Raw genomic sequence first — 140,830 nt, forward strand, 5'->3', positions numbered from 1 at the left:
TAGAGAGAAGAAGATAGAGAGAAGAAGATAGAGAGAAGGTCACCAGCTCATTAATTTTGTTTTTCTTTTCACACTATTGAGCAGAAAGCATTTCTCAAACTCAGTAATCTGGAAATAAGAAAAAGGAGGGGGTTACAAAATTCTACTTTATTCCTTTGTAAATACATTTGAAATGAATGGTTCCATTAAGGAGAAAAGGTGAAGGAGCCCAAGGCTCACATTCTGACAAGCATTTCACAGCATTTCCCCCAGGGCTGTATGATCAGTAAGGCTTCACAGCATTACAAAGGCACAGAGAGTAGGGAAGCAACACCAAACAAAGAGCTAGGGAAATACAAGGCTTTGCATGCTATTCATCCATTCTTCATTTCCAATTTCTCTTCCATGTAGTTGCTCCTTAAGAGCCAATCTGCCTGATGACTGCCTTCAGTGAGTTTAAATTTACCACAGCTTTAAGTATAGAAGCAAAAGACAAAAAACCCCGATAAACTACCAAGGAGAGAAAAACCACATCATTTAACAGAAAGATCTCTGAGAGCAGACATCCATCTCTTCAATGAACTGTACTTCCCTGCTAGTCTCTAGATCTCCTTTGCACCAGTAGACAATGGTATCTTTACATGCTTCACTTCAAAGGTTCATTGAAAAATGCCACCAAAATTTCAGCTGATCTCAGCACCATTCCAAAAGACAGTCAGATAACACCTAGCTGGAGTTTGGATGCAGTTTTTTAAACGAGAAATTAAAACTTCAGACACAGGCCATCTTTTAAATCATTTATTTCAGTAGGAAAGATTTTTGAAACCTGTTCTTAAATTCAATTAAACTAGCTTATGCAAACACACAACTTTCACACACACACACACACACACAGAACAAAGTATTAAAAAAGGTGAAGGAAGAGGCTTGAGGACAGCCAAACTGCACATCACTCAGAGAGATCATAGTGCAATCCCTCCATCCCTGGAATGCCTCACACCAGCAGGGAACATTAAAAATGGCTTGTATTTACTGCATGACACCTTGATCCCCCTTCCAGGGATGGCTGGTCCTTACAGGATTATTATAAAACACTTCCATGTTTCCTGGTGCTTCTCCCACTCCAGTACAGTAGTTTTTGAATGGATACACTCCTGCACACAAGGAGCCAGAAGTGCCAGTAAACCAGGCACCCCAGAACATTGAACTGAATTTCAATCAACATTGAATTGATTTATACTGCTTGTCTGCTTTGCAGTTTCAGCTGTGAACAGCTTTGGAATGGTAAGAAATTACTTCAGCAAACACACATGAAGGCCAGAACCCACCCAAATAAAGAGAAATAATAATAATCTAACACACAAAGGAAACAGAGTATTTATGGTGGTTTTAGTCACTCAAGAGCAAGACCAGGCTACCAGCCAGAACTGTGCCATGATCTGCAGGAATTTGCCTTTCACTACATTTTATACACCTTCTTTTCCTTAGCAACTCAGTTACTTGGAGAAAACTTGTCAGCTCAGCTCTGCAACAGCCAGAGCTACACCAAGTAATTTGTATTTTCTCTTCTGACTTTTCTGCTCTCTTTGAGTATTCTTAGAAAGAGGAAGATTAATTTTCAAATTAGCCTTCCAACATCTGAATTTATAAAAAGACTATAGTAAAACTGCTGTGTTTTTATAAGGATATATTCCAGGAAAACAAATATTTACTTGCTTAAGAACAACACATTCCTTCTTTCATTTCCCCTTCCAAAGCTTCTGAAGTCTTTGCTGCTAAAACAGTCTCCAGCAGTTGTTTCAGTGAAGGACAGTGCTCCCTACACAGTGTTGGCACCAGAAATACAACATACAAAACTGAGCTTTTGGGATATTAAGATTTAGCTAAGCCTCCTCTTTCCCCAAACAGTTTTCTCCTGTGGTGTTTATTTATAACAAAAAGCCTGCAAGATAAATTGTCTCCTAAGAATGCTCCTCAGTGTTTGTATCAAAGTGGGACAGACAAAAGCAAGCTCCTTTCTAACAATGTGAGCTCCTGAGCTCATGTGGTCTAGACCATGACTTGGACTATGCTCTTCATTTCCCCTCCTCACTAAATCTACTCAAGAGACATAACAAAATAAAAATAAGTTAATTTTTAAGAGGTCTGAGCTACTTCTGATAAAAGCTGAACAAGCCCAAGCTACCAGAAACCTCTGCATTTTTTCCTAAAAAGAGGCTATTCAAATACAGAAACAATACTAAAGCAACTCAAGCCACAGCTATTTTACACTGACCAAAACAAGTGACTGCTGCAGAAATGCAGTGGCTGCTAGGAATGCCACCCCTTGGAACACTGAGGACACAGCCTGCAAGTCTGCCATGGTGGGACTCACCACTGAAATAAAGGAATTGGTCTTCAAGTTCATAATAAGGCACTGACAGAAGTCCTGCTCCAATGCAAGCACTCACCCTCCTCATGCACTACAAATCAGAATGATGGTTTGTAAAGGAAGGGATAACCCCTAGCAAAGAATTCCATGTCCACTCACACAGATCTTTTGATGGCAAATTTCCCAAGCCAAACCACCTTATGAGCAAGCTGCTTTTAGAGAAAAATTAAAGGAAAAGGCTAATATTAAAGAATAATAACAAAACTTTCACAGCTGTCTCCTTGTAGGATGAACAATTCACTGATGGGATTTAGTACCAGCCTCGGGGTTTTTATACAGCAGGCAGCACTAAAAGTTGGCCATGAATAAGGTTGGAACTACTAGTGTTGGTGAGTTAGAATACCAAACAATTTAAAAGGATAAGTAATGAATAAAAAGGCCACTGACAGAGCCAGAAGAAAAAGCATCCCATGTTTTTTACCTTCACTTGGACAATATTTGTTACAGTTAATTAAAACCATAAGATCAACTTGCCTTTTGTCAAAAGAGACCTCTGCTTCTCATGTGCCTCAGCAGCACAAAACCCTGCAACTGCTTCTGCTGGGAGAGAGAGATTTGCTGTCACCATGTGTTAGGTCTGATACCAATGGAGGAGAAGTGTTGAAAATACTGAATGCAAATACAGGAGGCTGATGTTGCAAGAAGCATCAAATTTGATTAATTTATTCCTAGTGAGGAGTAGATAACTAATAAAACCCTGCTGTGATTTTTTTATGCTTCCTTTTGTTTCCAATATGTTTTCCAATGTGCATGCTTCTCTAAACATGATTTTAAAGCAGGGTGCTAAAGCTCATTCATTAAGTATTTAGGTGACTCATTTAGTATTTGTAGTTTTAATGCCTATAATGTGCACCTAAATACTTACTGAATCACAACAGCTTGAGTAATATTCCTCTGACATAAAACAGACATCTAAAAATGAAAAAGTGTCTGAGCTGAGCTATGTTTATTCAAACTACCAGAATGTTTTAAAAATAAAAGTTATAAAAATTATTTGCTTTATAGGGCACTGGAATAGAAATCAGGTTTGAAAATCCTAGCCAAAAGTAGCAAGATTAATTAGATAAAAGTTAACACTAAGCAGTGCACTGTAATATATTTTAATGCAATGCACCAATTTCATAAACCAGACATTCCCTGTTGTTTAATCTTTCCCAAAATTTTTAGTTTAGCTAAAAGGTTGGTTATCAGTCAGCAGATAATTAATATTCATATTTGGACTCATGCTAGAAGAGCTACTCTAAATAATTTTTGCTCAAATACAGCCAAAACTAGGAATTGCAAGGGGCATCTTTAGCTTCAAAATCAAAACATTAAGGGACAAAGTGACAAATAGTAGCTGAAGAGATTTAGCACTTATTAACAAGACAAACGATTAGAGCAAGACATTAAAAAAGAAAATCAAAGAGAAACTGCCAACTGTCTGAAGCAGTCTGGGTGACAGCCTTACCTGAACACCATGAGCTCGCTGCTCTCCTTGTTTTCTCAGCAATACTTTCAGTTATTTAACTTTTTTAACTCCTTTTTTTTTAAAGAAAGAGCATTAGTACATTCTTTACAGTGTGTCATTTAACTTGTCTGAGTCTTTCCACAGCTTAGCTGAGGCAGCTCTCCCTGAGGGAGCAAACCCAGCACCTCTTTGTGAGCACCATTTAGCTCAAGCTCTAGAAATGTCAGTGTTTGTGCAGGACTACGTGGCCATAAACAAAGGGAAAGTTCTGAACTACTCACTGTGACAAGTGCCAAAAATACTTCCTGTGTTGTCATTACTCACTCCAGTTATTCTGGCTACACATTTCAAGAAACTCCTCCCATAATATTCAATCTCTCCCACAAAAAACCAGCAGATCTGAGGGCAGAGAACAAGGAAGAGTAGGAGGCCCAAGGACAATGAAAGCTGGTAACAGCAATTCATTAAAGGATAATTTGTGAATTCTTTTCCCCACCATCCTCCTACCATAAAAACTTAACTGAAAACAGCTGGAAAAATGCAAAAATCCAGTGATAAATGACACATCCTGACCTGGCTCTGTCCTTAGCAAAGCTGAGGGCTGTCAGGCTGTGGCTCCCAGTTGCATCTTTCCTTTCACTAACAAAAGAACAGACACAGTTATGCTGCAATGAACCTAGAATAGCTTATTTAAAAATTCAAAATCCACAGGTTATTATCCACAATGCATAAAAAAAAGGACACAAATTGTTAAAAAAACCTACAGTCTAAAACCTAAAAAAACCTAAAAAATCCAAACAGTCATTGAGAAGAAATACACATTAGGTAAGTTTGAAAACGGAAAAAACCCAAACTCAAGTTGTGCAAAGTCTACTAAAGTAACACTGCTGGCTGTCAGGATGTTGTCTTTACTTTACACCCAAAGTGGGTAAATCTGGGAGATGTGTGAATTGCAGAGGGATTCAGCACAAGAAACCCCTTCCCAAAATTCATGACTTCAGAACAGACTTCATTCCCCACATAAAAAACAGCAACAAAAGAACTGCAAGGGGAGCCAAATTCTCATAGTCCTTGTGGTGTAATTCCAACAGAAGCATCCTTCTACTGTTTTTCTTTCTACCAAGAGCCAATTCAGAACAATTCTTGGAAACATAAACCACCCTATTACTCTTTACATTACAAGTGGTTGGGGTTTGTGTGCTTTGTTTTGTTTACTGTGAGACTGGATTACCTTTCCTTTTGCCTGCCAGAAATCAAAAATTAATCATTTCCATTACACGATTAATTTGACTCTGGAAAAAAAACCCCTCAAATGTGAATTTACAGGCTTCTACTCAGATGCAATAAACAAACTATACATTTTCAAAATAACAACTACTAGTAGAAACCTTTATTAGATAGTCAGAGAACTCTGAAACAGACTGGTAGGTAGCTTGTTTCTGTTTAAAAAGGAGAATTCATGGTGGAATCTGCAAGCATATTTACGGTCACTAAACCACAATGTCAATGGAACAGTTACTACTTTTTCACAGACTTCAAAGCTCCAATATCAGAGTCATATTTTGGACAATGTTTCCTTGCTTTACAAATATCATATTTTTGAAGATTAAAGAAAGACCAATCATCCAGGAAACTAGGTGACGTCAAGGAAACCCCAATAAAGCAAGAATCAAAGTCTTAAGCATCAAACACACACATAAAGCACAGCTCCCTTTTTACAACCATTATGTTTTTCTCTGTGAGTAATTTCAGTGACCAAGAATGATTCCTGTCAAGGATGGAATTCTGATGGCCCCACACTTTTTCTCTCCTTAGGTTATCCTACCTTCTAATAAATTAGTTAAGTGCCTGAAGATCAAAAGAGCTCCTGTATGTAAGGTCTGCTTTAGGCCATGTTATCAACACCACACAACGTCAACTACTTTGACCGAGACAGATACTAAAATCAATTATTGCCAAATGAGAACATGAAAGCTTGAAATTGTGCCTCTATCTTTTTAAAATGTCCATCTGAAGTGATATTATGAAACACCACACACTAACAGTGGTCCCTAACTGATAATTAGCAGATACCCAAAGTCAAACATCTCAGTGAGCTGTACCCAGGTGTTGGTGTTTTGTCATTCAGCTTTTCTGTGAAGGAGTCACAGGCATAGAAACACATGGGATAAATACACTCGGTTCTGACCCAACAGTGCTTTCAGTTTTGTCTCATACACACACCCCCCCTGACTGCCCCAAACATGTGTTTTTCACCAGGAATTAGGGCTAAACGTACCAAACTGATTTTTGGCTCAGCTCTGTGCCCCTGTTGGAGTCTGGCTCCCATACAGGACCAAGGTTTGCAAGCTCAGTGCTGCTCTGAACTTGCAGTTGTGTTGCCTTTCTTACAGGTCTGAGAGAAATAACACTGCTCCAGGCCATGTGGCTGGGACAAGCTCCCCTCCAGGACTCCTGGGAAGGCCTAAACAACATCTCCAGAACACGTAGTACCTTTTACCTGGTTCATACACAGCTTTTGATTTGAACTCTTAAATACCAGTTTACCTGTTTTCTTAAGAATGCCTAAAAAGGTGAGTTATTTTCAAAATTAGTATAAAGTTAAAAGAAACTCAAAACTAGCTACAATCTATTTAACTCAAGCACAGCACCGCCAGAAGTTTCACACACACTATTTGGTGTTTCATGTTGTTTTTCCTTTCACTCTTTAAGGCAGTGGTTTCCACAGGTCAGTTCTCAGAACATAATGAAGCATGGTCCATGGCAATTCATGTTGCAACTCCATTTTTAATTTGGGGGACTCCACTCCCCAACCTTTAGTGGTTTTGTTCAGGGCTCCAGAGTTCAGAGATCGAGTTGACAGGTTCTGTTCTGGCACAGAATACAGCTGGCACATTTTTCATTAGGACCTTGTTCTCAATTATGAGATGGTTCACATTGTCCTTTTTTATTGTTTTGAATTTGCCTGTTATTCAAAGGTCATCAAGTTGGCAGGAACCTGAAAACAAAAATATAAATGATAGAAGAATTTACTGCAGGTAGTAGTTACTTGCATTCAACTCTTTCACAGACTAGACACCTTGTTGAAATGCACATCATTCTGTCTTCAAAAAAAGGGAGAAGGAATGCAACTATCATCCAGCAGGAAAAATATACTTAGAGGTGCAGAAACCCCAGGTATAATAAAAATATTAAACTCCTGTGAGGGTTACAATTTTCTTATATGGTTGTAGAACTTCTTAATTTTGATGACATTTAAGATTTGTCATCAAAACAACCTTAACATGATAAATCTCAGCTCTGCTAGACAAGGAGAACCCTCTCACCTGAGCCCCAGCTAGAAAATTCTTGGCACACAGATCAGTGATTGATGTAGGCCCCTTGGTCTTTTTAAAACTAATAAAAAAAAAAGGCATAAACAATTCTTTGGTTTTTTCCATACCAAACCTGAATGCCTGTTGCAGCTATCACTCATGAAGAGATTAAAGCTAATGTTTGTAATATATTATTTTATATCTTCATTTGCCCTCCACCAGGAATCTGTCTGACACAAACATCTCTCATTTAGTCAGGTTATTGAAGAGCCACCACATTCCTGACAACTGTCAATAAATAGTCAGTTTGGTCAGATATGAATCAAGCATTTCTTGCTCTGCATTTACCATTTACCTGCAGAAGCAAGAACGGTCAACTGGGCTAAAGCTGCACCATTAAAATCACAAATAGTATCTATTAAAATAGTTCTTACTGTTATTCAGCTATTACTATTAAACAGACTAGGTGTTTATATTCCATTGAAAACACATCTGAACATCCAATTTTTCTAAGGCAGTTACACTGTTAACAGTATTGCCAACCCTTACAGAACCAGAGCTGTCTTTAGAGGACATTTTTTCACCACTTACTTGCAAACTCTTTGCCACTATTTGCTACCTTCCCCACTTTCTCCAGCCAGGAACACAATTTCTCTCCTTTGCACTGTCTCAAATACCTCCACAGGAGCTTCTGCAACCCTCCTTACTTCTTAAGATCTCTCTCAGAGGCAGAATTGAACAAGAAAGCACAGAAGGATCAGGAAAAGCCTTTTTGTTTCCCCTTGAAATTCAGTAGGATTTCTGCTCTGGCAACTCCATAAACAAATGTGCAAAGAGAAGGAAGAGTTCAGGGAGATAAAGTAACTTAAAAAGGATTTTGCTGATGAAAAAGGTCAGTAAGAATTTATACAACAACTGCATTTAATAGGGGTTGGAGTCTTATCTTCCTTTTTGATTAATAGAAAATGCTACTTTTGCTTTCAAAGACTGGAAAATGTACCAAGGGCTAAATTAATTTCTGTACATTTTAGGAATACAAAATATAAACACAGCAGAAAATGTGCATGCCCATGACCTGAAAAAAGGCATTACAGGAGACTTATCTGGAATTGATATTGAATGCTGAAGTTCACAGCTTTTTATATAATTGTGCAATAACCTTTCTCAAATGGGCAAGACAAAAATACTGCACTCAGATATTTTAGAGCATTCCTTGCATTTCCCCAATTGCTTTAAATAAGTCTCAAGGTAGCCCCAAATCTTTCCTCATTACTCCAGAAGCTGTGAGGACTTGTTTGCAAAGGGCCAAACAGAAAAGCCAAGGGAAATCCATCAGCACATGAAAGGGGTGGACAGGCTGCTCAGGGAACACAGAGCCCTCAGTGACAGCTTGGTCACCTCGAAGATCCATCACTTCTGAGCTCTTAAAAGCTCATTTCATTTAATTTCACTGCCTTGCTCTCACCTGTTGTCTGTTGCTTTGGCAGGCAGCACTCAGGTGTTTAAACCAGAGCATTGCATTCATTCTGTTTCCAGCTTGAAATTTATACGAATTTCCTAAGAAAGAGAAAAAAAAAGAACTGATGAAGAAACATCAACAGTGCTCTTTTTTAAACACTTAAATCCTACCCATATACAAGTACCTCTAAATTGAAATATTATGAGAAGATTTATTAATAGATGGTCCATATAACTTTACACTTTGTCTGGAATAGGTGCAATTGTTCGACCAATTGAAGAGAAGTTTCAGCTTTCCTCTCTTCCTTTCCAACATTCTAGATTTCAACTAATGCCTCTCTCAACTAGGAAAGAACAAAATATCCCTTAAAACAGAAGTGGTTTTGTTCACTGCCATTACTGTAACTGCTTTATAATATCATGATTTTTTTAACCAAGTGCAAGGTATCACTGAAATGCACCCTGGAAAGCTACATTTGAAAATATCAGAAAATCAGTCTTAAAGGTATTGATACATTTCAGACCAGGCTGGAGTTACACAGTGCTTGTTTGGGTTCAGGAAGGTCAAGTGTTACAAAAACATTTCAGATTGCTGTTGCAGAGTTTAAGCTGACAAGCATTCACAATTTATACCTCATATCAGCAGTGCTAGGAGAGATGTTTGGAAATAAAATGTACTAAGACCTGAAGCAGACAAAGCAATAAATAATTTTAAGCTCCTTTATCATAACTTCTAATAATGTTCTTTCTGCACAATTTGAAGTGCTGTGGAAAAGTAACATTTTCTTCAGACTTTCAGCTGAAAGCAGCCACTGTGTTGGAGTAATGGAGATCCACAGGATTCTCCACATAACAGTCAAGATCTCTGAGGGTAACAGCCTCACATTTGAACAGATGGTTTGGGTTTTGGTTTTCACTTGGAGAGAAGGGACTCTCAAGCAGCTAGTGTTAGCTGAATCTTTTTTTTTTTTAATTGTTACTTAGATTTCACACATGTGAAAATGCCTCTAAGTGTTCCAAATATATTTTAAAAGAATATAGATGAATACTTCCAATTAAAATCACATCTGGGGTTGGTAGGAGTTTGGAGAGTTCTTTCAACTCAGTGAGGACTCAGGATTCTCCATGGGCTGTTGTTCCCATGCATTCTAAAGGAGAAGATGACATGTTGGACAGCAGCTGAAACTGGAAGGATGTCACCTTTCACCTGATGGTTTAGTGGCTGACAAATGACCTCAGCAAAGAAAAAAAGAAAATGTTTATTCTGTGCACTGCTTACCCTTCTCAGAATCAGTCAATAAGAAGAGATCTGGATGCTCAGGGTCATCTGCCATCATCACCATCCAGCCCACCACTGAGACACTCTTACTTGGTGTGGATTTGAACTGGAAACACAAACAGGGATGAAAATGGAATTAAAACAAGAGGCCAGATCTGCCAGAACAAGCACCCAGCAAGGCATTTCCTCGCACTGTTAAAGACTGGGTAACTTCAAACAAAGCAGAGCACTTCACAAGATTAGGAAAATTAACAAAGGTTTTATGAAATTAGTGCAAACAGAACTTAAAACAATATATTCAAAACAAATTAAAAGGAATATCACAATCTGCAAAAGCTTGTTAGACATCTAATGTGCACTGCATGATTACAGCAGCATTCCTCACCACATTAGTTCACATTTCAATGTACAGTATAGTTCTAAAGCATCAAGGGATCAGGGACACCTTTCTCCAGACCAGGGTGCTCCAAGCCCTGTCCAACCTGGCCTTGGACACTTCCAGGGATGGGGCAGCCACAGCTGCTCTGGGTATCCTGTGCAAAGGGCTTTACCACCTCACAGGGAGGAATTTCTCCCTAATATCCCACCTAACCCTGTGAAACCATTGTCTAGGTAAGATTATCTGTCTGGGACCTGCATAACTGGCTGCATTTTAAACACTAGTTTAAAATCCATTAGAACTTGGAATGAACAAATGTTAGAACAGAAATTGAAAGAAAAAGTATTTAAACCAAGTTCAAAATAGTTTAAGAGTCCAGGCTCTTTGTATACACACACTAAAGTATCTCAGAGAGGTGGACAGATGTGGTAAAGCCTCAGAAGAGGAGCAGGTAAATGATAAAGCTCTATCAGATAAGATTTCAAATACAGTGAGGGCTGTAACTCGTTTTCAAACAGCAACTGAAATTTCTTTGAGGAGGCAGTAAGTAGTGTCAGTCTGAAGTAAAAATTATGGCATTTTATCTGAAAGAAGTAATAAAGACAAGGAAAGATAATAAAGTTAAGGATACAGCTCATAATTCTTTAAAAAAAAGGAAGTGTATATAAAAGATTTGTTACGGACTCACTGACAACACTGCCTCAAAAAGTATGATGACACAAAACTAAAAAGGGACCTACAAAATGCAAACTTCCAAGTAGTCCTAAAGCATTAATAGGTCTTTTTCACAGAGGTGGAAATTTGAGACACAAAGCAGTTTTAATGGATTATAGATCAAAATGTACCTTTTGAACAACACTTATTTCCAGAGTTTCACAGAAACAGCACATTAGGTTTCCTATCTTAGTTGTATGTCCCAACAGGTATCCAGTATGTGACACTGCCATGCAATCCAAAGTGCCAGAGCTCCTTCCCTTTTCTTTTCACCCCAAACCATCAGTTAATCATAGTGCTTCTCCATAAAATGAAAAGCTCCACACAAGGAAAGTGTTTCCTGCCAGCATCAATCCATCATCTCTAGAAACACATGTCAGCCTTCCATCCCTGTGCTCAGCTGGATTTGTATTCCATGTTTACACAGTCCCCAGGGCAGCTCATTCTCTGCTGATGCACAGAGCCTTGCTAACAGCAAGTCTGCTTTGTTAACATGAAGGGAATGAAAGCTTCATTGTAATTTAATGTTCCTGGTTCCTATTTGCTTTTTGTAATACAGGCCACTGGAATGACTCTTATTATACACATGGAAAACTGCACAGCTCTGGTACTAGGCTTCACATAATTGATTTTTGCTGTTATTGTTGTTGTTCCGAGCTCAAAGGCATTTACAAGTAAATCTTTGAATCAAAAACTCTGAATTAATATGTGAGCAGACTTTTCACTCTAACATTTTGGCACCTACAAATCTCCTCCTCTACATCTCCTGTTGAGATTCTACAGATTTATAATATTCAAATAATTTTTTTGGTGGCTGAACATCCTTCCCAGAATGACACCATTTTTCATCAGGGTATTTCGGTGAAATGCCTGAGCCACAAATACCAAGTTTTCTACCCTAAAAATAAATCCATCTAATTTTGATTATAGCATGCAATGGAAGGCTTAGAACTAATGAGGGTTTGTGCTGAAGCATGAAGCATAAAAAGTCTCTGTTGCTTTTCAAGCACCTACAAACACAGAAAGATCTCTCATGCATGCTATGTTGTCACAGAAACTGGCAAGGCTCTCAGTCCAATCACTATAAACAGTTCTTTTACAGGTGTATTTTTCAAAGTGCTTATTTGACGTCTAAGTTCAAGTGGCTATTCTTACTGTTGCCCTTTTCTAAATGGGCACAAGTGCTGCAGTTTTTCACAGAGGCTTCTCTGTGAGCTCCATTTCAGCATACAAGATAAAACCATTGTCCACACATTCCTCTCAGATTGTGCTGAACTAAATTTCTGGGCTCTTGAGTTCACATGCTTATTTACAGACAATTCTCCATTACTGTAGTAATAACTGAAACCTGTTCATTATTTAAACTCAAAGCTGATTTTATGCTGTTACTCTTAGGAGATGCAGCACACAATACTGGATGCACTCCTTGGCCTTTGACCACAGGCAGGAGAAGAGCTGCCTTGTCTGTGTCTAAAAGGGAGGGGATTTCTTGCCCCTTTTGCTGAAATTACTCTGGGATTTTTATGAGGTAATTTTCCAAAGAGCTGGCTATTATAAGCTTGGAAGAGCTTTGAGTGTCGATGCATTCCAAGCTGCCTGGAGCAATTGCAGCAGCAGAATGGTCAAAAGCATGCCTGTAATCAAGACACGTTTACCCTTAGAGCTGCAGCCAGGAAACTTTAAATAGCAGACTGAGCCTTTTGTTGCCAGGGTTCCTTTCCATGTCACAGAGGGCTTGAGAAAGGAAGCAGAAAAGACAGATGTTTAAATGGCTCCAGAAGATGCTTGGAATATTTTGCTGAGGTAAATCTCCAATGTATTAATTTTCGACAAAGAAACCAGCTCCAAAGTAGATGGCATCATCCTTTTTATCTGTAAGTAAAAAACCCCAAAGCCTAAATCTAGCCTTGGATCTCTTCATTGTGCAGAGTGAACCTCTTGGGAATATCACTGGACAGTATCTGGAGCATTTACTCATGCTCTTGCTATCTAGGGATGATTGACCATCTGCAGTTCATTCTCTCCTGATTAACTTTTCCTGAAAATGCAACCAAACGTGAACTGAAGCATGATCCTTGACAAGTCACTTCCACAGACTCCAGAACCAAAGCTGAGGCTCTTTACAATAAATCTGCAGTGAAATAGATGGAAACCTATGCCATGAACACAGGCAAGAGCAGCTGTACAAGTTACTGACCACCTATTATTAGCCTGTTTAATGGAGTGGAATCCAGCAACCAATCCCTCTGTCTCAACAGCAGTTACCAGGTATCCCACTCTAATTTCAAAATAAAGGTCATGCTCTGTGATAATAACAACCTCTGAAGCAGAGGTTTGCTGTGACTACTCACTGCAAATTATTTGTTCAAATAAAAGAAAACCCAAACTGTAGTAAACAGTTATTACAATAGATAAACCTCAACTGCACCTGGGAAACCAATCCGAGGCTGAGCTCCACAACAGGCTTGGCATCCACAAACAGAACAGAGCCTGTCTGCTGCCCTAAAAAGCTGAAAGCAAGACATGAGCTGTGTACAGGCTGTGCTGGACAGTTCAGGCCAACTTCATAGAGCCAGCTATTAAAAAGGAATTAATGTTCTTCAGCAGTCATTGCTTTCGACTATCACTCCTCTTCCTCTTCCTGGGAATTGCCTTGCTCAAACTCCTCTCATTATCTGCAAACCATGAGGCTGGTAGGCTCCAGATGGGAAATCCTGGACCCCCAACACCTCCTCACCTCTGTTTGCAAACTTTCTCAGTGGTTTGCTGGAACAACAAACCACTTTTTTCCCTCTTGAACAAAGAAACATGAGCACACAAGCAAGTGAGACAGATTTTGGCTTCTTAAGCCTCTCTTCACCAGCAGTTTAGATGTTGTAGGTACCACAACATATCAGAGACTCAGAGAATATCAGAAGTCAATTCAAGAGGTTTAGAAAACAATCTCTGAAAGAGCACTGTAAATGTATGTGACTGTATTTCCAGGCAAAGTAAAGGCTTTTACAGGAACAGGGACTCAGAAGGATCAGGTACCAGACTGTTTCCCTTTTTCTTTCATTTACTTTTGCTAAAGAAAGGGTAAGACTATTTAAATTATTGAAATTGTTATTCTGAAGGAAACAGGTAAACAATGCAAAATTTATATACTTAATTTCCAATCAATATAATTCCTTGCTAACTAATTTTTTCAAATTCTCTAAACCTGCATGCTATTTAGATTGTTTCCAAATGCTAACACAGAAGAGTGAAAAAGGTTCTGAATAAATAGATACAAGTCTTGTAAAATCCTCCATAATTTTGTAAAGAACAGTGAACCAGAGAGACTTACAAATACACATTCTATTCCTAAAAGAAAACAAAATGCAATTTTGGCACAAAGCCCAAAGGAATCACAGCAGTAACAGGAACACAAAGTCTGACATTACCACAAAAATTTCTTTTCCATTTCTCAGTGTTTCCAGAAAAAATAGGCAACTAGCTGTGAGTGACATAATGCCAACAAAAGTTCTCTTCTGGTTCCTTCTTTTTTTTAATACTTTGCATTTCTACTCATAAGAGCTTACAAGTCTGCTCTTTCCTTTTAATGAGGTGGAATCCTTCCCTAAAGTTTTCACTGAAGCCAGAAACAAATGCATCCAAACACATACACTTCTCCCAAGACACCCAGAAGACAGAAGGAGGTTGGCTAATGAACCTTCAGCCTGAAGGTTCAAATTAAGTAGGATCAGTTTCAATCTTACCTAAGCAAAAGCTAGTAGGGGTGGATGGCCAAGAAACCACATAAATAGTTCTGAAAGTAATGAGCATTAGAATACTGTTTCCTAATGAACTTCCAATAAAAAGAGGGAAATAATCTCTTAGATTAAGGGAACTTTATACACAAACTTTCCACACAGCAACTTCAAATATGCAGGAGCCTGCAAACAAGAAATGTTAAGCTTCAAATCTCTACCTTCTGCACATAAAAATGTTAGAATAAGAAAACAGCATTTTGTACCACAACTCCCTTTACAAGGATCCCAAAAGTAGAACTCATTCTGCAAAATCCCATAAGCTCTATGCAAAGCAAGTGTTCTACAGTGAGGGATGGCATAAATTAACCTGAAACATCCACCAAGGCAACCAAGTCATGATTCTGAGCAGTGAATGAAGTCAGATTCAAGTATCTCAAATTTGACCCAGTTTCTTAAAAGAATCATTACAATTAACTAGGGACATCAAATAGGAACAATGCACATCTTAACATCCATACAGAAAATCCTCTTGCTCCTTCCCCACACAAACAAAGCATTTTTAGCTTCTTTCAGATCAAGTTGCAGCAAATAAAAGGAACCCCAGCATCATCTGACACTGCAGCTCTCTGCTGAGCAGATGAAGTGTTTGGTACTCCACTGCAGTTAATGGCTTACAGGATTATACAGAAAACCCAAATGGTCTAATTTTACCACACAGAGGAAATCAGTACGTGTTTAATTGTTCTATCTTGTGACTGCTCAATTTTCCCTCATCAGTGCTTGTTTGGATTTCAAACCGTGACAAACTTCTCCAAGACTGAAATCATCCAAAGACAGAGCTTTGAAAATGGACAGACCAGTGACACAGTTCCTGTCCTGAAAGACCAGCAAAGTCAGAGACACATGGCAGATGCAAAGCAGATGTTCTTGGTGTAGCATACAAATGTAAATGATATTTCCCTGGGGTGTATCCATATGAGGTGACTGACTGACTGGGAGACAGGATAGTGCTGACTAGAAATCAGGCAAGGCATGAACTACTCTCAGTGTTTACATCAGGAAATCACATTTCAGTTTTGGCAGGTGATACAGGAACATGCCTGCTTTACATACATGTTTTCTCTCTGTAGCCTTCAGGGATTTTGCAGCGTAGTAGAAGAGTTGGGCTCCACACAGTGCTACCCAGTATTTTGTCCAAGATGCTACCTGCAGAGAAAACAAACAAACAAACAAACCTAGAAGTGCCATGGATAAGTGAAATGCTTCATAACACTGAGCTTTGAAAGAGGAGGCATCATCCTGCAAGAACATGAGAGCACTGACTGTCCAGCCAAGCATCAGCCATGTTTCCAAAGCTGCTGTTTGTTACTCATGCAGGCCTATGAATGCATGAATACTCCAGAAAGCAGAAAGATCATGTGCCTTTCCTCTCTAATCTGACAAAAATGCTCTGCATCTTGCTCTATACTTCCTGCAATCCCTACAGAACACTTTGTGGAGTCAGAGTTCATCTGCCCCTTTCCTTTTCCATCTTAGGTGCTGCCATAAGGTATCCCCCATTGTCCTGAATATGTTGAATATTTTGATTTATAATTTATCATCATGTATTTGCAATGTAAATGCTAAGGGTGATCATCTATTGAATAATTGCTGGGATTTACCTACTGTTAAGGAAGACAAAACATGATTCTCTCCATTTTAAAGTCATCAGTAACTGTAGAAAATTTTATGCAGCATCCTCTTCTCTTCTACTTCTGATTTATATGTATAGTCTTACAAAGTGAATAAATGCACCAAACAGAAGGACTGAAACTCTGGCAATGACCCTAAATCCTAATCAGCAAGGCAGAGGAGATCTCAGACACTTGAACTAGTTGCCCAATGGTCATTTTACTGTGTTTATAACTGGGCAAAGGAAGAAGGTGAGAAAATTAATTTATTAAAAAAAAATCTTACTGTAGGTTTTTTGCCTTCTTTCAACAAAGTCTTCCTCCTGAGAACACCTTGAATAGTAACTGCTCCTGGATACAAATGAACAGCCAAATCTTCAGATTCTAGGGAGCTGAAAGGAGCATGTGAAGAGTTGTGTGAAAAAATATTTTTCCTAAAGTAATTTTCCAACCATTACCAAAAACTAATGCAAATACTTTCACTGTAATTTGAAAACGTCAACTTTCTATTTATTTGACTTCATTGTGGAAAAAGACTTTGGCTGTTACAAGGAATTGCTGTTGTGGAATTAACACTCGCAAGCAAAAGTGATCAGAAAAATTAATTAGCCAAGCAGGTAATCCTTAATTAAAAAAATTAAAACTCAAAACACGACTGAAAGACAAGAAAAATTAATTTTATAAAGTAAACATTTGAAGTACATTGGTAAAGTTGCTGTACATGTTAAACCTCTCCTTCAGCCCTGGCAGGAAAGATTTGACTATTTTTTGGTTAGAAACACCAGAACCATTAGCACATCAAAAACAAAGCACAGCTCAAACATGCACAATCCTTAAAATATCTGAAAGCAAGGAGAGTGGGAGGGAGCAGGAATAAAGAGTAGAAACCCAAACCACAGCTTTAAGGTGTTTTAATGCAACTGGTGCTCTACTGATCATCTGCCCTACAAAGGACTGGAGAGCAATGGGCTGAAACAAAGGCCAGGTACAGCACTGAGGAAAGAAAACTGAGCTTGATTAAAATTACAAAGCTGACTGGCTTCAAAAACATTTCCCATCAGAGAAAAGTTACACCAGGAATAATTTCAGTGAATGTCAATCAGAGCATGTAAATAAAGTGCTGAACCCAGCAGGTTTTTAGAAAAGCCAAGAGATTGAACAGCACCCAAAAATCATGGTTAAGGAAGCCAGGATTTGTTGTTTCATCCATCCTATGTCCAAAGTAAACTGGAAATGTGACAAACACTTTCACTGCAGCACCTACTGAGGATGATGATATGGAGACAATTTTGGACACTGACAGATGTGAACATGGGTTTAATTCAGTGAGACAGTGCTTGCTTCTTAACATGACAGAGGTTTCACAGTTAATGGCAATTTCTTTCCCAACTACAGTGAGACAGCTGGAGACAGAATCAGTATCCATAAGGAATCAGAACAATCAGTTATGTTACTCTGTCAGCTTGCAAATATTATGTGTACATAAATTGGGGGGAATTTGAATGTGTTACTCATTTTAGGCATCTCTCTGATTTCAGGGAAGAGGAGCAAAGAAATTCAAAACAGAACTGCCAGCAAAGAAAACATCTGGAATGCCATCCATTAGCACCAGGAGCAGCTTTGTTTCCCCATGAGAACTACCAGCACTGCTCCACAGTGGCAGGCAGTTCAAAAGCTACCCTGGCAAAACATCTTTAGCCTTGATAGAAAGATCCAATGGTTCAGATTTGGATTTGCAGACTGGAATGAACAGTCCTTAGGCTGATATAGAGTAAGTCATTGAAGGGAAAAGTTTCAAGTCTGAAGAAAAAGGTCTCTACCTTTATTTTGACACACAAGTTAGAAAGGGAACATCAGAAAACACCCACTTAATTATTAAACCAAACCAAATCACCAACAGCAGAGGGAAGGTTTGACACCTCTGTGTGCAGTGGGATTGTACCTGCTGGCCTTCATGTGGCCTCGATGGCCATTTCGTGACACTCTTGTCCCCGGGCCGAGAGAATGGTACAACCTGTTCCTGTTGGATTCCATTATAAATTGGATGTGTTACAAATACTGTCATTCACACAAACAGCACCACTGCTACAACTGCACACAACTTCCCTCGTGTGCATATCACAAAGCCACTTCTTCCACGTAAGAAAAAGCAAATAATTTTATTTAAAAAAGGCATGCAGAAGTAAATAATATGGTTTTTCACTTCATCAGATGTTCTCTTTGTCAGAACTCACAATACTGAAGTGTTTTACTGGCACTGAAGATTAACACATTTTTAGAGCAAAGTCTGCATTTAGTTTAGACCAAATAAATGTAAAGGAACCATACTGCTAAAACTTACATTGAAATCTGACTGTATTGTTACTACAAAAACAGTTTCACTTCTATGAACGAAAACACAGAAGCTGTTGGGCTGCAAGAAACCACAAGCTCTGTCAAAATACACCTGACATTGTTTAAAATCCTGTTGTGCTCAGTAACATGGAAATCAGCTCAGCAATATTTCAATTTTCCAGTCCATCTATGGTGTACACTTGACCTGTAAGCTCCACATTTTAAATTCATTTACCTGATCCATCCTGTTATCCCTATTCAGTCACTGTGCCCCAGACCTGCCTTTAGAACACTGCTTTGCTTCACTGAACTTTATTTTTCTGAATCAGGTCCTTTTAATTGACTGAATTCCATTTAAGTCAACACAAGCATTGTTGAGGCACTTTGTCCTCACATCCTTTTTCTATCCATTTTTCTAGCTGCTTGTATTCTGTTGAAAGACTGAAGATCAGCAATTCTTTGGGAGCAGGTAGCTAAGTACAAGCCTTATTATCAATATCAAAAAGATATTAATGAATCACCATCTACTAACCTGTTCCACAATTTGCCATTTAGTTTCTCAACACAGCAGATATCTTTGAACTTATGAATTTGTTTTCAGAGCACACTCAAGATACAGGCAAATAAAACAATAAAGAAAAATAAAGTAAAATGAGCTGCTTATTTTTGTATACATATGGCATGCAAATTAAGTATGTTTTCTTCTTACCTTTAAGCTTGTTTTTTATTGCATAACAAGGAGGCTACCACTCTTGGAATCCTGCTATTTCAGGGAAATCTATTCAGAGACACTCAGGATGACAACCAGTGAGACTGAAGTGTCACTTAATACACTGCCCTTAACAGGATATAACTCTAAGGACTTGAAATTTTAGTCTTTCCAGTAATTTTGATTGGCCTTAAGGGACACTCCAATGCTAAAAACTCTTTCTCAAGTTTCAAACTAAGATTCTGTTGCATTTAAAAACAATCAGTGGCTTTAGTTTTCACCCCTTCTGCATTCCTCAGCTACAAGCAGAAAGGCCAGGAAAAACAAGAATACATTTTACATTTCCTTCTGTTACTTGGGGAATCTGTGTGTGGAGGAATTGTTTTCATCCTCTTAAGGGCTACGATGCAGATTTAAGCCTTCCTACCCAAAGATGTTCCTAAAACACAGAGAAATACTGAATTCCTACTTTCACTGCATGGAAAACATTCATTAACACTGGATGTATCCCAGTTTTGCCAGAGTTGATAACTCCAGGCAACTAATGTCTCTCCCTCACTTAAATATTTCTATAAAGAATGGAAATCACTGTGCTTCACTGTACAGACCAAAACCAGAGAGAGATATTCTCTAGTTAGCTTAAATTTTGACACTTCCATGTCAGTGTGTTACCTATGATATTTTAAAACATGCCTCATCACCTTATAAAGCAAGGAACAGACTCAAGGTTGCTGCAGATCTCTAGGAATTTCACACATGGTGTTGGGAATGTCTGTAAGGAATCCTATCCCTCTCCCTGGCAACAGGCATGAGAACTCACCCTGAAACACAAGAAATCTCCAACAGGGCTCCCAAAAGCTCTCTCAGGAGAGAGGGAAGTACAGAAGACAAGTGGAATTTGGAGGAGGAATCTTCTGTTTGACATGGAGCAAACATTTTAACTGGGGGAGCCTGGGGCTGCCAGCTCTCATTAGCACAGGAATGAAAAGTCCCTGCTTTGTCTCAGAAGTCCACACAACAATTCTGAAGAGTGTTATCATAAGTTTAAACCTAAATTTCAAAGCTTCTTATGCTGCTCTGGGTAATAACACTCAACTCACCATTTTTTCTAACTTAATGACTTTTTATCTTTGAGAAACAACTTGATACCAATACACAATTCCATAAGGCAGCAAGGAAGGGAAAGAAAGAAACCTTTTGAATGTTGTATGTGCTCTGTGATGCAGCCTGCAAGTGAAGAGATTGCCTTTCTGACCCCATTTGTGTTCTCTGCTCATGTGGAATGTTACCTGATGAAATTCTTTAGGGCCTTTCCTCATGTATGTACTCATATTTAAGGCATGAGGCATCCAGAAGTTCACCTTTGGCACAGAGAGATTTTCAAAGACTTCGTCCAAAATTAAGACAGAACTTTTAACTGCTTCAATGAGTTCAACAGAATGTTTGTGGCAACAGCTCCCAACTAAAAAGACAATGTTTTTTGACAAAAATTCCTATGAAAAATGTAAAAGCATGGTAGAAAAGTCATCCATGGTAACTCTGAAGCTGATGGATTACCTGAAACTGTGTTATAGAAGCAAGCAATGCACTGTACTGTGCATCTTACTCAGCTGTGGGAAGGTGAATATTGCACCTTTTTCTAAGTTAAACTACAGCTGTTTGTCTTTTTCCACACTCTCAAATACAACATGAGAATGGGCTGAAGTGGTCAATGCCACCTGAGCACTCACAGGTGATAGAAAAGGAACAACTTGTTAATTCTGGACCACAAAGTCAGACATGAGCAAGGGGCATTGTTGTGTAACAGTGAAGGAAAAAGAGGTGACAATGTCAATGAAAAGAGAGCAAAGGGACTATGAACAGATGAGTGTCTCAGGGAAAATGAAAATGAAAATCACAAACACAAACAGCACATGTGATATCCACATATATAAAACCTTTGGGGTCTAATGGCTCTCTGGCTGAGCTCCTTCAAGGATGTGTGCACCGAGTAAGCACCTGATTAGAGAAAAGTCCTAATAATCCCATTAGATAAAAGCCCTAATAACCATTAGTGAGCAGAAGGTGTTTCTATGCTGCTTTAACAGATCCAGTGAACTTACTACAGCTTTTTAGTGTTCTAACAGGCAGAAGATCTCTAGTTTAGTGTTCTAACAGGCAGAAGATCTCTAGTTCAGTGAAAAAAGCATCATTTTGAGGACTGAGTGAGAGTCTCTAAGTAACAATGTGAATAGAAAAACACAAAACCACAATTTTTCTTACCTTTCAAATGCTGGCCAGGAAGTCTCTTCACTGAGTTCAGAACCATCACTGCTACCTAGAGAAATATAACAACAGATGATACATTATTTCTTCATCTACAAACCATGTCTGTCAATTGTATCTAAACAAATCAGAATATTTGAGATTCTGAATATCAGAATATTTAAGATCAAATGCAAAAAATACTTCAGTAAAACGCTACAAGGAAAACACTTTGTGATTTGCTTCAGGAATTCCACATACACTGAGATGGAGATTGAAGGGACAGGGTCTACTTCCACATTGATAAGTTGAAGAAAAGTAGCACTAATAAATAGGAACCTTATTTTCAGAATATAAAGAACACCCTAAACACAGATTTGTCTGCATTTAGAAAAACAGGTCACTTATTTAAACAGTTTCTTATCAAGTCACACACAGTCATGACACAGAGGTGTAAATTCATTGTTAAATCTCCAGTATATAATTTGAGAAGCCTTAAACAATTTTTAAAGCTATCTCCCACTTACTCTACCAGATCACAACAGCATTATTTCCTTCTGTGCTTTGTAAACTAATCCAGAAACATTTTATTTTAAACACTGAAAATAGAGGAAAATCTCAAACCCCAAATGTCTGATGCATCCACTCATGGCAGTCCCATAAATAAGGCAGTAACTTTACAATTCCACTAAATCCCATCAGTCTGAAAATAAGCATTTAAACATAGAGACAAGGTGGGTGCTATCTATAATGTTAAAAATCAGTAAATAATTATCAATAGGGATGCTGTTAACAGGAATCAGCAGCTTTTATACACAATTCCAATCTGTGCCTTGCTGCTCTGCACCTTTCAGACCACCCTAGCTGCCCACAGGAGCTATTAGCCTTGTTCAACACTTCAAACCAACATTCCTGGCTCCAGATAATCCCAAAGCCTAAATATCCATGCAATTCAATGTCAGTCAATGCTTGAAGCCACCTTTTGGCACACTAACTTGCCACCTTGTCTGGTCTGCTGCCTGAACACCCATATAAAAAGGGAAGCAATAAAATAATACAATTATTTTGAAACAAATAAGAAAACAAACAAAAAAATCTGAATCAATGTTCCTTACTCAAAAGTTCCCTCAGAGAAACAGAGGCTGAAAATGGGAACCAGTTCCCTCTAAGTTTACACAGAAAATCAGCAGGGAAAAGCAGTGCCCTAAAAAATCATGTGTACAAAGTAGGTCTGGATATCCACTGAGTAAACACAGAGTAAAGATGGAGACAATAAAGATTTACACACAGCAGGGGTAATTCCAGCCCAGAGCCATGAAAATCTCAGCATGGGCTGAAGTTCCCTCTGTGCAAAATTTAAAGAGAAAATACAAGCCTTTATCTGCCAGCCAATTCAACTGAGATGCCTCTTCTGCAAACATTAGCTCAACGTCCACATATTAACACCATCTCTATGGGATACTAGATCATTTGCTCTCAGCTTATTCTGAATTTTTCCTAAAGGCAAGTCCTAACCTGGTTCACACTAACTCTACAGGAAGAGCCATTTGTGTAGTGGAAGGAGCTATGAAATACAGAAATGATGTTGCAGTGGGCTGCAAGCAGAGAGGTAAAACATTCAGCAGGGAGGTAGAACATTCAGCAGGTAACCTGCATTACTTTCTAGAAGTGCCTTTAAGTTTTTAGTGCGTCCATTTGCAGATCAGTGACCCTCAAGCATTCAGCTGCAGGGAGGCTGACAGCAGCAGGAAGCTCTGGGCACAGAAGGGTAGCACAGTTACTCCTGCTTGAGTTACACTTCCTCTGAGCTGACTAAGTGCTGGCACTTCGGGTGACCCTCTCAGACTGAATTTATCAGCAAACATTCAGGTGCCACAGGGCAGGTGAGCAAAGGAGTGGCCATAACAATAATCAGAAGTTTTGCTCAGCACAATTTACACCTGAGCTGCAACATGGAAAAGACAATGTGTGGGTTGAGCTCCACATTATCCCAGGTACTTGTCTACAGAAAGACTACCAGGTGAATCATGAACTATCCCAGAAAAAAAGAGGAGTAACCAGTGGAGTAACCTGTCCAGGTGGAGCTTGGTCTTACAGCAGGAGTCCTTGTAAAGTCCTTACCATTTCCTGGAAGAAACAACTACCGCTCAATACCTTCAGCAAATTCTACAATCCACATCACAGTGAAAAGCTCAGTGATTTCTTCCATCCTAAGGAAACCACAGCTGCATTCTCTGCAAGGCAAAACATGAAGTCTCTTCTAATTTATAAGTGGCATAGTTTGGGGATGAGGAGACAGAATCAGATGTAATAATTCAGAGAAAAATTTAGGCAGGCATTTTGGGTAAGGCCTCCCAGCTGACTGTCTTTGAGGAAGGATGTTTGTGGTGCAATCTCCCACAGTAAGACCTTAAGGTGCTGAAATCCTTTTAGCAGCTGGAATGACAATTAGGATGGTAGAGTTCAACCCCAACATGAAAATAGCTTCCCTTGCATATAATTGAAGTTTTTTTTGTAGTTACTTGGAGCAATCTGTTCTGCAAAATGGTGCAGCAATTTCTGTCAAGTCATTCAGCCAGCACTGAAAGCATTAGGGAAACTTAGAATCTTATTTATTTTCTTGCTACTGCTTAGATTTAGCTTTGTATTAGCAAGAAGCACATGACTAGAGCTCTACTTAATTTAGGCCCCTGTGACAGATCCACACAATTAAAATCCCCTAACAAGACAGCATTATGAAGTTATTGTTTGCATTTAAAGCAAGCTGATACATTAAAATTCTACCTGAAATGACATTTTGATGGCAACTGTATCAGCTTTGCTAATCAAGTTATATTCAACTGCTGTGCTAAGTACACTACAGAAAGATTTAAAAGCTAGAGCTGCTTTGTAAAAATGCAAAGCAATCTAGATCAAGAGCTAAAATGTCACCTATCACAAAATTACAAAGTTCCTTGGTACAGTATCAGTACAGTATGAGAAAACCTACAGGAATTTGGGGGCTTTTTAAACCAGAAGTGTCACTTAAAAAGTTAAATATATACAGAAATTAACAATTACACGTAAAAGGAACATCAATTTGTAAAAAAATTGGACAAAACATCATAGTAATTGATTTAACATTGACATTGATGCCTGCAGGGGTTGTAAAAATTATAACAAAAACCTGGAAAAGGTTTAATTTTAGTGTTTGACTATTCCTCTAACATCCATATAAAAACATCTCAAACAGGATTTTTTAGATTCTAAAACCCTCTAGAAGATACTTTGCAAGACAAGTTCTGATACTGAAAAACACCCCTCTCCTGAAAAGCAAAACAAAATACCTGATATCCCTCCTTCCATAACAAAACAGAGGTAAAAGGGACTGTTTTTAACTTAATAAAAGTTAGATGTCTAGCCAAGCTCTGTTTAAACATTAAGTGCACTATTTGAGTGTCACCTCAACTGGAAATATTTCATTCATTCAGTACTCTAAAAATATATCACCTTCTTAAATTCTTCCCAAGTATGTACTCAATACTTGAGTTTTTCCAACAACCTCAAGCAAGTTCTTCAGGTTAAACTTAATAACAAATCCTAGGTAGTATAAGCCCTTTATGTTAGTTACAGTTCTAAACAAATTTTGGCTTTATGTGAGAAACCACTTAACACAAAACACTATCTTCCTAGTTTTCTTCATTGCTAATAAATTTATGGTTCAGGATTGAAATAAAAGAAAGTCTTTATGAAGGCTGTCTTAGGAATAACAGCATTTGGCAAGATGGCTTTTTTGCTAACTGTGCTGGTGATTATCTGAGAAGGCTCAGGATTGTCTGCAGAGCCCCAGCACTGCAGCTCTGTTCAGATGTGAATTTTCTGCTCACATCTGCAGATGTGCACAGGCAGATGGATGTCTGTGAGATGTCTGTGCTCCAGGCACACAAACAGCATGAGGTTCCCAGTTATGGGATAGGGAATGCCTGTGCTATCCCATATCCACTCCCCTGGTCACGGCACCCACTCGCTGCCCCAAGTCTGGGGATATTGAACACTTAACACAGGCTTTCTTTATCCAGAAGTTAGTCCCCAAAGTTAAACAGGTGTTAATATAAACAAACCAACCCCAAAGAGTTTAAAAAGTCTTCAGACTAAAAATTCTTTCCCCTTCCCAAATCTGTCATCGACACTCTCCTGGCTCCGGTTACACCGCGTTTCCAGAGCTAGGGATGGACCCAGCAGAGCTGAAATTCTACCATGAAAACTGAAAATTCTACCACAGAACTGGTCAAGAGGCCTGAACACCCATGGCTGCAGCACAGCCCAGCCCAGACAACACCTCAGAGATGGGCTCCATGCCCTGACAGCTCTGCTCTGCTTGGTGAGCTCACAACCACACTGCAAATCCTCATATGCAGTTCATGACCATTTAACTATTTAAGTTCAGTTTAAGCAGCTCAGCTCTGGCTCCCCAGTTCACCAAATACAGATGGCAGCAACTCTGGCAATATCATAGAACTGATAGAACATAGAGAACTGATAGAAACTTTTAATACCATCACTGAATTTCATTGTGAAAAATCAGCAAAAGCAAATAACCAAATGGATAAAGATGGGGCAGAAACAGGGGGTTTGTGTAACTACATTGATCTAAACACATCCAGAGAGTGACCCTGGGACCAAACAGTACCAAGAAAGCACCAAGTTCTTCCTGGGGAAGAACAGGAGTGCTAGACTGTATCTTCCCCTCTCAAATCCAGGCACCTACATGTGCATTTTTAACCTCTAATATTATACAGTTTTTTAATTTACCTTATCACTACAGAAGCAGTAGTTCACAATAGCATGTCTGAGTATCCACATTTAAGGCAAAAGACAGGCATCCATACACTCATATAAAGAAAATATATATATAAACCTGACATATTTCTTCTGCCTGAAACCCTACCTGAAATCTGATCTGATGACTCAGTCCTCCACACCTGAACAGCACAGTACAGGTTAAAGAATCAAACAAACAGTGGCTGTGTAAAGGTCTTCCCTACTCTACAGGCTGCTAAGACCCCTGAAAGTAAACGCATACACTGTGTACCTACACCTATACTTCATTTATTTAAAGAGAAATATAATCCCTTGTAGAATTCAATAACTTCGAGGTGGTGACTTAATAGAGGAATTCATTAAAAAGCTGATTTCTCATACGTATTTCATCCAGTTTACTTTGGAAATGTACTGTTCTTACAAAGAAACTTTCTTACATTAATTCACACTGATTTAGAATTCCTTTCTTTGACTCTGCAGCATTAATTCCTCCAATTGCATTACAACAAAGGCTGAAGTTATTCTCCAGTGATTGCAACACACAAACAAAGGCAAATGTTCAAGAGTTCTAGTTTTTCTAGAGCTTTCCTCCATATCATTGCAGATCAGGAAAAATAACTGGGGAAAAAATAGCTTAGAAAGAATTTTAATCCAACACTGCTACAAACACAACCCATTATTGTTTCCTTTGAATTTTTAAACACCTCAAGTTACCATCTCAATTTCAGCAGTGTTCCCGTGTTCATACCTTGACTCTGTTTTGAAGTGGTATACATGAGAGAGCACTCTCAAAGAATAACTTCCTTAGTAAAATGACTTTGCATCCTCTAGGTTAGATGCTCTAAGAGGAGAAAAGCCACACAGAAGCAATGCATGAAAAGAAGGGCCTGTTTTACACAGCTCCCTTTACTGCTTAGGAATTATCTGAACAATTTGCCATTGTAAACAAACTCAGCTTAAGAAATTCAGTAACACAGCAGAGACAAATTGGTGGAAAGAAATGGTAGAAATCCAAAGCTTCTGAGAACATTCATGAAACAAGCTGAACATTCCTGCAAAGATACTTAAGAGCACACTTAAGCAATAAATACTTTAAAAGCGCAAGAAAATTGGGAATTAATAGAAGACCATATATTCTTTGGAAAAATATCCTATGAATTAAAGGAAGTTTCATGCTATTTCTGAGTGGAACAAGGATCTAGTAAAATCATCTTAATTTATCCTACTTTTGAGTGAGGAGGTGACAGGAGGCAAATACAGGCATGAGAACAGGTGGTACAAGTGTGCAGGTGGTTCCTTGAAGCCAGCCAAGAGCAATGCTCACACCTCAGGAGGGCAGAGTGTACACAGTGACCTCACCCAAACAGTGACCTCATCCAAACACAGCCCTCCAAGAACAAAACCACGTTGTAGCTTTAGGCCTGGCTGATAGCAGTGAGTGGGGGTTCTCAAGGAACTTACACTGCAAAGTAAAAGCATCTGTCCCAATCTACTAAAAGCACATATTCTGGACTGTCTGCACAAAACAGACATTTTCAGCACTATTCATCTGTCTGTATTTGCTTGTGCTGTCTCTCAAAAGTGTCTGCAATCAACAGAAATAAAGTGGGGTTTTAAGGACTCAAGCCATTATAACCTCTTTTTAGCCACCCACCTAAGAATGAGATGAATCATATCCCTGAGGATTTCAATTCTCGAAGTGATTATAAAGAGCTCCAACTGTAACCAGCTCAAATGTAGTCATCTACTTTATAAATACCTAAAACTTAAAGAGACTATTTTCTCTTGTTACACTCCTGAATTCAAGTGAACATTTCTCATCTAACACTGTATATGGGACTGGACAAGTGTTTCTTCCTTCTTACTAGGATAGCCCTGGCACTGCTGGAAAAAGATTTCTCACTTTTTAAAATCTTGTCCAGATGACAAGCACCTATTTATAATATAGGAGGATGGCAACAGAACCAGAGGTACAGCTCCCTGATTCCAGCATAACACATGACCATCAGCTATAACACCTTCCCACAGCTCTAGGAACAAGAATGTTTTGACCCAAGCACAAGAAATAAATATAAAAGAGCTGTATCTTTAATATTTTTGAGCTTGTTTGTTTTCACAATGAGGTGAATGTTGAGGCACACTCACCCTCCAAGAGCTGAAATTAGGAAAATAATCTGATAAAGTTCTGGCTGTCACATCACAGATCCGCCTGTTTTGAGCAAACCCCATACCTGCCTCACTTACTGCACTGCTGCTGCTTTAGGAATCATTCATTGCAATAAAAACCACCCAGTCAGTATATTCTTCATCTGTGAAAGGTTAATGACGTGGGTGTCAAAACTGTGGCATGCTCTGCGCCATTCCCAGAGTGGACTGTCAGCCTTTCCCAGCAGGGCATAACCAAAATGTCCATCACCACTTCCATGTGTGCTTTAGGCTACAGACTTACTGATGGATCCCTGTGGACAGTGTTGTTACACTGGTGGTGTTTTGATATTTAACAGAGGCAGATCCTATCAGATCCTCCAATATGAAAGGACTGAAAAGGTCTAAACACCTCTGAGCCCTCAAAACACAGGAGTGATTTAAAGCAGCATTACAGTTGTCTTTAAAGGCACATTCAAGGTGCTGACATAGCAGAAACTCTGTCCATGTTTTGAAGAAGGATCATTTACCCAAAAAGTAAAGTCCCATATAGGCTTATATGTAAAAAAGGTAGTCCTGTTTCTAGAGCAACAGGTTTAAATCCACATTTATGGGCAAGGTGAGGAATAACACTCCTTTCAGTACACACATTCAGGAGACATTTTCCTGACAGTCTTTTGAAGCTGTGTTGTAGAATACCGTAAACCTCCTCTCTGCTGCAGTGACTGTACTAATTCCAAGTCCTGAGTAAACAGACTACTTCAAACATGATGGAGGAACTCAGCAGCTTCAATCAACTTCCTTAAATCCTGCTGAGGCAGCAGCACAGAATGCCAGACAACTTACATTTCCAAGAATTCTGCAGTAATAGATACTGCAAACCTCCAGAACCTACCCTCTTCCATATATATTTCTAGCACCTCTATCAAAGTTTTCTGTCATTGGAGTTTTCATCATCAAGGAACAGCAAAAATAACACCACTGCTGGACTGTCAAAACAGTGATAAAACTGAGTATGGGGAGGCTGCAGATGAAAGAGAATGGGAAAGGGGAACTTCTAACAACAAATGCTGATCTTGCACAAAATGCCCAAGGTTGTTGTTTTACAAGTCATTTATACAAGTCTTCTAAAATGGCAATTTTGTTCCAGCTTGTCAGGTCATGCTTGAGCTAGAGAACAGAATTGAAAAATTCAGAGAGGAGACAAAGTGGGAAAATCCTATATTCTCCAAAATATAAAAATGGTGACTGGGTCTCAATTGCACCTTATGAGAAAGTGCCTGTCAGCTCTGGCAAATCTTCCCTGCTAGGCTGTAATGGTGGTACAGAAATAATTTACTCAGGAGAAAAAGGATCAACTGCAGAGAATTTCTTAAGTATTTAGATAGAAAACATCCATAAAACATTGCCCTGAGAAAAGGGCAATGCTACATTTCAGCAATGGTGACAAAAGCTTGGGTCTCCTGCACCATGCAAACCCTGGGAATGGAAGCCGCCTGGATGCTGAGGAGAAGCACCATTCCCGATGGATGGCTTCAAAATGGAAAACTTTGCCACAGCAGAGAACTTGCAGGGACCAGAGTCAGGCAATGCACATTAAATAGTGGAAGCTGCCTGATGTGAACAGGTTCACTTAGACCAGCTACTTAGGCCTCCTCCTCAAGAAAATACATGTACAGCTCCTGAAAGCAGCATCATCTGACAATCTGTGACCTTATTTCCTTCCACAAAGGCTAAAAAACAAAACTGCTTTTAAAATTCACTTATCCAAAGAAACGTGAAGCGCTACAAGGATCTTTCATCATCATAAATGCATCAAAAATTGAACACCATTGAATTCTATCAAAAAAATAATTCTGAGGGAAAGGACTGCAGTGAGAGGTTCCATTTGTCAGCCCTGGCTGCAAACAGGTGGATTTGAGAGGCACTTGTGTCCTGTCCTCCCTCCATCTAAAAGATCTGCGTGCAACAGGACAAAAGAACACCTCTTCTCACACAGGAAACTCAGGAAGCAGAACTTCTCAAAACAAAGCACCACCCTAAATACATGAAGATAAATAATTTATCAAAATTTAACAGATTCTGACATTTTGAGGTATTTGAAAGTTAGATTTCTATCTTCTGTCACAGTCAAAAGCACTTAGAAATTATGCTCTTAAAACTGTCAGCCATTTACACAGTCAAGTCAATATGGCATTTTAAATAGAAATCTCACTATAAAACTTGAATTGATTTAGGGGGGAAAAGATAATAGAAAATCATGTCCTGTACTTCCTTCTACCTCCATTGAGGAAGAGGAGTATTGGAAGCTGTTATGACTAACTAACAGGGATAAAGAAAAAAAAATAATTCAAAAAATCCCAAACAACAACAAAAACAAGAATCTTTTTCAGAATTTCTCAGTTCATAGTGTGTAGATGAAGTCACCCTCCTTGCCCTACATGTCTCAGATTTGTTAGACAACAGGAGCAGTAATTTGGAACAGCACTGCTGCAGGCTCAATCACCAGCCAATTGTGCTAAAGCCTTTAGTAAAAGCCCAGGCAGTGCCTGGGTGTGTTTGCAGCTCCTACCTATTGAAATCCCACTGGACAGGGTGGAGCTCTCAGCCTGCCCTCGGGAGGGGACGTGGGGCTCCATGACGCTGTCATCCAGCAGGTGCCGCGGTCCCGCGTTGGGGAACGTCGCGCTCTTGAACTCCGCCGTGTTCATCTTGTGGATGAAACTAGAAACCAACCAGGACACAACGTGACAACCTCGCCTTTGGGACCTCCCAGGAGCTGCTTTAACATCCTGAAGGACTGTGTGCAGCGTGCTCCTAAAGCCAAATTAAATCATGGCCAAGCCATAACCAATTGTACACAAACTGGTAAACTAATTCACCTAAATTACTGGTAGGAATTGCCAGTTTTAAAACTGCACAGAACTCGTGTAACAAAGAAGAAGTCAGGAGTAAATTAACAATTACTTTCAATATCTTATGCTATTTTTATCTTCTATAACAATGTATTTTTGTCTTCTATAACACTGTATTTTTGTCTTCTATAACACTGTATTTTTGTCTTCTACGACACTTCTATAATTGAACGGCAGCACTGCATTCTACCTCATTAAAAGTAAACTTAAATAATAGAAGTTATTCATTACTGAATAGATACAATCTTGCATTTTGAAGACATGACAAGGGAAATGATGAGATAATGATCAAGATTATTAGAGGTACACTTATATGGTAAAAGCCTGAAGCCATTACTAAACAGTTAGTGTTACAAGAAAGTCCATAAAGGAGGTCTCCCTGTAAAAATATCAATAAAGCAGTGATATAATTTTGAATTTGAAATAATTACAGTGGCGATGAGTTACTAAAAACTGATAGTTCTGTCATTCAGAGACAGCCGTTCTGGTTAACTCACTGACTAGTCTTATCATCAAAACTTTAGCCTTCCTATTTTAATTCTCTTTGGTTGGGATACCAGTTCTGAGCTTGCTCCCTGGCCACAAATTGCTCTGAGTGAAGTACTGTGTACAAGTTGCGCTGCTTTTTACAAGCAAAGCTTTTGTATTGAAAGATGATACATCACTTCAAAAAAACAAAAAGCTCAGGAGTTTTAGGTTAAGCAAAATGCTGACTTGTAGCCCAGACTGTGACATTTCCTATGTCCATGGGGTATCAGGTTCCGAGGTGAAGGGGGTGTTGGTGGTAGCAAGGCTCCTTCAGCTGCAGCATTTTTCCTTCCACTTTGTGGAGATGCTCCAACTTCAGAGCCTGGGAAGAAAAAAAGATATTACTCCCAAATCACTTCAGAATTACTGTCAGGATCACTTAGAAAATCATGGAAAAGTTGCACAAAACCTAAAGTCCCTTTCTAAGAGACAGCTTCAGTAAAGCTCTTTGATCTATTGACAATTAAACCCCCTGCACTTCAGGGTTTTTGCAGAGGATCAAAACCAAACACACTTAGTTGAAATAGACCATCCAGTGGAAGTATTTTGCAAGTCCTAAAGGTGGCTGCATTTACTATACCAGCACTGGGCATGTCCCACTGATTCTACATTTTCAAACTCCTGCCTTCAACCACTTTTGGCATTGATCAAGAAGAATGTTCATTTTTGGAAGCATATTATGCCATGAAAAGTTTAGATGAAGGCCCTTCTGTCTAGACACAACAAAGAATGAATATTTAATAGCTCCTCACCCCAAATGACATTAACAACTTAGTGCCACAATACATACAAGAACCTAAAAAAACAACTCAATTCCTTCTTTACAGATCACCTTTAGATTTTTTATTACAAACATGCAGTGTTTAAACTTCACACTTCTTTATAGCCTCAGGCAAATATTTTCCACGTTTGCAATTCTAAAATAATGCACATGACAACCTCAAGTCTTCTCACATTTATTAAGCATTTACCTACTAAATCTTCTCTGGAAGCAGCAGAGTGGGGGGTGCTGGTCCCTGGTTCTATCTTTAATGAAAGTCTGCATTAAAGAAACATTAAAAATTACTTTATCAGGAAATAAAAATATAAGTTTATGAAGAATAATTTTTAAAATTTATGATTGCAAGCTGCCTGATTCTGTGATTGCAAGGAATACTATGAAAGCAATACAAACAGTGCAAAGTTATCTTTAGCACACACTATTTCCAAACTTGATTTTTCCTGCCTATTGCTTTGGTTCACACAGACCACCAGGACCTTCAGTGCCCTGGGATGGCTGGCACACACATGAAACTGCTACTCCAGCTAAAACCTGGGAAAAATAAAATTGAAACTAATACACAACTTCTCCCCCATCTTGGCCAAAACATTTATTCTTGGAACACTTCATATTTTAATTTTTTTTATGAAGTGCACTAGTGTGCCGAGCACCAAGCCTTTTGTCTTTACTGGTCCAAAAGCCAAAATCCTCTTCTGTGTTTTGGAAAATACATTATCAACTTGATTTCAGCCATAATTCAAGCTTTTTCTGTAACTTTTTAATGCCATTTCCAGCAGGCCCACAAAGAAGGGAGACTATAGGGGCAGATAACTCCAGGAAGATTAAGTATATCTTGTCCACACAGTTTGCAGAACTAAAATCTTTGAAACTACTAACACTGAAAAAGCATCTATTTAATTTTGGGGAGGAAAAATTTAAAGTTTGACAGCTCCTCTCCCTCCCATTCCAGACAGTATAGCAATGATTCATTACAATTTTATAATTTAATTTTTTGAAATACAATCTTTTAGGAAGAAAAACACGTATTCAAGTCACAGTTGTTGTTCTCTAACTTCAACCTTTTTGCTGATAGACACCTTAGGGGATGAAAAGTAGAAGAGCCACTTTAAGTAAGAACAATTCTTCAAATAAAAAGAAGAATTTGACCATAAAAACATTCAGTTTGGAGATGTACAAAACCCATCAGTGCAAAACCAGACATTGTGAACAGCAGCCACGCTTCTGATTTATGTGCCATTGTCTCCAGTCACTGCCGTGCTACCAAAACATGGATTGTAGAGGATGAAGAGACAGCTGCTCCTTCATCAATCAAATTCCCCCTGCTAGTGAGTCCTAGCCAGTGAAGGTGAAGGATGGTGGAGAGTGGAATTCATGAACACAGTGTCCTAAGGAGACACTGCAGATAAGAAGCTTGGGTTTTGGTTAGCTTTTTTTTTTCCTTCCTTCAAATGTTTGACCACAGAGTTTTACTCTCAGTGATAGACAAGTGACATTTCCCAAATCAGGCTGTAGAACATCCCAGGAAAAAGGTGAAGCTGGATGTTTCCACAGGGACACACAGAGAACAACTTCCAAAGCTCAGAAGTGAAGCCAAGGGTGTGAGTCCTCGTTAACAGTTCTCTGACATAAACTGAAGGGTCCCATTTGCTGCCTTTCAGTAAATCCAAGCCAGGGCTATTAAATGGCAAAGCACAGCTGCTCCTGAAGTGTGCATCCCCCTCCTGCCATTCCAAGGGAGCTGCACAAGCAACCAATTCAAGCCCTCTGAGGTGACAAACTTCCCGGGCGGGCAGGATGGGAATGGGTGGGGAACCTCCTCGAGCACATCAGCCAATGAACAAAACCCCCCTTCATAGGCAACAGATTTGCCTCAGGGTGTTTCCTATCCTCAGTTCCTGTCTCTTGCCAGAGATTTCCCTCCCCCAGTTTTGCTGGATTCCAAATCACTTATTACAGTAATAATCTTTTAATTAAGGACATGGAAACCTTGGGTGGGAGGCTGGGAGGAACAGGCAGAGAACTTGCCTCTCAAAAACCAAGTGCTTACGTTTTACTTGCACTTTATAAGCTAATCAAAGAGAAAAGTATTAAATGAAGTATTATCTGCAAGTCAAAGCTGTAAGTCACCCTCAGTAAAAACCTGGGCTGGATGCACAGATGGTTTTGATCTGATGAAGAATGACTTGAGCCATCTCCAACCACAGGATTCCTCTTAATGACAGAGCAGTGTTACAGGTGAGCCATTTTCTCAGCAGACCAAACCCACCTGAAGCAAGGGCTTGGTGCAGTCTGGCACAGAAAAGGGAGCAGATCTGCCATTCAGCATGTGGGAAAGTGCCTTGAGCACAACATCCTGCTGGAACCACAGCTGCTCACAGCTGCTGTGTCTGAGGTGCATCACCACAGAATCACAGAATGGTGTGGGTCAGAAGGAACCCTAAATCTCATCTAGTTCCAGCCCCCTGCCATGGGCAGGGACACCCACATAATATAATACAATTCCCCAATGCATGTGCAATCTCACAAGTGACAGGCTTTGAGTTATAGAAGTAATATTGTAATAAGTTATGGTCCATTTATAGAATTTTGTACTTACTTGTAATTGTCATCTTCTACAAACTTTTGTAGTTCTTCTATGTACTGAACTGAGTTTAGGTATTTTTGGACATGAGGCAACATAGGAATATCTGGAAAACAGACAGCATTTATTGACACAGTGCCACTCATTGGTAAGCAAAGTTTTCTGCAGAAACTATTTGAACAGATTCAGATCTCTTGCCTTTTTATGTGAGATGGAGGTACAAACTACAGGCCCTAATGATACTGAAATTTTAGAACTTCACAGCAATTCTCATGCATTGAGCTGACAGTCTCCACATGCACAAACTCCAGAGCTGCTCATCAGAGCACACACAAGGGAAAAGTAAAACAACATCCTTGGCCAAACCAAAGGCCCAGAACTGGAACATGGAGTCTTAGGACCCCTTCACAGCCCACATTCTCTTTACACTGAGCTTTCAGGGAAGCCACAATCCTCTGCTAATTCACACTCCACCATCACAAACACAGCATTAGGACTTTACTATAATAGGAAGAGGACTGCGAGGGAAACCATCTTTGAAAAATAAATACATTATCTGATCTATGGACAGAACTATAAATGTCCAAAAGACAAGCTGAATGTATTTTATTATCTCCAGTAAAAGTACTATTCCAAAAGAAATCCTATTTTTAGAATTCAGTCATAAAATTATGAACACAGGAATACAAGCTTATAAATACCAGTAAAACTACTCTTGAGTATGATGTACTACTACACATTTATGATCAGAAAAATGTATACTGCAGTTTGCTCAATGTAAGAGAAAGGCAATTTTATTCTGCCTCCTCACCCTGATGGGTGATCATCTTAACCAACACTACTAGAATAAACCCAGACTTTTGGGCTGAGAGGATGAGGGAGGGTGTTAATGGCATTCACACAGATCCAGCCTTACTTAAATTGAATCACAGCAGACAAAAATTAAAGCTTTTTAAGTTTTTCTCTTTAACACTCTGATATTTACATACTAGCTTACCATATTCACATGACTGCTGCAAATCTGAGATAATTCGAAGAATGTTGTTCATTAAATTTGTTCTTTGCTCACTTTCCAGAATGCTTGCTGTTGAGGGGTAGGCAGAGTCAATATATGTCAAGTCTGACAGATAAATACCTGTAATGAGATTAGAATGAGAAGTTTCTTTGTTTAATGTCTTTCACTGAGCAGGAAAAAACCTGTCATCAAGAATATTGTGAAGCATTTTTGCTTGCACTAACATTAAAGCAGGTTGACAAAGCATTGTCTCAGAACAGGAGTTTGGATTTACCTGGGAAATAATTTTAGAAATCTAAAATTAATTACAAGGACATGCACAGCTACTCATAAACCTCATCTTCTCCACAGCACCAATTTACTACTCTCTTGACAAACATGAAGCATACTAAACACACAATACTAAAATACACCATCAAAATTAATTGTTTAGGAAGTCTACTACTTCATTCCTCCAAAGCAGCAATTAAAGAACAATAGAAGGATAAATTATACCCAAAACACTTCAAGCTAAATAAAAACTCAAGCTCAGCAACATGGGAAAGATTAACTTAGAGAAAAGGAGCAGCCAGACTGAAATGAATGACTCCTGCAGTTTGTAATAATCACAGCTCCAAAGAGCCAACAGCCTGCTAGATAAGTCACTTCATATTCCCTGCCTGCCTTCTTCCCCTGAACTGCTCCTTCAATCCCCTGATCGTGTAGAGAAACTCCTCCTCCTTACACACTAATGCTGCAGATAAAATGTTTATTTTATTTCCAACCTCAACCCCATTTCTTGAACTTCACCTGTTTGTCTCAACTAAGCAAAGCATATCCTGACCAACTCTGCTGTTCAAAGGAAATGGCCTGCATCCCTTGCCTCTTTCACAGATATCCCAATTTAAAAAATGACACAAATGTAAATAATATTATTTAAGAAACTTGTTTCAGTATAAGGGAAATTTTTACATTATATTTTACTTTACCTCTCGGCCTTGTACAACCAAAATCATAACAAGGACTTTGGCTTCACAGGTGGAAGACTATTAATACAACCTCACAAGAACAGCAGTTGTGTTTGTATAGCACCAAACCAGCACAGTCCTCAAATGTGAGCTGGGAAACTCTGGGCATCCCTCCAAAACCAACACACACTCACACACACACACACGTGTGTGCGCACACACAGAAACAAATTAAAATACTTGTGGTTGAAAGGTGACACATAAAAAAGTGAATAAAAAGGTATTATACATGACCTGATATACTACTAAATCTCTCAATTTTCTGTTCTGCTAGAAACAGTTTGCTAAAAAACAGAAAGGATAATCAGAAACATCAGGTAGTGGCATTTAATTGCTATGCTACCTAAAGTGCATAAGCTGTCCTGAATCTGAATTTACTAACCCATGTCCTAACAAGCCTTAAAAATCCCAAACCCACTCAATCTTCCACAGAAGGAAGTAAATCATACTTATTAACTATATTTAAGGAAATTCCCTGTAACAGGCACCTGCACTATTATGCAGGATTTTATAAACCACTGTATTTGCAGAATTACCTCTGAATGACTTGTACTGATCTTTTCTTTTAGCCTTCTAAGTCTTCTGTAAAGAGCAGTTCTCTAAACCTATTGGATGCATTCCTATGAAATCTAAAATAATTTTGAAAGCATACAAGGGTAATTCTCTTTCAAATGTAATTGGCATTGCCATTGTGAAGAAACCAGAAAGATCAATGGCAGTAAATTGAATGCACTCACGTGCTGGCTGAGCATGGACAGGACCAATCCCAGATCCTGTACTTCTTGTAGAGCGTAATCTCTGTGGCTTTTGCTACTTCTAACACCAGTCAGATGTTATCAAATATTCTGATACCTACCCAAAACCATCACACACAGAGTTTTAACGTTTTCCACATGTATTGGAGAATTCATGCCTTTAACAACTGGAACTGTTTCTTATTAAGTGAACGTCAAGAATTGAATGCGACATTCTGTTGAACATTCTTCTAGACTACAAATGCTTCATTTTTCCTGTTGTATCCAGCCAGGCTGCCCCTTTTATTCCCAGCAACACAAATTGAGTTTTATCAGCCTGAAAGAATCTTTCTTCTAAATGAAGCCCAGTACTGTAATAACTTGAAAGGCATCTTTAGGCAGCATAGTAAAAATGTTTGATTTGTAATTGCCTGCTGAACTCTTGCACAGTCCGTTGCCATATGGTACCTCCCTTCTACTGGCAAACAATCTTTCCTTGTTCCTAACTTCTCAGCCTCCCTACCCCCTCCTTTTCTGGAGGGTATGGATAGGAAATCCGAAGGAGGAGTTTCTTCTGCTCTCCGAGTGCTCGCGGTGACATCATAGGTGGGCTGAACGGCTGAGCCGAGCGTGTGTTTGTTTAAAAAAACACTGTCCAAAAGTGATGTATATGGAATCTGGGTCAGCTGTGGCTGGTTAGAGCACTTCTGCATGTGAGAATTAAACACTGCAGTTTCAAAAAACATCTCTCTCTCTCTCCTGGAATAACGCATATTGGAGCATTACTTTTTTTCTTTTTTTTAAACTGATTAGTTAGCTTGGTTATCGTATGGAGAAACCCAATTCCTCAATACAGCTTGGATCTAACAGAGAAAGACAAAAGCAGTTTTCAGCTCCAGCTGCAGATTAACACTCCACACCATCGGGTAATATAGGAAGCAAAAGCAATTTGGCCTCTGGATTTTCCATCTGCCACAGAAGCAAACCAGCTGGAAGACTTTATTTCTTGGTAAGTTTTAAAGTTATTCTTACTTACAAATTTAATTTTGATCTATTTCTGAATGCTACATGCATCTCCCTCAACATACAATTGTGAAGAAACAAATCCCTCTCAGCCTGAGAAACGTTTGACAACTAACATTAAGACTCATTTTTGTGGCATTTGGTAGACTTTGGAAAGAATTAAAAAAGGCACTGCATAAGAGCACAGACTAACTTGTTCCAGTTGTAGGGATGAACAAGTTTCAGTTGTTTAGCTGCATTGTTATCTACAGTTACAGAAAATTAGCACTACCAGATTCTTTGCTAAGCATGTAATTTGGGTACTGTGAACATACTCATGTGAAATTCTGATCCTACCAGAAGGCAAAAGCCAAAAATCCTATCGATTTCAGGGCAGCTGGATTTCACCCAACACCACAGCATAGACCCAGCATTACTAGAACTAGAAAATGGATACCTCAATAAAACCACTGTGAAGAGTCCCAAGCAAATCAATGCACATCTGTAAGTAGCAATCATTGTATATCGTTTCAAGCATGTTTTTATTTATGGCACTACTGAGGAGCTGAAGTTGCCTGAGTCCTAGAGCCAACCAAGAAACCAGAGTCATACAGTGATTCTGAACATAATCGAGGTTGTAGCACAATCAATTGTGCAGCTGAAAATCCAAAGGCATTGCTGCAACAGGCACCAATACCTTCCTTATTTGTACCTCGATTGAACTGCAGTTTGTTTCTAAATAAAGATCCATTTCATAAACATGAAATGCAGTGTACAAAGTAACAATACATTAAGTGGAAAATTGAGGGATTTGTTACAGTTCACTAGTGGAAGAAAGGGAGAAGAATGCTGCTGCTAATCGATGATTAAAACAAGAAAGTTGCTTACAAACAGAAGACAAAAATACAGATGAAAACCAAAAAATACTTGCTTATACACAGGAAAAGCGTAGAAAACTTTCTTCATGCTGACTTGAAAAATAAAATACAGTAAATAATCCAGAACAATGCAAATGAACTTCAGTGATGTATTTGCATTTACAAACTCAGAGCTGCCTGACACAGTAAGAGAGAATGAAGGGGCTGATGCTAAAAGGAGAGACCAAGTGTTACAGAAGACAAACTTAATTAAGATTTAGTAGCTACCAGAGGAAAAAAGTCTGAAGCAGCCTTGATAAACAAGAAAGATGGATCCTTTCCAAGTTCTTGAGCCCTTTTCCTTACTATTCTTTTGTGCTGATTTACATAAGGAGGAGAAAATAATCTAAACAACAACACAACCCCCCTTTGAAGCACATAATGTGCTTTGGACACCAGGCTCCATTCATTCATCATCAGCCAAGGGCTTTTTACACTGCTTAGAACAATTCCTAAACCTTCCACAAACAAAAACAGCTGAGTCAATAATTTTAAAGCAATAAACTGGCTGTATACAAGGTTTTAACTCTCTCTCCTTTGCTGCCTTCCAACTTTAGAGTTCAAATTTTGCAATGTTTGTTTTAAAAAAAATAATGCAATACTAATATTATGCTGCTGCCAAAAGAATGATCTGAAGTACAGTGAAAAAAATATGCTATTTGAAGTTTTAAAGGAACTTACTAAAAAGAAGGGAAATTCTGAACATTTAAACTTTAGCAGTTACTACATGGCTCTGCTGAGTTTTAGTTATTGTTTTATTGGGCTTTGTTTTGTGTAATGTGCCCTATTGGTTTGGTCCTTAAAATTTATACACCAATGAATGAAGTACATTTTCCTACAGCAAGCATAACTGGATGCTTAATATCTTCAGTATCTGTTCTAAGCAGAACTCTAGAGCCTCAAAATCACACATTTCCAGCAAAGTGCACCACTGCATTGTACCTGCCTGTTCAAACAATGCAAACACACACAGTGGCTGCCAACAAATGCAAAGGAACCCCCATGCTGAAAAAACTTCACCAAAAAATCTGGAAATGCCATGAAATTGTTCTGTGCTTTCAGAATATCTACTATGACAAGATTAACAAATCTCTTCTGCAGAGAATTTCTAAGAAGTGATCATTTGTAAAAGAGGCACGTTTTCAATGACAACCTCAAAATCCCCTGAAGATTTTTAGATTGCCTTTCCTAAAAGGAATCAGATTGATGGCAATCTCTGAAGCAGAATTCTGTGACTCAATACATCACATATCTGATGAACAAAACCCAAGAACATATTATTTCTGGATCCCAGTCAATACAATTGAAAGTAATCCTGTTATTTCAGCAGAGGCAGAGGGAAAAGCACTTGTTTATATAGGGAGAAGTAACTTACTTAAATCCAGAGATATACTGAAATCCATGGGAACATTTCTCCTATAAGAAGAAGGGTTTTCCCACCTTAGCATTACTTCTAATGTCATGCACCCAGTTTTAAGCTAAAAAAAATCTACAAAAATCCTCACTTAGCCTGTGCAGACATAGGGGAACACAGCTGGGTTTATTGATTTCAGCTGCTAAGGCAGAGCTCAGCAGAAAATGAAGTCTGTGTAACATCAATAACTGAGCTCCCTGATTAGCTGGTTTCATGGGCAGAGCATCTTTAGTCTCAGCATTGTAATTTACTTTCTTAAAGAACCCAGTCTGTTTCTCTTCCTGCTACACGTAAGAGGGCACTGCTGGCATTTATCACTTGACCAAATTCTCTTAATAAATATTTGGAATAAAGATAAGTACTGATACTGCATTTTCTACACAAAAGGAATCCTATATTCCCATTTATATACAAAAGGAATCCTATATTCCCATTTATCTGCAACTTTGTTATATTCACCCATATCACCCTACACTGCCCAGGGAGAACAAGCCTTTGTCAGCTCTGGAAGAATAGATTCCAATTTGTGTTGTGGGTTTCCAAATTTTACATCCTGCTGAACATGACTCACAGCAGTACAACAAAGAACAAATAGTTTGTTGTGCAGAAAGCTAAAAAATGCCAAATATATACCAGCTTCCCCACATCCTGATCCATGCAACTCTGTACTTGTGATTACAATATTTCTAGGGGGGGTAACAGTAGTCTGTGTTACAGCAGTTAAAAATAGAAGCTATTGGTTTGTTTTGCTCTTTATATTGGAATTTTGGACCTTTAAACACTATTTAAAGTAATAAATCAAAAACTAATTTTGAAAGTGAGTTGGAGGTTTTTTGCACAGGGATCACTCTGGAAAAAGAAAGAAATCAGAAGAAATGTCATTAAACATAAAATAGTATTGAAGCCCTGTCTACAGCTCTGAGTGTTTCTGACAAGCTGATGAAGAAGCTTGTGTTGCTGTGAATAACTGCATATTTTCTTCTGCAGAAGCTATAAAACATCAGCAGGCCAGAACATACATAATGGAACTTCTACAGAAATCTGAGGCCCAAAACTGGGTGGCACAGAAACACGACAGAACCAGCTGAAGTGAGAGTTTGTTCTAATCTAAAAACCATGACATTTAATAAAGAGTTAGATAATGTATTTCAGAGCAATGGTATCTGTAATTACAAGATATTTGCTGCATTTCCAAGGTCTGCACCAGCAGCTTCACTCAGCAGAGGTGACTCCAAACCTTCAGGGAGGGTTGGAGACTGGTTCTGCCTGAGCTGATCCCTCAGCTGTCCCCTAACATTCTGCCACTACCTAAACACCTAAACCTGGGAATCCAGCACAAAATGCATCTGATCTAAAAGCCCTAAAACTATTTCCCAACTCTAATTTTAATTTGTCATTTAGGTCTTACATATTAGGCTATCATTCTGGGATACTTTGGATAAACACCTCCTATTTTTTTAAGCTGCTTGCCCAGAACATCAGGAAATTTCTGAAACAGTATTTTCATTTCCTTCTAAGCTGATTAAAACTCCAGGTAAATATCTTACTCAGAACCTATTATTGTATAACAAGTTAGGCATTAAGCTGCTCAAACTTGACAAGCAATATTTTAAAACACTTCATTTTTTCAACATCAGCATTTCCATGGAAGTATATACATTCCTACCAGGTAGATTCTCAGAAGGAATTCATCCCTGCTTATCTGAATGTCTCAGTTTACTACAAGATATTTCTGAATTTCAAATTCTAGGGCATAATCTTATGCAGCTGCTGGATTTGGCTATGCTGTATTAGACCCTTTAATTCATTTAATGGTCTGACAGCATATGTATAGACAAAGGGCTTGAAACTTTAATACATAAGGGTAAAAGTTCAAAATGAACACATTTAATATTAAAAGAAATGCAGAAAGCAGACTGCAGCAGAATACATGGTTAGAATGTGGACTGTGTTGCAAAGTGATTTGTTTTGAAAGATTAATTTAAGTTCTGTGTATTTCAGGGGGAAAATGTGCTGCTATGGGGAAAAATCCCCAGCCATTCATTATTTTAGTAACTGCAGGGTCTTAAAAATTCCCAAGAACTAAAATGTTATTCATTTTCTTGGATTATGAAGTACCTATTACACCCTGTGAAATGAAAACAGCAAAATACTGGACTTGTACTATGGCTTCATCCTCAAGCATATGCCACAAAGTCTCTTTCCCTCAATCTGCAAATAGTAAATGCAAAAGTATCAAAAATGAGTTAGGAGATGCACAGAGGTTTTAAACTTCAGATAGTTAATTCAGCTCATCTTTGGCAAATTAGAAACCACAAACAGACCAGTTTCCCATGTGCTTCCCATGATGCATGTGAGCATTTAACCTAATGAACTACCAAATCTGAGCACTGTCCAAGTGATTAATATTTTAAATGCCTGAAAGTACTGAAGAAAAACACACAACCAGCTCTGGAGAAAAGTGATATTTTTTCCTAACTTTTTTTTCTTTAAACAGAAGTTACAGTTTCAGCAGAGAAATATTAACAAAATTATTAAGTTTTGGTTTTGATAGCAGACACAAAAATACCTATTACTGCAAATTAAGTATTTTAAAATAAACTCCTCAAACTTATGGTGCTCCCTCCATTTATGCAGGGTAAGAAAGGATTTTTAGTACATGTTAAATGTATTTTCTTCCCTTTACAGAAGCAGGACTTGCAATACGACGACCAGACAAACAAAAAGTTACCAAAGATTTAAGCAGAATTTCTAGCTCTAACTCCTGATTGCATGTACATCATGGTTTAAAGCTTGTAACCACTGCTCTTAGTGAAGCCAAAAAACAAAGGCTTGACAGGTTTCCTGAGGCTGAGCAGACACCATTTATTACAAGAATATTAAAGCCAGTAACAGAACTGGGAAAAGGGACCCAACCCAAAAGTCACCTTCTCATTTGTAATGTGAACGTAAAGGAAGCAGCAGAGCTCTGCTCTCCTTTGGGATCACTGTGCCAGGAATGCCAAATGCACTTCAACTTGGACCCAGCAGGAACAGAAGGATGATTAACTTTGCCTGCTCTTACTGTATTACTCTTTGTAATTACCCAAAGGCCACTGTAGAAAGGCTATCCAAAGGCTGGCAAAAGGAGGCTGGAAAGGAAAGCCAGATCAACAGCTGAGATAAGAAGAGTGATCTGCTTCACAAAGCAAACAAATCATAAAAAATGAAGGTTTTTTTCTTTATTTAAGTGCTATCTTTGTTTATAATCTCAAATATTTTAAGCTAAAAAACAGGTCTCAGAAAACATTCCCAGATTTTTCTCACTGCACTTTAACTCTTCAGAGTTAAAAGAAACTCCTAGTTTTCTTTAAAAGAGGAATGAAACACTTCAGTATGGTTTTTATGATGACAACATCTGATACTTCAGCATTATTGGATAAAGATGTTCTCAAAGATACAAAAGTAGTGCGACAACAATTCTAAATGTTCATCTCAAGGCAACTAAACAGGGACACATATGAAGAGCAAACAGTGCTCTAAGCTTTCCTTACAAATTCAAAGTCACTTGAGTAAGTAATTTTTGATGTTTGCAACAATATCTAATCTCCTCCCTAACACTCATGTCCAAAAATAGTCTTAAAGATGCCTTTTTCAAGCCTACTAAATCTCTGTATATATAAACTTGAAAAATGGGTGTATATATGAATGAGTATGTATATAGTATTTAATAAATTATACATATCTATCTATATATAAACCTAAAGGAGGAGCAGAAAAGCTTATATAATCCAAATCCCAACATTTATATAAATAATTTCATCTCCCTCCTTCCCTTCCAGGAAGGTATTTTGCAAGCACTCCATGCTCCATAACCTTGTGCAGGTAATTGCAGTGAGCACAAATCTGAGCGATCTGATAACGGAATGTAACACAAGATCTAAGCACAACAATGTTTCTGAAAAGTTACCCATCACAACAACTCCTTTACTAAATCCTGTATCTAAGTTATGGTGTTTCCTGCTCAAAACAGCCAGCCAATTAATGGAATCTAACTGCAAGGAAGAGATGCCAAAGGCATGGCTACATACATGCAAGCAAGGCAAACCCATCAGTTTAGGCAGTTTGAAAGTCCAGGAGCTTTAGTAACACCTCTGGTTTAATGACTTTATCTGTTCAACAGGCTCCTGGCAGTGGTCACACCTGCTTTACAATGAAGATACTGAAGTGGACTCTGGGGGTCCTGCTGTTCCTGCTGCTGTCTATCGGGCACTGTGCGGAGCAATCCACGCCGAGCAAGACGCCCCAGCAGAGGCAGCCTCGCTCAGCAGACAGGCCAGAGGAAGGCAAGAAATGTGGTTACACCTTCCTGGTCCCAGAACAAAAAATCACGGGGCCAATCTGCGTGAACACGAACGACCCGGGCACTGGGAACAGGAAAGATGAAGTCACCAGGATGGACATTGAGAACCTGAAGGATGTGCTGTCCAAGCAGAAGAGGGAGATCGACATTTTGCAGCTGGTGGTGGATGTGGACGGGAACATCGTGAACGAAGTGAAATTACTGAGGAAAGAAAGTCGGAACATGAACTCTCGTGTGACCCAACTGTACATGCAGCTCCTGCACGAGATAATTCGCAAGCGCGACAACTCGCTCGAGCTTTCCCAGCTGGAAAACAAAGTCCTTAATGTTACCACAGAAATGCTGAAGATGGCAACCAAATACAAGGAGCTGGAAGTAAAATACGCGGCGCTAACCGACCTGGTAAACAACCAGTCTGTGACAATCTCGCTGCTGGAGGAGCAGTGCCTGAGGATCTTCTCGCGCCAGGACCCCCACGGGTCCCCGCCCCTGGTGCAGGTGGTGCCCCAGCACATCCCCAACAGCCAGCCCTACACTCCTGTCCTGCTGGGGGGCAACGAGATCCAGAGAGACCCGGGCTACCCCCGGGACAGAGACGTACGGCCACCGCCCGACCCCGCCACCGCTCCCACAAAGAGCCCCTTCAGAGTGCCCCCCCTGGCTCTGATCAACGAGGGTGAGTTACCTGTCACTATTTATCCAACCTGAGATCTCCCCACTCCTGAGAGAAACTGTCCCAGCTGCTGAATCTTTGCTTCTTTTTTGCCGGGGTAGGGATTAAAAGCACGAGATGGTATTTCTTGTTTGGACTCAGATATTTATTAGTTCTTATAGTTGCATTTCTCCTCACAGAGAAAAGCAAGGCACAACTTCCCAAGAATATTTTCTGGGATTCACATTCTCTGAACCGCAGAGAGAGAAAAAAACAATTCTTATCTCAATTGCTGCTCCTCTTATTCACAAGTGGAATGCACTGTGGAAGACTGTTTACCTGAAGGGAATTGGTAATTGGATTCTGATGACAGTGTTTTGATTAATTGACCAATTGAATCCACGTGTGTGTGTCAGGACTGCTGACTGACAGTCATGAGATTCTGGGCAGTTCAGTGCAGTTAGAGTTGAGTGCTTGGCAGATTCAGTGTAATATAGTATAGAACAATACAGTAATAATAAAGTAATTAATTAGCCTTCTGATAATATCATCATCTCCCCCATTGTCAGAGTTGCCATGCTTTTACTACAAGTTCTTATCTATATTCTATTATGAAGTGTGAGTTCTACAGAACTTCACTCTAACAAGTGAAAAATAGAGTCATCTCTCTCTCTCTCACCAAGGCTTTTTAAGGATAAACTGTCCAATCAAGAAATGACACCTAAATTATTTTTACTTTTGACCCAATAACCAACCACCTGGAGCCTGCAATGTGGACTTTTTTATCCACTTACACAAAACCACTCAAACCCATGGAGAAGAAGGTGAAGAGGAAGGATCAGCCTCTGCCCTGAAACCTCCATCTTGCTTTATATTTGTTACTATATTCTAAAACCTTAAACTCTAGGTTTTCCACCGTGTGATATTACTTCTATTCACACTCCACACCCACAATCCCAGTTCTATCATTCCTTTTTGGAAGCCTTCTCCACAGCCTCAGGTCAAATGCAGTGTTCTCTTGGGGGTCAGTACCCTTCAGCACAGAAAGTCTAAAATCCTCAGTAGCCAGGGTTCCAACACTCAACAATAAAAACAGAAGGAAGAATTTAAAATACTGGTATAGCTCACTCTTGCTCCTGATTTTCTCTCCCCCTTCTACCTGCCAGGGAAAGCTTTAGTTTACCAAATGGCCTAAACCTCCCTAACATTAACTTGAAATGGCCAATACTCAGGAATTTAATCTGAACAATACTCACCTTCAATTCACAATGTGTTGGGGTTTCTCTCTGCAGCTGGATTTGAGTTATGAAAATATGAAAATTCAGTATTAGCATAAACTTTCTAATATTTACCCATTCCTTTGATGATGCCTGCTATCTACATGTTACAGTAGCTGGCAAGAGTGAATAAGAGGAACTAATTAATCATAAACAAATAATTTCAAGTTTTTGTCCTTTATACTTACATTTGAAGAAAATTCTATTAGAAGAATTTTGATCCTTCTATTCTGACCTGCTTTAAAATGAACATCTAAATCCACCAACACAGTCATGCAATGAGTCTCTAAATGTTTAGTTGAAATATTCAAGAGTGGTAAGTTTGAAAGGATAATTGAATTGAGGCTAGATCCAATTAGAGACACTCAGCTTTGAAAATTTAAAATCAGTACCTACACTCTCAGTAACCTGTTGTCAGTGGGGGGGTGGAAAGTTAAACTAAAACCATAAATATTATGAAAATACATTCAGGAGACTGTATACTCTTTAGGTCATTAGATAAATTCATTTATCACTAGGAATCAAAATTAGTGACAAAACAATTACCTACCTCTGAGCTGACTGGAACTCTATCATGCTTCTCACTTTATTGAGATTTTGACAGAATCACTATTTTTAAAAATTCAAGGATTCAGAAAAACAAGTTTTTCTCAGACTTCCCTTTGAGTGCTTGCTCTTGGCTTCTGCTAGCACAGCAAGAGGGTTTGGTGTGGGGTTTTGGGTTTAGGTGGCTGTTTTGTTTTTGTTTCTTTCAAATTGCCTTTAGTCACAGCTGAAGGTTGAACTTGGTTCTTCAGATGAAGCCAAACATTCATTTGTGACTGTTCTGCAGCGTTACACTCAACCAGCTGCTGATGTAAAGAACAACTATTTTTATTCAAGGTCTGCAGAAAATTCAGGCATGAGCCCAAGCAAAATGCCAGATGTCATGTGAATTTCAGTGGCACATCATGACAGAAAGGAAACAGTTCATATCAAAGCAGTGGCTGATGTCTGGTCAGACAGCACAAGTACAACTCTAAAAAAAGCCATGAGTTCCTGCTTCCCAGCAAAGCCTCCCTTCCAGGTGCTGCTCTCAACACATCTTTTTCTCAGTTCACGCCTGCTGCACGTACAAAAAGAGGCAACAGCACTAAGAGTTATCCTCTGAATTATCTACCTGGTGTTCACTGACGCCTCCACACCTAGAAGTTCAGAGTTTGAGTCTGTTTTTGGAGGAGAACACAAAGAAATTTTAGGATGCTACTGTAACATTATTCACCTTCCTTTAACACTGGATTCTTGAGTTAAAAGTTTAAGTGTTTCTTGCAATTCTTGCTTGGGAAAAGGAAGGCGCAGAATTGCTACAGCTGGTAGAGCATCAGTCATCACAACCAAAACTGGGACATTCCAACACAATGCCCAGTTAGGATCTCTGGTTTTTAAAATTAAGTTAAATAGATTTCACGGTGCACAGAATCAAAACTATGTCATAGAAGAAACATCTTTATGGTTAAAAGATGCAGATTTTTTAGAATGTATAAAGATGTCAAAAAAGACCAATGGAAACCAGACAGTTCCAATTAGAAACAAGCCTGTTAAAGAACTGATGTCAGAATAAATACCTGCACCTCCTCACAAATACTTGCATGCAGGAGATGGGTCAGAAAGGTCAATGTGCATCTGATTACTGTGAGTGGAGAGAAAAATGCAAAATATATGGGGAACAAAAGGATGAAGTTCTGTTTTCTGAGTATGGTGGTTATTTTGTACAAAAATTGCTGTAAAAATGGAGGAAGGTTAATGTACCTGTGAATTGTAGTTGTCACAATTACCTTATTTGGAATGATAACCAGTGATCCCCAGAATTAGTATCACTATTTTTGCAAAAAGTAGTTTCAAGTTAGTTAAGTACTTGAAAATTAGACACTGCCCCATATAATAATTTCTAATACCTCTTGGTTAACAACATACCTTATTTTTTTAAACATATGTCCAATTTTATTTTGGACTTTTCTTCTACTAATGCCCCCAACAGCCCTCTCTATAAAGCTTATACAAGCACAAGTTCTGTATCATCAGCTCCAGATAACATTTGGCATCTCAAAATGGGTTCCAATCATCAAGTTATCAAGCTTTCAACTTAAAATATTTAATCTCTTTCCTTCTCTACTTCATTTAATTTAGCACAGAATATGATCTGCACTAAATCATTCATCTAAGCCAGAATTTGGAAGTGAAATATTTAGCAGATCATCTTCTCAGAGTATTTCTGACTTATCACTGCCTCGGTGACATACATACACAGACTGTTACAAAAGACTAGATGTGCATGAGATACTTAGTCCTTATATAAACTATAAAACCTGTAAGATTTTAAACAGGAATTCATGCTTTTTTCATCAATCAGACCTCCACCCACACCTGCACTGAGGAGAATCTCTCCCTTTCACAAACCTCAGTATTTCCTGAACAATATCAGTTCTTATAATGTGAACATTAAATAACTATACCTAACAAAGAATTTACTTCAGTAAAAAGATTCAAGGCTATACACCAAAAATTATGGGATATGTTGGATTTCCTTACTTTCAGAGCAGAAGTCTCTTACCTCTACCACAACATTAATTTATGTTAATACATGCAGACAAAGCTGAGCATCAAAGCACATGAGCTGTATCCTGTGAACTTAAAGCCAGCTGAACTCCAGAACTGATCCAAGTATTACATAAACAGACTGGTACAATTCTGTCTGCCTTAAAAACTGCTTAAAATGACCCCAAACATCTGCTTGGGTCCCTCATGGAAAAAAACAAATACTCAAGTCCTCCTCCAACAACAATCATGTGGGATAACACCCAAATAACAGCAGATCTAACTAAGCCGTTCTTAGTGTTCAATTAACACTACAAAATAGAAGGTTTATTTGTTTATATTTTTCCTAAAGCAATAACTGCTTTACAAAAACACTCCTGGAACAAGATCCCTGCTCAGTTATAGAGCATCCAAATTTACTTCAGACAGATCAAGGAAAGGGAATGAGACCCTGCTTAGTCCAGGAAATTATCGATCCCCTGGACAAACTCTGGGAATTTAAATTGTGAACAAGGGGGAAAAAAAGCCCTTGTACACCAAAGCTACAGGATTTCTTTCCTGAGGTGCCACTGTTTGCCCTGGAAGAATGACAAAGCCATCCCAATCCTGACAGTGCACAACACTTACAGCAAGGGCTCAGTGTCTGTGACACTCCTGTCACAGCCACAAGCTCTGAGTACTCCTCATTAGACACATGAGCTTCATGCACTCTAATTATGCTTTACAGATTTCTTGCTAATTACATACTTGTCCAACTGACAACTACTACCTGAAAATCTTTTAAAAAATGCCATTTTCAGCTTGCTTTTGTCACACAAGCTTAATCTGTAGCGAAGTGCCTTTCCCTCAGCCTCTACTTTTGATTAAAGAATAACCTCAACAAATTTTTTCTATGCTGTTTTGCACATGAGCTGTTTCTGTGACTGATGGCTTCTCTCTGAATTTTCAAAATTTGAGAAAACAAACCCTCTGGAAGGAGAGGAAAGCTGTAGCTAGTTTATTTGCAGATGTGCTGAGTTTTCAAATACATTTAGGGCATCCACCATTAACTAGTCATCAGAACATACTTTGCTTTTCATTAGTAAATTACCAGTTTCTATAAACTAACTGAAGAAATGACACACAAACAAAATTTTTTCTAAACAGCAGAAAATAAAAACATTACCAAAAATTGAAAGGCAAACTAGGCAAGATTTTCAGAGACATGTAAGCTGCATCCTTCTCAGAGAATTACCAGATGGTCTTCTCTAAGTATTATTTGTAAAACCACCATTCACATGGACTAAAACAGAGCTTTCAAGCAGCACTCACAACAGCAACAGGAATTTTGTGCAACCACAGCCCTGAGAACAAATATGTGAGTCCTTTTAGCTGCCCAAAAATCCTTCTCCAGTGCTTGCTTATTTCCTTCATCAGTACCCATGTACACCCATGACACCAGGATGACACAGGAAGATATATAAGAAATATCTCAGTAGATATTTCTTATAGCAGCTTTCAAACTATGTATATATTCAGAAACAGGCAGGGTTAGTTGGGTATCCTGGGTTTGTTTTGTTTTTTACTCCCACCAGTTTCAAACTGGTGTGCCAGAAAATGAAGGAAATTGATGTCTGCCTTTTGCACAAGAAAATAATTAATGAAAAAAAAATCATATTGTTTCTCAGTATCAAGAACTGCTTGTATACTTTGTATAATGTATACAAGTATACTTATATATATAAGTATAAACCTTTGCCACAGCAGACAAAAAAATCAGGGGCTGGTAACCAAAGTCCATTAATTATTTAGCAAAATGAAATTTTTGTTCCAAAACACATGGAGAGAGGATGCTGACATGTTTATGTATATATACAATTAATCTCAGACAGTAACTTTTTGCACTGTTCTCCATAGCAGGTTTATACCTTAATTGAATTCCTGACTTTCCAGTACAAAATATTCCTGGACAATGGGCAGTGCACAGCCAATCTTGAAGGCTTACAGTATTTCTTTTCCAAAAGGTCCATTCAAAGACTGCCAACAAGCCAGGGAAGCTGGGCATGCCAACAGTGGGATTTACATGATCAAACCCAAAAACAGCAACGAGCCAATGCAAGTGTGGTGTGAGAACAGCCTGGACCCTGGAGGATGGGCAGTTATCCAGAAGAGGACAGATGGATCTGTCAACTTCTTCAGGAACTGGGACAGTTACAAGGTAAATTCTAGAATGCAGAACATCAGTAGGCAAAGAAAGATAATTGAAAAGAGTGATCATCCCTCAGAGGCAAACACATTTCAGTGAGAATGTCCCACTTCCCTCCATGCACAGTTAACTTTGCATGAACCAACCTGGCTGAGACAGCCTGGGTTTGTAATGCACAACACAACTGGGAGACATGTTATTCTAGACAGTGGCTGGGAAGTCATTAATTACAAATTATAACTGAACACATGATTTTTATTAACACACTGAGAACTTCAGTGAGTATTTGTAAAGCTTCATTTGTCTCCCTTATGAATAAGCAAACTCAGCCAGTGAAGTTATTCATTTAAATGATTCATTCTCACACTAAGAGATTTGCTGGATTGGGGGCTCAACTTAAAAATAATTCTAATAATGAATTAAAGGAAGTAATTTCCACCCATTAATTTAGGTTAGAAACTTAAAGATGTCAGGCTGGTGAAAGGAAACACATTGCTGTGTGTTGCTGTGATATTGTGCACTAGCAGGCACAATGTCTAGGATGACAAGAGGATGCTGCTCTGGAGGAATTACATGCTAAATGGGAAATCTGAAAATCATTTTGTTGGGGTAATAATAATAATAGTACTACTAATAATAATTACATCTAGGATACAAATTAACATGAGGATTTTTGCTTGCATTCTTGGAGTTTTGTGATTCAAATATTAATCCCTAAATCAATAATAACTACAACAATTATTCAATATTCAGTCAAACAAACAAATTATTATGCAAAGCCTTTACTTCTCAGAGCAGTCCATGGTTGGTTTTGGAGTTGTTAAATGTTCTAAAGTGTTTTAAGGCAGTTATGGAGTGCCTGATAAAGCAATCACCAACATCTGAACCTAATGAAACACCAAACATTAACAATACTGGTTTACTTGGGGAAAGCAGACAGCAGATAGGAAATATCACTTCACAGCTACTGTGCTGGTAGTGACTTGAAAGAAAATGTGTCTTTATATTAATTTCTAATAAATCCTATAAAGAACACAGAGGAATAGTGTGATTAAATTCACAGTAAGAAACAACACCAGTTGCAATACAGAAGCAACAAGAAGTTATTTGCCTTGAATGCTGAGACTGTGCAATCATAAATACCTTTTTCAACCTGGAATTATAACCTAAAATTCCATTATTCACCCATTATTACAAATCCCCTTAGCTTTGTCAAGAAATATTGCTTCAGTTTCCCTATTCTCCCTCCCTTTACCTTAAGAAGAGGAGGACAGCAAGAACAGAGATGTTTTGCCACCATTAATGGTGCTGGCAGCATCTCGTGCAGCTTAGCAGTCCCAGTGCAGCAAAATAAAGCACTTGAATGCATGGGTTGAAGTCGTTCAGAAGTTCAGAGGCTCTCAGTACCCAAGTTCCCCTGGTTTATCACACTCCTGCTGATGAGTGTTTTAACAAGCACGGATAACTAAGCTAACAGCACCTTCCCATCTTTTGCACAGAAAGGATTTGGGAACATTGATGGAGAGTATTGGCTGGGCCTGGAAAACATCTACATGCTCACCAATCAGGATAATTACAGACTCTTGATTGAGCTGGAGGACTGGAGCAACAAGAAGGTGTACGCAGAGTACAGCAGCTTCCGCCTGGAGCCCGAGAGCGAATTCTACCGCCTGCGCCTGGGCACCTACCAGGGCAACGCTGGGGACTCCATGATATGGCACAATGGGAAGCAATTCACAACCCTGGACAGGGACAGGGACATGTATTCAGGTAAGCAAAGTGGTGTGCCTGAGAAAAGTGAGTTAAGTGTGTTCCACCAGCGACACCTCACGCCTCAAAAAATACAGCACAGGACAAAAACAGTGTGTAAATTCTGGTAAAATAACCCTATTGGGAGATGCTTCGAATCAATGATGATAAAAACCACATTGGGAAGGCCCCCTTCGAGCCCCTATACCTGTCAGAAATTCAAAATCTATCACCCCCACTGACAACACTCTGCAGCAATTTTCTGTTTAGCTCATCACTTGCACGTGACTGCAATCAGAGTATCTGTCCAGGTGATGTCTGAGTAGTGCTGCTGCCACAGAATCACCAGGAACTAAAGCCTCTGAAGAGCATGAAAGGAACTGCAAGCGTGCAGAGGTTAATACTTTAGAAAGGGGCCCATCATTTGGTTTTTGCACTCCTTAAAGCTCCCTTTCTCTCATTTTCACCAGTTTTTCCCTTGCAGTAACAGGAAGCTTGGGGAGTGCAATACTTCAACTGCCTTTCCTCAGCTGTCAATAACCATAAAGCTGGACAAATCCGGCAAACTCCTAGACAAGCCTGTAACAGTAAAAACACAAGTTACAAGCAGCTCTTTGTGGAACCCTGGCCCTGTGTGCTGCTCGGGGCTGTATCAACTCACGTTGCTTCCGCTGGAGTACTTCTAAACAGCACATAACCCGAGTTCCTTGGGTGTTAGCTCATGGACAAGCACTGCTGGCAGGCTGAGAGGAGTCTCTCCTTCATTTTCAGCTGTCACATTAAAGACCATGTCAATAACCCCCCCTCCAGCAATGGCTGCTGTTACACCAGAATTTAGAGTTTAGCAAGAACAGCAAGCTGCGACCACAACAGGCCATGAAGCACTTCCAAGCTGCCTCTGCGAATAAGCCACAATATGAAAACATTTAGCAAATCTCCCTTTGTGCTGCTTAAAGCTGAAGCTCACCCATGTCCTTCTGTTCCACAGGAAACTGTGCCCACTTCCACAAGGGCGGCTGGTGGTACAACGCCTGCGCCCACTCCAACCTCAACGGGGTCTGGTACCGAGGGGGCCACTACAGGAGCAAGTACCAGGATGGAATCTTTTGGGCTGAGTACCGGGGAGGCTCCTACTCCTTGAAAGCAGTTCAGATGATGATCAGACCTATAGACTGAGGAGGAAAATCCCACAGCGCTCCCATATAAAATTCTTGGTGTTTGAGCTCCAGAAAAAAAATAAAATGTTACTTTTTAATCATTATTTTGCACAATCTGCCCCTGCAAAAAGCAGGTCTACAGTTTTCCTGTCTTCTTTCCCCTGTTATGTTCCCCTCTCCTTTATTAGGACCCTTCTCTACTGTGACAGTGTTTTTTTTAAACACACATTCACAAAAGCAGATGTTTGTGCTTGCAAAGCATATTTATCTTTTTTTTGAAGATCAACATGCTTGATGTAAACAGTCAAAACTGGTAAAAAATTCCAGGTCTTTGACAAAATATAAGCTTTTTCAGTTCAAAAAGCTTATGCTTTTTCAGGTTAGCTCAACCCTTCAATGTAAATATGTGAAATGACATTGTCTTGCTTTAATGTGAAAATTGATTAGTTATTTAACAATTTATTTAAAAATGTTGATATTACTTTCAATGGAAAATATGACTTCACATTACAGTTTGATATTTACTCCAAGAACCTACATAAAAAATTTTAGCTTTGCCAGCAGAGAAAGATTTTTGCAACAAACAATTATTCCAAAAAGAAGAGGCAAATTTAACACAAAATACAAACTTCTTAGGGAATTCTCTACACTGCTAAGATCTGCAAGTTCTACCTTCTGTAAAAAAATTAGGCAAAATGTTCCTTGTGTACGAAAATTAATTGTATAAAATTATTGATAAACCTGAGACAACCAAATTACTTGGTACTTTTGTCACCTTCAAGCTTTCTAATTAAACTTTGAACTTTAATGGCAAAACTGAAAGTCCTGGTATTAAAATCATAACTTGACACTTCCCAGCTCCACTTAAGAGTGATGAGGGCTCACCAAGCATTCACACACAGTCATCCAGATAAGTCTCTGAATATCAGAAGTTTTCCTACAACACAGCTTTCTGCTCCCACAGTAAAACAAAGCTTAGAAATCAGCTCTGAGTGTGTTCTCCCTGAGATTCCAAACTTGGGCTGCTCTTATGACACACACATTTCCCTTCCCTTACCCCTATACAACTTTTGATACTGTTAAACTAAATTTTAGCTTCTAGATATCAGATTTTCACTGGAATTAATATGTAATTTAAGAAATTAAATAGAAAATACTTTCCCAACATTTAACAAAAACTATACCACAAACTGACTCAAAACAAGATATTTCCAAAATCAGATACAACCAAACATTCGCTTTAGGTACCAGAATCTTTCTTCCTGTTATATAAAATTATTTTATAACTGCACTTATAGCCACACAGGTTGCTTAATTTAATTTTATATTATGTAAAACTGAATATGCTGTTCTGAACTGTAATCAATGTGTTTGTTTAGCAACCCATAGGTGCCTTCAGGATTGTAAGGAACTTTGTCCCTATTTAAATAAGAAACCATAATCCAGTATTATTATGTTAAATTAGTCAATATCAATTACCATGCAAAGCCTCAGATGTAATTCAGAGGACAAAACCCAGCATTTTGCTTTCAGAACACACCCTCTGGAGCAGAGATAAAGCTTCATTGATTATGTATGGCTGCAAGGCTTGTAGTTAAATCTTTGGTCAGAGATCCAAGCCAGCCAGTTCCACCAATATTTAATTGGGGTTGGCAGTGGTGGGGAACCAGTCCCAGTATATTCCATCCCTAAATTCCAAGAATTTTAACTGACACAAATGTTTATGATTACAATTCTGAAATTGTTCTTCATACAAGGAATATTTGTTTGTTACAAATATCATACAGATCTCATTGATTGAGTGTCTTGCAAAACATTTTTTAATTGCAAATGCTTATAATTCTGACTCTCTATAGCCTTTTTTCTCCATGGTAGCTGGATAGAAGAGCAGTTCAGGTAAACTTAAAAAAAAGAAAATGCCCTCCAAAACATTCCTTAATGATCACTTCTGACAGCTTTTAGTTCATTCAACAGGCAGATTTCCTCTCCTTGGCAGAGAGTGTATTTTACCCCATGAATCTCTTGCCTGCTACAAAAACAGTGTTTGTTTATTCAGTGCACTCAGTGAAAGGTGTACTTTGCAGAAACCCCAAAGTAAAATTAGCTTGCACTCAGCCTTTTAATTAAATCTGATATATTAGACATCTAAAAAGTGAGCCTTCCCCAATTTAAAGGATGACATTAATTAAACATCATTACAAAATCCACCGAGAAACCTCAGACTGTACACATGCTGTGCTCTGAAAGGAAAGAGTTAATTAAGCTGCCAATTTAAGATTATGAGGAAGGAAAGCAGAGCATGTCTTCTTCAGGTTGGTTCATGCTTTGTACAATAATTCACTTTCAAGTGCTTGTAACTCTATCAGTTTGCAGCTTTTGGGCTGAGTTTTCTAAGCAGGGTGAATGACTTTAAAAGTTCAATGTTTTCTCTCACACCTTTTCTTTTGAAAGATTTTCAGAAGAGCCTGTAGCACCTCTCAGGCTTCTTGCCCTGGGCACTCAGAAGCAGCCTGTCTGGGAAGGATAAAGCCTTCACCATTCCACTTCCATCAGTCCAAATTTAACCAGGCAGACCTCAAGAAAGTTCAACTCACACAAAACCTGAAACATGGTTATCACATCTATTTCCAAAACCTATTGCAAACACTATCACTGAAGCAGATGAATATTCCTCAGATGAATACTTAAGAACCTGTTTTCAGCTCTTCTCTTTCTGGATATCACTTCTCAAAGACAGCTATAAGAAAAATATCTCAAAGGTAGTACTGCTTAGTTAAATAAAAATCTTACTTCTCAAGATATGGCTCAGTTGTTTCATTGTGCAATCTCAAATGGATCAGAACTCTGGAATGAGACTCCCTTGGAGAAGAGGGTTTTACTCTAAGGTGAAATATAACATTACATACACAGGTCCCATTTGTTCTGGCTGCTTCAGCTGTCTGGGTGATGCAACACTGAAGACATATCCCACACTATGTATCAAGGGCCTGCTGCTGAACATATTTATTGGCATTGCACAGCTTTTCACACTCCCATTTAAGTAGGTGAGTGCACACTGATGATGTGCTGCTCTCACCTGCATTTCTAGAATTCTGGAATCACATCATAATCATTGCAGCAAGGAGCTGAGAAACATTTTTACTTCCTCCCCCCAGCTAAATGTGGAAGCACATCATTATCTTGTCCACAGAGGGTGAGCTGTGGAAATAAGACAATCTGTACTTCTGTGGCTCCACTCCTATTGGCAAAACCTATACCAAGAAAGCATTTCAGCTTTTTGTTATAATGCCAAGATGGGCGTAAAAAAAAAATCTATACCCACATCTGGTATTTGGCTGCCTAAGGGTGAAACACTCATCCTTGAAATTGCAGCTGAAATTGCTTTATAAGCTCATTTTCCCTGTGACCTTCCAAACAGAGGTGTCCATGACCAGTGTTTCTCTAGAGGGGATTTGCAATTGCAAATTTAATTTTAAGTCTGATGCCCTACACTCTTCCAAAGAGCATTTGGAAGAAGCCCCCACTCCTCCTTTTAGCATGAGAGGGAATGGTTCTCCTGAGGAATCCCTGCCCTGCACATGCCATGATCACCACTTCCATCTGCAGACTTCTGGGCAGGCTTTCCTACATGTTTTAAACCAGGAGCAGCACTACTCCCTTACAGAATCTTATAGCAAAAGTATTCCTTTTAGGAATTGTAAGCTGTAACTGATAAGCTTAAAACAGTAAGTTAAACAAGCAGTTTAAGTCACTTCTGTTCCAAATTACTCTTACATTAGTAAAAATGCCTTGGGAAGAAAATGGAAGAAATAACAAATCTACTCAGGCCTTAGCAGAGATTAAAGCTTTTATCAAATGAGAAAACTTGGACTCAGCTATCAATCCTCCAAAGTGGATCCAGATTTAGCATGACTATGTTCAAGGCAACAGGTTTTTTTGCCACTTTTTTAAACTGCACAAAATGAATTTTAGAGGGAGTGCTCCAGTGGGAATTCACTACTCCTTTGGAGAATTAAAAAAGGCTTGAGGACATTCCTTATGTCACTAATAAGAACTGGTATCACAGGAAACACATGCTTTAACTACAGCAGGTCACAGTAAAGAGCATTTCTTTCTAAACAGAAAAGAATTATATATTTCACTTCAAACTATCAAGTCAAGCCCAAAGGTTGTTCTAATGCAAAAGTTACACAAGAAGCTGCAACTTATTGGTGAAAACATCTGTAACTGAATAAAACTTAAAAACTGTTTCCCAATATTAAGCTTGGGATTTTTACAACCAGCAAGAAAATAATTTGCTGGCTTCATGTTTCAAAAATCATGGCATACGGGTCAAAAGCATCAGCATAAGAAGCTGATATCTCAGAACTATATATCAAGTCTCTATATTGTCCATGTACATAAAATGGGAAAGCTCCATGGTTCATCACATTACATAATGCTTGCTTTCCTTTTTGTGCCTTAGTGTTTGTGCCAAACACTACAGGGCATTAAAATCTGTCCCCTACAGTGAAGTATTTTTTTCTGTTTCTGTAGCAAACATGTAAAATTCAACCAATTAATCCAGGAAAAGTGAACAGCCCAGCAGAGTAAAGGAAGTATCAAAATTCAGGAACAGAAATTGAAGTTTTTTAGGCCTTAATGACCAAGAGAGCTCATCTTTAATTCAGGTACAAGAGCAACTTATTATCTGCAAAAATACAAAGAATTGGATATAAAGTGCCTTAATTTTGTGTGATTACCAACAGCTCATGAAACAAAAGCTACATTAAAAACAGCACATTTTAATGCCTGTTAATTTAAGTAGCACTAAATCAGCTTGACAAACAAAACCAACACATATTAAATGCATTTATCTAGTTTTTAGATACACAGAATTATAATTTACTAATAATTATTCCAGAAGGCTGAGTCAGTTATACCAACCTAGTTTCTCTTGTCACATTGGTGTATATTAAATGCAGCAATATCTCCACATTTTACCACGTTCCAAACTCTAAGATCCATATTTATTTCTCTCAGAGGCTTGTGATTTATAGTTTCTCATAAATTAAAAGCCATCATTACTAGAACAGTCAAGTATTTAGTATTTAGGAGGGCTAGCAGGTATAACAATGAAGTATTTCTCCAGAAGTCATTGTATCTGTACAACACGTGGCAAAATAGTTTCCTAGAAAACTGATACTGGATGTAAAACCTGCAGTGTTTGTGAGCTTTAAGAGGTATTTTTCTTTTTGAGGTTCTGTCCTGCCACATACAGAGTGCTCAGAATCATCTTGGGTTGTAGACTCTCCACTAAAGTACTCAGAGTTTCCTCAATGCTTAAAAAAATGGTGTTTAGCTTGTGCAATTACTGGAGAAAGAGGCTGCTTACCTAAGTAGGGAATGCAAGGAGTCATCTTCAAGCTGCTGATGTAGTCTCTGAGCCTTTTGTAATTATCTTCTTTACTCATCACATACTCCAGCTTGTCAAAGGTGGCTTTATCCTTCCGACTCAGTAACTAGGCATAGGAAAAGGAAGGCAAAACCAGATGAGTAAGTTTGATCATAATGATTTCCTCTTTTACCCTTACAAGCACAGATTTCCACCTCCCCATTGTTGTTGCTGTTATTGGTGTGCTGGTTTTTTCACCTTTTTTTTTTTTTAACTCAACTGCTTCAAAATTACATAATTTAATTCTTAAAGAGGAGCACTTAAAAAGTTTACAAAGAAAAGCAACAATTCTGGGGGTTAAATTTAAAAATACTTCTAAAAATTAAGCAGGTAAAAATGCTGGTGGTCCTGAAGGATCCTTCTGAAACAATGCAAGTTACCAAAAAAAAAATCTAACTAACACACATCACAGCTTCATGTGCAGTCCCCTTCAGCAGTATTCATGGCAGTAACATTTTCACTCTGATTATCCAAAAGTGTGCTGGCTTGGGATGGGATGGAGTCAATTATCTTCACAGTAGCTAGTATGGGCTATTATCTTGGATGTGAGTAAGGATTTTATCTATGTTTTTTACAGAAAGCTCGTGGACTTGTACTTATCTGCCAACTGGCAATTTTACTGGCTCTTAATATCACAGAAATGTCCACTTTGAACAGAAAACTTTAAAGTCATGGTTCTCCTTCATTATCCATTCCTCCTGCCTCCAATCCCTTCCTTTGACAGAATTAACAGCAGCCAGGCTCTCTTTGTAAGATAGGGAAAGTAAGTCAAGATATTTTCCAAACATCTTGCTGAACTGCTGCTGCAAAACTGCCTCACAGTCTTCACTTCAACTCAGAATCAGAATTTAACAGAGTGTAAGATGTTCCCACCAAACATTCTGGCAGGAGACTCAGTGTTCCAAGTCCCAGTCACAATTTTCCCCCTACAATGCAATGACAAGGGCCAGATCATTGAATTTCTACACATATTCCCTTTTCACTTCTGTTAAAGATCAACGTAGGTGAGCCTGACAGAAGTGAAGTCTCCCTTCTGTAAATTCACTGTTGAAATAATTTATTTTTACTTCAATTCCCTATATCCAACACTTTATGAGGACAGACAAACTGGATGCTGGATCTCAGGAGAAAGTCACTAGTTGAAAGTGAATTGTCTCCCAAGACATATTCATCATCGACATTCCAGCAATTAATTTGCATCTTTAATTTAGGTTTGGTTCCAATACTCAAATGAGAACTGCAGACTCTTCCAGGAGAAGGAAGCAGCAGACTGACATGACTCCAACCACCCAAATGTGACATTTTACTTGTGAAGTTCATCTCAAAACTGATTCCAGTTTCATCAGCCTGGACTAGCTTGCTTCTAATATCCTAAAACATTCTGCCATCATTTAATGTCTGAAAGGTTTTTGTAGTTCTGCAGACTGAAAGGTGAGACAAGACTAACATATAACAATTTTCAAATCTGAATGAAATGAACTGTATTTTCCTCAAACCATGCTGATTTGCACACTCTTACTCAAGTCAGATGTATCTTTTCAGGCTCTTTGGATCATCTCATAACAAGGTGATCCTGCATGACTTCCCCTGGTGCTCCTAAGCCAATCCATGCCATATCTCCACCTCCTGCACTCAGGGAGAAAAGTCCAAAGAAGAAGCCAAGAACATTACAGTGATTCTGTGAGGGCCAAGTGAGGACCTATTTCTTAGTCCTTCAGTTTTGGAGCTGCTTGTTTTTTTAATAAAGTTTCTTCTTCTGTCTCTTGGGTGAAAAGAACAGTAAAGAGCTGTACATATGCAGAGACAATAAAAGCTAAGGCTGACAGTTTGTAGCAGCAGGGAAGGATTTGGAGCCTTCTAAATTGCTCTTGGCTTTCTAGCTGCAGTGTGCCAGCACTGAATACAACCTTTTTAAAATGCCAGCAAGAAGAGATGAGGTCTCAGGATGCTGGCTCACCTCACTTCACATATTTAATAATTATCTATTTTATTGCCCAAACCCTCGTTGGTCATCGAGAATTCCTTTACATTAAATGGAGAGAAGCTGAATATTCTATTCTGTGAACTTTCTTGGAAAGACTCACAATTCTTCTCAAGTTCTGAATGGGGCAAATCACACGTTAAAAGTAGCACCTATTATTCTCCAGAGTGAGAGTGTGTGCAGGCAATGAGTGAGACAAATTTCAGACAAATGCAGACATACCGTCAGAAGACATGAATTCCATCTTTTTTAGGAACATTAGATTACCAAGCAAGTATTTAATGGCTCCTTTAAACTCTAGATTCCAACCATTTAAGGTGGCTTTCTTTTTATTTTTTAGGGAATGAATATACTTGCAGCTGTTTTCCTGACTTTGTAAATCGAGTTGATTGAAAGTCGCTACAACCCATCTCAGAAATGGAGAAGAAATTCTTCCTTTTTGAAGGTTTTGAGGGCTCCTCTACAACTTACCCAAATCCCTTTGTGATTCAAATAAAGGCTTGGTGTGCCTTTTCTTGCTCTTAATATACAGAAAGCCAAAGGGTTAGAATTATCTTTAGGAATTTATAAACTGAACTTTCAAGAGAAGAACAACTAAATCAGTTTGCAGTGCACATTGCTGGGAGCTATCCTGCAACTTGCATTTGCAAAGGCTCATGTAAGATGATGGAAAGCACAGACTCACTTGGGATTGTATGAGGAATCAAACACCTGCAGAAATGTGGGAGAAGTTACCTGGAATTTCAGAGGCTGGAAGAGGGATGAGTTTTAATGACTGATACATATGTCAAGAGCACACAAAAAAAAGTGCAAACCAGTGCATAACCAAACATTAAAAGAAGCTGGGCACTTCCTGTTCTGAATGCCATTATCATGGCAGTAATGAATGTGGTTATTATTAATATATGGAAATAGTTACATTTAATTTGAGCTGTGCACAAAAAGATTTAAAAATTGACTCAGCCTCACAGTTACATAAAACTGTTGAGGCATCAATTCCAAAACATAAAATCGGAAAAGCAGAAGCTCCCCTTGAGATAATTTTGAAGTGTTAATTTCACTAAGATTTCCTCAGAGAGATTTTTGGTATTTGGAAGCAATGTCTAACTTAATTGTGCATTTGCAAAATATGACCAGAATTCTAGAGGAGTATCTTGGCAGAAGGGAATTATCTTCAATTTTGGGAATATTTATCAACTGAATGACATTTTCATGCAGTTATCAGACAAATAAACTTTCTGCAACATCCAAGGATGCACTGATGTGTGTTCAGGGAAAACTTTCAGCTTTTTTTAGTGATATGTATCCTGTGCACTGGAGGATCTCAATCACCTCATTTTTTCTGTCACACTGAATGTCACATTTATCTGAAACAGCTGAAAAACTACACAATATATGGCTGAATAAAGACTGTTTTCTAAGCTCTGAAGTATCAATGAGCAAAAGTAATTCCTAATATTCTTCTTATCAAGGATACAATGATAAACAATATTAAAGACAGTCAAAAAACAGATGACAAATAAAAATTATTCCAAAGAATACTCTCCTTTCACAGAAAGAGGCAGAATTACAAATACATTGTGTAAAGGAGCTGTAAGTATGAAATGACAATGAAAAGTGCTAGAGTTATCAGTCAGAGAAACAACAAATCTCTTTATGGAAACTGAATCGAGAGTTTCTGAACATCTGCTCTCCATAGCAAAAAAAAGAATTCCAACAGTATAAACCCCTAAATGATTAAAGTATGACCCACTTTGGCATTCAGAATTTTCCAGCAACTAAATACAAAATAGCTTCTGGCCAAATGAGAAGCCTCTGCATTTAGCAGAATCTGCAGGGAACTATTTTTCAGAAGAAAATATTTCTACAGCGGAATGGAAAAAAAAATTTAAGAGGAAACCATAGATTTCAGAGGAACTAGAAGCATTATGTACACAGTTAAAGCTCTCTGTAGCAGCTGCTGCATCCTTGAAAAGGAGCTCCAGGATGTTGTGTTTACCTGGGAAGAAGTGAACCCCTCTCCCCTGCCCTGCTGCTCCTCACTTACCGCCCACGTCTTGGTCAGCCTGAAGATGGGAGCGCTCTGGAGGCCTGACACCACTGCCATGAGGGCATGCAGGTTATTCAGCTCATACAGCTTCTGAGGACAAAAAAAAGAGATAAACAACAATAAACCACATTCCAAGTGCTGTTAATAGTGAACACAGAATAAATAACAATATAAAAATGGAGAAATCTAGTATGGTCCTAAATGAAGTGTTACAGTGAACTGCTGTGCATACAGACCACTTTTATGGCACCTCCTAATTTTTCATTACTGCATCTCTATGGTTTTGGATTAGACTAACTAGCTGTTTCATAGCCCATAGAGAACCCTTAAAAATATCTATATAGGCACACATCTTGGAGGATGTATTAGAAGTGCCAGAAATTTTCTGACATTCAAACCCAACAAATTCCTTTCATAGCATTTGATAGTATTTTAAAACAACACACCAGAAAGGACAACCCAGTGGTGAATGATGTAGTCATGTCAGTACCTAGAGTTTATGCAATGACCAAGGCTACATCCAAGCACCCAAAAAATATCTTAGCAGGATGAAATCAAGGAGGTAAATTTCAAAAGCCACATCCCTAGAGTACCCCTCTCACTGAAAAGACCATTTCTGGGGTATGACAACTAACTTGTTGTGGAAAGCAACAATCCAATCAAAATTGAACAGCAAAAATATTAGGGTAAAAGAATTCCCTTAAAAACTCTGTACAAAACATTGGGTTTAAGTGCATTTTCTCACACATTTGGAATTTCCCTCCCTTTTCTTTTTCCTTTCCCTCTGTCTCCAAAACTATCCACTGCCTTGGCCAAGTAGCTACTGGTACTACTGTCATGAAAGCTTAAAAACAGTCTGGAGGAAAATGTTCTTCCTCAAGCTCTTCTGAACATAAACTGTTCTGATAGCTCCCAGAGATCCAAACTACACTCATTTTTGGTGCAGTGCACCCAAATTGAGGTTTTAACCCTAACAAAGAGACTTTGCTAAGGAGAAATGATACTCAATCACAGTACTGCAAATCTTGTTTAATCCATTTGGAATATTCACCAAAGTAGGTTAGGATTCCAGCAAGGAAAAATAAGAAACCCTTCTTATTCAAAAAATGGTGGAAATCCTTTGTACTACTTGAAACTCAGCTTACTTTGTGCTTAGGAAATCTTTCATGAGGGAAAAGGACAACAAAACTAGACCAAAGGAATACCGACTAAATGCTGAACACCAAAGGGGAGCCTCTATTTGGAAGGATGAAAGCCAAAACCAAGGGTGGTTTTCTGGCTAACAGTTCTGGAACAGGGCAAATGATTCTCTCTCCACTTAACACACTGCCAGGAAACTTGCAGCCTTTCATGGAACAAAGTCCTCACAAGCATTAGTCAGAAATGCCACTTTAATGGCACCCCAGCAGCATTTCCACTCTGGGTGCTCAGACCCCCATGATTCCAGCATGTCCTGCTGACAGTGGAAGTTTGCCCACACCTTGTGATGAAGTGCTTCCCTCTCCTCATCCTCTTTTGGGAGGATTCTTCAGTAACCAGTGCAAAGGGTAATCAGTGTTTTGTGGGGTGAGGTGGAAGGGTTTGGATGTTTGTCATACACCACAGTCCTGTTATCCTTCCAAGCAGTCCTGCTGAAGTTTGTCCCTCCACTTACACAAGAATTCTTTTTTCCTCCCACACACATCCCAAGCAAGGTAATAAAGTTCACTGTCCCAAAGGACAGTGGAGCTGATCAGAAATGAAAAGAAGGGGTTTCCCAGCTGCTGCCAGCCGTGAAACAGGAGTCATCACCAACCAGGACAGTCTGGGAACTTCAGGGGAACTGTTAGCTCCAATTACCTCATGCATTAGGCAGGGCAGGTGAGATACTATTTAAGCCATACAATATGTTGCCAGCACAAGGATTCACTGTGGAGTGGATTTACAGCTCCTCTGAAGGTAATTAGTGTGACCCCTGGCACCAAGCTGCTTTGATAACAGCTCTGGATAACAGAAACTGCTTCCCAGAGTTTCCAGTGAAGTTCCACTGCAGTAACTTCATGTCAGCAGCCATATGTAAGCAAAGCCAAGGTAACAAGCACAGAAATAAATGAACTGGTATGAAAACACCCCATACAGAGCTGCTTGCTTTTGTAACTGTGATTTTTACAGCTGACAGGTAAGCAAAGCTCAATCACCTGATTGTCAGAGCACATAAGTGCCTCCAAGCCAGCAGCATTCCAGCAGCCACTGCACTGCAGTGCACTGGGGAGGTCAGGCATGCTCAGGGTGCTGTGCCAAAGCTGAGCCTACAACACCCAGCAGTGCCCAGTCCCATCCCAGTATGAACCAGACCTGAGCCCAGCTGGCTTCCCACACCTGTTCTGCACTGTGGCCACACTGAGCTGAACCTCCCCCTCCTATGCAGGGACATGGATCATGAAGCCAATTCTTTTGTGTTTGTATTTCAAACAAAGACACAAGAACTGACTTTTAAAAATACATGAGATGAAGATACATTAACTCACCAGATATCAAAGGATGTCTAAGAGAGATCATTAACACTTCATGACCACAGCATGATAACTGAGCAGAGCCTGTGCTATCCTACAAAATTAGCTCTTGCTTTGCCCAAAGTTGAGAGTCAAATCCCCCAGGAGTAAAATATTGCTTCATTAAAAAAGGGCTTGTCAAGACAGGGAATGCACTTGAATACGAAATGAATTAATTAACAAATATTTTACTTTTTTTTTTGCAGGTAACCTGGGGTGGTCACAGCAGTCAGTTATAGTAAAAGGCAGCCACCATCTGACAGCAGAAACTTGAAAAACATCCCCTTTTTCTCACTACTGTGAAGAAGTTTCACTCTGTTTGAAGGGCTATATGTCACTCCAGATTTGCTGACCCCTTTCTTATGAATGTCAGTCCAAAAGGCTTTAGGAAAGACTGAGAGCTCCAAAATGTCTTCTGAATCAAAGTCTATTTTTCAAACCACATTTTTGAAGTTGATATTATTTGAGTAGAGATAAAAGATCCTTTCCTTCCAATGGCAAAAGCAAACAAATAATTTCTGTTCTGACTAAAGCTGTTTAAACTGACTGCACACTTTATGACAACACAGAGGCCAAATAGTTACAGATGTCAACAGAAACAACCATCAGGCAGATATTTCCCCATGTGTATCTTTGAACTGACCAAACTGGGTAGAAAACCTCTGATCATGGTGAATCCCACACTCCCTTCACAATACAAATTCTTACCTTTGCAGTTTTGATGTAGTGGCTCAAAACCTCAGCTCGTATTTTTAAAGTCTGTGCATGCAGAATCTCTCTAACAACCCAGAAGCTCACCTAAAATGTAGGAAAAAAAAGCCTTTTAAAAATACAGAGTTTCAACACTGTGCTTTTAAAAGTTTTATTTATTTTTATGGAAGTATGGTCTATGGTAACAGACTTGAGTTCAGTGTAAGATTGAGGGTGGGATCACACACAAAGCAAATGGCAAAACACTCAAACTTTGAATAGTGCTCTCCCAGGAAAATAAAATCACGAAGAAATGTTATGAAAAGGCTACAAAATGAAGGAATATAAATACTAACATTGAATCATACCCACTGGTTTGCTTTCCCACAACATAAATGCTGCATTACATGAATTGAGCAGCTTCAACTACAGTTCACTGACATTTCCAACACCTTGAACAAAAACTAACCCTGAACAAAATTAGAATGTAAGGTAGGAAGCATTGCCATAACCTAGCTTCTAGTTTATACTCTTATTTCTGGCTATGCCAATTACCCTCTGATGTACAGCACAGTATCATGCTCTTGGTTAAGCTCTCCAGGACTGACTTCACTGCTGTGGAAGGTCCCTGCAAAATTCAGTATAAACAGTGGTTGCTGCATTTCATACTTGCATCAATGTCTCATAGAGGCTGTACTCTAAAAGTGTTTGGTAATATGTTTAAACTCCACTGTTTTCTCTTCTCTGCTCCCTGCCACCCTCTGCCCTCACAAAGAATGACAAAAATTAAACACTGTAATAAATCAGTAGTAAATAATTAGCAAAGGGTAACAAATACTGCAGCTTTTATTCATGTATTTGCTACAAGTTGGGAAAAAATTAATTATCACCAAGATACAGCATGACTGGTATTTACAAAACTACTGAAAACAGTGTATGAAGAAATTTACTACAAGTTTACTCATACATGAAAACCTTTCAACATGTCATGTTGCTTTGATTTTTAAGTGATGCTGAACTACTTCTTGTAAACAGGTTTCTGGCCAAAATCTCAATTAGAAAAATGAAATATCCTGTTCCACTTTGTTCAGTACAATAGCTCCTAACACAGAAGAGCACAAAGAAGATCCACACCTCCCAAATGATTACATTTGCAGTGAAGCTACAGGGATCTGATGAAAACTGGGATGTTAAATCACAACAGCTCTTTGGAACTGAGAAATGGAAGAACGACAAGAAAACCCACAAAAAATCCCCACAAACATCTTGCATAAGAATCACTTCCTTTGGTCTGTTTGTCTAAGATTGTATTAGCCAGGAAAGAATTAACCACAGAGCTCAGGTTTCTATTTCTTTTCATTTTTCTTCATTTTCTTTCCTCTTTTGCTTTCTTGCAAAGCAAAATATCTCTTCACAAACAAAAAGTGGTTCCAATTGATTAAAAAAAAAATCTCAGTATGTTGCCATGTTCAAAAATAGCAAAGTTTTGAAACCACTGTTTAAAGTTAAAAGGAGAAAATATGGAAAATTGTCTCGTTTTTGATAGTACATCATCAAATTATAATAATCTGAAAGTCATAGTGACAGTAGCTGTGTTTAAATGACATAGATTGTTATTCCCTTTGTTTAGTTAGAGAATAATTTTCCTTTAAGCACAGGGCACCAAGTGCTGAGACAATCTCAGGGGTAGTGACAGTAAAAAAGAATTGAAATTCTTGCACCTTCTTCACTGTTTAGAAAACAAAAATACATGTTGGATTGTTGCCAGGTCTTCTCCAGTATTATCTTTAATTAAATATTCTGAAGGTGTCCTTACTGAGTCCTGCCAGGAGCAGGGATTTGCATTCAGTGATCCTTATGGGCCCCTTCCAACTTGAGATATTCTATGACCCTATCAAATACAGAAGTACTGAATACATAAAATATTTGGCAGTACTTCAAAATTTTGTCTTAAAAAGGTTGACCTTAGTTTGATGCTGTGCTGTAGTTACACAGCTTGAGAAAAAGAACTTTCTTTCCCTGATTGATCGATGAGTTTTTAAGGAGATCCTTTCCCAGTGAAGATCAAGGAAATTTAAATTTTTAACACAGATTTCTGTATCACAAAGAATCAGGGAAGGACAACACACACAGCACTACACCTTAAGATCCCAAATCTCTTTGATTTGAAGTTCAGAGAGTGCTGATGGAACAGGAGAATGCCTGTGATGGGCCAGACTGTGACACACTTGCTCAGAGCACAGAGCAAAACTCCAGCATTTCCATCAGGACAAAAATCCCCCAATTTCCTCTGTCTGTCCTGACTTCTGTGGAAGTTCCCTGGCATCACAGAGACACAAACTCTCTGGTTTGCCCAAGGAAGCTTGGTTTCTGTCCCAGTCCCAGCCAGACCTCAGCTCAACACTCCCAAGCTCTTGCAGGAAAAGAAATTTTCCAAACAAACCAGAACAAATTTCCTTCAAAGCTTGGAGCTCTCCAGTCCCTTGAGTGACAGAGCAGGCAGGAGATACAGAACCAAACACACTTAATCACTTCCACTTCAACCACTTTGTCCTCTCTGATGTGTTTTTACTGACACAAACACTGGGGTTTGGCTGCTCATGTCTATTAACTGGTACCTTTAGACAGCACCATAACCTCATGCATTGCACATATTGAAAAAGCAATAATTTAAATAAATATTTTTGCTTCATTCTTTACATAAATAATACATATTTGTTCCATATACATACAGTCCTCTCTTGCTGCATTTAAATGTTATTATACCAACATCAATCAGCAACATGACTGCCAGCCTTTGGGTATCAATAGCTCTGATACCAGTTCAAGGCAGCATTTAAAGCCTGACATATAATTGTATATTTATATTCTTCCCTATTAAGGTCAACTGAGAATAACAGGCTTAACTTTGAACATGTCTGTTCTTGAATCACATCAAGATTTTTAAACTATCCCATGTTTCCCTATCTGAAATACCAATTCTGTTCTACTGGTGCTTTTAAGATCATAGTCACTGCTTCCAAGACTGTCTTTGCTTTCTGTGCTAATCAAAAGATAGGGAAATTCAAGAATATTCCTTTAATAGTTTCTAGATTTTTCTTTCAGGTGTCTTCCATGCATACTAACCATTCCACTTCTTAATTTCCAGTAATCACAGTTAAATCCACTGCAATTCAGCAACACTACAATATTCAAGAAAAAGTTCTTCATACAATGTTTGCATTTGATTTAAAAAAGGATGCAAAAAAACCCCGTAAAAAACACATATAAAGACAGTCAGTAAAACATAAAATTTTCCTTTGGCAAGTGGGATCTCTTCCTTTAAAACTGTTCCAATGTACTGAATCTAGCTGACAAGTTTCTCTAATATTTTAAGCTCTCTGGCAGCACAGTTCCACTCCCATTTAAACAAAAACCTCAAGAAAGAGGTTTTCAGCTGAGGGACTCTGATAACCAAGAGACCAATAGTGACCTTTTCACAGTAATCTTCAAAAAATTGTTTATTTGAAACAAATGATAAAAGTTTATTTTCAAAAGGTAAGACAATGATCTAGTAAGTGGACATGGCAGTTGTGCACTCTGACAGATTTACCAATAACAGCAAGTACACAGCTCACTTTCAGAAGAAAGCTGAAAATGAGAGACCAGAGTTTAGGGGAAAAAAAAAAAAGATTCTTCCCTCCTCACTAAATAGAAATTAATGCAAAACTAGCACATTAAGTTGCATACTTAAAAAAAAAAAGTATCAGATATGTAGATCTATATGGGGCACCACTCAACAATGAATTCTCCAAGAACAGGAGAGTCCTGGCATGGAAGGATTCCACTGATTTCTGTTGCCTGAACCCAATCTGTTTTCACAGGCACATCCAATCAGCCCATAACTAATGCTGGAACTGCCTGACTTCATCCTCAGTGGAATGTAATCAACTGCACAGAATCATCATTGCTTCCAGAATGCTACCTGCACATCGCTCTGCTGTGCAGCAGCTGTTAGTAATTTCATATTCTCTTTATTTAAGAAGTGAGAGCTGCTCATGGTTTTCCTTTTGCAAGCTGGGGGCAAAAAGAGAAGAGACAGATGCACAATGCTTAATTTAACCCCAGAGAAATTTTAAAGGTTAACAAAATTTTGCTGACATGTATTCCTGATGACAAGGCCACAAGTCCCCGTGACTTTGCTGATTATTTATTTTAGGACTAAGCATCAGAAAGCATCAGAACACCCCAGGTAAATGCAGCAGAAACAATATCTGTCCTTTTCCCTCTCTACTCCTGTACTCAGGGCTTCCTTGCTGCCAGAACAAAGGCTGATATAAACTTCATGGAAGTCCTTATTCCATGATAAGGTTTCCCCTCCTTCCTTCTGGCCACTGAGCATATTCTACCAATTCTTTAGTATGTCTGAAGCTGACTTCAGGCAGTTCCTGCAGTTCTTCAGCAGAGCACATAACAACAACTGAGAAGTGAAGTCCTTGATGAGTTACACTGCCTCATATGGTTTTTACCACAAAAACATTCCACAATATTCAGCAAAACTAAACATTTCATTCAAGAGTCAACTTCCATGAATAAGCAAGGCAGAAAATGTTGGAATCAGTGAGATTAGTGTCAAAATCAGGAGTGCTTTTATAGCAGCCTATACATTCTAACAGGAGCAACTTCAAAAGCTAGATCAGGAAAGTTTCAACTAAATGCAGAACAGTAGCAACAATAACAACAACAAACTCTCAAAAAAACCCAAACTCTTGACCAAACCCCCCAGGATCTCAATATCTGAATGGATGGTACAGTCACAGAAAGTTTGCAGTGTACATTCTCTTTTCAGTCCAGAAAAGTGCAGAATCAGGCAAGTGTCCTAAATCCAATGCCAGACAAGCATTTCAGTCACTAGGTTAAGAAATATTTTAAGTGTTGTCAGTGAAAAGTAATAGGATTTGATCATATCCTCAATGAGAGCAATAATGAAAAGTGAGAAAGTACACAAAAATTTATAGGAAAAAAACCCTAAGAAGTTGAGAGGTTTGGTCTGAGTTTCAGATTAACAAAGATCTCTGTAAGTCTGAGACTGGGTACAGAGGTTAATTTGGCAGGACAGCTTGTAAGTTTGAGACATCATTAAACATTTACAAGATGAGAGAGGAGAGTAATAGAATTACTTCATCTGAAAGAGAAAATACAGCATTACTTAAAAAGAGCATCACAGTTTTGAGACATGATTGGGTAACTAAAGCTGGACTCCTCCAGCTTTAATTGTGGAGAAAGGGAGAATTCTGTTCTTCTTATACAGAGGAATTTTTGAGTAAAAAAACCATAAATCTCAAATATACTACAAAAATTATGTGAAATAGAGTTAAAGAACAAATTTTTTACAGAAAAATTGTTTGGAATTTTTAAAAGTTTGCCTAGAATCGCCTTAAAAAGGTACCTATGCTGACAAGAGGCTTCTATTTCTAGGGACAAAAATATCTATGAGAAGCATAAGACACTCAGCTAACACAGAGGAAATTACATCTAATTACAAGTCCAGAAATCCTGTATGGCAAGCCTTGAACCTGTAATTATGATTCTGTCTTCATATAAAAGACAGCCAGCAGTTCTGGGGAAAATGTGCACTTTTCATCGATTGCTGCTATTTAAAACAGAATATTTCTTCAACACTGGTTTGGTCTTTCTGCATATCCTACAGATAAAGTATTTGCTAAAAGGAGTTCCTTAAGTTGTCAAGCAATCAGCTGTGATCCAAAATAAAAGTGATGTGCCAGAACACTTAATCCCACAGACTTTCTAAAATGTGTACATTTAATAATGCTGGAAAAAAATAACTCACATGATTGAATCTTCTGGTGAAAGCAACAGCATTTGGTGCAGAACTGTATTTCTCTTTTTTATTCCAGCCACAGCTTGCCAGCTCCTGGGAGAACAAGGATGAAAATTCACTTCTTTAATTTAGTGCATAACACACGTTCAGAGACAAAGGCATATAGAGACACAAATCTTATAAGTTTTAAAATAACAGAGCAACAACACATTGAAGTAATACAGTTACACTTGTTCTGATTCCTTCTGAAAGTTGAGATTCCACAGGTGTAATTTCTGAATTGTGTTGAGTTATTGATTATTACCATTCACCTTTTGCTGAATTAGAGCTTTCCTAATTTTGTAACCACAAAAAAACCTGCTTCAAACATGAATCTGAGCTAGAGAGCCAAATGTCCTTTTGTTTTTAATTACTTTCTGAAGATATTTACAGAGATGATACACCTAGTTAACTCAATCTAAGACATATTTTTAACTTGGCACATTGCATTAAAGAAATACCAAAAAATGCCATCATTTGCAACAATAATAAAAGAAACAGTATTTTCAGTTTTCCCTTCCAAAGGAGCCTATTTTGGGAAACTGCATCATCTTGTTATTTACTATCACTTAATTTCAAAAAGTTTTCATTAAAATCATAAATAACTCCATGTACCAAAATGAGCTCTTCCATTTGTATACAACAGACATGAATAGATGCAAAGACATTCAGCACACAACCTGTTCCACAGTACTACCAAGAAAAAGAATCAAAACAGACACAGCTTAATTATTCAAGTGGCATAATAGCAAAGTAGAGCCCTTCCTTTTTACTTATTCATGTCTTCCTTCCAGATCATCCACTCTGAAGTGCTCTCAGTTTTATTACCATGCTGTAAACTCCTCACTGAAGCCAGAGTCACACTACACATCCAGCTACCACATAACTTCAATGACTCAACATGTAACCAATAATTGTGTCACTTAAGACACAGTTTAAAAGAGTTTGGTATTGGATAGTCTAAGTTCTAATTTTTTTGACTTTTTAAAATCAGAAACTTCTTATCTTTCTAACCAATGACCAAAAACTATTAAAGAATCTCATGCCAGTTAAGAGGGAGCCTGAATTCTTCTACTTGAAGTTTGTGTGCTGGTATTTCTTAGAGAAGACCCAGAGATTCTTGGCCAGGCACTGGAAAGAATGCAGAATTTATGGCTTTGTATTTAGAGCTATTCCTTCAAATTTCACTAGAAGGTTGTGCCACCTAAATCCACCCTGGAAAATCTGGCATGTTCAGCCCAGGAAAGCACATGCCCCTGTCCTTACACCTCCACTTCAATGAGTGTGCAAGACATAACCACACAGCCCTGAATTACTCCTGCTCCAAAGGAGAGCAGGCTACTGGAGAGGGGAGCCATTCAAGAGACTCTTGATTAAATTCTCTATCCCTCAGCATCTCCAGTTTCCACTGGAATCACAGCTCTGCACTCGGAGGAACACAAGGGAACTCATTCACAGGCATTTGATAACCCTTCCTTAACAGCAGGAAAAATTAGTTATCACCTCAGGTTCAGGGAAAGTATGTGAATTTCTTACAAATTCAGCCATGTCCTTAATTTGCAATTCTCATCACAGAGTGAAAAACTCAATGATTCTAGGCAGAAGCTCCCCATTGCCCTGGCCCTGTACATCTAAGGGCCCACAGGGTACAGACATCAACAGCAACAGATCTGAGAATACTCCAAAATAAAAGATCCTGCCCCTGCCTGGGAAGACACACATCCAAAGCTTTTTCCAGAGATGTTGAGGCACAGTCACACAGGCATTCAGGACCTGTGCCACCCCTTCTGATTCTTCAACAGCTTAGGGTGACATCCACACCACTGTTCAGGGACAGACACAGGAGAAGCAAAGCTTTGGGAATTCCAAAAGCATTTCCCCCTCCCTTTAGGAAGTGTAGGAAATATTTCATCTCACTTGCAAGACCCCTCTCTCTTGGGCAGCCAACTTCCTATTTCTTACTTACTCTATTTCTTGATCTTCCTCTAGTATTCTACCTTTTCCACCAGAAGTTTCAAACCTGAAGTATTCCCCAGGATTATTTCCTTAGTCTGCCAGTCAGCTCAGGAGCAGGAGCTACATCACTACAACCACCAATTTCTTACTTTATGTGGTACATTTAAACTGATCTGAAAAACTGAAAGACATAGGACCAAGAATACAAAAACTGAACTTTCTTTGTAGCTCATTCTGGTTTTTATTCCCTTTTGAATACATAGCATTTTAATCTCCTTAACAAAATACTGTGGGAACATTTAAATTATAACCTGTACTACACAGCAGAGAGTGAGATCGTGTTTCTCACAAAAACCTTTATTTAGGTCAAAGGGAAAGTTTCAACAAGAGGAGAGAAGAAGCAAGGATTAATAGTGGAACCATTCTACAACTTCAGAGTAAGCAGAGATTAAGAATACTCAGTAAGTGATTTTTTTTTCACTGCCTAGTCTGGTGAAGCAGAGGGGATGAAGAGGTTAAAGACAATAACCCAGCAGAGATTTTCAATATGAACACATGGGCAAATAATTTTGGATGACATACTAAAACATGCAAAGCAAGTGATCAGATTTTCCAAAAAAAGCAAGCTGATGTGTTCTGCAAGGGGTCATGTGGCTGTTATTTAATGTTAACACAACTACCAGCAGCACAGCCAAGCAAGTTTAAGCCTCCTTTCTTTTACAGTAAGGCAGAGCTTTACAGTCACTGCTCTCTAGAAAGCCACAACCACTCCAAGAGAGAGAACAAAAACCAAAATACCACTCACCATTCCCAGGGAAGAGAAGGAAATCTTATGACTGACTGGGAGAACTCTGTAATTTTTTTTTTTCTCCCTTAAAATTAAAATGCAAATTGGCTGCTTTCATACAGATAGATGTTTATGTCAGAGAGGTGTGTTCTTTATAATCTTTATTTCTTATACTGCAGCCCATTAACTATTAATTAGCAAACAACCAGTAATTCCTTCTCCTTTCTCAGAAGCAACTTGCAGGTGTTTTTAATGAAGAAGGAAGGTGGTTTCCAGAACCCAGGAGTGACACAGCCTGCACACAGCTCAGGAAGAGGATTGTGTCACTACAGAGTATCTGACCATGTAATGGTTCAAGTCCCTGCTTCTGGCTCATCCCCAATGTAAAGGGATCCACCACTTCCCTTAATCCCAGATTCTGTGGGTAACACTGAGCTTCCAGTCTGTTTTTCCACCGAGCATGAAATGCTGAGTTGTAGTGGACAGTGTGCAGGAACTTGAGCACATGTGTGAAACCACAATATTGCTAAGAAATTTGAATATAAACAGAAATAATTCTATTTACTTACTTCAAATAGAGGCAAAAGGCTGCTGAAGTATTTAAGTGTACTGTGAGCATGTTCACTGATTTTGATGCTAAAACAAAAACTGCTACATATTGCTTTGGAAAGTGTTGTTAAGCTCTGTTTTTTGTTAAGATAATCAAGATGAAATTCTGGTATTGCTTTTTATTGAAAAAAAACCTACCTGTGCTAATTTAATAAATATTTTAACACAATGAGGAAGGTGCAACACAATAATTTAAAAGATATTAAAAGAATACTGCTCACACAGCCTAAAAATGAAAATTCATCACCAGCAATTAAAAAATAAAGCATCTCTGAGTACATCTTTCAGAAATTTTACTTGAGATAATAAACAAACACACATTAAAGGCTAAAAAATTTGATTCAGACACCACATTGCAGTTCGGGAAGCAAAGGGAGATTTACAACCTGTGTAATGAAGATTTGCTGGTAAATTACAAATTTCAATAAACACCTTGTTTTTAAATCACAGCACACTGGAGCAAAACATTGCTCATCATCTCCCACCATGCACACAGATGAGAGCTGTGGAATTCAGTATCAGTATTCAGAATGAAAAACCCCAAGTCTATCAATGCCTTTCAGTCACTCACTGAAGACTCAGTTTAGGAGCCCTTTCATACAGGTGAAATCAGCTCAATGGTGTTTTGTTTTCTAATTACAGACTCCACACTGCTTGAGTGCACATGCCAAGGGATGGATAAAGATCTACAAGTTGAATCAAGACATGGATATGGCACAGGCTGGTAGAAACTTGAAGGAAGCTCACAAATCTACACCACTTCATTAGCCTGCTGTCAAGATGCCCTGAGGTAAACTAAGCCTTCCATATCTGATATTCCCTTCTGCAAACCAAGAGAAAAGCAATTTAATTGCATTTAGCCTTTTCTGATGTGAGAGCTGATCTCTACAGCCCTTTTTCCCAGGAGATGAACAAAGTTTAGAGACACATCAGCCACCCTTCCTCATGGGTATTTCCCACTGAAGGTATCACACCAATTTTTCTTATTGATTTTTTCTTATTCTTATAAATAATTACTTTGCAGGTATATCTGCCTACACTCTCATATTTTTTCTGAATAGCCTTGGAGTGCCTTTAACTGGCAGAATATGTTTATCCAATTGGATAGACATTGGATAATGTCCTCCAATTGGATCTCTCTTTTTTAAAAGCTCTTCTCCAAAGCTTTAAAGCATTTTGCCCTTTTATTTGACTCTTTTATATGTTTTTCTCACATGCATGTCTGTGTACTATTGCTAATGTTAAGTACTGCTGTGATGTAGGTTCAAAACAGATCAAAGGGAAAACTCTCTGAAGGATTAAACCAACAAAAAACTCCAAAACCCCAAACCAACCAACTAAGAAATGAACCAAAAATCACACACAGATCCACAAGTGCTGGGAAATATCTTGTGGAAATACTATGAAAGCTGAATCATCTTCAAGTACAGATCAAACAGCAGCCTTCAAAAAAATTCCCAGGTAAGACAAATGATGAAATCAATAATCACAGCCAAGAGATTGAGCTGGTTTCTCCACTTGAAGCAAAACATTCCTCAGCAGTCACAAGAGTGACATAACAAACCTGCTGCCAGTGAAATAGTTTGTAATGGACTGAAGTGACTGATGACCTGAGAAAGACTTCCACAGCACTGATAAAATGCACAACAAACTGAAAAATAAACCCTCAAAGTGCAAAACAATGCCCACAGGAAAATGCCGATGGTACAGAAATGAGGAAAAACAAATTCATCATTTATTATAGTCACTGTGAAGATGCTGAAACGAGCTCAAGTCAGCCAAAACCTGAAAGGAATATGGCATTGCATAAAAACAAATGAGAGAACACAAATCATCAATGTATTATCCCAAGAGATCACACACATCTTGAATGCCACTACAACCATTTTCATTTTGCCAAAGGAGAAGTGAAGCAGTTGGAAACAAGGGACAGGATGAAGTATTAAAACACGTATCAGTAGCTGAAACCTAAAACATTATAATCAGAATTAACAAATCAGGATGTTTGTCATTCAGAAACACTAAATCCCACATGCTTCATCTCCAGCACAAGCTGAATTTAATACCAGTATCAGTCCCCAAACAGGCTATTAGTTCCAGATATTTTTCTGTTAAAAAGCCATCTGCTTCAGAAATGTATGAAGCGGGACAAAAATTAAGATTTACAGACATACACTTGGCAATTCCAGATTTTATACTCTGGCATCACTTTCCTTATTTAAACTGAAAAACAAAGCTAAGGAAATACTTACCTCTGGCTGAATTGCTTTAAAAACAGGCACATCCATCAGTGTTATTTGACCCTGGAATAAAAATTTCAAGAAAACAAAAGTTAAGATCAAAATTAACCTTGCATTCAATTTAGGTGCTGTGCTGCTTAAGAACTGCATTTTTTCTGTTTTCTTTTCTTATTTGGCTTTCATTTGCTACCTAATCTCAGAGGTTTCAGCTTCTACCGCAGGGTCACACTGCAAAACCAAAGAAAAATGTGCTCCCAGCTTTACATGCACAAATAATAAACAAATTATGAGAAATTATCCTCAGGAGCATAGTCCTGCAGTTACATGAGCAAGTAAGAGGTTGAACTCAGAAACAGCACATAAAAACCTCCCTAAAAAGACAAGGAACTGACTGCAGTTGGTCAAGGGTAGCTTCTCTCCAAACTCTGAATGTCAGCCCAGCTACACAGCTCTACTGAAACATCCCTACAACTTTTCAATCAATACTTGAACCATATTTGAGTAACAAAGCAAAGCAATTGTTCAGTTGCTCAGCAACAGTTCAAATTCAACACAGTCATCTCTTTCCCAGCAAGGCAGAGTCAATAAGTGCATTTTCATTCTGGTATGTTTGCTTAGCTTTGAAAAGAGTAAAGTCAAAGACCAGGTTCTGCATTTTGAAATATATTCACAGAGCCTTATTTTAAGTTTATTAATCCTGCACATTTTAGGATTGCTGACAGCCTATACATCTAGAAAAAAAAGACCATTTCTTTCAAAGGTAGCCCAGAAAGACCAGTGCCATCCAAGTTAGATATCACAAATTTTCTTTAAATAATGAATCCAGGGACCTTGTTCTGTTCCCTGAGCTGTCAGCTGCATGGCTTTATTTCCATTTCCTTGAAAACAGCAGTGCCCCATATATACACTCCAAGGTACACACTGACAGCTTTGTGATTCCCACAAATTACAGCTGCCACTGGATGCCACCATGGATGGTGGAACAGCTCCTCAGAGAAAACCAACCTTGCAGGAAAATTTCAACTGGGATGCTCTAGGTGAAAGTCAGCAACTACAGAGATGTACCTGCTCTAATGAGGCAAGATTTTGTGTTTTGCAAAGACAACCCAATCTATATTTGGTAGCACATCTTGACCTCTGAATGTGTTTTTAGATAGGAATTCTGACAACCAAGGATACACATAAAAAAACTATATATATATATATATAATTTGTCTGTAGCCAAGACCCTGGCACAATCACCTGGTATTTTGCAGTACAACACCAGAGAAGTAACAAGCCCTTGATATGTTTCACTTTTCCACACTCTCCTTCCTGCTCTCTGCTCTAGTGCTCTTTCTCCTGAACACCTCCATGTGGGGCTGGAATGCTGACGTGCTGGAGGGCAGGGAATCTCTGCAGAGGGATCTGGACAGGCTGGATCAATGGCCAATATCCCTCTCTGCAGAGGATCTGGACAGGCTGGATCAATGGCCAATATCCCTCTCTGCAGAGGATCTGGACAGGCTGGATCAATGGCCAATATCCCTCTCTGCAGAGGATCTGGACAGGCTGGATCAATGGCCAATATCCCTCTCTGCAGAGCCACCTGGACAGGCTGGATCAATGGCCAATATCCCTCTCTGCAGAGGATCTGGACAGGCTGGATCAATGGCCAATATCCCTCTCTGCAGAGCCACCTGGACAGGCTGGATCAATGGCCAATATCCCTCTCTGCAGAGGATCTGGACAGGCTGGATCAATGGCCAATATCCCTCTCTGCAGAGGATCTGGACAGGCTGGATCAATGGCCAATATCCCTCTCTGCAGAGGATCTGGACAGGCTGGATCAATGGCCAATATCCCTCTCTGCAGAGGATCTGGACAGGCTGGATCAATGGCCAATACCCCTCTCTGCAGAGGATCTGGACAGGCTGGATCAATGAGGGTCAATAAAGCCAAGGGCTGGGTCCTGTCCTTGGATCACAACCCCAGGCACAGCTAGTGTGAGGAGAGTGGCAGCAAAGTGAGGAACCCAGTCCTGGAAGAGCAGCCACAGAACTCCTTCTCCAGTCCCCCATTTGTGTGCAGTTTATCAAGCTTCCTCAGAAATGTGTTATTTTTGGTGAATATGTGGCTGAGTGGGTGCTTCATTATGTTCCTCAGTAAAGCAAATTAATAGCAAAATTGGTTGGGTTTGGGAAGATCAAATGAAAAGAATGGGCAGTTCAATAAAATTCAAGTAGAAGGCACATTAAAAGATCCTTACAAAAGACTTGGGCATTTCAATAGTTTTTGACATTTCACTGCAAATCCTCCTCACTAAAACAAGATTGCAATAATAGCACAACAAAAATAAGCCAGGAAATTGATTCTTTGTTCACACTGAAGAGAGAAGACTTAAAAATAAATGTTGTCTTTCTTGCTAGCCCTCCAGAATCCATCCTCTTCATCAGCCTGAACTGCCTTAGCTAAATTGACTTGCTTCACTAGGGACTTCTGAACAAATTATTACTTTAAGATGGGATCAATACAAAATACTTATGAAATAAAAAGCATTATTAGAACTTCACACCACAATTCATATATAAAAATAAATGCATACATTTAAAACAGGAATATTAAAAAGGACATTTTAACACTGAAAAAACACACAAGTGTCAGGGTTCAGGATTAGTGGTCATTATTAAAAATATTTGAAATTGCTATTAAATACATTACAATATTTTAAAAGTCTGACAATTAAAAAAACCTGTGGAACTTTTAACAGAGAGATCTCTTTCTTCTAGCACCATGTTGATATTAGGCTGATGGGGTTTTTTCCCTTGCTCGGTTGACACATTTTTGCTTTTATTAAAACCTTAAGTAACACTGTATCACAGAAGCACTAGTTCAAGAAATACCCATTATTGCAGCTCCTTTCTCAGAGAGCTTGAAATTTCCATTATGAGTTCCCAGGGCTTAGTAAATTGCTCATAATTCAAATGAACCAAGCCACTGACAGCTGAATATCTAAGCTGATTGCTAAAAAGCCATTTGAGTTTGTAGATATGACAATAACTCACATTAGAGTCTAAAACTACATTTAACAAAACAGATTTGTTGAAACATTAACTTGCTCATATTTATAAGTCTATATTTATAAGTCTAATGATTGAATTTTTATTCTTGTAAAAATTTTTATTCTTGCTCGCTCGCTGCTAAGTAAGTAAATAAAGCAGACTGAAAGGCTGGCACTCTAATTAATAGCACTTGAAATGACAAAGCTTCAAAAATAATTTCTGAGTTTTATGTTATGTGCCATTGCTCAACTCTAACAGCAACAAAAAACTTCAGCCCTGACCCTCTCAAGAGGAATTTGAACCCCAATAAACAAAGCCCCTAGTTTGGTTTCTGCAAGTGAGAGGGATACAATGCACTAACTTTTCTCACTCCAGCTCCTTAACCCAGCCAATACAAATTCTTGGAGAGTTTCCCTCTCCCAAATGTGGTTTAATGCTTTAATATTCAAACCAAAAATTATAAGTGTTCAAATCAACTTGTTACATGAAGCACGCCAACCATAACTTCTCTGGTTTTAGAGCTGCCAGCTGCACAGATTTAAAAAAAATAAAAATAATTACATGTGCAGTACAAAACTGTGAACTTGTCCTTACTTATCATTTAAATAAGCATTCTGATTATGTAGAGATAGGGAAACATGGTATTTTCTCTCTTCCCAGAAGTGATATTTCTACCAAGTTCATTTAGATAATGAAGTATTTCATCATTGCACAGGGTGAGCTGAATGGAGATTTTGTTTCTGTTTGCCCTAGATCCTAGATAAGAGCTCTAGAATATAAGTAGAAAAGGTATGTTTTTAATATATCACAATTACATTTCCCAATTCTCAACCACTTGAACAGCTGTACAAGGCAAAACCATCTTCTAAAAGGGGTGCAGGATCATTTTCCAATGAACACAGTGAAATGGCTGCTGGAAGACACCTCCCCACCCCTTCACAGCCACAGGAGTTCTGCATGTATAGAAAAGACCTTGCCTGGGGAGTCTCAACAGCCAAGTGCAAAAATATTTCAGCTCTCATGGGTGTTGAGAAGCTGGACTTGTTAACAATTAAGTACTTCAAAATATTAAAATTATTACCACACAGCTTCTTCTAAAGAGCTTTTACCCCTCTCTCAGGGAGGTCTGCCGGGTCAGAAATTTTATATTCAAACAACTCAGAATTACATTTCTCTGTGCTGCTTCTTTGAGGAATATGAAGAAGCTTAATGAAATAAAATTCAAAAATATTTCCTGATTCTTTCTCTTTTCTATGAGGGCACATGGATTACTCTCCTTCCACAAAAACTTGTCACTTAAGAACTTCTAGTTCCAGTTAACACCACTGCATTAAGCTCTTCTCCACATTTCTGTATGAAAGTTCTCATTGGACCTGGGCTATATTCCCACTTTTTTAGTCCTTCTCAAGCATGAACTCTTTCTATCAGGCCACTTGCAGTATGTACTGTAAGTTTTCCTGCCATGTACCTACCCTAAGGACAGGGCACTTCCCCCACTGCTCCCTCCCAGACAGAAAACCCTCAGTCTAAAAACAAATTCAGTTTCTGTTTGAAATTTAGAAAGTCAAATGTCTGCATTCTGGTCATTGAAGAATACTGCCATCACCTGATTTTACTTGAAGCCATGTTGGTTGAAGCAGCACTTCATAAATTGTTCCTTAATCTGAATTTCTAGAAGGAATTATATTTAAGCCTTCCAACTTGGCATAGTGTTGTCTCTCTAGGCTGCCAGGATATTTTGCTCACTGAAAAAATAGCTAAGCCTGTTAAGCACAGCATCAGTAGGAGAATAATTCTGCTGTCCAGAATGAACACCAGGGGATTCCAGTTCCTGTGTTGAAGCTCTACTTGTTTTCTCACAAAGTACACTCCAAAATTTTTATCATTGAGAGTTCCTCCACATGCTGTAATTAAGTTGCTTCTTCTTGCTCTCATTGGCAACATATTTACTCTAATACTCTTTTGTGAAGTAAAGCTAGCAGGATGTAGATAACCTGATATTTCACTGTCAGTAAGAACTCCTCCTTGTTTCATTGAAACCATTTTAAAATAAACTCTATTTTCACATTGTTTCCAAAATAAGCAGCATTTTCTTCCAACAACCATCTGACAAAGCTTCACAGGAATTAAAAAGACAGAAATACACATACATTTTAGCATGAGCTTACTCCATAGCACTTCCAGGGACTAGGGCAAAGAATAAAGAATCCTTCTTAGATAACTAGGTGGAAAAAAAAGCAATGGATTTATACAGCTGCGTTTCCCTTAATTCTACCTCAAATATTTACACCATCGTGGCTAAGTCAAAGTATAAAATGGAAAAGTGAGTCAAAAAGTAATAAACAGTCTAATAATTAAACAGTAGCTGTCTAAGGAATAAGAATTTACTGTAAAGCAAAAAATAAATATTTCCTCAACCTCATGAGGTTGGCCAGCACCTTAATTTGGAGCTCATGTCCCCAAGCATTCTCCTTCTTTCCTTCAGCCTCACCAGCCTCCCCTTCCCACTGCCACTGCACCACTGACAGATCCCTGCCCCACAAATTGTGCCCTGTGTGCTCAAAACCACACTTCTGGGATGAAAACAGGGAGCATTCACTGCGACCACGCCGACCCTGGACACACCAGGGCCCCCCCAGCAGGGCCAGACACCACGGGGCAAGGCTGGCACCAGCCTGGCTGTGGCTCCCAGCCCAGCAATGAGGAACTGGGCAGTGACCAGCCTAAAAGCAGGGCTTGAAATCAGAGATGGGCTCCTTCCTAGCTCCATCTACAAAGCTGGCCATTGAGTCCTTAATGTGTCCTGCTTTGTCAGGACCCAGGACATCCCTCTGGCTGTCCTGAGCAGCCAAGACCCCTGTCAGGGGTCTCAGAGACCCTGGCACAGAGCCCAGAATGCCTGTGATTATGATTATGGAGCAAGTTATGATTATGATTATGACCCATGGAGCAAGTTACCAACCTTAGATGAAGATCTGCAAGCCATGACAAATTAAGTAGAATGATAGTGAATTTATCACAAGGTGAAAAAGTAGATTTTGGGGTTTTTAGAATGGAGGTTCAGGGAGCAAGATGGAGGTATCTGGCCATGTCCTGCCTTTCTCCTTCTTCTTCTTGGCCTCCATCTTCTGCTGTGATGTTGGCACTTACAGATTGGTTTGGAGTAGAAGCTCACTGTCTAACACAGGTGATGGGTATTGGAAAGTAATTGTAAATATTATAAAGACATAACACTGCCCCTGGGGCAGGCAGAGTGCCTGGAACTGTCCTGCTGGAAAGACATCAGCAGGGCAGGAGAAAGAATTTTATAGATAAGACACAATAAACAACCTTGAGACTGAGAAATGAAGAGCTCTGACTCCTCCTTCAGTGCCAGGCTGGGAAAAGAGATTTTCTAACGCATCTCAGGGTCACTGTGAGAAGCTAAAGGAGATCCTGACACTACTTCATACTCATTGAATGGGATTCTTCTTCCCCAAAATCCATGCAACACTCAGGTATTCAATACATCCCCTGGAAGCTCTCTGTAAACTGCAAGGTGATAAAGCAAACTATAAATTTGCAACAGCAGGCCTGAAGATCTCACCCATTTCTGTAACTCAGCCCTTTCTAAAGCAGCCTTCAGTCTTGGGAAGGATTAAAACCACCCAGCTGCTAACAAGGTTATAACTGACTCTTACACCTCTATTACAACAAGAATTTCCATTACTGTTCCAACTGGCCCCCTTGAAGGGCTGGAAGACTTTTGCTTAAGAGACAAAGGACCATTACATGAAACAGCCCTCCTCCTGTGTACTCAGGACAGTGTTAGATGACTGCCAAAGGGGAGAATATGGGAATAAAATCACCAAAAATATCTGCACTCAGGTTTCTCTTTGGCTTGGTAGCAGCTTCTTGAAAATCCAGGATTATAACCTTTTGTTGTCCAACTCGTCTCTTACCCACTAAACGACTAAACAGAGAGAGTTTTGGAATGATAATGATGTCTTTGAGAACTGGGAACTGAAAATACATCTGTGTCTCTCACTGGTACTGAAATCACTAGCATGGATCTTACTTCCAGCATATCTCAAAGTTCATTAACTTTCAGATTTTTCCTCTTTTTCATAACTGTACTTCTCCCATGTGTGCAGAGGGACCTGTTCTGATCAAAACAGATCACACAAGGTACAGGATGGGACCTCACAATGTCTGTGTTGACTTGATCCTGATCAGTGAACTCTCACCTTTACACTACCTCTGCTCAGGAACTCTTCCATTGGAGCCAACCCTTCCTAACCATTATTTAGACAGCTGCCTAACTACCTCCTGTGCAGCAACTTACTTTTATTGCTGTTTTACTGGCTTGTTCATGTTATCTTTCCTCTCAATCAAAAGCTACTTAGGTAGCCCACAAATTATTTCACCAGTTTAGCACTTCAAAATAAATTACATTATTTTAAACAGTATTCACTCAGCTGTCACAGAGACATGTCTGCAGCCTGCACTGGATCCATTCTGTAAGAGCTATCACTAAATGAGAAGTTTTCTCATACTTTAAAAAGCAACTGGGAGCATATCCATGTCCAACCCAAGAGGTACTACCCACCACCAGGAAATCTCACACATTTTTGCATCCTCACGAGTTTGGCCCAACTCTGGCGGCCTTCACATCCACACTGAAACCCAGATGAAGATGTTACACCTCTCTGTTGTAGCAGGATTAAACCCAGGAAGAGGAAGAAGTGGCCAAGAAAATAAAAACAAGAGTCAAAGATACTTTTCCTCCAGGATACCTAAGTCTTTGCCAAAAATTTATTTATTTCTATAACCTTCAGCAAAAATGATCAGAAAAAGATGGTATTCAAAGCAAAAAGGTGCTACTGGAAAAGCAGTGCCTGGGGAAACAAGCATTAACAAAGAAGTGCAGCTGTGTAAAGAAACACTGGAAAAGAAATGAAATCAATTCTTTCCTTGCCAAAGGACTGAATACTGATGATTTTGTTCAATTGTTCAGAATTCTATGTGCAAAAAGTTTCATATTGATTTATAGTAAATCAAACCTGCTACAAAGAACTAGATACTTTAAAAGGAAAAAGGTTAAAAGCAAAAATGTTTCTTTTGAGGACTGAGAGAACAGCAGAATTATGCTTAGTAATAGAAAGCAAAAATACAGGCACAGCTTCATAACTGTAATGTGAAATGCTTAATTAAAAGATTCCTGTTGGTGAGTAGAACTCTACCCGCTTTGAGGTGTAACATGAAAACAAGAAAAACACTGGATTTGGACACAGATTTTTTCCTAACCAAGATTTCTTAAGTGGGTAACATTTAGAACACACAGAGTCAAAGGCTGCTGCATTTGAGAGAAGAAGGATTAGATAGTGGAGCACGAGAATTATGAAATATGATTCTGTGACAAGGCACCTCTGTATATTCTGCTGTCCAAGGGAGTGACAGCAGCTCCACAGAGACTGACTGATCCATTCTGCTGCCCAACAGCATCCACCACTGGTAAATAGTAGAGCCATTCAACAAACTCATTCTGGCCTGAATGCATAATCCACTGGAATTCATGTCCCTAGCCCCAGATTCCCTAAGTTAGGTTTACTTTATGTACAGGAATCATAAGATAAAACTGGAAGGACAGCCAGCCCCAAAAAATATCTTCCCATGGAAAGTGGGTGATGCATTGCCCAGCTGTTCCTGACAACAGTGCAAGGAAGAGGCCCAAACCACATGACTTGAGCCTCAGTCAGGAATAAATCCCATAATTAATTATGATCCTTAGCCAAAAAGAATTTCATGTTTAAGTACCACTTCATAATCCAGCTGCTTTAAATTTTCAGTGTTCTCATTCAAATCAATTGAGCCATTAATAATTAACTGAAATAGTTATTAACAATTACAAACCAGAACAAACTAAATGGGAATATTTTGTGACATGTATTACTCCATATCAATAATCTCCCCAGGACAACTCCTCATGAATCTCATCACTTGAATTGGAAATACATTAAGAGCTTAGCAATCTTTCTAGCAACATACTTGAATCACTTAGAGGGACCATCTGTTGTCCTCACCTCCACAGGGAGTAAAAACAAAACAAAACAATCACCCAACATTTTAGTTAAACATCTCGTTATTCTGTGCAGCCAAAAGAAGAAAACTAGAAGAGCAGAGCTAAGAATTAAAACAGCTCCAGAAAAAAACCCAAGTACAGATCAAGTATAGCCTTGTAACTAAAATATGCATGTCAGAATTAAATTGCATCACATAAATGAAGACTCTTTGGTCTATGCTACATATAAGAGTATGAAAAATACCTGGACAGCAGAGCCCAAAAAGATCCATTAATTTCAATTCAAATTTCAAACAGAATAGAGACAATGAAGAACTAAAGAACAGGATCTGTTTTTAAAATCCATGGATGACAGAAATTAGGCAAAAAAGGCACAGAAATAGAGAAGCAGAGGAAAATTTGCAAAGGAGAGTCACACACAAAGTTAATTGGAATTCCTGGACTGGCTTACCGCATATTCCTCTGGTGTGACCTTTAGAACATCAAATACCACTGCATCAAAGCTCTTCTTCAGTTCAGCTGAACCCTTGTCACTCAAGGACTCGGAGCTGCTACTCTTCTGCAGAAACAAAAAAAACACTGAGCATGTTTTGGACCTGTCCTCTTCTTTTTGTCTTCTCTTTTTCACACTCCCAAAAGCAAAATTTCTGTCCAAACGTCATTGTTCACATAATTTTTCTATTGGGTAAATTATCAATTCAAATTCAGTCACAAAACAGACTTTTTCCTGATGTGGACTGCAAACAATCAGACCCTCAAAGTGACATCTGGATTTCTATGGATTTCCTTCTAGCTGCAGGAGGGCAGGGTTAGATTAGATAATGGGAAGAAATTCTTTGCTGTGAGGGTGGGCAGGTCCTGGCACAGGGTGCCCAGAGGAGCTGTGGCTGCCCCTGGATCCCTGAAGTGTCCAAGGCCAGGCTGGATGGGGCTTGGAGCAGCCTGGGACAGTGGAAGGTGTCCCTGCAGTGCATGGGCTTTACCTTCCCTTCCAATCCCAATAATTCCATTATTTCAAAGGAATTCCTCAAAACACAATAGTTATATTTCAATGCATAATTAAATTCCAATTTTATTGACAGGAATGGTAATAACAGCAGCTATATCAACAAAAGCAATACAGTCACACTGAGTTTCAAACAGAAAAAATATCACAAAGTTAAGGAAAAAGACAAGGTCTGCTTCAAGGTAATAGTTATCAATTCTCTTCCACTTTCTCTTAAAAACAAGGAAGCTTACAAAAATTACACTGAGCTACATGTGTTCCTGTTGAAGACATTTAGCAGAAGGAATTTTAGTGTTGTTTTTAAATTACAGTAATTGACATTTGCAAAAATTACCAGATCCTGGGATACCACTCTATGAACATTTATCTCTAAAATACAGGTTTTTCTTCCTTGAAAAATACAAGTGTGGCTCAAAAAATAAACACTTCATATTGGCTTCATATGTTTCATACACAGTTTTCACATTAAAGCAATACATCTGTGTTATGAGCAATCACTTCCCCTAGCACAGAGATGCAGACCTACATTCTATTTATTCATTGCTGAAGCTGTGTCAGGGGAAGCTAGGCTTGGGGATCAGGGAAAGAAAGGTTCTTCCCCAGAGGGTGCTGGGCACTGCCCAGGCAATGGGCACAGCCCTGAGGCTGCCAGAGCTCCAGGAGGGGTTGGACAGCACTGCCAGGGATGCACAGGGTGGGATTGTTGGGGTGGCCAGCAGAATCAAGGCCCTTTGTGAGAGTCTGTGCCATTTCACTGCTAATGCTGCAAGCTTTCAAGGCTGTGGACAGGGGTCCTTGAGAATTCAGCCAGCTGAAATAAACTCATTTCCATTTTCAAGCACTTCTGTTATAAGGACACATTAAAAAGAAAGTGCTTATTTAATAATGATGTCCACTTTTAATTAGACTCATATTACAATCTCTCTGAAAAATCTGCCTTTGAAAACACCAACAAAAGCTCCAAAGCAGACATAATTTTCAGTAACCAGTATGCTTACAGAAACATTTCAGTTACAAGTCCTCTTTCCTACTTCTTAGTCAAGCTAGGAAAAAAATACCACTTGCTTAAAGTAAATTCATGTAATTTTGCCAAAATATATGTTACTCAATTTTATCAGGTGTCACATAAACATTCAAGACTATTTTGCTCAGTAAAAAGGTTGCTTTCCTCCAAGAAAATTTCTCAGGTGCTTGCCAAAAAGCAGTCAATGATTCAGGAAGCAATTATAACAGGAGTACAAGAATCTATATAAAAACAAACAATGATCTTGGACACTAATGCCAGCTTTCTTGACAATAGTTGTGAAATTGTGGTGGAGATTATTTGGTTCCTTTTGGTAGCACAAGACTCCAATTTTTTTTGGAGTCTTTTACCTTGGTTGTGGTACTCCCCATTTCCCATATGCAAGTGCACACCACACATAGCTGCTATCAAAACTCATCTGTAAACATGTAAATAAATAAACAAACATCTCTGCTACAGTGCAGAGATTCATGGAGGAAGCAACTTCAGTCAGGACTTTGTGGCTCTCATCCCTATTGACTCTGTAGTGCTCTAATTTCAGCCCAAGGCTGTTCCTCAACAAGCAGGTGACAAATGGAAAACCACATTCACTTCAAACTGAGAGGCACCAGCAGAGGAGGCCAATCTCCATTGCTTGGCTGATGCACACACTCAGCTCACAAGCTGCTCATTTCTAGAGGGCAGAAGCTTTGATGGGCAGGAGGGATCCCCACCTATGCCAGAACAGAGTCCAAGAGACAAAGGGAACAACTTTATTCACTGCTGCTGTGTCAGACTGCCCTCAGTACACACTACAAGTACCTGTCAAAGAAAAGAACATTTCCCACCGGCCTTGCCAAGCCAGCTTAACGTGCTAAGAGTGTCTATTCCTGTTAAAACTTGAAAAGAAAAGCTTCCTTGTCTAGATGTGATGGAAGAGAACATGGAAAAAGTCAGCTTTGGCTATGGTATATGCAAGTTCATGCTCTATTTTGGTATGCCAAGTTCAGGACTTTACATTTTATTCACACTAAACTGGAGTGTATGAAACCAACACATAGTACAAGAGTCTGTTGGATGACAGCTGTTAAAAGAAAAACTCACATTTTAGTGCACTTTAAAGTAAAAGTTGAGTCCATGGTTAGGCAGTAACTGAGGTTCCCATCCTTACCTCTGAAGCAGTAGCTGCAATGTTAACACCACTGGACTGTCCGTTCATTAGCTCCATACTGCCACACCATGAATCTTCAGCCCCACATTTACAGCAGCAGGATCATCTCCAAGGCAACCCAATAACCATTCCTGCAAAGAGCAAAAAGGTGTCACAAACCACTTTCTGCAGGGCTTTTCATCAAGATGCAGTGCCTAAAATCCTTAACAAAAATAAATTACTTCCAAAATGGCTACACCACTCTGAGGTCCAGACTTTGGATTCTGACCTGTATTTTAAGATTACCAAAATACTTAAAACCAACATAAACTGAAGGATCCATTAAGATCCATCAGGCACTGGCAGTATTGACTTACCATATTCTTTTCCCCTATTGTTTTCTCTATGCCAGGAATCAATATGTAAATATATGCAGCAGTAGCCCTAACAAATTGATGTCTGCAACATCAGTTCACATACTCTGCTCTTCCTTTTATTACCAGCTTTAAAAGGTATATTCCAGTATATATGTTAACTCTATTAGGTAACTTTGAGGTATTATCACTTCCTGTCTTATAGGACTCTTCACCAGCTTCCAGCAAAAATTATTACATTGAAAGCAATTAAAAGTAAAAATGGAATTTATCATTTTCTCCACAAATGACCCAAACTACTGCTTAGTAAAAAAAACCCAAACAGAAAAACACACAAAGGAAAACTCCACACACTGACTTTTAATGCACTCTTGCATGAACACTATGACTTTCATTCCTGCAGAGAAAAGGCTGCAAAGAAATGGAACCCTTTGGCATCCACTATAAAAACTGTAAGACTACCCAACCCCAGTGTTACAGAGTAAAAATTGGTTTGTGCTTAAATTAATGAGCTGTTAGTGCCCTCTAGTGTGAAAACTATTATAAATCAGCTTCCATGGATCTATGTCTATAGCACAGGTGAGTGCTTCCAAAGTTGCTGCTGTTTATTAAGTTCACTTTTGGTTTGTAGTTTAATTCAGAGTATTGCATGGTCTGAAAACAAATGGAGAGTGACAGGTAACTGGTAATTCTACATGACAAAACAGTTTTACAGCAGCTCATACTTAATGCCTCTAAGGAATGCAATAAAATAATCTGAAAAGCTGTATCTCCAAGTGACCTAAACCAAGTATGTCAGACAGACAAGCTTGGAAGGCAAGAGACTGCAATATTTAAATAAGAAAATATCCCAAAAAAAGAGCAATATTTAAGCAGTAAGATATCCTCAAATTTTCAAGTGTCACCATAAGAATGCAATGCAAGAGAGCAATGTGGCAAATGTCAGTCACACACTACAGCTTCCAGGTATTTCTGAGTATTACCAGTCCCATCTGAGTTGTTCAGCACAGCCACCCACATTCCACCCTCAGTTGTTTTGGGAAAACTGACAGAACTCTCATTCACAGGAGAGAGGATGCTACATTTCATTTTAATGTTACACTCCCAGTCCTCATGCTTTAATTAACACTGATTCCTCCACTGAAAATGCATTCAACTGCACTTAAGCTTTAAATTACAGACCACATAAAGGAAAAAATCTCATCTCTGGCTTCTGAGAGTCACTGCTGTCCTGTCCTTCCCCATCTCAATTACCCTTCAGATTGTCTTGTGGAATATTGCCAAATGCACAGCTCCCCAGTGCCTCTCTCCTGCAGCTTTTTCATTTACAGAAGGGGAAAGCACAGAAATGAAACTCTGATGTGTTACAAGTTTCATTTATGTAGTGACAGTAGAGGACAGAGGTACCACATCTTCAACACCAGTGTCAGGTCCCCTGACATGCTGAAAATGGTAAATTTATCCCAAAGTAATCTCCTCTGCTAAAAAAAAAACCCTACCCTTTAAAAATTTGGGTTTTTTTAAACCATTATACTTTTAAGGAAAGTTGGCACTTTGGCTTTGTATGATACAGTTATGGAGAGTATGACAAAATTGTGTAATCTTAAATAAAGGTTATATATTTGACCCTTGCCTCACATCAGCTTCAATTGTTCCCCTTCTCCATACCAATGGGAAGTGAAAAGGGAAAGAATAAGAGATGTCCTTCTTTGCAAGGAAAAATAAAAACCTGAGCTCTGACGGCTTTTTTTTGTGGCAATATTTGGATGGTGTTAATTAAAAGAAATTACAGCTATCACAGAAGCCTATGGAGCTGGCAGCTCAGCCTCACATCAACAAGAGCAAATGAATTCCTGTGTCAGCAAATGCTCAAGCCCAGTTTCCTCAATGGCTCCTCTCACAGAACCCACAGCCACTCACAGGAACTCCCTCCCCATATTCCCTGACAGACTTTCCACCCCACAGGATCTGCCAGGAAGGGCCAGCAGTGCTGCACACTGATCCAGGTTCTCCTTTTCTACCTGCTTACTGTGATGGGAGTTGAGAGAACTCTCTTAGTTAGGTGTAGGCCACCATGCTGAGAAGTGACTTCTATGAGGCACACAAACATTGGCTTTTTCCATTTATTTTTTTTTAATAAGCAGAAAATCACTTAGGAAAAAAACCCTTCATGCAAAGAAAATGGAGTTTATAAAATATATAATCTGCCATCAAGCTGCATCCTAACAAAGCTGTCCATACAATGATAATTTTGTGCCCATTGCTACATTACAAGAGTATGCCTGAATATATTTATACTTTTTCCTATTTTGTGGAGATACAGTAAGGAGCTGAATTAGTACTGAACTACTGTAAATATATATTTATAAACTTTGAAGTTCCAGAATTGGCAACTTTCACAATGTTCTCACGTCTAGCAGCTTTCAGAAGTACATCACCACTCCCATAACAGGAACACTCATAGCAACAGTTTTGGTCAATGCGTTACTTGAGACAGATATTGAAAAAATCCTCATACTGGAATAACTAAATAATTTGCTTTCTATACTATCCTTCTGCCCAACACCCAAATAATCTGTGAACAGCAGAATCAGAAAGTGATCAAGAGCAGAGAAGTTCAGAGCAGCACAGCTGTCTGTGGAATGACTGTCACCACACTGCAGTAGTGTCACAGTGTTCCCTGCCCACCTCGTGTCTCCAATTACCAAACTGAGTTACACGGAGTAATCTGAACTCCCAGTCAGTTTCTCCTCTCCCATTCAATAAATGCCTTTGTGCTCAGAAATTAATTGCATGTGGAACTGAGAGTGTTTCTATGATGCACAAACACCTAAGCATTGATGCCAGCCTGAAGCCTTGACACACTGTGAGGTATCTTCCTACCACACCACTCATACTGTACAGTAGAAAGCAAACTAAAAATACTGATACAAATATTCATCACACTCAAACAATGAAAATACCTAGACTGTTGTTGTGGTTTAGCCCCAGCCAGCAATTCAGCCCCATGCAGCCACTCACTCACTCCCCCACAGTGGATGGGGGAGACAATCAGCAGAATAGAAGTGAAAGATCTCATGGGCTGAGATGGAGACAGCTCAGTAGGGAAAGCAAAACCCGTGTGCTCAAGCAGAACAAGGAATTCATTCCCTGCTTCCCATGAGCAGGCAGGTGTTCAGCCAGCCCCAGGAAAGCAGGGCTCCGTCCTGTGTAACATGGAAAGGCAAAAGTCACTCCAAACATCATCCCTTCCACCTTCTTCCTCCAGATTTACATATTGTTATATCTATGACCTAGAATAATCCTGCTGGGGTCAGCTGTCCTGGCTATACCCCATCCCAGTTTGTTGTGCAGCCCAGCCTCTTTGCTGGTGGGATGAGGAGCAGAAAAGGCCTTGACTCTGTGTAAGCCCTGCTCAGAGTAACCAAAATACTGCTGTGGTATCAACACTGCTCTCAGCACAGAGAGAAATCCAAAACACAGCCCCACACCAGATACTGTGGAGAAAATGAACTATACCCAGCCAAAGCCAGCACAGCTAAGCAGGGTCTGGTGCCTCCAGTGAGTTTTCTGCAAATCCACCCAAGCTGTGGTGCTGACCATTCCCAGGCAGGGGCTGCCCTGCAGATCCCCCAAGGGAAGGCAGCTCCGAGCAGGGGCAGCAGCAGCAGGGTGTGCCCGAGCCCAGCCGAGGCAGAGCCGACCTGATCCCAGCACAAAGGGGAGCAGAGTGTGCCCTTTGTTCCGGACAAACAGCGCTGCCAGACGCACTGACTGCAGCCCAGCTGAGTGAGAGTGAATCAACTGCGGCTGGAAACGCTTCTCCCCAGCGCTGTGTCACAAGTGACTGTGACCGTGTGCCGGGGTCAGCTGCAGCACACGGGGCAGCAAAACCACAGCACCACGGAATGTCAGAGCATCAGCTGGCTCCAACCCACGTACTCCTTCCTGGTGCCACCAGCATCGCGACAGGGAGCACACTCCGGGTCACACACGGGGATATAACCAGCATTGTGTACAAGCTGTGTACAAGCAGTTGCTGGAGTTTGCTAAGCGGAACTTGCATTTGCATCGCGATTTCAGCATATTGTGTATCACACTGCTAAATCAGAAATCCTCTGTACCATCAGCCATATTCAAATGGTTAATCTAGCATTTAGCATTCCACCCTCCACGTGTGGAATATCTGAAAGAGCCTGAGCAGAGAGTACTGGACTCTCACAGACGTCTAACACAACACTGACACCTGATTCCCTTCCACAGCAGATGTTCTTGGCTCAGTCTGGGTCAAACACTGTCCCCGAAGTACTGTATAAACAGCATTTTAAAAGACAACCCTAAAATTAAACACAACCTTAAAATTACATTTGAAACTTCCTGCCCAGAACAGTACAGAAGCTTTGAGGAAACAAACACTGAAGTTTTAGGAACAGCTCAAGAGTCAAGATGACCAATATCCTCTTTTATTCTTACACACAATGTCAGTACAAAGTGTCATTTGTTTTGATCACAGATCCCCATTTAGAAAACAAAAGTGCCTTGCATGGATCATCATTAACTATAAATGCAGAGTCACTACCCAAGACGTTAGGGACCAAAATAATCTGTTCCAGACACAATGAACCTCAGCTCCTGATCTTGTGGAAACTAGAGAGTGCAGGAAAACTTAACTCCAAAAGGTAAAAGCTGAGACAACTGCTAAGGATGAATACAACCCACAATGAAAAAATCTAAGAAACCAAACACATTTTAAAAAAAGGCAAAGCACACACTCCACATCAAAACGAATCCAAAGAACATAAAAGACCCACAATGAAGCAGAGAGTTACCAAGGAACAGGCAAAGAACAACGAAGAAAAAACAAATTGCGCCTTCCAAACTACATCCTTCAGTTTCACATTCCAGCCACCAAAGCAGAAACCCAGCCTAGTTACTGCACTGCACAAATAAAGACAATATGCAAATATCCTCAAAGAACAGAAATGAAAATCATCTAAAGCCACACTTGAATTCAGTTTTCAGTAGGCATGATGATATTAAGATAGTAAAGCTGATAAAAATAGTAACTTCCACAAAAGACATAAAAGCTCAAGCAAGTTAATACTACTGCATTCTCCTGCAGAAAATGTATCACTGAAAATAATAAAATCCCACACACTATGAAATCTCCAGATGTGTGAATCTTGGCAATTTACCACTAGTGAAGACTGAGATAGGAGAGAAGACACATGTTGGGTAGACATGACAAAAACAGGGCAGCATAATATCAAAAAACCAGACTACTAAAAGTTATTAAATGTTCAATACCACCACAAATATTATAACAAAAACCATTTAGAAATACAGGAAAGCAATGTAATACAGGAGAAATAAAACTATCTGATGGACAGAAGAATGAAAAGAAAAAGTCAATCATTAAAGGGCTCTTGTAGCTGACTCCTGTAAAATTTCTGCTGTGAATTTCAGCTGGAAATGATGCTGTAAACATGAAGTAGCCACATGAGACCCAGATATTTACATCAGCTATGAACCAAGACTACCTGCAGAAGGGACACTGATGCTGTACTCTATGCAGTTCTGGTCACCTTGTTTCCAAAACATTTTTTCCATGAAATGCATGCACAGAAGGGCTTGCAGGTATTCTCAAGGCAGCGAAACTTCTTTCCTAAGAGGAACCCACGAGACCTCAGCTTGCTTATGGTAGGAAACTGAGATCTGCACAAGGACACAATTGCCATATTTAACTATCAGGAAGATAAACCGGAAGTATATAATGCAGATAAACCAGAAGAATAAAATGCAAATTTATGCTCAAAATCTGAGTAACAGCAATTGGGTTCTTGAGCAGTTTTCAGACACCACCACTAACAGCAAATATCTCACAGCTGCTCAGGTTCATGCTGGACTCCTCCCTGACACAAAGTGCCACACGCTGCAGCAGGAGCAGCACAGCTGCCCCAGAGACACAGACTCTGCTGGAAACTCAAAGCACTTCTGTGCTCACACAGCTCACTTCTGTCACACACACATTCCTTCCCCAGGCAGCTGTTGCACAACAGTCACAGCAGTATCAGCTGGTTAAGCTCCAAGACAGATGAAATTAGAACCCACAAAATAGCAAGAAAGGGAACAAAAAGTTCTTTCATTAGGTTTGACACTGAAGTTTTAAATAAAAATGAAGTTTCATTAAATCTATTCATTTAAATTTAGATTCCCTTTTTCTACCTTAGAAAAATGCTTTAGCTGTCAATTAGGTAAAATTATTATTCTTTAAGACACTATTCACAGAGCACTTTCACTGTAATTTGTTCTGAATAAATCCTATTGCTGCTTTTATGCACCTCATTCCCCAGCTTAGGGAATGGAAGGAGGCTGGGGGAGAAATAAAGAAAGAGAGAGAGATAACAGCAAGGTAACAGCAAGGCTCTGTCTCATTCATATCTTGGTTTCCAGCTAATGAGGCCTCCTCTCTGTGGTTCTCCAGTACCCATGCTCTCCTTTTTAATCTCAAAAACTGGTACAACTTGTAGCTCCCATGTCCTAGGATGAGATAAAGAAAAACCAAAACTGAAAGCCAGAATATCCTTCTCCAAGGCACAAGTTACTCATTTACCAAATCCTATTACAAAAATCAAACCATTATCCCAGTCTGTCATCAACTTGCAACAACAATCAAGAGGTTCAGCTCAAAATGGAAAATTTTCCAGGTTAGTTACACACAAATAGGAAGGAGATCCTTACCACTCAAAAGCAGCTTTCCTCAGTGGACTGACTCAGGGCCAAGACTGAAATGGGAGATATTCTAGCAGAAGGCAACAAATTTGGGTATGAGAACTGGGACACAGCTGCAAGCAGTGGCAGAGCTGGGCTCTCACAAAGGCACGAATCAAGCAGAAGGGAAAGGATCATTGCAGGCAGCAAATGGAGTAAGCCAAAATTGTGAACATGTGTATGTGCCATTCAGGCTCAGCCTGAGGTCCTGGAGCTTGGCTTTCTGCTACCTAAAGGCCTCTCCAGCAGTGGCTGAGTGATAAAAGACAAAATGTAGGCACACCAAGACAAGAACTGCACAAAACCTGAAGAACTTTCTGCTTACAAAATGCTTACAAATCCTCACATCTCTGGGTGCTTCTTCCTTCAGAGATCATCAAGAAACCTCTGTAGTTCTTGAGAAAAGTGCACAGAACAAAGCTTCATTCCTTTGGATCTGCCTATTACTATGCAAGTGCTACCAGAAGAGTGAAACTTTGAATTTATGATACAGTTTGGTTTAGTTCCCATATGCCAAAAGAGTAAGCAGTAGGGAATTCTTTTAGCACAGAAAGTACATCAGAAGTGTAAGGTTCTTCCTTCCTGATCTCCCTCCCACAACTAAAACAAACCAAAGCTGAACCTCTTGGAGCAAAATCTGCTTTCATCCTGAAGAAGAAATCCAGGTCTGCTCAAGGAACCAGAGGAGAATCCCTCCTTGCCCCAAAGACACAGCAGGAGAAAACATAACCTAGAGACATTGCTGAAGGAAATACTTATTTTCAAGAATAAGAAGTAAAAAGATTGCAAAGAAAATAAATAGGATTTAAACTAGAAGCAAATATTTTAATTAATTAGGCAGTTCTATAAGATGATAATCTTTCCCCAATTGGATTTTCACCTCCACCACTTAGCCATACAGTTGTCAGTTTTGTTTGCAAACAAGAGGAGCAGTAAATGATGAATGTCCCCTTGATTAAGTGGTGCTCAGTTTGCAAAGTGTTATTCTGGCTAAGAAGTGCAGGCATGAAATCAGTGGAATTAATAAAGAACACATCTGTGGACACCATTCTGAACAGGGATGTCATACTGAAGAGCATGCAACAGTGGAGCACTGAATGCTGCTAACATGGACTTCAGGATCCAAAAACTCTTTTCAGACATAGTTAGATCCAGTTTTGCTTTGTTTGAGGATAATACAAGTTACACACAAATGGGGAAGAATTATTAAGACTGTGCATCAGCAAAAATATCACATCTCACAGTGAATAGTCTCTAGAACTGCTTTCTATATTCCTAGTTTCTTTATTATTATTTTCAATAAGGCAGCACAAAAAATTTCAGCAGAAGGCAGACTTGAAGATCATTGTAATGATCTGCCAATGGATCCACGCAGGTGGCTGCCTTCTCTCAGAAGGAAAAAGATTTGGGAAAAATACTTGAATATAACTTTATGTACAGGAATGACAACTGACAGCCTGAGTTCTGTTACTGCAAACAGACGACAGGAACTCTGACACCAGCAGTACCAGCCTCACATGCCAAAAGCACATGTAAGAAAAAATCTGATAAAAACCAAGCCTGAGGATCCCCCCTGAATTTCCTGTGTAAACCTACACATCACACAGGGTAAAAAGAAAACTCAAATTTCCAAGCCTACTCCTGTAGGTGTCAAGTGCTAGGGTCAAAATTGCAAACAGCCAAACCAAAACTAAGATGATCAAACCATCCTAGGACAGATTTTTAACAAGAGAGAGATGAGAAAGTCCCAACTGTTGCTGAATAACAGCCTCCAAATCCACAGAAATAAGGACATGGTACATCCACCAGCCTTAGCTGCACCCTTGCTTTGTACAGTAAGGTAAAAAAGGAAAAGAAGTCAAAACTCCTCCCTGGTTGAATGCCTGAGTTTTTCACTGAGAAGAAAATACTGCTGAGAGAACATTTTACTGCATTTCTTTATTAAGCCACTAATAAACACTTAAGACTTTTCTCAAAGAGGACACACAATATCTTAGTCTGGTTTGAAATTCAGCTTTCAGAGATGAGTACAGCCTTTATCAGTAAAACCTGGGCAGCAACATTTCAGCCATGTTCTCTGTAATTATTCTTTCCTGAACATCATGCACTGATGTGCACTGTTGCTATAGAAATGGTGCCAACAGGGGAAAATCTATCAGCCTGAATTGCCTGTTTGGTGTGGTGACTGCTATGGGAAACTACAGCAGGCATTTGGGGAGAGAGGGGGATCTTCTGCCTGTGTCACCATCCCTGCATTCATTTATGGGAGGGTGTCAGGCCCAGGGCAGGCAACTTCAACAAGCAAACAACACACAAAGCAGTTATTTATCAATCTGAGCATTCCCTTCACCTCTTTTCCATATTTCTGTCTCACTGTGGAAGGGCCTCAGTAAATCAGCCAACTCAGGAGAGGATAGATGAAGACCCAAATACCCATCACTTAAAGTCAAATACCTTTCTCCACCCAAGAGCAGTCAGCAAGCAGTGACCAGCAAAGCACCAGCCTAATAAAACACAACAGAAACCTGGAAACCAAGTTAATTCAAGTACAGGACTCCAAGAGTCAGATGGCCTGACCACTTATCAGTGACCCACTCAGAGGGCTTGAAACTGTTGACCAAGAATGTTTGCTTCAACTCAAACAATTCAGAGTGAATATTCTCATGAAGGGGGACAATGTATTTTTAAGATGGCATCAGACTTTTTTCTTGCTATCAAAATAGAAACTTAGAGTAGACCACAGGGCAACAGTGTCTCTTTAGACACTCAAGGCAGACAGGAATTTATTTGAAGGCCTGAAATTCTGGTAAACCCATTTGTCATTTGTTCACAAACAACATCAGCCCAGTCACCAGAAAAATCTCAGTGTGACTTCAGGTAAATGGGCATTATAAACAAGAGCCCTGCTGGAGCCATTTCTAAGCCATCTATCTGCATTATTGATGAAAGGAGGTGCCCTAAAGAGGGAATGACATAATAAATATCTACAGAACTTGTGTAACTGATGTAGAACACAATGCTTTCCAGAAGACATCAAAAAGACACTGAGATGGAGCAGCACAAGCATTAATTTGAAGAGCACAGCTGGCAAAGAGTAAGAACCAGCTACACAAAATCATTTGTATACCTCTAAGGGCAGTAAAGGCAAGCCTTAAATTCTTGTTACAAAACCAAGAGAAAGCCACTGCAGGGGTAAGATTAATGACATGCCTTCAATACAGACTGTCAAGAAGGATTTTTAAGATTATTCCAGCACTGTGAATTCAGCACAGCATGTTCACAAGTGATATCCTACCCAGCTACTTGGATATTTGAGCTGTTCAGAGGATGACTGGATAATTATCACTCAAACATATCCTTAAGCTTATGAAACACAGCTGTGTCCATTTCTGCCAAATCAATGAAAGCAGATACTAAAGATTGATTTAAGTGCAGACATGTGCAAGCTGGAAACTTGGGTCCAAGAGTAATGACAGAAGTACTCTGTACACAACAGAGCTGTGATGGATTTGAGGGAAAATGGTGTTTTGAATGTAAACTACTGATTTACAGCAGATAACACTTTCCTTTTAAGGAAGCCATGCGATTTAACATTTCATTTAACTAAAGAGAGAATTATAGTCAACTTTTTGTTAATCTTTTAACTGATAAAAAGTAAAACTGGAGTGCTGCAATGCAAGAAAGTGCATGGCATGACAGGGCAAGCTACCACAAGTAGGAATACAAAACCCATTGTCATGGGACCACGAGGGGATGGTAACTTTATCTTTAAAAAGCTCACAGATTAGAACCTTCCAACAGAATCCTCTATCTGCTATTTCACTAATACTACTAGCCAAAATCTCTGATCTTAGCAAAATGATTGGAAATTGCTTTGCTTCCTTTCCAGGTTCACCAAAACCATGACAGCAATAAAGCTCAGGGAAACCACAATTAGAAGAACTAAAGCAAAGATCCTCAGATCCTAAGACATCTACCAGGTAAGGATTCCCTGGCAACTTCTGGCAGGAATCCTGTTCTAAATTTTGCACAAACATTTTTTCCCCCTTCTGCAGAGAGGACATCTTTAGTCCAGAATAACCAACAACAATTTTTGGCTTTTTCTAAAGCAGCAGTCATTGGTCATTCTGGACAAATCAATGGAAGCTAATTCTTCACCTCATCTAAATGAAAATACAACACTTCTTTGAGCCCTGCCATGCCCTGTATTGCTGTCTTAAAACAAAAATCCAGTCACACAAATATGTAGCTTAGCTAAGACAAGCATTTTTGCTCTCGTGCAAGATTCACCTTGAATAAGAGGAAAAACATGAAAGAAATGTCCATGACTAACACAGAGAACTGAAAGGGTCTTAGCAACTGTTTCTAAGTATTTGGAATGAGTAGCCCAAGTTAGTTTGGACAAGGATTTGATGCTGCTTTGTCATTAAAGTGTCCTTGTTCTGGAGGTGCAAGGAAATCTGTCAACATGAGAAGGATGAGTGGATGCTGCATAGCAAAGAAGGAGCAGCCTTGCCTGAGCAACAAAAAAGCCCCAGTGAAGAGAAAGCTGTGCTGGGAAACAAACTCAGCTGGGAGAGCTCAACAGGGAGCCCAATTAAATATATGTGTGTGTGCATGTGTGTATATATATAAACTCAACTAATTAAGAGCTTTCAGTATTATCTCCAAGTCAAGATCGTCCATATCATCAAACTAAAAAAACAAAGCAAAACACAAATTAGGAATGCATTTCCCCATGCTAAACTAGCAGGAAGCAAGTTGCCTGTTACCTGCTGAAAGAATGGCTGAAAAAGTCAATACCTTGGCTGCCCTCTGAAAACACTTTAATCTTTCAGTTTCACGTTCAGCTTGCCAAGTAGGGGAGGTTCATGCTGATGCTGCTGTTATTTAAACATGAAAGAGAAGCAGCCACATCATAAATAGGGTATTAGTACCTTACTGTTGAAATACCCTGAAGTCACCAGCCACAACATGGTTAGTGTGTTTTGGCAGGTGATACTTCTGAAACAGCTTTATCACTTAAAAGCAAAGCTATTTTAATGATCTATACAAATTTATCTTTCACTACCTCCGAGTCAGCCAACAAAAACTAGCTAAGCAAAAACAGGCATCACAACTACTAATTTAAATTCAATATTCATATAGGGATTTACAGGGTCTTTCTGACAGATGAATGTAGTTTGTTCACAAACAACAGAGCAGGGCTTTCCAGGAGAGTTGTGGTGGCTAATAAACACCATTAACCTGACAGAGCTGGCAAACATCAGACAGCAGGGCTGCTCCATCAGAGCAGCTGCATAAAGCAGCCCCCTCACTGACAAATGGAGCCAATTCAGCATCAGCTCACCCTGGGACCCAAGCAAATCCCCAAAAGCCCCATACCCAAAAGAGAACACAATTCCCAAGTGGCATTTCCAACCTAAGCAAGACTCCTTTACCTCTTCCATTACATGTTCTCTAATTTTAAGTATTGTTACATTAAAAATCATCAGCCTCATCATCAGAGAAGATGCTGATTATGAATTCCAAAAGACAGCAATATTTTTCCTGTAAGCAAAGCACTTCTACCAACTTTATGAGAATCAGAAATACAGAAAAAGCAACAAAGAACCAGTGATCAGCAAGTCTAATGATAACATCATAGAAACACACCCTTCTGCCCTGGGGAAAAAAAGATATCCAATTGCATTAACAGGCTGAACATAATAGGGAAAGATGACACCAGAGAAAGAGACAAGCAACAAAAACTTCAGTTGCTGAAGTCCATCACTTCTCCTCATCTGCCCTCCCTCACTTCAAGCAGAATCAAGAAGATAGCCACGACATTCAGTACCAGACACAGAAACGTGACACCTGAAAGCAGCACAGAACTCTGACAAACCCCAAGACAGCAAGGGAAGCCTGTCTTTTCCTGGTCCCTGCAGAGATCTCACTTCTGTCCACGTCCTTTAACTCCACTACTGCCCGATTCTGTTTTCCATTTAAGATTATTACCTCATAAAAAGAGAGGAAGAAAAAGTAAGTAAAATAATTTCCTAAGTCAGGAGATTAAGAGCTACCTTTAAAAAAACCCAGGTACAGCTGAAATAAAGGTCTAAACTCTTCTACAATGTATCTTTGTTTACAAATGAGGGATTTAACAGAAGTTTTGTGGGTGCAGTAGCTTAGCAAGACATCTCTTGTGTTTGTCTGATAAATAATGCAAGGAGCTATCTTCCCTTTTTAGCAGTATCACTTAACAGATGCCAACTGGATTTCTGTGTCTGTCTGACAGTGCAACACAAATACAACACACCTCTGAATTGTACCAACACACAGATCTGCACAGCAGATTTCACATCTTCCAAACCCACTCTTCATAAAAGACTTTGGCCTCAACAATGCCCTTTCAATTAATGTCTTTATTGTCCTATAAGTGATAGAATTCAGATCAAGAAATATTCTTCAAAAAAACCACATCAGCCTCAAATCAATAGTGCATACTGTCAACTCCTTTTAGTCTTAACATGCTTAAAACTTCATACCTGTTTTACACACTTGCTAAGTTTTGCTATAAGCCCTGACATAATGTCACCTTAAAAACTTTAAATTGTACATACAAAAAAAAATAATATCGCAACGTGCAACAACACATATGTGGATATTTCTTTCCCTCTCCCTCCCGGTCATATGGCATTGATGACCAAAACCAGAAGGAATTAAAACAGCTCCAGCTGCTGGTCTTGAACAGTTTTAGACCTCACTTCTCAACAAGCCCATGTCCCTGAACACCAGCTCATACACAGCTACAGAAATACCTCTTTGAAGATAAATTAAATTGCCTTATCTGAAACATGAACTAGCTCCTAATTGAAGAAGCCTTCCCACCAAGACAGCCTCAGAAAGAGTCAAGACTGACTTTACAGCAGTATTAAAGGCAAGTCACAGCATGAGATACAGTTCAAGTTCTGTCATCACACAGACCCTATCCACATTAAAAAAAGCCACTGAGTTAATTAGGTACAAGGGCAAGTCATTACATGCAGGCACTGAGGAAGCTGCTCACAAGCAGGTCCTAGAGCACTCCATCAGCTTACCTGCCATTCCTCAAAGGTAAAGAAATACTTTAGTACCTCAAAAGTAGCTTTTTTTGCTTCATATTGCTTTAATGTGCCTTCAGCTATATAAAACACTGTACCTCTGGCACACATCAATAGTGAAAACTTACCAAGCTTGCTTTTTTGTTTCATCTCCTGACTACAATTTGGTAAACATCATTTTCCCCTCTAAATTCCTTTAAAATGATTCCAGGTGGACACTCAGCCACTTTAATAGATACTGGAAGTAGAGCTGAACAACCTCCACAAATAAAATCATCTTTTGCCAGCATACCTACAGCTACCCAAGGGTATAAAAGATAATCAAAGAATCACAGTCTCACACTGTTATTAGATTTGGTACTGCTACCTTCCTTTGTCCAATGTAACACAATATGTGCTTGTTTAAAGCACCATTAAAAACTTAGCAAGGCACATCACTATGAATACCAAAATCTATTATCAAAGAGCTACCTGGCGAAATCTGTTCAAAATAAATGCAAAATAGGCCCAGCCTAGGAGGGGAAAAAATCCCCAAAGGAGGATTGTAAGAAATTATGTATGATCAACACAGCAAACAACCAGCAATGAGTGGAGAGCAAAGCCTTTTTCAAACACAAAGCAGCAAAAACATTTCTATCACAGAGGGACATTTGCTCTGATATAAAGAACACAGGAAACAGTTTCCTAAGAAACCACCCACCTGACAGCATCAGTGAATGACATATTAAAAGGTAATAATAATAATAATAAAGCCTCATAGCTAGGTAATGTTTAACCTCATCTTATCTTGAGGCAGACCTGCAAGGGCCAGGTTTTACCCACCCCAACAAATGCCCCAAGTTTCAGGCTGCTCACTGGCCACCACACTCCTGTCTCTCAGAAGCAGAGGGTCAATGTGCAGCTAAGCAGAAATCTTGCTAATACTTCAGTAATTTTGCACTCTGAGCTCCAGAAAATACTTGCAAATCACTTCAGCTGCATGAAAGGACTGAACTCAATGGATTCTACCCTTACACATTATTCTTTTCCAAAATGCCTGTTGGCATAGTTCTGTAAAGGTCTGATCAATAATTGTATCAAAATTATTTAGAGGCACTTACCAGACAAGCCTGATGAGTAATGCCTAAACAAACTGGTCAGTCTAAAAGTACATGACTAACATTCTAAAAATACACGAGATAGCTGCCCCTTCTCAGGTAGGCTTCCCAATAAAGCACATGGGAGAAGTGGCTGCTGGCAGAGTGCTCTGGGCCTGCAGCAGCACTGCTCAGGTGCCCTTTAAGCACACAGGAAAAGTTCATTACACCAGTGGCAGAGGAAGTACAACAATTGTGAGTCACCCCCGTAACCGTGTGCTTTATCAATACACTTCACAACACTGAAGTTACTAATTACTGACAGCACTACACAGTGATGCAGCAATGGGAAAGTGAGCAGCTTGAAACTTTGGACCTTTTTATCTTTTACTGGTCTGGCACATAGAATTTACGTGCATTCTGAAATCCACAACAAACACATAGGAAACTATGCAATGCTACCAGCATTCTAACACCTCACATCTGCTACCTGCAGATGCTTTTGGAATGCCCAGAATACTTCACAGACTTGTGGACATGATCAGCTGTATGACCAAGTTTCCACCAACACCATCATCACTGCAAACTCACTTCACCAGCCTACTGTAAAAGATGCAACAATGGTAGAGTTTGGCTCTATGCAAAATGGATTTTCAGAAGTGCCACAAGGATCCTAAAGTGCCTTAAATTTTCCTGCATAAAATCTGAAACAAAGTTTCAGCTTTATTTCAAGCTCCCAGACCTGCACACCCAGATAGGGATTCAAGACAACCACTCCACAAGCTCAGCTAATAAACCACTGACATTTGACCCACTTTTGATTTCAGCTGGTTTATGGGAACTTGATTTTACACTCACCATTCATCTCCACCACTGAAGGTTTTTCATGTTCCTTTCTCTGCCATGACATTAGCCCAAGAGTTTGTACAGCTCAAGTGAACAGTCTGGGGAAGTATCAAACTGAAAAACAAGGCAAGGGCCAGGGGGAAGCTTCATTTCTTAGCTGGGTAAGTTCCCTGACGCAGCTCTCTCTGCTGCTTTACCTCTCTATTTCTGCCAAGCCAGGCAGAGAAGTGAGCAGTCAATAAATAAGCTGCCTCACTGCACATAGGGTCACAGCCTAACTCAATTACAAACCAACTCACATTAGTTACAGCTGTGGAGGACCCCAAAGTTATCAAGCCAGCAACAGAAATTCAGGGCAATTAGAAGATTACACAAACAACCTGGCAGTAAAACAAGTGGACTAGAAACAACCATTTACAGAGTTTATAGATTTGAGTTTTACACAGAACTCACAAGTCTATCTGTGCTTACACACCTCGTCAGACAAATTCATATGTGAAGCTGATAAAGAAAAACAGTAGAGATGAGACCTTCAGCTTTTCACTGGAGGCTTCTGCCTGCCTACACATTAATCTGAAAATGATGTATCACAGCAGAAAATGTGCTTTGTACTAGTCCTGTTTATTCACTTATTAGTCTGAGTCCAGCCACTCTGTGACACTATACCACTAATTCTAAATCTAAATGAAAATATAATACTAGAGTCTAGACAATTACCCCAAACCCTGGGCACATTAATAATGTGATAAAAGCAATCCAATTTACAAACTGCATTAAGATCACTTTTTTCAGGATCTCTGCCAGTTTTATCTAGCCACTATTATCTAAGAAATACACCTTCATCTTCTGTAAAAGATCAATATCCTTCTTCCCCAGCACAATCAACCTGAGCCCATTTCAATGAGAGCTGATTACAGAGCCTCCAAGCTGCCCCTTAATGAATAATGAGGGAGGCACAAATCAAACAACTTTTAATGCCACACCACTACAGCAATGGTCAGAGCATGAACAGCCAGACCTGGGTCACTTCAGACTTAATTGATTGCTGCCAACAGCACAGCTCCATTAAAGAGGAAAAGAGGTGACACATGCATATTCCAAAGCCCAAGTGCCACTGAGGCAGCTCCAAAGCCAGCAAAGCCTTCTGCATCCAAATCACTTTAAATTGGAATTACAGCCTGAGAGCCAGGGTACCTCAAGCTTCTCCTCTGCAAACCCTGTTACCCATTTCTTCTCCGAGCACTTCAGCCCTCAGACAGCTGATGGACACACAGGACAAGCAGTATAAGTCAAGAGATTCACAAGCTCCAAGAAATTAATAAATTGGGCCAACCACTTTTTGGCAGAGGAGCTCATAGCAAGCTCCACAATCAAATTCCCTCACTGGCAGTTCTGCTAATGCCTTACCCATGCTGGTTTCAACTCCTAAACTGACCCAGGCTTGTTACACTTCCTTACTTGCACTAGGAACTACACTACTAGCTAAAACCCACGAGAGGAAAGGCAAAGACAACTTCCAGTCAAAACTTTCCAGGTCTAATCAGCTGGTGGGGGGGATCTCAGTCTTCCAGTCAAAGGCTTCAAAAAGGCTGATTTTACTGCTTCAACATGACTGCTGAGAACAAGTAATAAACGTGAGTCACCAGAGGGCACTAACACTTCCACCAAATGGCAAATGCAGCCCTTCAATTAGGGAGGCTGATAATTACATCCACATCATCATGTATATTTTATCTGGATTGAACTTCAGCCAGCTTGTTCTAATCCATGTTCAAATCTCAACTACATACTGATGAGGCACTGAGCTACACTAACTGTTGTGGTCCCACCTGAAACACATGGGACAGACTGACAGTCTCCTCAGACAGAGCAGGGAACACGGGGCAGGCACACGTTCACATGGCAGCTCAGGCTTCCCGTGCCTGCAGAATGTTTGTGCACGTTTAAATACAAATGGGATCCTGAAACAGGCATGGAGAACAGGCCACGAGTCCTGCATCTCAAAGGAACAGAATAAATAACTCTTCTGAGGAGTTTGAATCAAGATCTGTCCTATCATAGGGGACCACAAGGAGCATCAGCCTGGAGAAAAGGGAAAGGCTTCCCTGGACCATCAAGCAGCAATGGATGTGGTGTTCTCTCAAGTCTGGCATCAAATCAAATGCCATGTTACAGCCTTAATCTTTAACACAGGAGGCTGCTCTTCACCACTGAGAAACAGGCAGGTTTTTAAACCACAAATATGATGCTCAGCAGGGGCTGATAAGAGTTTCTTGATGTTCTGACCAAGCAGCTCTGGAGCTTCCCAGTGCCAGCAGCACAGCCAGGGAGTTTCTGGGCCAGGAAACCTTGACTTATTGATGCAGTTGATACAAAGAGCCAAAACACACCTAAACAGGACAGACCTACAGAAATAACAGCAAAGCCTCCACGCCCTGCAAGGCACACAGCAGCTTCTTTTCCCAGTTTTACCTAAACTGTCATTCTCGTAAGGACTGTAGGACAACAAAGCCATGGAAGAGAAAGGGAATCCTACCCTTGTGGAACAGTACACCTCACCAGGCAGCTGTTGTTTGTCTGTCTGTGCTGAAGTTACTGACATGTGAAAAGTGACAGTGACAGTAAGGCTGGGGTCGGAACACTCAGTGAGCAAACCCAGGAGATCTCCAGGGGTTCAAGGCAGACACCGCTGGTGCCACATGACAGACTACAACCCATCTGGGGAGCTCTGAAAGCACCAGCTGAGACTGCACTGGAGTGGCACACACACCTCAGAGCAGCCAGTCCAGGAGAGTGAAGATCAACCTTACCTGCAGGTCAGGAACGCTGCATCTTAAACACTGTGTGGTGACTCACTAGGCTCCCCAGGGCTTCATCTGCCAGACTGTAAGATTCACCAAACAGGTCCCTTTCGAGACAAACTCTCCTACAAGCTGGAACCCAGACTGGGAACAGCCTCCCTCGGCCACAAGCGGCTCCAATGCCCATCATTTATTTCTATAATTTATTCAATTTATTTGATATGATTTGTGCCATTCTAACTCCTGAGTGACAGCCAGCAGCTCCAGTGTTCACAACACACCACAATGCAGGACACACCCTCCCTGTTTAGGGCTCTGGGCACCCTCTCCTGACTGCAGAGCCAGCACTGGAGCCCTCCCACCCCTCACACCCTGCCTTGCCCAGCTCCCACCCTGGATGGCCCCATCCTGCTGGGACCAGCCTGCCCACAGCCACGACCCCAATGCCTTCTCCCTGGAATCCCACAGGGCTTTTATGGATCTCTGTAAAACAAAAGGAGCTGCAGTCACACATCCACACATTCCAGGGCACTGAGCACACAGAGAATCTACTTCAAACGCCCAACTGCAGCATTAAGACACTTCAGCAGTCTTTTAAGGTGATTAATTCATAAACAGACCAAACATGAAGCCCACAAAGCTTCTGTTCATGCACTAACTATGACACATGCATTTATATTAAAAGATGATTCCTACTGCAGCAGTTCCAGGTATTTAAATGCAAAGATTTTTAACAGAAATCTTTCATTCTTTTGAAAACACATTTCTAACTCTGTTTTCTAACAAGACCTGTAAACCAATACTTAGAAGAGAGATACATTATGTCTTTGGTGGCTTACACTTTGAAAAAATGCAACCAATTACACTCCCTACCCCTAAAGGATATTTTCAACTCAGCTTTAGTTATTGAATGAAAGGAGGAGCTCAAATGACTCAGCTTCAAGCAAATATACAGGAAAAGATTAACCCCTAATCTCAATGCAAAAAAAAAATAGTGGAACAAAGTGATTAAGATGGAGGTGTGGCTTGTCAATTCAAATCTTTTAATATTCAAAGACATCAAGCAGAACATTAGCACACTATGACTGCATTACTTTTCTGTACAAAAGTAATTTTGTCGATTTCAGTCAATTTCAAAAATCCCAGTCATTCAAAAATCACAGTCAATTTCAAAAATCAAAGTTTACACAAGGAGTTGTAGTTAAAGTTAGCCCTGTATCTTCATTCTTGTTCCTCAGTGCTGAGCAGCATAAAGATCAATAAAACATCTGAACACTGACATTTTTAATCTACAGTCACAAGGCAAGATAGAAGTGTAAAAAGGAAAAGACAGCTCTAAAATTCTGCAGGAAAACACCCACATTTCCACAGGAAAAAAGAAACAACAAAAAAAAAAACAAAAACCCAAGCAAAACCCATTGGTGAGCAAAGAGGATAACCTCATGAAGGGTTTTTTCTTGGGGGGAGGATTGACTCCACTGGACTGAGTTAGACATTTCATATCAAAATGCAGCAAAATAAACCACAAGGCAGAATGTTTCACAGGGGGGCTCCCAGACACCGAGGGGCCGCTGTACATCCCCCTCATGAATTCCCAAGCGCTCGTCCCCATCTCAGCCAAGGCACAGCAGCACCGCGGTGCAGAACACACCCCAGCTGCGCCGGGAGGAGGAACGCTTCACTCCAGACCAGCCGGAGCGCTCCTTCACATGCAGCCAAACTGCGAACACGGATGTCACCAGAGGGCACCCTCTCAATTCCAGTGACCCAACTTGCGAGCAGGGCTGCAGACAGCCCGGAGCAGGGATGTGCACGGGCTGTGGAAAGCAGGAATAACTCTGCTTCTGCAAGGAACTCCCTCTAAAAAAAGGAATTTAATCCTCCATCGAAATTTAAAAAAACAATAATTCACTGATGTAGCCCAGAACCATAAAATAATTTCCAGAGTAATCAGAGACATTCCTAGAAAAAAATCACTATTATCAACTTCTGTACAATATGATGCTGTGGCACTTGATGGTGCCAACCCAGTCCAGGTGTTTTGGCACCCATGTGGATCACATCAGCTCCCAAAAGCAGGGTCCAAGGCAGGACAGCTCATGCAGAGGTGCCTATGGAAATCCTTTGGCTCTGCTATCAGATACTACACCTTACAGTAATACACAAAAAAATGCATGAGTAGTTCTCAAGCTTTGGTCCATGTATTATTTCTAATGCCCTGCTGAGAGTTAATAATGTCTTAAAATGAACACCTGGTAAGTTGAAGTTCATTAAACAAAATAATGCACAACCAGTAACACGTGCAATAGGTCTGTATACCAAAAATGGTCTCAAACCACCAGTTGGCATGAACAGAATGTTATACCCATTTTGTTTAGAAATAAACACCAACAAAGTACAACTAAAACAAAGTCAGCTGCAGAAGCAAGCAGCAATAAGAGAAAAATAGGAAATAATCATTGTGCATCCCATATTTTCCAATCCTGAGAAAACCTAAAAAGCTGTAGGCCTATCAAACATTTGATTGCCTGATTATCTATTGATCCCATTTGAAAAGAAATAGCTTCCACCTCTTGTAGTTATCTGTGATTGCAAAGCTCTTTAATTCAGCAGAGGCACAGAAGGAGGGGTACAGGAATAAGAACCTTTTTTCAGTAGAGAAATCTCTCCAAGAGTGTCAGTATAGAAAACCTGCAAATAGAGATACACATCCACAGAATTTCACCAGGCCTGCAACTACTATTAAACCCCAGGGCAAGTTACTCCAAAATATTACCTGTCATCACCACTCATCGTGCTTTGAAATATATCTACAGAACTGCCTCTCCAGCATCTGCTGCCAGGACAGAAATAATGCTAAACACACCTCATGTCTCATAAACACCATCTATCTGTCCATCCTCTAAAGCAGATTCCCATCTGCTGGAAAGTAACATGCTCTGAAATTACCCTGGTTTACATCAAAGTGGTGTGATGTGTGTTCATCCCCTTCTTACAGCCACTGTCCACGTTGTCTCTGGTATCCTCATGCCTGTGTGCTGCCCTGTCCCTCGTGCCCCCATCCCTGGGCACTGCCCTGTCCCTCGTGTCCCCATCCCCTCCTGCTGCCCTGTCCCGTCACTCGTGTCCCCATCCCTGTGAGCTGCCCTGTCACTCGTGTCCCCATCCCTGTGTGCTGCCCTGTCACTCGTGTCCCCATCCCTGTGAGCTGCCCTGTCACTCGTGTCCCCATCCCTGTGTGCTGCCCTGTCCCTCATGTCCCCATCCCTGTGCCCTGCCCTGTCACTCGTGTCCCCATCCCTGTGAGCTGCCCTGTCACTCGTGTCCCCATCCCTGTGTGCTGCCCTGTCCCTCATGTCCCCATCCCTGGGCACTGCCCTGTCCCTCGTGTCCCCATCCCTGTGTGCTGCCCTGTCCCTCATGTCCCCATCCCTGGGCACTGCCCTGCCCCTCGTGTCCCCATCCCTGTGCCCTGCCCTGCCCCTCGTGTCCCCATCCCTGGACACTGCCCTGTCTCTCGTGTCCCCATCCCCTCCTGCTGCCCTGTCCCTCGTGTCCCCATCCCTGGGCACTGCCCTGCCCCTCGTGTCCCCATCCCCTCCTGCTGCCCTGTCCCTCGTGTCCCCATCCCTGTGCCCTGCCCCTTGTGTCCTCATCCCTGGACACTGCCCTGTCACTGCTGTCCCCATCCCTGTGCCCTGCCCTGTCCCTCATGTCCCCATCCCTGGGCACTGCCCTGTCTCTCGTGTCCCCATCCCTGGGCACTGCCCTGTCCCTCGTGTCCCCATCCCCTCCTGCTGCCCTGTCCCTCATGTCCCCATCCCTGTGCCCTGCCCTGTCCCTCGTGTCCCGGTGGCGGGCCCATGCCCGGGGCAGCACCCATGGATAGCGGTATCTCTCCGCCACAGCCTCCGCTCCGCCCCGGCCGCCCTCCGGCCCCCGCGGTGCCCCACACGCGGCCGCGGCTCTGCCCGTCCCCACGCACCGACACCCCCGTCCCTGAGGGCTCCACAGACAGCGAGGGCGGGGTGTCCACGTTAGAACCCGCTCCTCAGCCCCGCAAGCAGGCACCGGGGGGGCGAACATCTCTCCCGAAGCCCCGAACCCTCCGTCCCGCAGCCAGGCTGGAGCCCCGCCGCGTACACACCGGCGAGAAGGGGCTCCGCTCCTCGCCGCCCCCGAGTGAGGAGGAAGGGGAGGAGGGGGAGGAGGAGAGGGCGGCAGGTGGGCGGCGGAGCCCCGGGGGGGCCGGGACCCTCCCCGGATCTGGGAGGGGACGGAGCGCCTCCAATCCCCGGCCGGCAACAGCCCTGCAAGGCCCGGCGTGCGAGCCGGGGTGAAGCCTCCTTTCTTCTCTCCTCCTCCTCCTCTGAGGAGCCGGACAATGAGCCCCGCGGAGGCGGGCGCCGGCTCCCTCCTCCTCCTTCTCCTCCTCCTTCTCCCCTCCGCGACAGCGCAGCTCACCTGCGAGAGGGGGGATGGATGACGGCGGGGCGGCCGCTCGGAGGTGCTGCGGTGTCTGCGCGGGTCGCTGCGCGCCGCCGGCTCCGCAGGCGCGGGGCGGCCGCGGCCACAGTGCCCCTCACACACTCACTCACTCTCACACACACTCACACACACACACACGGCATGGGGGGGGCGCCCGCCCCGCCCGCGCATGCGCGCAGAGACCCCCCCCAGCCCGCCTCCTCCCGGCGCCGCGCGCGGGCTGCGCACGCGCCGCCTCAGCGCCGCCCGTGCCGCCCCCAGCCGGCGCTGCTGAGGGCGGGGACGTGCGGGGGGATGCGCGCTCGCTCCCTCGCGGCAGCGCCGGGGCTGGGACAGAGCAGCGGGGCCCGGCTGTGACCGGCACCACGGTGTCAGACAGACCTGGGCACTCCATGCCACGTCCCGAAACACCTGCGGGGATAGTGGCTCCGCCGCCTCCCTGGGAAACCCGTTCCAGTGTCTGATTGCAGAATCCTAGTATTGTTGAGGTTGGAATGGACCTCTGGACATTATCCAGTCCGGCGGAGCAGGTGACACAGGAACGCGTCCAGGCGGGTTTGGAATGTCTCCTAGAAGGGAGGCTCCACGCCCTCCCTGGGCAGCTGTTCAGCGGTCTGCCACCTTCACTGCGAAGTTCATTTACACTTACATCGTCACCCTTTCTGTGAGGGAACTCCTGCTGCTGTCCGACCCGAACCTCCCCTGGCGCAGCTCAGCACCATTGCCCCTTGCCCTGTCCCTTGTGCCGTGGGAGCAGAGCCCGGCCCCAGCCGGCCCCACCCTCCTGTCAGGGCCTGTGGAGAGCGGGAATGTCCCTCACGGAGCTCCTGTAGTCCGGGCTGAGCTCTCCGTGAGGCGTCGCTCCCTAGCGAGTGAAAAGACAACGGGGGCAAGGAAAGGAGCTGGCCCCAAAATAAAAACTATTACATTGACAAGAGCTCTGTTCTGAAGGGATGCAGTGCAGTGACTTTTATGATTTCCTTCTCTGCACTCACAGTCATTGGGGAATAATCAGTTTATGAGGGGCAAAGCAAGGCCTTCAAGGTGTTGGCAGCGTTTCTGGAGTGAAAGCCCTCAGAAAACCACAAGGTTTTGCAAGAGTTGCTCTACAGTCACCAGAGCTGGCAGTGCTATCGTCATGGGGACAGGAGCTGGCATCGCCACCTTGCCATCCACAGCCCCAGCCAGGCAGTCTGCAGCCCCAGTGAGTTATTGCAATAATTAATAGCTACCATTTATACGTATTCTGAATGCTTTGAAAGCAATGCCTAATCTCATTAAATTGTGAATTGACTTGTTTTCATCCTGTTGCGGAGCTAAGACAGTCACTGCTTCCTTCACATCCATGGGAGATGGAGTTGGTGATTTGTTCCTATACTGGAACTGCTGCCATTGCATCTGTGGCCACCTGCTATGGGTTTTAATGAAATACAGAGCCACCTGCTAAGCAGAATGCCTGATTTTTATTAGACTTGCAGACTGGTGAGAATACAGGTGCTATGATCCAGATTAAGCAAGTCCAGCAGGCTGGAAAGAGGGTACCAGCTTTTAAATCTGTCAGGGAAATAAGGCAGGCAGGATTTGTGAAGCTACAGGCACAAATTTCACATTAAGCAAAGAAAAGCATTACTTTTAGGTACAGTGCCATTTCCCCAATTTAATAAACCTTTGTGCCTAGAAAGAGAACACTGTCCCTTGTATGGGGACCCTCTTGTATGGGGTTTTTTGTTGTTTTGTTTTGGGTTTTTGTTTGTTTGTTTTTTTGTTGTTGGTTTTTTATTTGTTTGTGTTTGTGGGGCTTTTTTCCCCCATGGTAATCTAGTACAGTATCAAATTCATTCTGAACCAGAATAAATGAAGGGAAAATAAAATGCCAAATGCCATCCTGCTGTAAGGTTTTCAACAGGTGAGCCAGTGGATGGAAAGACTGTTTCACCAGATTTGGAAGCACAACAATTTATAATATAGAAATAAGAAAATATTACAAAGTCGTGGAATTGTTAAGTTGAAAAAGAGCTCTAAAATAATTGAGGAATAAGAGAAAAGAAAAAGTAGTAAAAACACCTCAGAAGGGGGAAGCAATGGGAAATTTTTTTTTGTAAGCTATTCTCCTTCACTAAAGCAGGACACAAACTGCTTTATCTGGTAAAAAAAGTTTAGGGGTGTAGATATGGATTAGGTGACAAATTTTCAGACATTTTACAATCCTCTCACTAAAATGCTTCCAGAAAAAACTGCCCAGTGGGTTGTGAGGAAAAAAGCAATGTCAAAGACCCAAAACTAACAGAGATTGAACATGTAGTCATTCATAATTGTGGTGAAAATCCAAGAGAATAAGGTGTTTTTAATTTTGTTGTAAATACCCTTAAAATAATCTAGAAAAAAAGTGGTACAGAAGGAGAAAACATTTTTAGGGGACACAATATTGCTCCAAATTTTGGGGCAGATGGTGAAGATACTTGGAGTGACCCAGCTGTGTAGGAAGAAAATGCAGAGATGATTATTTATCAATATTGATAAATAATCATCAGTACAATGCAGTGGATACTGGAGAAAAGAATTCTCTGTAAGCATCACAGAGGGGTCCAAACCAAAGGAAATAGTTTAAGAAATGCTCAGGCATCCTGGGCAGTGCTTCAGTAGAAATCTCTCCTCAGTTTATGAACACAGCCATGGACACAACACATCAACAGATAAAATGAGAAAACAAGAAAATGTTTTCTGTCTTGCCATCATTTCATATTAAAAAGTTTTACAGACTGAGCAGGGAGGAGAACGTGCATTAGACTGTGAAACTGAAATGCCCAATTCCACTCAAGTTTTACACCAGAGCCCCACATTTAGCTGCTTTTCACCTACAATTCCAGAATCTTTTCCAAGAAACCACCTTCCAATACTCACTTGCCAACTCTATACACACAGCTGATGCTCCTTATTATTTTACAGGTACAGACCTTCCCCATTTATTATGTTTTAAATACATTATTAGTTGAATGTTGCAGCTGTGCTGTTAAATATTCAAATCACAAGAAGCAGTGAAAAGAGGAAATGACTAGATGAAAATATGTGGCAAAATAGCCAGTTGTGATGAAGAAAGCTGCTGTCAGAAATAACAGGAAACCACTGTCCCTTGTGAGGGAATGGGTGCAGAGGCCAAGCTGAGCCAGCACAGCCATGGGAATTGCTGTGAACACAGCTGGGAATCTCACACAGGACACCACACTTGCCACTGCCAGCTTGCACCCAAAAGAGCAAATTTAGGGATGGTATTTGTCTGGCCAGCTTGCAGAATTCTTCTGGTAGTAAATAATTATTTACTATGGATCTCATAGGTTCTTTTTTGGACACGTGCATCCTAGATTTTATCAGGAATGATTATTTTATAATTCACTGCCCAACAAGCTGCATCTCCCTACAAGACTGTAACCAGCTTCACTGTACCCAATCCTCCCAAATTATAGAGGATATAACATTTCCTTTTGAAAGCAATATCTTGCATCTTCAACATAATCTTCCAACTGAGAGGAGGATATTTATCTGTCTATTTTTAATTTCACACATGAAAACCATTTTTCCATTAGGCAGCACAGAAGGTGTGTGTGCTTCCACACACAAACTGCAATGTGCCTGCAGGAGGGGCTGTAATGAAATGTTGATATTGCAATCCAGGGCACTTGTTGATGTAAATTTTAAGTCTATAAAAATGCCAGCAGAGTAGAGTTTATTATACTTTTTCATTAACAGAAGGCAGCATAAGCAATTTAGAATAGAACATTCCTAATGTAAGTTACTTTAATATAATCAGCTTTACTTGGGTGGATTATAATGTAGATTACTCTTCACCATTTAAGAAAAAAGGAGAAATAGTACTTTATTATGGGTGCACATACCCTGGGATTCAAACTATACATTTATATAAAATCAAATTAATTTTGCTGCCTTTCATCCATAATATATCTTACATTTTGGTTAATTAATTACTAAGTAAAGTTATTCTCTCATTGCCTGAATCTAGAAACAGTTACTGTCATAAGAAATCATCAGTTAAAATCAATTTGATATAAGATGTTCCAACTGGATTTCTGCATAAGTATTTAGTTCCCTAAGGAATGAGAATATAGTAGAAAATTTTTTATTTATATAACTGGTAAATGTTATTTTCTATTCTTACTCTTTGACTAAGTTATTCTGTGAGTCTGCCTGCACTTAATTCACACAAGTACATCAGGGTGAGAAACACTAAAGAAATGCAAAATATTGCTAAATTTACTTGTCAGCTTATGAAAAGAAAATGGTATAATTTTTTGTTGAAACTGCATAATAATTTCTAACAATTGCAGCACAGTTCTGGTATCTGCCACCTTAATTCTGTTATTTCCTGATTTTACAGTGCTTACCTCTACAGGTCTTTTATAAATGCAGTGCCATTACTATTAATTGTGCAGTTAATATCCAGGTTCTAGTAAGGGGCACAATCTGTGACATTTACACCTACATACTCCTACTTTCTGATCTCTGATCCTGTGTGATGTCCTTGCCTTCATGACAGGCAAAATAGGAGTCAGAACTGGATAAATATAACATTGCTGTAACTACCACCTTCTTCCTCTTTCCTTTTGGAGGATGTTTTTGCTTAATACATAACACAAATATATCAGCTTCTAGCCCTGAATAAGGAGGGTGAGCTTCCTGCTTCAATCATAACCAAATGAAATTTTCAGTCCATTCAGTTACCTTTGAAATAAAAAAAAAATTAATTGATAAAAATGTCTGTACCAGAGAACTCTGGTTCAAATAGACAATAGACATCCTATGTGTTTAGAGCTTGGAGCTGAAGGAGAAAAATATGACTAGGAATGCTATGCTGGAGACTAGATGGATGTTTCCCAGCTCCTGTCACTCTCTGTGTTCATTTGATGTGCTAACATTTGCTCCCCAAGGTGCTGTGATTAACACTGGAACACCTCCTTGGGCTCACACCTCTGCTTGTTTCTCAGTTCCCACCACCATGAAGTGAGGAGCTGGAATTAGAACAACACAAGAGCACTCTGAACCACCTTGGGGCTTTTCTTAATATTTTAAAAATCGCAACTTTAAAAAGAGTGCATCCAAGCAGCAGCTGCTGAACTCGCCCAAGCATACATGTAAATATTTGTATTTACACGTAAAGTCAGTATATCCACGCACAGCCGCTCTAAGAGGACTTCCCCTACATCTGCAAAACATTGTTTTCCCAAGGTCAGCGCCGGCTCCTGCACCCGTGTCAGCAGCGAGGAAGCTGCCCACGGATCACACGTTATTTCCTCGCTGTCTCTCACACACCCGGTGGATTTTTCCACAGAAGGAGAAGGCTGTTCTTTCTGTGCTGCCTTCCCACGCCGCAGATGCGGGAGCTCCAGCCCTGCTTGCTGTTTGAGCCGTGTGCGGCAGGGACGCTGCTGGCAGCGCCGGGGAGGGAGCCAGCGGCACAGCAGAGCCCGGATTGGCAGCACCGAGGCTGAATGCAGATGTCCTTCCTTTCCTGCTTCCCTGCTACATCACCAGAGACAGCACAAACTGCTTAAAAGGAAGCAAGCACCATTTTTATGTGGTGTAAATACCTATCTACACATTTTCCACAAAGGATGGAGATGCTGGGATGCCTACATGATTTATGCACAGGATGGAAGGAGCACAAACACGATGATTTACAACAGGTTTTAATGACCATGTGAAGGGGAAAGATCCCAAATATGGTCAGCAGCAACTGTTAATTGAAACAAGTCATATTTCATCTGTGTAAACAAAGTGATGATCGCGTCTGCCACAAGATTTCAAGAGATTTATCTTCCAGGCTCCCTAATATGGTTACATCTGTCCCCTCCTTAAATCCTATGTTCTTGCCATCTGCTCCTATGCACTTCTTTTCACCCTAAAGCAGTGATTAAACAACTATCTGGAAAAGGAAAAAAAGTATTTTTCAATTTTTGAGCAAAATGTTTTACAACTGGAAAAAAACTGGAAAACCAAACCTACAACCCCTTTGGCTGTCAGTTGTTTTCTGTGGATGGGAATGTTACTAGTGAGATGCTCAGGTGAAGTTTCCAGGATCTTTACATCTTGCAAACACTGCACCCATAGATTGAGACAGTTTTGTTATGAAGTGTAATAAGTTTGGAGCAGATTAAACTGCCATTCAGTTAATCAGTCAAATTGTCACTGAGAGGTAATATTATATGGGGAGATCAGGAAGCATTTTGCTTTAAAAAGAAAGAGACTTCCTAGAATTCTTTATTTGCACTGTGGGAAGCCTTGGTAGTTGTGTTCCTTTGAGATGTGCTTTGTACTTACCTCTCCTTGTCCAAACAGGGAGCAGCAGGAAGGATGGAGCTGCAGCTCACTCTCCTTTCTGTGTGAGGAGCACCAAAGAAGAGCAATTGCACAAATCTGTGCTCCTGCCTTCTGGGCAAGACTGCAGCCTGCTGGTCCTCATTAATTAGGGGAGCACTCTGCTCTGCATCCATCACCCTCTGTGGCCACAGAATGGGCATATCCATCTCTTGGTGTTTATTTGAAATCCTTCAAAGGTATTAGAGATGCATTGAGCATCTTTTAACCAGAGAGACTTCATGCAATGACAATACTGTCATGCTAAAAAAATGCCTCATCCCTTCTCTAAGAGTTTTGTTAAACTTCCTTTTATTTGCTTGGGCTGCTGCTTTCTCCTATACAGAAAAAATTATGGATATCACCTAATCATTCCCTTGAGCCTCATAGGAAGGACCTGGACGTGGTATCTCTGCTATCCAGTCTTTGCTCCTTTGGCTGGTTTACTCTGCTGCTTCTATCCCCTACCATTGTAATTGTTACTGGATGGGAAACCAGATTTTTTTGTACTGTTTGTAAAACATTGTGAAGTATTTTCAGAAATAATGCATAAATTTACCATGGCTTTTTTGTCCACAGGTAATAATCCTTGTCTGAAAATCTAGGCCTATAATTTCTACTGGTATAAATAAGTGCAGCTCCATTAAAGGCACTACTGGAGGGCTTTGCTATGAAGGATGTGGAGAGTTAGGCAGTTCAGTTTTACATTCAATAAACACCATTGCTTAAATTACTAAGATAGACAAAACACATTGTTTTACAGGCAGCATTTTCAGGGCAACTTTCACAATTGTTTGGGAATGCCTTTGGGATGAGCAGAGCAGCCAGCCATCATCTGCTGCAGTCTGTGCATCATTCTGTAAGTCTGAGCTGCTGCTAATCCCCTTGGTACTGTGCTGCTGTGTGCCCCAGGGCTTTGCTGGCAGCTGGAATGAAGTGAATCTTGGTTTTTCAGGTGGATGGATGATGTTTTGCCCCATACCTACCTCAGTGAAAGTTAGAAAGCCAAGTTATAGTATACTCACTCATTTTCAAATGAACAAGAAAAGGCAATGCCTTGGCCACTCCAAATTCTGCATTTTTTCCTGTGTATCTCCGGTATTGTCAGGATAATTGGGTTCAGTTACAGTCAGGACATGGAGAAATGTTGAATGTTAGGATTTTGCAAACACTGTTCTAGACAATTTACATTAAAAGGAAAAGAAAGCATTTAGGAAGGCACCTGCATAAGGTTTCAGTATTTTCTACCCAAATGAAGAAATCCATGTATAAAATTAATCCAAGTTCCTAAATCCAAGTTCTGTCTTAAGGCATGAAAGACTTTTCTTATCAATCCAAATACTATAGAGAGTTTTCAAAATTTCATTTTAAATAGAAACTATAATGACAACATTTTCACATTCTTATAATACCCAAGCTGAACAGTCACCTTAACATTCATCAGAATAGCTTCTGATAGATGAAAAAACCACACCAATAAATATATTTCTAAAGTAAATAAGTCAGTGTGTATGGAAACAAGGCTGTTTCTTAAGAAAAATCTGACCTGGAGCACTTGGACTAAATGGACCAGTGTTTATAAATGTGACTCAGCTGGAGATGGTTTCTGAACTTCTGAAATTTTCAAGAGATTTTTCCTGTATACTCTGGAAAGGCTTCAAAGTACACTCAGCAAGCAAATTTCAAAAACACAATGGCTGTACTTTAGCTGGTGTTCACTTTAAGTTTTACTGCAGTCTGATTGAGTCTGTGGCCAAACCTGACATGTGTAAGCTAATTATCATTTGCATATCATCCTTTCCCATTGCAGTCCTTGGAAAGATGAAAATATTTATTTAAATACTGAAATCTGAGTCTTACAAACCTAAACAAGACACATGCTGACTCTGTGAGAGGATGAAATCTCTGTTTCCAGAGTTTTCTTTTACTTTTGAAGAGGACCCATCCTCTTGAGGACAAGGAACCTAATCCATGATACTGATTTGAAAAGAGTTTCTGACAGTTTGTGGTTAATACTTCCTACAAATACATCAGAGGTAAACATTCAACACTGCTGCAATCTAAGTTCATCACTTTAAAATGTCCTCTCCAGCTTCTTCTGTATGTCATGTAGTGTTAGAAAAAACACATACCTGAGACTCAAAGGAGCATTGTTACACCCTGAAAAACTGGACATTCATTATAAATTATTCTTTGAGAGCTGCAGGAGAAAATACTTTCCCACCAATTATTCTGCCATAATGTGGGACTGGAGTAGTTTATTCTGTACCACAGTTTATGACACTGCTTTTGCCAACACAGGAGGTGAACACTTTTCAGCCCATCATGAACAGCAACTAAAACTGCACCAATTTATTATCTTGCTCTCCCTGGAGGAGAAGGGTAAATAAGCCACATTGTTTTGCAGTGCTTTGTGTTTGAGATGTACCTCAACACACTCTTAGTTTTCAGTAGAGAAGATAAGATTGAAGAGGCACATCCTGAACTGGAATCAGAAATCAGAGTTTTCCAATGGTCCTTCACAAGGACTATTCTTCTGGACATCTGCATACTGTTCAAACAAACTGAATTTGGGAACCTCTGTCTCAATCACAGCAGCTCAGGTGGGGCTTATGGAGATAACAGAAGTATGAGATAATGTAGGTTTGGTGTTGGGAGCAGATTTTAGAAGAAAAACTTAAAATCAATCAGTTTGCTTAATTATGGGCATATGACAATAAAAATTGAATAAGATACAAGTACTATATAATTAAACAGAGCATGTGAAAAACATGAAAAATATTATAATATTTTTAGCAATAGATCCTTAGCTTAAACACTATTTTGCATTTTGCCTTCTGGCTTAAAATCCATATCAAAAAATAAAAGAGGATTATGAAGAAGAATTTAAAAGAACTACAAGTGAAGACTGTAAAACAAGAGAAACTACAAATAGTGTGTTTAAGTGCTTTGTTCTATTGATGTTACTGAGAATGAGAGACAAATTTCTCCCCTCCATTATCATCATCATCCTCCATTGACCAGGAGGCCAATGCACTTGTAGGTACACACACCTGCAGGTAGTGACAGTTTCTGCTCTCTTTAGGTGCACATTAATGCAACATGCTTTGGCTCTGGGACTCTGTGCCAGAGAACAAACAGCTCAGCAAAGGAAACAGAGAGCTTGGAAGATTTTTATAATGGCTTGACACATACATGGATAATAACAAATGCTGACAGTGCAAGCCTTACTGTTGGTGGTGCTTCACAGCATAAACTGATCCCTCACTAGAGAAATTTCTCTCCTTTATCTATTTTACATAAACTTCAGGTTCATTATGCCTTGGTTCTACTACTTGGGGTTATTTATAATAGATCATTAAAAATAGCATTCTGACTGGATCAATTTTGCTTGGAGACAGAGGGAATAAGCATTTGCATATGTGAAATTTCTGTCACTGCATATTTGGAAAAAGAACATTAAGATAGGATCTGAGAAAAAAGGCATCTGTTTCTCCATTGAATCCTCTAATCCCATTTGAGTTAACTCCTTATTTGCATCCCTACAGATAGGAAACATCTTTCAAGACTTTTCCCTTTCAACTCAATAAATCTCTTCTGCTGGTTTCTTTCCATTAAGTAACTGGAGACAGGTACTTAAAGCAATTGCTGCACAAAGAGCCATGAGGGAAGGCAGCAGGCTGGATGGATGCTTACAGAAGTACACTGAAGATATTACCCAGTTCCCAGCTCTTATCTTTGTGAGCAGAACAGAATGAGGGCAACTTGACTTCCTAGCTGGTCTACTGACCCTTGAGAATAAGGGGAATAAAAATGCCACTGTGTGATAAAACAGGCAAGACTGGCAAAGCACTAACAGAATATGCATAATAGCTCAGAAAACATCCTTAGGAAAATAATTTAGTGACTTTATGCTTCTCTTTGTATTAGGAAAAATATAAAGGGAGAGAACCACTAGCAGCTGTGTGGAACAGAGCTAGCTTTTCAGGAAAATACCCAGGGCCAGATCTTCCCTCCTCCTTCTTCACATGTTGTCTGCTCTTCAGGCCCATGGAAACATGCCAGGAAAAATTAACTGGCAGAGGACCATATTATCTCTTCTGGCCAGTTCCCATGTAGTGTCTCAGAGAAAGACCATGCAGCTAGGGAGCTGGCTGGAAAAGCTGCCTGCCTGGGGAAAACTGTCCTTGACTCCCACAGATCCCAGAGGACATGGCAGATTCCAGCAGGACCTCTCTCTCTTGTTGTTCTGAGGCAATCTGAGGAATTCTCTGAGATTTCCTTCTAGAGATGAAAAGCTGGGGCTCATTTGAGCATTGGGGTTTTTCCATGGGGAGGTTTTGGCCAGAAGGATGAATGCTGATTTAAGGACAGCTCTCTTAAAGCAAGCTCTACTGATGGGTCACCAATTGAATGCAAGGTCAGTAAGTCTGCAGCTGCCTCAGAAATGTGGAAGAGGATTTGATCCTGGAAAAATGAAACAAGGAGAGTATAAAGTCCTGCTGTGGCTTGCTCCCACACAACCCATCCCTTCCCCAACCCTTCATATTTGGAGTTTCCAGGCTCTTGGTACCCAGGAAGGAGGATGGATGTTGTTAAAAGTAGCTGATTCCCCACTTTAATATATTAAGAACATAAAGCTGTGATCCAGCCTACTGATTTACACAAGAACTATCAACCACCAACCTTCGTTTCAGTTTCCTATTAAGTAATACACATACTTCTCCTTCATGTCCAGTGGAAAATCCCATGAAGTGGAAAAAAAGGACTTCACATTGATAAATTGACTTAGGCTGCCTCTCCAGTTGGGGCCTGTGAGCATATGGAAGGGTCAAAGCCTCCATGTCCTCAGCCCCTCATGTCCTCGGGGGATTTGTGCGTCCCTTCCATGAAGTGCCACTGGAGCCCCGTCCCCTCCTCCCTCATTTCCTGCTCCCTGTGCTCTCCGTGGCTCCCGCAGCAGGCTCAGTAAGGAGCTGTTGTGTGTGAGCTCCCTCCCATATGGCCGTGCACTAATCCCCCTCCCACACACAGCCCGGCAAACAGGGAGGGAGCTGTGCATGGCCAAGGGACGCTTCCCTGAGCACCAGTGTCTGCTAGCCAGGCAATTCAAAGGTGCAGAAAATTCCTGTTCCTGCTGCTTTCTTCACCATTCTTTGCAACATCTGCAGAGCTTCCAAATATCCTGAATTTGCAAATGAAGATTTTTTTTATTTTTTTTGGGGGAGTCTTAGAATTGAGAGATAGTTTGCAATCATCTTTCCCCTCCACTTACAATGTCAAGGTACTTTCCACAGGTTTTAATTATTAATTTTGCTCCCTTGTCTCTTATGATTGATCAAAAGAAAAATCAACCTTGGGACTTACTGAAGAGCGAGAGAAGATAGAAAAAAAAATCACTGCCATTAAAATTTGTCAGAGTTTTTGAGGAAGCTCTGCTCCTGCCTATTTACATTGAAGCTTTTTTTTTCTGTATGCAGAGAAAGGCTGTCAGGAAACAGAGCATTTGTCAGGTCGGGCTGTCAGCCCAGTGCCCAGCACAGGGATATCCTGGCATTACAGGCACTGTCACATCTCATTGCCTAAAGCTCGCCCTGACGCCGCCTCCTGCCCGGGAGCGTGTTCCGTCAGGTTCTCACTCGGGAAACACCGAGCGCCACTCGGTGTCACCGGCCCGCTGAGCTCACCGAACGGCACCGATAGGAACAGCAACAGCCTGGCTTCTGCAGGGGGCAGATTGACCTCACTGAAGTCACACGGTATTAACACGGAGTTTTATGTTGAGCAGAAACTCAGCATCAGTGTAGCACAAACATCCTTGAAATGTCAACAGGCATTTTGAAACTTATTTCTCAAAACCCCTTAGTGATTCCTGGGAAAGAAAGCCACAATCTTCAAACTAGGCAAAAACAACTTCCAAGCACATAAATAAACTCCTTTTGCTTTACCCACATCAGCAACATGGCAGTGGGATTTGGGGATTAAATAAAGTGAGCGACATGTTGACTCGAGAGGTCCTGGGAAGGAAATCTGAGGCTGGAGCCTCACCAGTGACAGCAGCCAGGGACTTGGGGCCTCAAGTGGCTGTCAGGTGCCATCGACTGTCATCTTGCAGGTCACAGCCTCCCCCTCCCAGAGCATCCTGTTCTTCAGAGCCTCTCTTGTTATACAGTGCAAAAGAGAACAGAACTGAGGATCTCAAACCTGTATTACTCAAACCCTTTAAGAACACAGAAGAAACCTTGAATTGAACTCAGCAAATAGCAGCCAGATCTGAGAGGTCATGAGAGCATCAATTTTGCAGGTGAAGCCCTTTGAAAAAGCCACTCTGCTGTTTTCAACACAGCTGTGTTCAGGCCTTTTATTCCCAGATCTCAGGCATTTCAGTGAGATTGGTAACTGTGGCAAAGAGCTAATGCTTTTTTACTTAGGTCAAGAGTTTGGAAATACAGACTTTAATATGATACTGAAGAGAGAAATGACTTCAGTAAAAAGCATTCTAAGCCAAACAGAGGTGTGTGACTGCCTCTTTCACCAAACATAAAAGAAATATACTCTAAGCTTGTGGATTTTATGCATCCATACAACTCAGTGCATGTACATTTTTAATTGACTACTCATTTCTATACAACAATGTGGGAAAGAAAAATACAGAACCTTTCAAACATGCATTGAGAACAGTATCAGGAGTGATCAGGACATGCAGCATCTCTAACCAAGAGACAAAATCTGCACATTAGAACAGAAGACTGTCTGAAATAAGTTCCTCCTCCAAGTGGGACAGGGAAAATGACATCATTTTTAGGAAGTCAACATCTATGGAACCTTAATTCAAAGATATCTTCCTTCCCATTAACTCTTTGGAAATTACCCAAATAATTTTCTCAGTCAGTTGTCTTTAATACAATTTTTCTGATGAATGCCCTTTGCACAAAAGATTTCCCATAAGAAAACTGCTAGTGATAATTGTAACTTTTGTATTATTCAGTACAGTAAAATAAGATAGTCAGTGAAGGTGGTTTAATCTAATCAAGTTCATTTAAATTATGTGAAGGTGCATATAAAGTATAGCTAACCAAGGCACTTGGCTAGTTATACTTTATATGCACCTTCACATAAGTAGCAGTTGATGATCTGTGTTGTGGCACTTCTGGAATACATGTGGACATACCCAGCTCCATTTGCAGGTCACTCTCTAAGCCACCACCATTATTTTAAATAATTTTCATTTTCAAAACTAGGGATTTCGTGTACAAATAAGAGAGGCAGGCACACTTGAAGCACTCAAATGGAAGAATTATCCATGACAATATATAACATTTGCCAGAAAATAAATGCAAATAGTACTTGGACTCCAGACAACAAAATTGTCTCACAGATCATGCATCATTGTGTTAACCCAATAATTTCCCAATTCCATAAATGTTGATAGTTTTTCATCTTGTTAAAGAGACCATCAGATTTAGAGTGCCTCCAATCTGATGCAACTGCATTTCACTGGGCAACCCATTGAGCTGTCCCTTCAGTGCCCCTCTCCTCTCTGCTCAGAGGAGCAGGCTGGACATCAAGGATGAATTTTCCACCTCTGAACCCCTTGGCATTGCAGAGCCTCCCTGCAGAGCAAAATCTGAGCACACCAAGTGCAGCTCAGTGTGCTTGTCTAGACACTCGTGACCCAGCCCTGCCACACTGTCCCATCTATCCCCACACAACAGACAGGCCTCTCTCAATGATTGTTTCATTCCTCATGTCCCAGACAGCAGATGAGACCCAAGGAACAAATTAAAATTGTTTTAGCTGCAGTGTCTGCAGGGCACCTGCAGAATGCAGCAGTGCTCCAGCCATGCCCTTTCCTGCGTCAGAGAAATGAGGGTAATTCCCAGCTGTCTGCACAGCTGTACCCTTTCCAGAGCTCCCCTGACACCTGGGAAATCCTTCTGCAGCCAAAAGGAACAACTATTTACAACTGCTTGGCTTTCTCCTGTGGTATTCAAGGGTCTTGGGCAGGATGACTGCTGCCAAACTCCATTTCCCACCTGGCACCTCTGCAGTGGAAGTGAAAACACCTTACAGCTGGGATGGCTGCCATGGTCTGGGCAGCAGCTGCCAGAGGAACAGCCCAGGCCTGCGCTGCAATGCTCTGCTGCTGCTGTGCCGCGGCTCCAACACAGCTTTGTTCCCAGGAGTCAGCCCCAGCTCTGGAGGCGCGGCTGGGAGCCCGAGCAGGCCCAGACCCGTCCTGGGCTGAGCATGGATGTGGCCATTACACTGCCAAACTCTGCAAAAACACCTGGCAACCCCGGGCTTCTTATTCTAGTGTTAACAGAAGGAAAGGAGATAATACGTGACTTGGATGGCTTTTGCAACTTTTTGTTTCTTGAAGTTATAAAATTTTCCAACCATTTCATGAAATGGTCAGCACGAATATTCTCAAGTCATACAACAGTAAACTCCTTGCAGTTTTGCCACAGAAGCTCACAACCAATGTCTTTTGCTCTTGCCTACTCCGATGCTAACACAGTCATCAGTTCAAATTTGGAAGGAATTTGCTGCTGCTTTTCTCTCCCAGACTCTGAGCCCTCATGTGGGTTACTGTGCTTCATCTGGCTCAGGTTTCACAGACACCTGACTCCTAAGGATTTCCAAGGATCCACTCAGTTCTTGAAGAATCCACACAACTGGGACTACATCATGTTGAACTTAGAAGGAAGGGCAGAGTAGATTTTATATCATTTGGGTCACTCCTGTGAGCTTTCCAGTTTGGTTTAATCCAGATTTCAATGCTTTTTATACAGAAAAGTACAATCATGAATAATAGGAAGAAATTTCTTTATCTCATTTCTCTTGCATTTTTGAATCTAAATAAAAGCTTCACAAAGTTCTGATTCACATACCTGGAATCTATAAAAACAGAAAAACATCAAAGAACCTCTAAACCTGATCCAAAAGTGGAGTTTCCTGGAGTTCTGTCCATGACAGCTTGGCCCAAAATCATGATGGCTATTGGGCCTTCTGATGGTAGCAATCTCTCTTAGAAACGCAAGGATTTCTTAATTGTACGCTCTTTTTAAAAAATAAAATATGTTTTAAACAAAAGATAGATGAAAACCAGGAACAAAGAAGAACCAGAACACAGTATCACAACACAGTTAAGATCAGGCCTTCAGATGACCTTAAACCTGCATGGTAACACAAAGGCTTTGACCCAGCTGTATGGCATTAGCCCTTTTCTACATCTGCTATGCAGCTGCAATTACAAACAGCCTTAGAGGATGTGTTGATGCTCAAGGAAAAAAAATGGGAATTTTGAGTTGCAGAAAAGGATATTTGCTTGGCTAGTTCTGTATTTGCCATAAACTCTAATCTGGACCCCTTGCTTACAGGGGATAATAATTACAGATAAAAGCTGCATAACCCAAAAAAGTCTCTGTTTCTACAGAGAAATCATCAGCTCACTAATGCAAAGTCAACAATTTGTCTTAATTGTTTGCTGGATTTTTTACATTTTAAAACACATGAACAGAGCATGTTTGTTTATCTAACCTGAGGTACTGCCAGCAGTCACCACCTCAATACAAGATGTGTAAAGTGCCAGCTGCATGCCCTTTGTGTGACAGAGAGAAGTCTGACACCTCAAAAATATCACAGCACAGAGAATTTGATAAAATGGGTTATCTGAAAGCAATGACACTTTAAAATGGATAATTTTCTCATCCACTTTTCTCATTTATATATTGTGCAAATTTAAACACATACTTTCATGTTCCTTACACACTCTTATCTTACAGCTTTCTCAATGAACAGGTTAAAGTCTCCAGGAATATTCAAAGTACCACACACAATGTCACATTTCCTGTTGGCTCTGATCCTGCCACAGACAGACTTCAGGAGAAACTGCTGCTGGGGTGGCAAGCTGGACAATCAAAATATCTAAGGAGAACCAAGAGAAAGACTGGCTAAAAAAACATACCAGTGCATGCAGGCAGAATGGAAGGGAAGCTAAACAGAGGGGAAAGATCTTCTTTGCAGTGGAAGTCACAAAAATTTGGTCCTGCATGGAAAAGGAGCAGTACAAGGGGTTCAGTGTCAGGCCTGCCAACAGCCAGCAATGTGCAGTAATGCACTGCACTCACCACAAATTGGAAGGAATTTAAGACCAAAAGAAATAAATTCAGAATGAGTTCTATTTATAATAAAAAGCATTTTCCCTGGGTATCCTAAAGTATTTACAAATTAAAAGAGAAAAAAAAGTTTTGTAACCATGTAAAGAAATAAACAGGAATGAACTGAAATCTGAAATGCAGCTACTACAATGCAATGCAGAGTAATTGTATCAAGATATAAAATTTCACTGGGGGGCTACTTTAAAACAAAAGAAACCCTAATAGTCTTTGAAATGTGAGCACATGGCAAGCCACGTTCCCAAGAGCAAATGTAACTCCCCAGGATTTGTAAGAGCAGAACAAACAGTCCCACATGTGCTCAGGTTAAAAGCACTCCCCAGATAAAGATGATCAAATTGGTACACAAACCTGCCTGCAGAAGAGGATGCACAAGATAATCCAAAGGAATTTGATTAAGTGCTTAAGAGCCCATAATGAATTCAGGAAGTAAAACACAACATTATTACAGGTACAAGTGCATTTATGTGTTATGTAAACACTGCTGGCACTGAAAATTAACCTGAATGAGGTTCACCAAATGCTAAAATGAAACTTTATTAAGAAAATATCAATATTGCCCAGATGAATTAACGATTTGCTTCCTGTAATAAAACATATAAATCGTGTTCATAGTTTCACTGCAATAAAACCAGCCAATACTGGGTGTTACTTCACAGGGCCAGGTGGGAATACTGATATTTCTGGATAAAGAGTAATTCCAGTACATCCTTCTCAACAGAGAAGCTGTAAAAGTTGCACTCACAACTCACTTTCTAGAAGCTTAAAAAAAGGCATCTCAGAATCATAAATTTTATACAAAAGCACTAAAATTAAGAGTATGGTTTTAAAAAAAGAAAGCAACTCTAAGATCTCTGTCATTGTAAACACTCATGTGCTGGGACCCATCCAGCAGGAATCCTGCCCACCAGCTTTATGTAAAACTGAGGTTTCTATAATGTAGAACACTTCCTGCTGCACAGAACTGAGGCTGGAAAAGAATGTACCAGCTGTGGCAATACAGCAGCTTCCAACACCTTATAATCCCCCATTAAAAACCCAAAGCTGCAGGAAAAATGGGGGGTTTTAGAAATATGACTTAGGATATATCTTTCTGAAACACGAGGTGATACCATGAGCTCACATGTGACACGTAAAGTGACCCAAGCTTATCAGTGCTTGCAAGTTACTCCTGATGCAGTTATGGATTTGTACTGCTTTAGGTGATGGGATACAGGGCAAAACTCTCTGTGATGTGCTCTTCTACCCCAGGAAAACCCTCCCCTGGCCTAGACAGGAAAGATGATAGGACTTGGCCTACCTTCCAAGCCTGCTCTGTCTCCACACTTATTTGCATTTTAGCTCTCTAGTTACAGCCACTGTGCCACCTTTTTAATGTAAAGAGTAAAAACTTACTACATCAATACTCCTCCCAACACCAGCCATGCTTGGAGAAATATTCACCCCACAAGCACCTAAATCCATACAAGCTTCACACTGCTGAGGTGTTGTGGGACTGAGAAAAGAAAAGTGACTTGTCAACACCTGAGGTGCATAAAAACAAATCCAGCTGAGCAGACGATGAGCCTGCTGTGTCCTGTGAGGTGCTCCCAACTACTTCTCCAGAGCTGGATGTGCTGCTCGTGCAGAGATGAATGCACAGTGAGGAAATTTTGGTAATAAGTGGTTTGGTAATACATGGTTTGACCACAACAGCCCCACTGGCACCAAGCACTAAAGGAACAGTTGCAGAGGGCCTCAAGCTATCCAGGAAAAAAAAAATTGCACATAAGGCAGAGCAATTAATTGGTTGCTATATCCATACTGTACTGCTGTGTACTGGGAAATAATTGAGTGGTGTGATTTAAACATATTTCATTTGAAAAGTGGTCTTTCCTTAGCTAGAATTGTAATATATTTTTACAAATGGAAGTTTTCCTTTTTAACATGATCACTCTTGAGAGGTTCTGAACGTGCCCAGCCAATGTCACAACTCAGTTTTGCATTTTAAATAGTACTCTTAAATATAAACAATATAAATGCTCTGTTGAAAGCAACTTTGAATACCCATGATTCACACTGCCAGCCTGAAGAGCAATTAAAAACCAAAAGAGAGAACTATTTCAGAGCTAATAAAGGCTGCAGCAGAATGGACAGCACAAAGCACAGCACTCCAACCCTTTTCAGAGCTGCATCTCTCCCAGCCTTTACAACTGTGTATCAGCCCAAGCTCTCCATGGCACTACCACACCCTTGTTGTCTCACAGAGAGGAGAATGTGAGCATTGCTCACATATTTTCTTTTTCAGAGAAAAAAAATTATAAGAAATAGTGTTTTAAGATGCTGGCTTGGGAAAATGACTCAGAAATGACACCAATCCATGGCAGACAGCCCTGTGGAACTACAAACCCTCTGAGCCAAAATGGGAAAATGAAGATGGCTCTTGAAATCCTCACAGCGAGACTGCCAGTACAGAACACACAGACCAACTCCTGTGAGTGCCTGGGGGGATCATCGCGACCTGTCAGGCCTGGAGCAATCCTGTGTGAGAAACCTCATCAGTTACAGGCACCTACTTGTGCTGCAGAGCAGGAGAAAAAGCATTTTCTTCTTGCTAAAAATATTTCCTTCCCCTCTTCAAAACGACACAAGTATAACTGCACCTGACCTATTTTTCGTCCTTATTCATTCCGTGGAAATCCTGCAAGATTGACACCTAATTTCCAGGTGCTGTTGCTTAGCTTCCTAAATTATTAATGAGCGTAATAATGATCCCTTTTCATCATCACCTGGGTCAGGGAATGGATGCAAAGATTACAATCACATCAGCACCCTCACATCAGAGTATTTTCATGGTATTGGAAGATCCCACCACCAGTTTCAATCCATAAGCTTGCATTTGATACCATGGCCTGATGATATGTTATATACAGGGGAAATAAGGACCAAAACCATGGATGTCTCACTAATTTAGTGTGTTCAAGAGTGGTTCCAGCTGGAGCCAGAAGCCACCAGGAGTGGGGGAGCACTGAGCTGATTCTGACATGGGTTTACACAGAGGAAGTGAGGAGGAGAAGAGAGGTGGAACTGGTGATGGGGTCTGACAGGGAGCTGCTGACTTACAGGAAAACTTCAGATGTCTTGAAAATGTCCAGAAGTATTTCAAAAGTGAAAACCAGGGATATTTCCACAGCTGTACCCTTACCTGCAGAGCTGTGTCAGCTCCTATTAGGATGTGGCCAACAGGAAGAGCTTTTCTGCTGGTTTAGCTGTCCATTCTCCCTAGGCCAATGACAGACATCCTCATCCAGCACTGCTGGCTGAGCTGGCTCAAGATGTTCTGCTTCACAGGTGCCCACCAGCACCTGCCAGCTGGGAGCTACCCCCAGAAACCTGTGAGCCCTCTCAGACTTTGGAAAAGGCTGGATCAGCCTTTCATCAGCACTTTAAATCTCACCTGGGGTGGGGCAGGGCACAGTCTTTGCTGCTGGCACATAAGTACAAGAGGAGAATAAGGTCTCCCAGTCACAGCTGCTGGCAATGTGTCTTTTTGTGGCCTGAACAAAATCCAGGTAACAAAAGCACAGCTGCTCACCAGTGGTAGATCTACACCTTCTCCTGGCACAGCTGACCCTCACAGGACTTGGAGCCCCAGGCCCAGCTGGATTCTGGAGATGGTTTTGCTCTCAAGGCTGTAGGCATGCAGACCTTCAGCCACCACAGCTAAATTCAACAGGGATGATGAAATGGAGCTCCTGACCAGCAGGACACACACTTGGGGAAGCTGCTCCTCAAGGAGATGCACAAAGCAGCCACAGTGCCACCTCGGCTGGGACAGGGCAGAAGGCTCTGAAATGGTTCCCACACGTGGCCAGCCGTCAGGAGATCAGGCTGTGCTCCGAGCCAGCTGTGGGAAAAGGGCAGCGAGAGGAGGAATGGGTGAGATAAGGGGAGTCTGGTTGCAGGTGGAAAACAGGGAACTGGAGCCCGAGTAAGCAGGACGGGACAAAGAACAAATAACGAGCACCAAGTGATCTGAACAACCGCGTTCGCCCTCCCGCTGCTCAGCCCATCTGCTTGGAATCTGTTTTCAAAACAAGTCCTATTTTCCCTACGCCTGCCCCGATCCAAGCTCCCATCTTGTCCTTTATAGATCCGGCGCTGTCACTCAAGATCATTTCGAGCAGAAAAGCTGAATTGAGAAACAAAGAAAACGTATTGTTTAACATAAACATTCTTCACCCCGATAAGTTCCTCTCGGCTGTGTTTTCCCTTCACTTATTCAGGTCAGAGCCTTTATTAGGGGCACTCAGAGACAACGATGCTTTCACATGACTGACTGTGCTACGAATTCATCACAATCCTGTTTGTGCGGAGATCCGAACAAGAGCACGCTGTTGGAGCACCCTCGGCCCCGAGATGCGCTCCGGGACCTCCCCTGCAGCGCAATGAGGCCACGGCGGTAATGAGCGCTCCGAGGGGGCTGCCAACAGCCCCGACCGGCTTTTCTCCGTGCACACCGAGTTACAGAAGGAGCGGCACGAACTGAAAGGGCTTCAGCTCCACCCTGTGGCCGTGAGCGGCTTCCCAAAACATCGCTCTGCTCCGGGACCAGGCAGGGACGGCGCACGGGATTTTTAAACTGAAGCACTGGGTGCCTCTGCATGGGCACTGTTGTCTTACAGCTCGAAGTGTTCCAGGTGTTTCTCTTTTGGTCTGCGCCTTCATAAACTGGGGTTCATCGTTACTCTGGTTATATGTACCAGCCATCACCATCCTCTTTGGGATTTGTGAGTTTTGAACATTTCACTCACCATTTTAGAATCAACCAGCTGGCTGGGCTTAGCACCACGACCTTGTCTCTCCCCGCAGTGATTTTGGGAGCGATTAGGATGTAAAACTTCTCTTTTCTAACTCATGTTCCTGCCTTTTACCCCTTTTCATATTTCTCTGATGAGACACTGCTCGCTGATATAACTCCTACAAATAACTTTTAGAATTGGGGATGCTTTTAAGGAAAGTTTTCTTTTCTTGCCCAAGTTTTCAAGAAGGGAATGGCTCTCTAAATGAACTTGCAGTTTTAATGACAGGAACCTTGAGAAATTCAAAGCTAGCTCCAGCTCTGTTGGTTGGCCAAAAACTAAATAGTTAATGTCTGACCTAATTAATGCTCAAATACACATCAGCAACTTTCAGGTGCCAAGGCACAAATTTGTGACAAGTGAGGTTCAGGCAAATACCATCTCTCTCTTCACCCACCACAAAAGCCCCTCAGTATCCCTGTCATGCAGGATGCTTTGGGGTGGCACTGGAATGCCTCTTTGGGACTCTGGGGAGCAGGTTCTGGGTTAGACAGACTCGAGTCCTGTGTGAAATGTCAGAGCCCTTTATTCTAGTTCTCATCACTGCTCTGCTCCCTCCTACCTGCCCCAGGTGCTCTTCCTCAACTTTTCAGAAGGTGTGGCATATTTTTACCTCTTTATTACCCCCATATCAGTATCTTTACTGTGGCTCTATTTACATTTCAAAGTGTTGAGCCTGTAGCATTTGTCTGTGAGTTTTGAGATTCTAATTAGATGCAGTGCCTCATTTTTAACTAAATACTCAAAAACATATGCAAAAGTTGAAATACATTTTAACCAATGTGTGTTGCATGTAAGCAAAGCTGTGGATTTTTTCCAGTCTGAAAAGCTTCCAAACCTATTCACTTCAAGCATTCCCTTGTGGGTTCCCTCTCACCTACGTAGAGAGGCCCATATTTATTTTCATTTTAATAATATCTTCACCACAAAACTGGTTTGATATGTTTATCTATCAAACTATATCACATTCATCAATTAAGGCTTGGAAATGATACACAAACAACATGAAAAAAATGCAGCCATCTTTCCTCCTCCCACGCAAAATCTAACTTGTAAAACTAGAATTTCACGGCATTTTATAGCAGCTATTGAATTTTTCAGCTCATCCCAGATCAAACTAAGTTTTATATGCAGCAACAACTTGTACAATGCATTGAGTACAGCACTGCAATGGTTTCACTTGCAGGAGGAAGGGAAGTAGCCAATGCATGGAGGCTCTAGCACACACCTACCACTGCCAGGCTGGGAAGAGGGAGGAAGGTGAAGAAAAGGTGGATGCTTCTGTTCCATATGAATTCAGCAGGCATTTTATCACCAGACCCCTCAAAATGTGACTCCTTGTTAGCACAAATGTGATGCCATGGGAGTTTGGCAACCCTCTGATTTGAAATAACCCTCCCTCCATCTGTGCCCATCTCCCCACCTTTTGGGTAGTGCTGTTGGTGGTTCAGGAGATTTTTGTCAACTGAAAGTATTTTTATGGTGTACAAGTTTTGTTTTTATGGAAGGTAGCTTTTTCCCCCTAAGCTGTATAGGTAAAACAAAATTTGCAAGAGCAAATTTCTAAGAAAAGGGGTTTACTCTACAGCTAGAACAGTTATTTCAGTCTTCCCTTTGCTATGTCATATAGCAAAGCCAGAAGAAAAAGATTTTGGCATTTGCCATCTAGTCACTTGCACAAGCACCTCATGTCTGGCCTCTCATTAAATCTTTGGCCAAATACAGCCTGATGTATTTAGAGGTCCAAATACTGCTTTAGTAGCACTCAGGGGAATTTTCAGGGAGAAAAAGCCATTTCAGAGCCCCTCACCTTCCAAAAGATCACCACACCCACAGCTCATATTTTAATAAAGCTCTATCAGGTAGAAACAAGCATCCAGCTGCCAAGCATTTAACTGTTAGACCACAACAAATGAGGAAAAAAAATCTCTCTCTCCTACCAAAATCATGGGCTGAGGGGCAGAAATGCTTTGATGATATTTTTCTGAAACATTAACCTTCAAACATAATTCCCAGAGGCACTGAGGTTGCACCTGAAGGCTGCACTGTTGGGGAGAATTGCTGCAGAAGGGGCCTGCAGGGCAGGAACGTGGCAGGTAAACACAAGGAATGTCTGCACAGAGATAATGGGATGCAGGAAGAGCATGGCTTCAGGGCATGGAAGTGCTGCCACTGCCACTTTCCACATGCCAGCAGAGGTGATGGTGACTAGGTTGACATTGCATGAACAGTAATCTTTGAAAACAGACACTCTGAAGCATAAAGCTGAGCTGGAGAGCATGAAACCAATGCTGTCTCTGCTAGAATCTTGTAATGCTGAAACCATTTTAGTAGCAGAAAAAAAGAACTGAGCTAGATTCACTCTGAGCAGTTCTACATCTACATTGTACCTTGAGATCAGAGATAAAAGGAGCAGCGATTTCAGTCTTTGCAAGCTTTCCATCCCTATTTTGCAGATCCAGGAGTTAAGGAAGAGGCATAAGCATCCAAAATCTGGTGTGGCTACATGATCCTTATCTCCTGCCTGCATTACCTGGTGTCTGCAGAATACTGAGACTGTGTGCTGTGCCTCCTGAAATTACAGTGAGGGGAGGGACAAGACAGGACTGAAAATCAGCTTTTCAAAATTTCTGGACCACAGCACTATTTAGTGCCAGTACACTTGGATGTGTATCAGGACAGTATCTAGCCCAGAGTGATTTCTTCTTCTTCAGACATCTGAGCTAGACTGATCTATCCAAACTCCCTGCACTTCCCCACTCAGCCTGACCTTTACAATCAGCTCAAAAGCATTCAGGAGTTGTACGCAAATATAAAAGATGGAATTGTTGGAGCTCCTGTTTCAGGGAATGCAAATAAGAGCAGCATGGAAGGGGGCCAGGCCTGTTTGGGGTGTGATTTGCAGAAGCAATTGATGTGGAAGATCCCAGCGTTAGCAGGCACAAGAGAAATGACACACAGCCAGTTTTGAAAGGCAGCAATTTCCAAGTTCTTCTTGGCCTTCCAATTCTTTCTCCCTGGGATGAGTTTTAGGGGGTGTGCTAGGGATGAAGGGCCCTGGCTCACACTACTCACATTGCACCCTGGACTGGGTCTCTGCCACCACAAAGCAGAACCAATGGGTTTGCTTTAGTGTTTAGTGTCAGAGAGAACATTCCCAAAACAGCTTCTCCAGCAGTCCACTGAACCAAACATGCAGGGCTTCCCTCCCAACAGCCACAGCTGTGTGTCCCAGGAGAGTGCAGGGATAGCACAGCATCCCTTGGGATTTGCTTACATCATCTCACAAATCTGCATGCTCTGATGGCTGTGATAAATTTGTGCTTTAAAGCACTAATGCTGCAGTCAGAGCTGAGCTCCGGGGATTTTACAGCTCTATTCCTGTCTGCCTGCAGCTCCACAGGGGGCTTGTCTGGCTCCACAGCAGGGAGAGAGGCACCAGCAGGAAACACAGGCAAGGAACATGTCTTACCCAAGTTCTTGCCTCCACAACTCACAGCATACAATCCAGACAATGCTGAGTTTTGCTTCTCTGTTGGTTTTCTGTTCCTGGCAAACTGGGTGCCTGAAGAGGGAGAGAATACACCAAATTCCATGGGGGAAGCCATCGGTCACGGTGAAGCCAAGGTAAGGCCCACAAAGCCTCTGCTGGGAACATGGTATTAAAATCCTCCCATGGAGACAAACTCCCTTCACTCAGGGCTGGATCTGTCCTGCTTGCCTAGCACACACTTCGGATGGAGTCACAAAAGCCAATCCTCAGAGGATCCTGCCCTCTTGGAAGAACACACTGAAACATGCAACTATCACTCTCCAAAATGGTGCCTGAGATGGCACAAAAGCTGAGCCTCTTTTTAGCCCTGTTTGCAGTGAGCAAAGCACCCAGCCCATGTAACAACAGTTCATTATCCTCAGGATTTCTGTTGACACAGGGGGGAAATGAAAATCCCTGCTATGTGTAACAAACTTCCATCCCTGCAAAGGAGATGCAAACTGGGTGGTGCTGCCGTGGCTCTGCTCTGGTTTCACGGCTATGTGTGGAACAGCCTTTCTGTGCCTGCTGTCTGTCTGCCTCATAGGCCAGGTGGGATGCCCTCATGCATTTCTGCACAGTGAATCACTAATTACTACATCC

At 40.4% G+C, this 140,830-nt stretch overlaps 2 protein-coding genes across 4 annotated transcripts; one reads left to right on the forward strand and one right to left on the reverse strand.

Annotated features, from left to right (window-relative positions):
- Positions 1-761: 761 nt before the first annotated feature.
- RALGPS2 (Ral GEF with PH domain and SH3 binding motif 2) lies at positions 762-115,386 on the reverse strand. 3 transcript variants are annotated; one of them, XM_063165395.1, is made up of 20 exons: positions 115,284-115,386; positions 91,891-92,021; positions 89,162-89,269; positions 79,621-79,671; positions 73,987-74,070; positions 68,175-68,264; positions 64,933-65,025; positions 60,845-60,971; positions 36,443-36,580; positions 35,461-35,551; positions 33,055-33,122; positions 32,270-32,405; positions 31,213-31,364; positions 21,714-21,768; positions 18,351-18,428; positions 16,695-16,800; positions 15,852-15,944; positions 9,912-10,017; positions 8,640-8,731; positions 762-6,858 (listed from the first exon to the last, which is right to left on the reverse strand). In XM_063165395.1, exons 2-20 carry the CDS (start codon positions 91,945-91,947, stop codon positions 6,829-6,831), a joined length of 1,755 nt encoding a protein of 584 aa, XP_063021465.1. In that variant the 5' UTR covers positions 91,948-92,021; positions 115,284-115,386; the 3' UTR covers positions 762-6,828. The 3 variants fall into 3 exon arrangements, with proteins under 3 accessions (XP_063021465.1, XP_063021466.1, XP_063021467.1); XM_063165396.1 differs by lacking the exon at positions 115,284-115,386 and adding an exon at positions 114,805-114,948; XM_063165397.1 differs by lacking the exon at positions 18,351-18,428.
- On the forward strand, positions 38,866-58,230 carry ANGPTL1 (angiopoietin like 1). Its single transcript, XM_063165394.1, has 5 exons — positions 38,866-39,210; positions 45,697-46,552; positions 52,383-52,576; positions 54,064-54,334; positions 55,302-58,230. The coding sequence occupies exons 2-5, from the start codon at positions 45,727-45,729 to the stop codon at positions 55,487-55,489; spliced, it is 1,479 nt and encodes a 492-aa protein (XP_063021464.1). The 5' UTR covers positions 38,866-39,210; positions 45,697-45,726; the 3' UTR covers positions 55,490-58,230.
- Positions 115,387-140,830: the final 25,444 nt, after the last annotated feature.

Source organism: Melospiza melodia, chromosome 11, assembly GCF_035770615.1.
Source record: "Melospiza melodia melodia isolate bMelMel2 chromosome 11, bMelMel2.pri, whole genome shotgun sequence".
Taxonomy (NCBI): Eukaryota; Metazoa; Chordata; class Aves; order Passeriformes; family Passerellidae; genus Melospiza; species Melospiza melodia.

What these genes read in the sequence shown, in the direction of transcription:
- ANGPTL1 (XM_063165394.1), top strand. Translation starts at nt 45,727, where the DNA reads ATGAAGATACTGAAGTGGACTCTGGGGGTCCTGCTGTTCCTGCTGCTG. An exon ending in CCTGGCTCTGATCAACGAGG is followed by an intron (nt 46,553 to 52,382) that starts GTGAGTTACCTG and finishes CTTTTCCAAAAG; the next exon opens with GTCCATTCAAAGACTGCCAA. An exon ending in GGACAGGGACATGTATTCAG is followed by an intron (nt 54,335 to 55,301) that starts GTAAGCAAAGTG and finishes TCTGTTCCACAG; the next exon opens with GAAACTGTGCCCACTTCCAC.
- RALGPS2 (XM_063165395.1), bottom strand. Translation starts at nt 91,947, where the DNA reads ATGGAGCTAATGAACGGACAGTCCAGTGGTGTTAACATTGCAGCTACT. An exon ending in TGTCACAGTCTGGGCTACAA is followed by an intron (nt 31,365 to 32,269) that starts GTCAGCATTTTG and finishes GTTGGTTTCTAG; the next exon opens with TTTCATCCACAAGATGAACA. An exon ending in AGGCTACAGAGAGAAAACAT is followed by an intron (nt 10,018 to 15,851) that starts GTATGTAAAGCA and finishes TTGTGTTTCCAG; the next exon opens with TTCAAATCCACACCAAGTAA.